The 144,179-nt window shown below is 42.9% G+C and overlaps 2 protein-coding genes across 6 annotated transcripts; one reads left to right on the forward strand and one right to left on the reverse strand.

The window, feature by feature from the left end:
* Positions 1-2,159: 2,159 nt before the first annotated feature.
* Positions 2,160-5,157, reverse strand: COA4 (cytochrome c oxidase assembly factor 4 homolog). Its single transcript, XM_059069721.2, has 2 exons — positions 5,000-5,157; positions 2,160-2,800 (listed from the first exon to the last, which is right to left on the reverse strand). The coding sequence occupies exon 2, from the start codon at positions 2,786-2,788 to the stop codon at positions 2,534-2,536; it is 255 nt and encodes an 84-aa protein (XP_058925704.1). The 5' UTR covers positions 2,789-2,800; positions 5,000-5,157; the 3' UTR covers positions 2,160-2,533.
* Positions 4,735-107,037, forward strand: PAAF1 (proteasomal ATPase associated factor 1). 5 transcript variants are annotated; one of them, XR_010841436.1, is made up of 16 exons: positions 4,735-5,320; positions 6,420-6,460; positions 9,362-9,465; positions 13,715-13,804; positions 27,070-27,168; positions 27,800-27,950; positions 34,940-35,134; positions 39,880-39,971; positions 41,290-41,405; positions 42,951-43,033; positions 48,433-48,515; positions 50,702-50,968; positions 57,737-57,862; positions 94,847-95,038; positions 99,882-100,060; positions 105,383-107,037. XR_010841436.1 is itself a non-coding variant. In XM_067038880.1 (12 exons), exons 1-12 carry the CDS (start codon positions 5,274-5,276, stop codon positions 50,777-50,779), a joined length of 1,152 nt encoding a protein of 383 aa, XP_066894981.1. In that variant the 5' UTR covers positions 4,735-5,273; the 3' UTR covers positions 50,780-51,155. The 5 variants fall into 5 exon arrangements, 2 of the variants coding, with proteins under 2 accessions (XP_066894981.1, XP_058925677.1); XR_010841437.1 differs by lacking the exon at positions 99,882-100,060; XR_010841438.1 differs by lacking the exon at positions 94,847-95,038.
* Positions 107,038-144,179: the final 37,142 nt, after the last annotated feature.

Below are 144,179 nucleotides of genomic sequence, written 5' to 3' on the forward strand. Positions count from 1 at the left end.
CCACACGGCTAATAAGTGGCATAGTGGAATTTGAAAGCAGCATATCATAGGGATTGAGAGCACAGACTCTGGAACCAGATAACCTGAGTTAAATGCTTCATACATATTAGTTATAGTAGTTCAATAAATACTAACAACTTTTATCACCAGGTATTTATATATTACCTCTCATTTAATTCTCTTAGTATGCCTATTAAATAGGAATTATCCCCATTTATTGATACTTGAGGAAACAGGCTTGGGTGGCAATAGAGCCCTCTTTGCCCAAACACATTCTGTGACTGTCCCAGTGTTAGCTCCTTGTCAACTGGAGTCCTTCCAAACCTGCTCCCTCCACTTAACTGGTTTGAAAGCCATTCCTCCTGCTGAGGTCCTTCCACCCTTTCCCTTTGCCAGAATACCCTGCCCCCCATGACCTATTATTTCTATTTAAATTATACAAATTAACATATAGGTACACTTCTGTTGTAACATATTTGAATATATAAAAATACAGTCCTTACTGATGGAACTTCACACTGTGACCACTTATTCACTATTATAAACAATGCTGCAATGAACATAATAGATGTTTAAGTGGATTCCTAAAAGAGGAATTGCTGTTTAAATATTTAAAACATTTGTAGATCTCACCAAATTGTCCTGAAAAGCTTTACTAATTTATGATCCCTTCAATAGTGTGAATGTGTCTGTTTCTCTCCATCCCCACCAACACTGGTCATTATAAATACTTTTAATTTTTGTCAACAGGATCATCTAATAGTACTTTTGTTTTTAAAATCTGTATTTCTCTGATTGTAAGTGATGTAGAATATATTTACATTTTCCTATGTTTTGGGGGCATATTTAACTTTGTTCACTTTTCAGTTGGGCTATTTGCTTTTTCTTACTGATTTCTAGGTTTTTTTTTTTTTTTTTGCCGCACCATGTGGCATTCAGGATCTTAGTTCCCCAACCAGGGATCGAACCTGTGCCCCCTGCAATGGAAGCAGTGTCTTAACCACTGGACCACCAGAGAAATCCCTCTAGGGACTTTTTGTTGCAGATGGTAATCCTTTCTGCTATATATGTTACAAATATGTAGTGTCTACTTCATCTTTAATGGTGTCAACTCAACTACCTCCCTTCTCTTTGAGATTCTTGCTGACAGCTGCAGTCCACACTGCTACCTCTGATGACCCACAGCACTGGGTACACATGGCCCAACAGAGATTCATTCATCCTTTTATACACACACACACACACACACACACACACACACAAAATCATCCCCTTCTGCCTGAAAGCTGAAATTGGATTTTATTGTTCTTCGAACTCGTATTCCTCATATCTTCTCCCCTTCTCTATTTCCCGAATACCAACACAAAGGCTCAAAGTCGTTTTAGGGCCTATGATATTTCAGACTTGTGCTTCTAATATATATATATATATATATATATATATATATATATATGCTTAAGAAATGTTACTGATGATGATGAGAGCATATGCCCCTTTGCATCTTTGCATTCCAGGTCTATAGCAGGGGTCACCCTCTCAACTCCCTTCCCACTCCCAAATGTCAGACAGAAGTAATACAATGGGTAATGCAGTTCCATGGAAGAAAAATGAAAAGTGGTGGCAACTGTTGTGAACTGGAAAACACATCCACCTAAAAGAGAAATTGTAAATTCAGCTCCAGCAAATTGCTAAGTAAGAATATAAGCTCCATGTTGACAGCTTCTCCACTTTTCAAAAGCTGAAAATCTGTATGTTAAATGTACTTTTGAAATGTCAAGCCAACATTGTGTTTTTTGTTTGGAAACATGTTGAGGTCAGACTCTATCTGTTAATGCAACAGAGTCTTGCATATGAGAGGCACTCAGTATTTGTTTTCCCATTTGCCTTCTTCCTTCCATTAGACTGACTGAAACATCCAGAACAAATGATGAAAGATAAAATCATTTACATCATTGTCAGGAATTAATTAGTTGTTCTAGTGTTGTTTTGTTTCTCTCTTAAACCAGACTAAAGCAACATAAAGGCAGAGATCAGATTTTCATCATATCAATTTCCTACACAGTGCTTGGCACATGAGAAGGTCTCAGAAAAACTTGATGTTTTTGAAACAATGACTGAATAAATGAAGAACTGACTAGGTAACCAATTTACCTTTAGATTGTAAATTTACTTTAAAATTATATGTCCATGTAATCAGCACAGTACTTGGCACACTGACCCAAGATGTAGTGTAGGAGAGCATCCCTTAACCCATTTCTTTGTTTTACATGGCAAATACTGGTCAATATTTAATATCGGTGACATAAGATGGGTGAGGATGTGTGGGATCTCAACATGACAATATGACTGCTCTCTATGGCAAGTCATGTCCAAACCCATGGCTGCCTGGCTCTCAATCCCAGGCCCAAATACTATCCCTAAGTCTTACACTTCTTGGCCCACACTTTCACTTAGGAAGGATTTCTTTCTCCCATGTTCTCTCTGGGTGCTAGTTTCTGCAGGGCCATCCTCTGGGGACAGGTGGTGTGGGGTCTCAGCGGTGGGCACTGCTTTGCTCTTTCCTCCTCTGCAGCTCCTCCCGTCGCCTTGCCTGCTGTTCACTCATACAGTCCCTAAAGGCCTGCACCTGTGGCTGGCACTGTCGCCAGTCCTGGTGCTGGGCCATGCACTCCTGCACTGCATAGTGGGAAGCAGCACAGCCAGAGCGGGAGATCAGCTGGTCCAGTGGGTCCTCTTCTTCATCTTCTTTCTTCACCTGTCGGGACCAGGTATGGCCTTGAGCTGACATCTTTAGGAGTCTCTGGAACATCAACGGAGGCAAGGTTAGAGTAGGGACATGATTATATATGACACTGTTCCTCTGTTATAAATAACACTGACCACTGCACTGTTACAGCCTATTTAAGCATATGTCTCCCCTTGAAGGTTGTAAGCTATTTGAGGACAGATTCACCTTGGTACTCCTAGCACTAGGCCTGGCAGAGAGCAGGCCTGCAAAATGGTCTGAACTGAACAGAATGAGATAAAGTATATGAGAATGCTTAGCACAGCACTAATAAGCTCAAATGGATCCTACTATTGGAATCTGAATTAAGTGAAATGTTTCCTTTCTGGAGAAGCTATGTTCTTTTCTCCAATTAGCCTTATTCTATGGCTGGAGAAGAACAAAGTTTAGCACTTGGGAGAATATCCAGATATGTGTAGAGTTTGACATATGAGAGAATGGAGAGAGTTGTGTGGCTGTAACACAGAGCATACAGGGTCCAGGGCAAGAAATGAGTCTGTGAGGTGTGAGAGTATTTAACGTGAGGTGTATCTGCCCAGACTGTCTTCCTACAATCATCTGCTTCAGAACACCCAGCACAAGGTAGCATACAGAAGGAACTTAAGAGTTTGAAGATAAATGACCTCAGCCTTTGTACAAATTTTACCATGACAGACTGTAAATGAGCTAAGACTACTTAATGCTTTTCCTGGGTCTCTGCTTCATTCAACAAATGATCACTGAGTACCTATCATGTACCAAGCACTATGCTAGATTTGAAGATACAGGAGTGACCTAGACAGACACAGTTTCTGCCTTCACAGAGTTTACAATCTAGATAAATAGGCTGTTTACTTGTGTACAGTGTGTACAGACAGCTAAGCTTGGGAACACAGTGGAGGAATACCTAATCCAAACAAGGGCAGGAACACGCAGGGAAGGCTTCTTGGAGAAAGTGATTTCTAAACTGAGGCATAAAGGATGAAAACGAGTAAGCCAAAGATGTAAAGAATATTCCTGGTCAATGGAACAGCAAGGTGGAGGTTTGAGACAGAATTTGACATGAGAGGAACTGAAAGTTCTACATGACTAGAGAACAGAGTATGAGAACAGGAAAATTAATGAAATTGGTGAGTTGAGAAAGTATCTGATCATAGGAAGGCCTCATATTAAGGCGTCCAGAGGGCAATGGGGAAGTCACAAGAAGGATTTAAGAACCCCATAGCCCTACACAAAACTCATTTGCTTCAGAGGCAGTATAACCTAAGGGAGGAGGGGGAAACTAGGCTTTGAAAACATACTTGGATTGGAAACTTAGCTTTGTCACTGACTCACTGGGTGACTTTGAGCAAATCACTTCATAGTCTCTCTTGAAAAATAGAGATCAAATCTACCTCACAGGATTGTTGAAGACTAAATGAGATAATGCGTGTAAGGAGCCTGGCATGTCCAAAGAGTTGGATAAGTAATAGCTCCTATGTTTTCCTCTTCCTAAATACACTGTGAGCTCTTTAAAGACAAGGGCAGGGACTTCCCTGGCGGTCCAGTGGTTAAGACTTTGCCTACCAATGCAGGGGGTGTGGGTTTGATCCCTGGTCCGGGAGCTAAGATCCCACATGCCTAGTGGCCAAAAAAACAAAACAGAAAACAGAAACAATACTGTAACAGATTCAATAAAGACTTTAAAAATGGTCCACATAAAAAAAATCTAATAAATAAATAAAGACAAGGGCAAACCTCTTGGGAACAGTGCCTTGGATCCTAAGCCAAGAAATCTGGGTTCAAATACTTTACTCACTTTACTATGCACACACCTTAGCGTGCAATCTTTTTTAGTTTCCTTCTTAAGGTAATATTTAACTCTTAGAATTACTGTAAGGATTAATATCCTAATAACTCACAAGTGAGTGCATGGGCTACAACAGGACTCAAGTAAATGCTGCCGTATTCTTTCCCCCACTAAAACCTAGCTTCAGTCTTCCCTAGAGTAAAAAAAGGAAGACCCTCGCTCAGAGATCAAGACAGGCTAAATGGTCGGCAGCTGGTTCGCGGAAAACGGCCGGGCACAAGCAGGCACGGAAAGGACGGGAAAGCAGAGAAACCCAGGTGGCTAAGTCACCTATGGCTCCTCTCCCACCTTCAGAAGAGGACGTATGCGCGTGCGCGGCCGCTGGGCACACCCCCAGTTGTGCCAGCTAGGCTTCACGGCGCAAGATCCCGGCACACAGTGCTCACCGAACACGCGGACAAGAGGACCCGAACGCGCGCTCCTGCACAGCTGCGTCGGTTTTGCAGGCACTTGAAACTCTTCCGACACTTCTGTCAGGAATCAGCCTCCTGTAGGAAGCGCGGGCGCACAAAGGGGCGGGGAGGGGAAGAGGATCCACCGCGCATTTTCATTGGTGGCCTCTCGGTGTAGATCCCGCCCTTCGTTCTCTACGCAGCGCCTAAGCGGGGAACCACTTCCGTGAAAGAGCGGAAGACGCGGGCTGGTGGAGGCGGGATCAAGATGGCGGCGCCTTTGAGGATTCAGAGCGACTGGGCCCAGGCTCTCAGGTGAATCTAGGTCCAGAACCGGGACGGAGGAGGCGGGTAGCGGATGTTGCCTTTACGTTAAGGAGAGCCGCCATGCCCGATCCAGGATTTCCGTAGGGGTTACCTCATCAATTGTTGAGGGAACCCTGGGTCTAGAAAAAGAAGTCTCAAACCCATAGGGTCATTGTTTTTCGTTCTCGCAAGAGCTGGGCTGAGGGCGAGGAAACACATAATGCGCCGCGTGATTTCAGAGACAGAATAGGATCAATGAGTTGGAGAAAGAAAAACTGGGAGGCAGGAAGACTCTTGGCCAAGTAGTCATGGTCATTTAGCAAATATTGATTGGTCCTCAGTTATTTGCAAAAGTCCCAGTACTCTCCACCACCACATTGTCTTTGAGTGTGTGATGGAGTCTTTGTATGCTCCTCGACCCCTAGTGGTATATTAGTCATATTGTACAGTTCTTTTCAGGAAACAGTGTAACGCCTACCATGTCCAGACTCTGACCTAGATAGATGCTCAGTGGAGTTCAGATGTGTACTCTAAAGTTAAGGGGTGGTTCCTGCCCTCCAAAAGGAAACAACTTAATTGGAATGCACAGCAAACCATTCATTTATTTAACATATATTAGTCATATGCTGTGCAAGTTATGCTAGGCACTAGAATGAGTACAACAGTGCCATGAATGGCAACTATTATACTAATACGTTTTTCAAGTTGAAACAATGGTGACCATAAATAAAACATAGTCTCCTGCATTTAAGAAACTTACACTTTTCTAAGTGGGCTGAAATAAAATACACATTGCTTACTACAACACAGAAGACCAGAATCAAGAAGTAACTTTGACCAATATTGTGCAACTAATAAGTATTTCATGAAATGTTTGATGAAATACTTGAGCTTCATTTAACCAGCAGCTCTATTTGTTAAACACTTAATCCACAAATATTTCTTCAACAAATAAACAAAGTTTGTCTGTGCCTGGATGAGATGTTAGACTAGATCATGTCTAAGTGCTGTGGCCAAACTAGAAATTATATGATCTTTCTCCCTTGCATCAGTACCATCCTTTTTTGACATTGAGTGAGCCTAATTAGGTTTTTGTCTCTCTTCATAGGAAGGATGAAGGGGAGGCCTGGCTGAGCTGTCACCCCCCAGGTAACGTCCTTAAATCTATATGCCTTCCCTTTAGAGAAAGAGGATTTACTACCCCTAGGAGAGAGCTTCCTTTCTCCTAGCCCAAAGTTCTTGCATAGTTCTAAGAGTCTTCAGATGTTCTTGACCATTCTGCTGTAATGATTCTGCAGCTCCATTCTAGGGGAAGACCTTCAGATTGGTTTTCCATTTGGAAGCCACAGACTTATTCTGGAGACATTGCTGATGCTTCTTAATCAGTCTCTTAGCCATATATTATTGTATTCTAAGCAGTTCTATAGCTTCAGTTGTGACCTTCCTGATTATGATTCCTAGATCTATAGCTCTAGTTCTGACCTCTTGTCAGTTTCAAGCAGACATTGAGTAGTTGTCTGCTATGCATTTCTGCTTAAAGCTCTCACTGTCATCTTGAGTTTATCAAATCCAAAACCTGAAGCTGAGCACTTCTGTTGTCAAACTCGTTCTCCTTGATTTTCTCAGTTCTTAAATTACCACCATTCTAGGCATCAGAGTAAAACACCTGGTCACCTCACCCTGCCATTTATCATTCCCAAGGTTTATAAATTTTCCTTTGTTTTACTGATTATTTGTCATTTCAGAGACCTTTGATATCTTGTTATAATAAGATATTTTATTTCTATGAGAACTAGAGTTTTAAACAGAATTTTCTTTTGAGGAAATTGATGCTGCATCAAAGAAGACAGGGTAGCTAGAAGGTCTCCAAATCAAGGGTTTTTGTTTTATTTTTAAAGATGAGAACTAATTGGAGAACAATTAAAATATAGGTTGTAGGTAGAGAAGAGGACTAATGGAAAAACCATTGTCTTAGAGGAGAGAGAAGGAGATTGAATTAATTCTAAAAGTCTAAGATGAAAGAAGGTGAGGGTAAGTGTAGATGTAGATAAATGCAAAGACATGAATATGGAAATGTGAGAGTATCTTATAGCCTCAGAGTTCTTTGTGATGTTGGAGGTAGGGTCAGCTTTTTCTTTGAAATAAAATGTGCGCTATCTATGTTCTAGATGCTTTACATACATTATTTCTATTCCTCACAACCGTATCAGGTAGGTACTATTAGCATTCTAATTTTTTTTTAGATAATAGCTGTATTGAGATATAATTCATATATGATAAGGTTTATCTTTTTAAAGTGTACGATGCCATGGATTTTAGTATATTCATAGAGTTGTATGTCTGTCACCACTAATTCCATACATTTCATCACCCCTAAAAGAAACCCTGTGCTCTTTAGCAGTCACTCCACATTTTGCCCTCCTCCTAGCTCGTAGAAACCACTAATTGACTTTCTGTCTCTATGGATTTGTCTGTTCTGGACATTTCATATAAATAGAATCATAATATGTGGCCTTTTGTGTCTTTCATTTAACAACATTTTCAAGGTTCATCCATTTTGTAGCATTCATTTGTTTTTGCGGCCAAGTAATGTTCTGTTGTAAGGATGTATCACATTTTTTGTCCATTCATCAGTTGATGGACATTTGAATTGTTTCCAATTTTTGGCTGTTATGAAGGAAGAAGGTTTTGATGGCAGGCTAGGTGTTATGAGATTTGGCTGCTCTGGGGAACAAAAGGGGCAAAAGGACTGCAAACTGGTAAATTGTAGTGGTGCCAGTCTGCACAGTTGTGTCTTTTTCTGTATCTGCACTCAGCAGCCTACATGTAGAAATGTAGAAGGTGAGTAGTTGGATCGTTCCCACTTTTGTTATATAGACAAAATACTGAGACTGATATCATTTCAGAGACTTTACAAATGTAGAGAGGTCATTGAGGGTGATGACAGGGGATTGATTGAAATAATGTACCAAAAGGGCTAGACTTCATAGGATGGTTGGTGAAGTCAGGAGGGAATCATGAAATGTGACAAAAAGCAGAGTTCACGCAATCCTATTTTTGTGGCATCTTTCTGAACTAGAATTTCATGCCATTTCTCTTCAAAACCTACTTCACTAGATCTTCTCTAGTCCATACTTCTACCCTAGATTGTGAGTTACTCCATTAGTATCTTTCAGCTACCAAACTGGTATATTAATTGATGCCTCCTTCCCCCTTGTTCTTTGTGACTCTTTTTTATTCTTGACACGCCCCTCATTGACTTGGTGTTTCCTTTAGCTTATCTTTGGCCTAGTCCTATCTTTTTTTAAGATCCTACTTAAGTCCCACCCTCTCTAAGAAGCTCTCCCACTCTGCATGAATCCATGATGGTTTTTACTTCCCTCTTACTCCTAGAATATCAGTTTGGTGCAAGTTACTTACTGAATAATTTGTAGCACCTTGCTAGTTTCTGAGCTCAAGGACTTCACAGTCTGGTGGGGAGGCCAGAAATGTAAACAGTGTGTTATGGCCTGTTGCAGAAGTGTATATATAAAGTGCAGAAGAAGAATAGAATGTTTTAAACTCCATTCTACCATCTACATATGTTTATGTGTAGGATAATATCTTATTTAGCCCATATCGCTGCAAAAGCAGTGTCCTACTTAAGCAAATTTTCCAGTTATTGAAGCTTAACTCTTTACTCTGTATTATGTGTATATACTGTGGATAAATGCATATGTTCATGTTCATCTTCACCTTTCATCCTGGTAGAATTCCATTTCACAGCCAGTAAAATTGAGGTTGAGATTACTCTAGTAGTTTTCTCTACAAATACTATATTGTATCTCAAAATCTTTGTTCCTGGCTTTTAGCCCTTGAATATATTTCTTCCAAATTAGGTTTGCCTAGACTAGTGCGCTTTTTACTTCACCTCACTTTTAACACACGTGCCTGCTTTTCTTTCATGAGCCAATTTCCTTGCATTTATACAGATGCCTGAATTGGGTCTTCAAGGAGAAAAATGTTTAATTCTTCTTATTTTTTTGAGACATGCTTTTCTGTGCTATATAGGGAAACCAACTTTGTATGGCAGCCTGACTTGTCAAGGAATTGGCCTTGATGGCATCCCAGAGGTTACAGCTTCGGAAGGATTTATTGTGAACGAAATAAACAAGGTAGGTTTTCATGTCTTCTAGATAGCACTGTGTCCAAAACTATGGTAGTACCTATATACGTACTTTAAATATTTATACTGTTATCTGCGTATCAGTGTCATCTCCATTTCATTTGTATAGTAATCATAGTTTTTACTGCCTTTGAATGTCAAGAGTTTTCCTTTTCTTTTATACATACATATGATTTTAGATGCAAACTTCCTCTTCCCTTATACCAGTGCTGTCCAATAGATGAATGTGAGCCACATATGTAATTTTTAAAAATTGAAGTATAGTTGATTTACAGTGTTTCAGGTATACAGCAAAGTGATTCAGTTATATATATATATAAACAGTTATATATATTTTATATATATATTATATATTTTTTATATTTTATATATATTTTATATATATTTTCTTTTTCAGATTCCTTTCCATTATAAGTTATTACAAGATATTGAATATAGTTCCGTGTGCTCTACAGTAGGTCCTTGTTTATCTATTTTATATATAGTAGTGTGTATCCACATGTGTAATTTAAAATTTTCTAGTAGCCACCTAAAAAAGGTAAAAAGAAACAGGTGAAATTAATTTTAATAATGTATTTTATTTAACCCAGTATATCTAAAATATTATTTTAACCTGTAATTAATATAAAAAATTATTAGAGATAGTTTACATTTCTTTTTAAATTTTATTTATTTATTTATTTATTTGTGGTACGCGGGCCTTTCACTGTTGTGGCCTCTCCCGTTGCGGAGCGCAGGCTCCGGACGCTCAGGCTCAGCGGCCATGGCTCACGGGCCCAGCCGCTCCGCGGCATGTGGGATCTTCCTGGACCGGGGCACGAACCCGTGTCCCCTGCATCGGCAGGTGGACTCTCAACCACTGCACCACCATGAAGCCCTCTTTTGTTTTGAGATCCTATGTATTTTACACTTAGAGCACATCTCAATTCAGACTCTAATTTTTTAAAAAATAAATTTATTTATTTATTTTTGACTGTGTTAGGTCTTCTTTGCCGTGCACGGGTTTTCTCTGGTTGCGGCGAGCAGGGGCTACTCTTCGTTGTGGTGTGCGGGTTTCTCATTGTGGTGGCTTCTCTTGTTGCAGAGCACGGGCTCTAGGTGCGCAGGCTTCAGTAGTTGTGGCACGCGGGCTCTAGAGTGCAGGCCCAGTAGTTGTGGTGCATGGGCTGAGTTGCTCCATATGTGGGATCTTCCCAGACCAGGGCTTGAACCTTTGTTCCCTGCATTGGCAGGCGGATTCTTAACCACTGTGCCACGAGGGAAGTCCCAGACTCTAATTTGTTATTGGAAATACTTGATATGTATTTAGGTTTTAAAAAATTTACAGTTGAAAACAGATTCACATATCTAAGTAGTTCCAAACGTACTTAAAAAGTTTTCCAGTAACTGAATCAAATATGTTTTTATACTAAACTTTAAATAAAATTAAAAATTCATTTACTCATTTGCATTAGCCACATTTTAAGTGCTCAGTAACTTTATGTGGCTAGTACCCACCATATTGTACAATGTAGTTTTATAATGTGTCTGGGCACACCTTGATGAAGACCTGTATTAGTAGTACTTAATTGTTTTTCTCATTGGCCTTTGAGGTGAGTAGCCTTTGAGGTGAGTAGGTGGCCATGTAAGTGTTGCAGAACTCATGATCTGACTTTCCTTCCTCTTTCTGATGGCAGCAGTCAGTGTGCTCTGGTGAGATGATTCCCAAAGGGTGAAACAGCCTTTTTTGGTGTGTGTATAATTAAGCTTTTTTAGTTGTAAAATATTTCAGTTGTACTGACAAGAGTAGAGAATACTTTGTTTTTTACATAAGATCTTTAGCAGATATTCATTCATTACCCTCTGTGCAAAATAATAAGCTACATGTTATTATATCTTTTATATTTGTTTTTCATAAACAGTATTGTAGAAAGTGCCAGAAGATCTGAGTCCAAGTCTTAGTTACTGTGACACTTACTAGCAATATGGTTTTGGACAAATAACTTAGTTACCTGAGCCTCAGTTTCCTCATCTATAAAACAGAGACAATATTCTACCTCATAGGCTGAATAGTGGGGAGTGAAATTGCATATGAAAGAAACTAAGATATTAAAAGTGAGTTATTGTTTATCATAACAATCCTGTGGGATTGGCATTTTAAATTTCAATTTTGCAGATAAGCAAACAGATTCAGAGAGGTTAATTAACCCCTAATAATCAAAGCTAGTTCGACTATGTCAGAATTGAAACCCAGTTCTATTAACTTCAAGTATAACACCACCTCGCAAGCCTACATTTTTTCCAGGTGTTTGCCAGTATCCATCCACAGCCTGGGTGCTAACTTCCTTTCTTCCCTTTGTACTCAGGCTGTGATACAATCCTTATCTTTTCCAATATCATTACTAATTTCTGCAGTGTACTTGCTGAGTCAGACAGTAAATGCTTATGGTTGAACGTTCATTTGTTTCCTAACTGCCATGAGTCACTTTGCTGTTTGATGTTGCTACAGTGTTCTATTATACAGATCTGTCATTATGCTTAAAAACCTAACCTGGAAAGATAAAAAGTTTGACTTTTAATTTTATCTTAGTGTGGAATATTCACACTTCCCCCTCACACTGAATTTTGTCTGTTTTGATATCTCCTGCAGCTTTTCTTTAATATCTTTTCATTAACAGCATGATTCTCTACTGCTGGAAGGTAATTCAACATTTATCTTCCTTCATAGTCTGTTTATGGATTAAAGGGTGATTTGCAGGATCGATAAGCAGGAGAAAACCACTGATTCTTGAGATCGTTTACATAATTAACCCCAAAGAAATAGTCTTCTGCGAGCAGACCCAGTTCTTACAGAGGCTCGAACACTAAGCTTTCAGAGCTCCTCATGTCCTTGCTTGGTATGAATATTTAGCAAGGAAAGTTTAGCTGACGCTTTAGTTTCGGGTACAGGAGACAATTCCAAATCCGGGTCAGCTCTCTTGCAGCTGGGCTTTGTCATGTGGTTAGAAGCAAAAACTCATTTAATGAAAGGCCTGCAGGCAGCCAGGCATAGATATGCTGGCTAAGAAAGTACTGTTTGTATAGATAATCTAATTCTCTTTTTAAAGGAGAAGACCTGTTATAAGAAAATATTGATTTTCAGTGATGAGAATATTACAACTTTGAAACTGTTCTTTCTAATGAACCATGAGGACTGTGCTTGTTGTACATAGATTAGCCTTATAAAGAGGTTCAGAAAATCTTGATTATTGAAGGCATTTTCATTGTCCAGCAGAATTTCCAGAAACTTTCAAGTACTACTGCAGAAGAGATAACAGGTTAGGGGCCATTTGGTGAGAGCAGCTCCTCAGCTCTGTGTAGGAGATATACACTTAGGGGATGGTGTTAGTATTCTGCAAATTAGAGTAAGGGATTGTTGTATTGCAAGAATCCTTGAGGCGATGTTTACCAAGCCTTTTATACCTCTGCCTTGAAACACCAACATACTTACCCTAAATGGTTGCAGTCTGCCTTCAGCAAGTCATGTCACTTGAATCTAACATCTGGTTCTAGGTGTAATTTACTACTATGTCACGAGTGTTATCTTGCTATAGTAGCTGAGATATATGTGATAATGACTAGTCAAAACATGTGGGAAATCATAAGACACCTATTTGGTGATGACCAGTCTATGAACATGTATAGTCAGTTTAAGTCCTAGTTGGGAATGGGCACCACAAGCCTGACCAGGGCCTACGCATTGTATGAGTGTACCGTAATTTACTTTACCTACTTTCTTACTCTGGTAAACTATACATGTCAGTAGTCTAACATTTTTTCTGAAAGTTCTTTTATAGGCAGCAAGTTTACTTTTAAACTAGTCTTTTCAGCCCTAGGCCTGGGAGCTGGTGCTGTTTTTTCACCACTGTTGGTACTATTCCTTGCCACACTGCTGACTGAGAGTACTGGTATTAGATTTTCTTATGAAAATTAATGTTCTCGTGTTTGTCATTTGTATCTTATTGTTGGTTTGACTTCTATGGAACAGTTTTCTTTAACATAAAAACATAATGGCTCAGCAGTACCAAATTACATTGCAGCCCTCTGCAGTAAAAGGACTGCTGACCTGTAGGGGAGTGACAGTGTCTTGGGTTGGGGAAGGAGGATTAGGGTACACTTAAAAGGTAAGAGTGCTCTTTCGTCCTAATGTTTTCTTTAAGAAGCTTTAATTCCATTGGAGTAGCTTTACTGATGGATTTCATTTTTCCTTCTTTGTTTAGAAAAGCATTCAGATTTCATGTCCAAAGGAAAATGCATCTTCGAAGTTTTTGGCACCATATACTACTTTTTCCAGAATTCATGCAAAGAGTGTAAGTATTCTGATAAAATGAGGAGAAAATATAATAACATGTTAGTTTTTCATTTTATCTGCTTGTCTAGTGCTATAAACATTCATAATTAATGTGTTTTTCATTTACTTTGCATTATAAGATGACACAGCTGATAAAGTGTGATATGTTTGACAAAACTGGTACTTGGGTCCACTTAGAATAAATATACAAATCTACTCACTGGTGATCTCAAAGAAAGGAATTGTATGAAATTTCCTTATATATGTTTTACCAGAGCTACTTACCAGCTTTTGAATAATGATGATAGTAGTTGATGTTTGAGTAATTTGCCACTGCTCATATTTCTGTCCCTTTGCCTAACGGAAGGGTCATTTTCTCAAAATTCCAAGTACAGCATATTGAGGGACCTTTTCAAAGGTCTTCGTGATAAAGCCCTTTCTACTACCATGAGCTTTTTAGAAGCAGAAATGAGAAATAGGTGAATAAACTGATTATATTAAAGCCTACTCCTTCTTAGTGTGTGGTACATTTTCAAAAATAGCTGTTTTTAATCCTTATTGCAAAACAAATATATATTTAGTGATGAAAATTTAGGAATGTAAAAGTGAAAATCACTCATTTCTATAATCTAAAGATAACTATTGTGAGCTTTTGTTATGTAACACTTATTAATAATAATCACAGTAATCTTGCCATTTGCAGCAACATAGGTGGACTTGGAAAGCATTATACTAAGTGAAATAAGTCGGAGAAAGACAAATACTGTATGATGTCACTTATATGTGGAATCTGAAAAATAAAACAAACTAGTGAATATAACAAAAACAGACTCACAGATAGAGAGAATAAACTAGTGGTTACCAGTGTGGGGAGGGAAAAAAGGAGGGGCAAAATAGGGGTAGGGGATTAAGAGGTACAAACTATTATGTATAAAATAAATAAGCTACAAGGATATATTGTACAACACAGGTAATATAGTCAATATTTTATAATAACTATAAATGGAATATAACCTTTAAAAAATTGTGAATCACTATTTTGTACACCTGTAACTTATATAATATTGTATATTAATGTATCTCAATTTTAGAAAGTTAAAAAATAATAATCATAGTAGTAATAGCTGACATTTATTGATCACCTGCTATGTGCCAGCACATGCTAAGCTTTACATATCATTATTTTACTTGATCCAGTCTTTTTTCTTTAAATATTTTACCACAATAGGTTTTTACAGTACATGTTGTTTTATAAGTTATTTTTTAATTATTAATAATATATTATGTATATCATTGTGTTTATTATTTTAAGAGTTGCATAGTATTCCACTGTTAGGACTTCACTGTAATTTCTTTTTCTAATCTTACATTACCAGACATTCAGTCATTTCCGATTTCGTGACTTCATATTTTGATGATATAGCTAACCCTTTTCTCACAAAGATAAGAAAAAATTAGAGTACATTTATAAAAGTATAATGTTGAGTCACAGGAAATGTACTTTATAAGGCTGTTGGTATGTTTTGACTTCCACTTAACTGATTTATTGAGTCAACTGTTGCTCTACATTTCCTCTGTAAACCTTTCTGACTCATGCCCACAACACATTTGCAGCTTGTAAAGTCTCTGAGGTCTGCATACTGACACTCCCAGTTAAGCTGAATGCTTACCAAGGGTTAGTTACAATGCCAGTTATATTGTTTTTGAAATTATGTTAATTAAATATATTAAACCAGTGAAATATGAGTGTGAAAGGCAGAGTGACTATGTCTTTGAAAACTAAGTTGATTGCTTCATAGAGACTTGATAAAGAAAAGGTTTTTTTTTTTGTTGGTGCCATGCAGCATGCAGGATCTTTGCTCCCTGACCAGAGATTGAACCTGTGGAGTCCTAACCACTGGTCGGCCAGGGAATTCCTAAGAAGAGTTTTTAAAAAACCTGCTATTTTAGTATGTGTGGACAAGATAAATGTAGTAGAATATTAGGGGAAAGATTTTTTTTAAAAACCCTTATAAATTTTTGCTCTTAGATTGCTTTGTGTGACTAAAGATTTGCCTTGCTTTAAGGAAATTGGAAGTTGTGTACCTTTTGCTTATAGTATATTACAAGCAAGTCAGGATAAAGCTTCCTTATAGTAATTAGTGGGCTGATGAAAAGATTAGTGAATATTAATGTACATTTATATATTTGAGTTAAAATAAAATGTAGGTATTTATGTATCATTTTTTATTATTTCCTACTCTAACTGAATTTTTTGATTAACTGACCTGCTACTGAGCCCTATCCATTGACTAAAAAGGCTTTTACCATATTACTTTTCTACCAGTCTGACTTGACATTCTCTGCTGATACTGGGTATTCGAATTTTTTAAAGTTTTACCATTTTTAGGAATGGTATTTCGTTGCTATTTTAACTTACATTCCTTTGATTAATTATGAATTGACCGCTTTTTCATATATTTATTGGCCTCTCTTCATGTCATTTGCCCATTTTTCTAAGCGTGAATTTTTTTCTTTATTGATAAGAGCTCTTCTTATAATAAGGGTATTGATCCTTTGCTATATATTTTGCAGTAGCTTATTATTTATTGTTATTTGTTCATTGTGTCTTGACATACAAAATATTTAAATTTCTAGATAATAAAACCTATCAATTTATGGTGACTACCTTTGGGACCCTGCTTAGGGTAGTCCATGATTTTATATATATAAATATATATTATAACTATAAATATATATATATATATATATTTATTTACTTATATTTACTTGTAATTACACAGATAATGGGTAAGAGCAGGGACTCTAGAGACGGGCTCATTGGATTTGAACCCCTGGATTCAAATTTTGGTTCTGCCACTTTCTAACTGTGTGACCTTAGTGTAGGTACTTAACCTTCCTGTGCTATAGGTTCCTAATCTGTAAAATGGGAGTAAAAATATTTATCTCTTAGGGTTGTTATGAGGATTGAAGCAGTTAGAATTGGGTCTGGAACATGGCAAGCACAATATAAATAGTGTTTGTTAAATAAAATTATAAATATAGTAATCTTTGAATTTTTATGTTTTATTTTTTACATTTCAAACATTATTTTTGTTATTTGATTTGAAGTAGGGGTCTAACTTAATTTTTTTAAATTTATTTTATGGAATATTAGTTGATTTACAATGTTGTGTAACTTAATTCTTTTTGAAATGATTAGCTTGTTACAGCACTACAAAGTAAACCATCCTTTATCTCAAGGACTTGAATTGTCATCTTTTTTTTTTTAACCTCTTTATTGGAGTATAATTGCTTTACAGTGGTGTGTTAGTTTCTGGTTTATAACAAAGTGAATCAGCTATACATATACATATATCCCCATATCTCTTCCCTCTTGCGTCTCCCTCTCATTCTCCCTAACCCATCCCTCTACGTGGTCACGAAGCATCGAGCTGATCTCCCTGTGCTATGCGGCTGCTTCCCACTAGCTATCTATTTTACATTTGGTAGTGTATATATGTCCATGCCACTCTCTCACTTCGTCCCAGCTTACCTTTCCACCTCCCTGTGTCCTCAAGTCCATTCTCTACGTCTGCATCTTTATTCCTTTCCTGCCCCTAGGTTCTTCAGAACCTTTTTTTTTTTTTTTTTTTTTTTAGTTTCCATATATATATGTTAGAATACGGTGTTTGTTTCTCTCTTTCTGACTTACTTCACTCTGTATGACAGACTCTAGGTCCATCCACCTCACTACAAATAACTCAATTCTGTTTCTTTTTATGGCTGAGTAATATTCCATTGTATATATATGCCACATCTTCTTTATCCATTCATCTGTTGATGGACACTTAGGTTGCTTCCATGTCCTGGCTATTGTAAATAGAGCTGCAGTGAACATTGTGGTACATGACTCATTTTGAATTATGGTTCTCTCAGGGTATATGCCCAGAAGTGGGATTGCTGGGTTGTATGGTAGTTTTATTTTTAATTTTTTAAGGAACCTCCATACTGTTTTCCGTAGTGGCTGTATCAATTAACATTCCCACCAACAGTGCAAGAGGGTTCCCTTTTCTCCACACCCTCTCCAGCATTTACTGTTTGTAGATTTTTTGATGATGGCCATTCTGACTGGTGTGAGATGATACCTCATTGTAGTTTTGATTTGCATTTCTTTAATGATTAGTGATGTTGAACATCCTTTCATGTGTTTGTTGGAAATCTGTATATCTTCTTTGGAGAAATATCTGTTTAGGTCTTCTGCCCATTTTTGGATTAGGTTGTTTGTTTTTTTGATACTGAGCAGCATGATGAGCTGCTTGTAAATTTTGAAGATTAATCCTTTGTCAGTTGCTTCATTTGCAAATATTTTGTCCCATTCTGCGGGTTGTCTTTTTGTCTTGTTTATGTTTTCCTTTGCTGTGTAAAAGGTTTTAAGTTTCATTAGGTCCCATGTATTTATTTTATGTTTTTATTTCCATTTCTCTAGGAGGTGGGTCAAAAAGGATCTTACTGTGATTTATGTCATAGAGTGTGAGTGTTCTGCCTGTGTTTTCCTCTAAGAGTTTTGTAGTGTCTGGTCTTACACTTAGGTCTTTAATCCATTTTGAGTTTATCTTTGTGTATGGTGTTAGGGAGTGTTCTAATTTCATTCTTTTACATGTAGCTGTCCAGTTTTCCCAGCACCACTTATTGAAGAGACTGTCGTTTCTCTGTTGTATATTTTTGCCTCCTTTACCAAAAATAAGGTGACCGTATGTGCGTGGGTTTATCTCTGGGCTTTCTATCCTGTTCCATTGATCTATATTTCTGTTTTGTGCCAGTACCATATTGTCTTGATTACTGTAGCTTTGTAGTATAGTCTGAAGTCAGGGAGCCTGATTCCTCCAGCTCCATTTTTCTTTCTCAAGATTGCTTTGGCTATTCGGGGTCTTTTGTGTTTCCATACAAATTGTGAAATTTTTTGTTCTAGTTCTGTGAAAAATGCCACTGAGTTTGGTAGGGATTGCATTGAATCTGTAGGTTGCTTTGGGTAGTAGAGTCATTTTTACATTGTTGATTTTTCCAGTCCAAGAACATGGTATATCTCTCCATCTATTTGTATCATCTTTTTTTTTTTTTCTTTTTTTTTTGCGGTACGCAGGCCTCTCACTGTTGTGGCCTCTCCCATTGCGGAGCACAGGCTCTGGACGCACAGGCTCAGCGGCCATGGCTCACGGGCCCAGCCGCTCCGTGGCATGTGGAATCTCCCCTGACCGGGGCATGAACCTGCATCCCCTGCATTGGCAGGTGGACTCTCAACCACTGCGCCACCAGGGAAGCCCTGTATCATCTTTAATTTCTTTCATCAGTGCCTTATAGTTTTCTGCATACAGGTCTTTTGTCTCCTTAGGTAGGTTTATTCCTAGGTATTTTATTCTTTTTGTTGCAGTGGTAAATTGGAGTGTTTCCTTAATTTCTCTTTTCAGATTTTTCATCATTAGTGTATAGGAATGCAAGAGATTTCTGTGCATTAATTTTGTATTGTGCTACCTTACCAAATTCATTGATTAGCTCTAGTAGTTTTCTAGTAGCATCTTTAGGATTCTCTATGTATAGTATCATGTCATCTGCAGTGACAGCTTTACTTCTTCTTTTCCAATTTGGATTCCTTTTATTTCTTTTCTGTCTCTGATTGCTGTGGCTAAAACTTCCAAAACTATGTTGAATAATAGTGGTGAGAGTGGACAACCTTGTCTTGTTCCTGATCTTAGAGGAAATGGTTTCAGTTTTTCACCTTTGAGAACGATGTTGGCTGTGGGTTTGTCATATATGGCCTTTATTATGTTGAGGTAAATTTCCTCTTTGCCTACTTTCTGGAGGGTTTTTATCATAAATGGGTGTTGAATTTTGTTGAAAGCTTTTTCTGCATCTATTGAGATGATCATATGGTTTTTTTTTATCATATGGTCTTTCTCCTTCAATTTGTTAATATGGTTCATCACATTGATTTGATTGATTTGCATATATTGAAGAATCCTTGCATTCCTGGGATAAACCCCACTTGATCATGGTGTGTGATCATTTTAATGTGCTGTTGGATTCTGTTTGCTAGTATTTTTTTGAGGATTTTTGCATCTGTGTTCATCAGTGGTATTGGCCTGTAGTTTTCTTTCTTTGTGACATCTTTGTCTGGTTTTGTTATCAGGGCGATGGTGGCCTCATAGAATGAGTTTGGGAGTGTTCCTCCCTCTGTTATATTTTGGAAGAGTTTGAGAAGGATAGGTGTTAGCTCTTCTCTAAATGTTTGATGGAATTCGCCTGTGAAGCCATCTGGTCCTGGGCTTTTGTTTGTAGGAAGATTTTTATTCACAGTCTCAATTTCACTGCTTGTGATTGGTCTGTTTGTATTTTCTCTTTCTTCCTGGTTCAGTCTCAGAAGGTTGTGCTTTTCTAAGAATTTGTCAGTTTCTTCCAGGTTGTCCATTTTATTGGCATGTAGTTGCTTGTAGTAATCTCTCATGAGCCTTTGTATTTCTGCAGGGTCAGTTGTTATTTCTCCTTTTTTCATTTCTAATTGTATTGATTTGAGTCTTCCCCTTTTTTTTCTTGATGAGTCTGGCTAATGGTTTATGAATTTTGTTTATCTTCTCAAAGAACCAACTTTTAGTTTTATTGATCTTTGCTATCATTTCCTTCATTTCTTTTTCATTTATTTCTGATCTGATCTTTATGATTTCTTTCCTTCTGCTAACTTTGGGGTTTTTAATTCTTCTTTCTCTAATTGCTTTAGGTGTAAGGTTAGGCTGTTTATTTGAGATGTTTCTTGTTTCTTTGTTTGTTTTTGTTTTTGGGGGGTTTTTTTTGTGTGTGTGGTACGCGGGCCTCTCACTATTGTGGCCTCTCCCGTTGCGGAGCACAGGCTCTGGACGCGCAGGCTCAGCGGCCATGGCTCATGGGCCCAGCCGCTCCACGGCATGTGGGATCTTCCCGGACCGGGGCACGAATCCGTGACACCTGCATCGGCAGGCAGATTCTCAACCACTGCGCCACCAGGGAAGCCCTCTTGTTTCTTGAGGCAGGATTGTATTGCTATAAACTTCCATCCTAAGAACTGCTTTTGCTGCATCCCATAGGTTTTGGATCATCGTGTTTTCATTGCCATTTGTCTCTAGGTATTTTTTGATTTCCTCTTTGATTTCTTCAGTGATCTCTTGGTTATTAAGTAGTGTATTGTTTAGCCTCCATGTGTTTGTATTTTTTACAGATATTTTCCTGTAATTGATATCTGGTCTCATAGCGTTACAGTCAGAAAAGATACTTGATACGATTTCAATTTTCTTAAATTTACCAAGGCTTGATTTGTGACCCAAGATATGATCCATCCTGGAGAATGTTCCATGAGCACTTGAGAAGTATGTGTATTCTGTTGTTTTTGGATGGAATGTCCTATAAATATCAATGAAGTCCATCTTGTTTAATGTATCATTTAAAGGTTGTGTTTCCTTATTTATTTTCATTTTGGGTGATCTGTCCATTGGTGAAAGTGGGGTGTTAAAGTCCCATACTATGGTTGTGTTACTGTCGATTTCCCCTTTTATGGCTGTTAGCATTTGCCTTATGTATTGAGGTGCTCCTATGTTGGGTGCATAAATATTTACAATTGTTATATCTTCTTCTTGGATTGATCCCTTGATCATTATGTAGTGTCCTTCTTTGTCTCTTGTTAATAGTCTTTAACATCTATTTTGTTTGATAAGAGAATTGCTACTCCAGCTTTCTTCTGATTTCCATTTTCATGGGATATCTTTTTCCATCCCCTGACTTTCAGTCTGTATGTGTCCCTAGGTCTGAAGTGGGTCTCTTGTAGACAGCATATATACGGGTCTTGTTTTTGTATCTATTCAGCCAGTCTGTGTCTTTTGGTTAGAGCATTTAATCCATTTAAGGGAGTTATCAATATGTATGTTCCTATTACCATTTTCTTAATTGTTTTGCGTTATTGTAGGTCTTTTCCTTCTCTTGTGTTTCCTGCCTAGAGAAGTTCCTTTAGCATTTGTTGTAAAGCTGGTTTGGTGGTGCTGAATTCTCATAGCCTTTGCTTGTCTGTGAAGATTTTAATTTCTCCGTTGAATCTGAATGAGATCCTTACTGGGTAGAGTAATCTTGGTTGTAGGTTTTTCCCTTTCATCACTTTAAATATGTCCTGCCACTCCTTTCTGGCTTGCAGAGTTTCTGCTGCAAGATCAGCTGTTAACCTTATTGGGATTCCCTTGTATGTTATTTGTTGTTTTTCCCTTGCTTTGTGTGTGTGTGTGTGTGTGTGTGTGTGTGTGTGTGTGCGCGCGTGCGTGCGTGCGTGTGCTAGGCGGGCCTCTCACTGCTGTGGCCTCTCCCGTTGCGGAGCACAGGCTCCAAACCCGCAGGCCCATCAGCCATGGCTCATGGGCCCAGCCACTCCGCGGCACATGGGATCTTCCCGGACCGGGGCACGAACCCGTGTCCCCTGCATTGACAGGCGGACTCTCAACCACTGCGCCACCAGGGAAGCCCCTCCCTTGCTTTTAATATTTTTTCTTTGTATTTAATTTTTGATAATTTAGATAATATGTGTCTTGGCATGTTTCTCCTTGGATTTATCCTGTGTGGGACTCTCTGCACCTCCTGGACTTGATTGGCTCTTTCCTTTCCCATATTAGGGAAGTTTTCAACTATAATCTCTTCAAATATTTTCTCAGTCCCTTTCTTTTTCTCTTCTTCTTCTGGGACCCCTGTAATTCGAATGTTGGTGTATTTAATGTCGCCCCAGAGGTCTCTCAGACTGTCCTCAGTTCTTTTCATTTTTCTTTATTTTGCTCTGCAGTAGTTATTTCCACTATTTTATCTTCCAGGTCACTTACCTGTTCTTCTGCCTCAGTTATTGTGCTATTGATTCCTTCTAGAGAATTTTAAAAAATTTTTATTTATTTTACTTATTTTTAATTTTTGGCTGTGTTGGCTCTTCGTTGCTGCTCGCGGGCTTTCTCTAGTTGTGTCAAGCAGGGGCTACTCTTCATTGTGATATACTGGCTTCTCATTGTGGTGGCTTCTGTTGTTGCAGAGCATGGGTTCTAGGTGTGCGGGCTTCAGTAGTTGTGGCTCGCGGGCTTCAGTAGTTGTGACTCACGAGCTACAGAGCACAGACTCAGTAGTTGTGGCACATGGACTTAGTAGCTCCATGCCATATGGGATCTTCTCCAGATCAGGGCTCGAACTGATGTCCCCTTCATTGGCAGGCAGATTCTTAACCACTGCGCCACCAGGGAAGCCCCCTTCTAGAGAATTTTTTATTTCATTTATTGTGGTGTTCATCATTGTTTGTTTGCTCTTTAGTTCTTCTAGGTCCTTGTTAAACATTTCTTATGTTTTCTCCATTCTATTTCCAAGATTTTGGATCTTCTTTACTATCATTACTCTGAATTCTTTTTTAGGTAGACTGCCTATTTCCTTTTCATTTGTTTGGTCTGGTGGATTTTTACCTTGCTCCTTCATGTGCTGTGTGTTCCTCTGTCTTCTCATTTTTCTTAACTTACTGTGTTTGGGGTCTCCTTTTTGCAGTCTGCAGGTTTGTAGTTCCTGTTGTTTTTGGTGTCTGCCCCCAGTGGCTAAAGTTGGTTCAGTGGGTTGTGTAGGCTTCCTGGTGGAGGGGACTGGTGCCTGTGTTCTGGTGGAAAAGGCTAGATCTTGTCTTTCTGGTGGGCAGGACCGCATCTGGTCGTGTGTTTTGGGGTGCCTGTGACCTTATTCTGATTTCAGGCAGCCTCTCTGCTAATGGGTGGGGTTGTGTTCCTGTCTTGCTAGTTGTTTGGCATAGGGTGTCCAGCACTGTAGCTTGCTGGTTGTTGAGTGGAGCTGGGTCTTAGCGTTGAGATGGAGGTCTCTGGGAGAGCTTTTGCCATTTGATATTATGTGGAGTTGGGAGGTCTCTGGTTGACCAATGTCCTGAACTTGGCTCTCCCACCTCAGAGGTACAGGCCTGACACCTGGCCAGAGCACCAAGACCCTGTCAGCCACATGGCTCAGAAGAAAAGGAAGGAAAAAAAAGAATGAAAGAAAAATAAATAAAATAAAGTTATTAAAATAAAAAATAATTAAAAAGGTTAAAAAGTTATAAAAAGGGGGGAAGGAAAAGAAAGAAAGAAGAGAGCAAGCAAACTGAAAAACATCCACCAACGATAACAAGCACTAAAAACTATAATAAAAAACAAAAAGCAAGCAAAAAAAAAAACGGACAGACAGAGCCCTAGGACAAATGGTAAAAGCAAAGCTATACAGACAAAATCACACAAAGAAGCATACACATACACACTCACAAAAAGAGAAAAAGGAAAAAAATATATTTATCTTTTGGGAAGTCTGAGGTCTTCTGCTGGTGTTCGGTAGCTGCTCTATAGGAGTTGTTCCACATGTAGATGTATTTCTGATGTATTTGTGGGGAGGAAGGTGATCTCCACATCTTACTACTCCACCATTTTGCAGGTCTCTGAATTGTCACCTTTATCCTATATTTAGGAATGCTCCATTGATCTGTTTGTTCTTTTGCTGTAACTAAGGAATAGATCTTTAGCTTTAGGCTCTGACCTAGGTTTGTATCCTGGCTCTGCTCTTTCACCTTGGGGAAATTAAACTACCTCTTAAACCTCAGATTTCTCACCAATACTTACAGATTTTTGAGTGGATTATATGAGAGTAGTGTCTGTTACATGTCTGGCACATAATAGCTAGCTATTCAATAAATGTTAGTTCTCTTTCCTTTTTCTCTTAATAAAAATCTGGAGGAAGAAGACAACTGGTATGATGTATAATCTACTTTTCAGTGTTCTGTCACTTTGGAAGAATAGATAGTTCAGACTTAATTACTTTTTAGTTCTAGGAACTAGGGCCCCAAAGATATGTAACTGAGATAAATAACACAATATCCCTGTCCTCTCCAGGAAGAGTATATTAACTGAGAGGGTACCAAATAATATATCAGAGTTTCTCAACCTTAGCAGTATTGACATTTTAAGCTAGATAATTCTTTTTTGTAGGGGGTTTTTCTATGCAGTGTAGGATGTTTAGCTGCATCCCTGGCCTCTAGCTACAAGTTTGTCCGTTGGACACCGCCCCCAGTTGTGACAACTAAAAATGTTTACAGACATCACCAAACGCCCCCGCAGAAACAAATTGCTTCTGGTTGACAACCACTATGATATGTTGGGTTGGCCAAAAAATTCATTTGGGTTTTACCATAAGATGTTATAGAAAACTCCAAACGAACTTTTTGGGCAACCCAATATAAACATAGAAGCTGAAGACCACTGGGGGAGGAAGTGGTGAACTCTTTGGGGAGTTGGAAAAAACCATTTACCTTTTGGAGAGTGGGACATTTTTTAAAAAATCATTAATTGTTCCTTTATTCTATTTCTTATTCTCCCTTTCTCTTATTTGAGCTCATTATTAGGTGATCCACTCATTTATTAATCACCTACTATATTCCAGATAGTCTTCTGGGCACTGGGTCTATATAGTAATGGATAGAACTGTGGTATAGAGCCTGTATTCTAGGGTGTGGGTCCAGACAGGATTTGCCAGTGACTTGAGATGTGAGATGAGATGAGATATGAGAAAATGAGTTGGGATAATTCCAAAAATTTTGACCTGAGAATTGGGTAAATTTTGGTGTTGTCATTTACTTGGGGGACAAGTAGTTGCATTGGTAGGGAGTGGGGGGAAATAAGAGTTCTGTTTTGGACATGTTAAGTTTCAGGTGTCCACTATAAAGCCAAAGATAGATGCCTAGCAGGCAGTGAGATAGATGGCGCCCGAATCAGGAAAGAGGTTGGGCTGTATCGCTTTAGGGATTAAATTGATTCCAGAGTGAGTAGGAAAGTGTTTAAATATGTTTTGTTTCTGGGACCCTTGAATGGGGACAGTAGCTGGTCTCATTGATATACGTCAGATGGCTTTACTTTCTTATCTAGTGTTGATGAGCTGCTTTATCCCTCTTCCCAAACTGTTATTAGGTATTTGTTAAGTAGTTACTCTGTATATAGCCTGTGATTTGTGTGAGAAAGTGCTGGACATGGTTCTGACACTTATAAAGCTCATCATGTAGTTGGGGAGCCAGAATAGAGTTGAACTTGACAGTACTGGTAGTCAGATTTAAGGCCCAGGATTAGGGTGGTAGCAGTGGTGTTGGAGGAAGAAAGATAGATCTGAGAAATGTCTCCTACACTAGAATGTGAAAGCAGTATCCACCGATGAGAAGCTAGGAGCAGAATGGGATTATTATGAGGATCAAATGATTCAGTGTATTTGAAAATGTTTTATAAATGATAAAACATGATATAAATGTTAATTGTTGTTATAATCCTTAAAGTTAAAAGAACTACAATTAAGTTAATGGTCCTTTTATTGAGGAGCCAAAATAAAGAAGAAAAAGTCTTAGAAAGTGTTAGAGTTGACCCATATATCCCTTTAGTTTTTGCCAGACCTATTCATTATGGCTTAATTGGCATAGAAATGTAAAGTGGAAGGTTGAATAATTAAAGGCAAATTCCTATTTTTTTTTTTTGTTTGTTTTTGAAAGTTCCTGCTTTTAAAAAATAATTTAGGTCATATTGGAATCATAGTTGCTGGGAATATGACTGTGATTATATATCTCAGTCTCACATTTCTGGAATATTTGCAACTGGGTGTTTTTTAATAAAAAGGGGGTATTATGTATGCTGTATTGATATATTAAAGAGACTTGGCATTCTGATCATGGCTTATTCATGAAGTGATTCCTAATATTGAAATTGAATAAGTGAATTTGAGAATTTTTCTATTACTTATTCTGAAATACACACACAGACAGTTAAGATTTTACAGAGGGAATGTAAAGTAGTAAATTGGAAGCATCTCTGCTTTTCCTTGAATCCTGGTGCATCTTGGAAGTCTGTCTTTTTGTGTAAGTGGGTTCTTAAGAATTAGGAGAGGTACCTTAATTTTAAAATAAAATAGCAAAAGATAGAAACTATGGAAATGATATGGGAATAAGTAACTTTATAGCTGAAGCAGGAGATTATAGATGACTACAAGAATAGTTTTTTGTTTTGAGAAATAAAGGGTCTTGGCTCCAGCCTTGTTGGGAGATCAGTGATGATAACTCAGCCTTCATATGAAACACATGTCCTTTGTGTTGGGAAGCATAGGCTTGAAGAAGGCTTAGAGGAGTGTGAAATGAGAGAGGTTTATAACATATTTCAAGGGAAGAAGAGCATTTCGTTATTTGTAACACTGGCTGTTTTGTCATTTAAACAGATAACATGCCTGGACATTTCCAGTGGAGGAGGCCTTGGTGTGTCTTCTAGTACCGATGGGAGCATGAAGATCTGGCAGGCTTCCAATGGAGAGCTCAGAGTAAAGGCTTTGGGTACACTTTTAGGGTGGTCTGAGTAACCTTAGACTGGGCCATGGAAAGAAGAGTGGCCCATTCTGAAAATGTAGGAACACTGCACTTCAGTTGATCTTTGTTCTTACATTTGTTAATCTGAGAACCATGCTCAAGTTTGGTTATTTGCCAGAACAAATTGGGGCTGGAACAGTGGAAGAGACAGGCTAATGAATGTCTGTGAGTGGATGGTATGAAATGCCTTCAGTGACACATTTCTAAGACAGAGTAGCTAGGCGGTTACACTGACTATATATATGGCTGAGCCCCCCAACCTGTACAGAGGATTTTAAGAAGAGACAAGTAAAAGAGCCCTCAAGCCTCCTCAGCTCCTTATATGTAGAACTAGACTATGGGATGGCTATGAGAGCTATGGAATTCAAATTCACAACTTCTGCAGCCAAAGCCCAGGAAAGGGAGCCAACAGCTCTAAGACAATTACCTGGTATACAGATGAGCTAAAGAGATTCTTTGGACCTCTTTTGTTTTAAAATGCAGCATGTAGATATACCATTTACGGGACTATAAGGATATGGGAGGTAAGAGAACATCAAGGGATGGACAAGAGAACTAGCATGGAATTTTCTTTTGTTTTTCCAGAGAGTATTGGAAGGACATGTATTTGATGTGAATTGTTGCAGGTTTTTCCCATCAGGCCTTGTGGTTCTGAGTGGGGGAATGGATGCCCAGCTGAAGATCTGGTCAGCTGAAGATGCTAGCTGTGTGGTGACCTTCAAAGGTCACAAAGGAGGTATGAAGTGATTTCTCCTAAAGGTTTCTCTAATGATCCCCAGAAATAAATCACCAAAAAGATAGAAACAGAATCTAGTTATCAAGTCAACTATACTTCAGTTAAAAAATAAAAACTAAGGTTATTTCTGCCCCCCCAAAAAAGCATCTAGTTATCCACAAAAACACAAGTAATTCATCCAACTGGCCATTTAAATGAACTGGTATTTCCCCAAGGATTAGAAATTCCTTTCCTACTCAGTCTTACTATTGCTATCTAGAATTAACTAACTTACATAGATCATTGTTTTCCACAATTGATAAGGGGAAAAAAAGCCTCCGTAGGAGATCATCTACTGGTGTGCTGGGGAAAAAAAAGAGAGAGAGGTGTGCCCACTATTTCACATTAGTTCTTTGGCTGAGGTGATAGTAAAAGTTGTGTTGCAAACAGCTGCATCACCAGACATCAGATAGACCTTGGTATTGATGGTCGATTCCTGTGGATTTAAATCACAGTTCAGTTTTTTAAAATGGATTAACCATATAACCTGTTGATATCAGATTGTAGAGACAGAGTGAGAACATCTTCCCTCTGTAACTGATTGGTTGGTTTGTTGGGAAAAAAGTTAACTTAGAGTTGTTTTATCCTTAATTTGGAATGTTTAAAAAATGATAAATATGTCATTCTTATTTTTACAAGTTTGGATATTTTTGAAAATGTAATAACATCCCCAAATAATTTCTTACCTTGATACCTCCTTTGGGACCATAATACACATCATCTATACCACTGATTTGGGAATTTATTATGTATTTGCCCTATACTTATGGTATTTAACCCAGTGTTTTTGCCTTGTGTACCTGACTATATTATAAATAGCTTGTGTGTAGAGGTTGATTTTTTTAAGTTTTAGTATTTCTTTATAATGGTTTGTCAGATTACATACAGATAATCTAGCAAACACACATGTTAACCTTAGCAAATAAATGGGTTTTCTTCTGAAACTTAAGTACATGGGTGCATTGAAAGGGAATAGAAGGGATATATAGAGCCTTCTTCACGTTCAGTCCAAAGAACTGACAGGTCTGAGGAGTCAAAGCAGCCTGCACTGTTGGGGAATCCAGGAGCCAAAGGAGTCTAGAAGAACACTGAGGGATTCACCTTAGATCTGGCCACCTTGAAGATGCAAGGCGTGGGGGACCTTTCCAGTGGAACAAGGCATAGCTCTGCATGTTGAACTTAACAAGATGCATATTTAACATCCATGCACACTTAACTTCAGAATACCTTTGGATTACTATAGTTATTGACTGTGCCCTCCACATGAATCCTAAGTCTCCCAATGTTCTTCAGTTCTCCTTAAGAATCCATGTGTGTCACTTAGCTTAGGGTGAACTGTAGAGTGTTTGTTGATCTGACTTAAGCTTTTATTCATATAGTTCTTCCATTCTTTTGGCCTTGTGAGAAAGTTCTGAGGTGGGGGCAGGCGCTTCTCCAGAGTATAACAACCCTTCCTTTTTTTTTTGCTTGAGAGGGTTTGTTGTTTTTTTTTTAAATTAGATTGAACAGAAATGATAAGATTTAGGGGAAATTGCATGAAGTCAGATCCAGGTTAATGTCTGTCAGGTCTTGAATGCTTCTCTCCAGTTGGTTCTATAAAGGAGCCCCAGGTTTGGGGTTGCCCATTCTTCAAAAGTATGGAGCCAAAATCAAGATTAATCTCCAATAACAGCAGCATATATGGGTCACTGTTTTTACTTAGTTGACTTCCAAGTTGCTTTGTGTGGCTCCTTTTTTACAATCTCTTTAGTTCTGAGATTTTGAAGCATTTTAATAAAAGTCATGAACCACATAAAAAAACAGAATGATGCTTATTGCAAAGAATCATTTGGACACTAATAGAGCAGCTCTGTATAAAGATCTGTCATAAAGGATAACCTTTCATTAGCTTAGTTAAGTCTCTGGCTTGCTTACTGCTTCTAGTATATGGAAACATGATAGTAAGGGAGCCAGTACAGTAGAGTGGCAAAGCATAGGATTTGGAGACATACAAATCTTGGTTTAAATCTTAATTCTTCCATTTAAAGTCTGGGAAGCCTTGGAAAGTTGCTTTACTTTTCTGAGCTTTAATTTCCTCATATGTAAAATGGGGATAATAGTATTAAATGAAGTGGTGCATATGAGAGATTTAGTATCATCTCTGGTATATAATAAGTGTACGTTGAATGCTATTATTGTTCATAAAAAACATGACACTATACTTTAAACCCTGCCAGGAAAGTTGAACCTTGTGATGTTTTAACATACTTGTCAAATGTGAAAAGCTGAAATTGTTATTTCTAATACAGTAGACATTTTTGATCTTAGTTGATATGTAATTGGTCTTTTCTAATACTTTTAGATATATATTTTATATTTATTTAAAGGATTAGTGTGTTCTTAAGTAGAGGTAAGATTTTTGTGGATCTGTCTAATGAAAAGATAAACTAAAAGCAGTGTTCTATTTGTAATATATGAGTTTACTAAGTAGCTCTAAAGTGTACTTTAATCAGTTTGAAAATTTTTAATTGACCAGGCCATTTAATTAAGGTTGGTGAATTTGGAGATATATATTCATAATCTTAATTCTTTGTAATAAGCCCCACGTCTTTCATAATCTGTGAAAACATTGAGACCAAATGAAACACCATTTCAGTTGATTGGTTGAGGTTTTTTGCTCACCAAGGTAGGAAAGATGGTTACACTTGAGAAACCAGGTTGCATTCTTTTCAAACTCTTATATACTTTCTCTGAAATAGGATATGCTCCCTCCAAGTAATAGGTGCTTCAGGGCTCATTATTTTCTGAGATCTGAATAGAGTCAACTTGTTAAAAACCTGCCTAGAAATATGAAATTTGCTCTGTTTCTTACTAATACTTATTTCAGTCATAGTTTCATCTAACATTATTCTTATTTCCCAGACTTTGGCTAGGATGTTTATATGTGAATCAGCTGAATTTTTTCTTGAATACAGATTTTTTTTCATCTTGGTTTATATGTTGAGGACTTCTGTCTGTTTGGTTTGATATCTAAAGCCTTTGCAGCTCTGCCAGGTCTTAGCTATGGCTACTTCTCTTACAAAGGCATTCCTGCTACTTTCATAGCTTCTTAAGGTAATTCCTCACAGATTCCCCTGCTCCTGTAAGGCTCCTCTTTCTTTTATTCTTGTCACCTAAGAGTAAAGAGACCCACACTAGATGCCACTATGTTGTAAGTGACATTTTATTAGAGAGGGAGTGATAGTTTTCTACTCTACTTTCATAAAAAAGGAAAACTTCCTAGATGGCAGCTCTTTACTGAGTATTAGTTGAAATTTGTACACAGTTAATACCATTCACAGCTCCCTAGTCACAGCTGTAGCATCCTGCCTTGGATACATATTTTTCAGAACTTTTTTTTTTTTTAAGTTTGCATCACTTCCATGGAACTCAGCATTTTTAAATAGTGGTTGGAACTTCCCAGTAAAGACATAAACAGATCTTTGATGTCTTAGTAAGAGTTGAAGCCCCTTCCTTATGTTCCTATTGGTGATTCCTTAAGATTCTTGAAAGATCTAAGATCCTTTTCTAGCTAGAATGCTGAGTGTGTTATGGAGATAGAGTGGAAAGGTGGATTTTCTAAACTCATGGTACTTTATGATTACAAAATATGTTGTAAATAAGAAACATAAAATAGCAACAAGATATGTTGCCTGCTTAGATCTGCTTCAGAGGGAAAGGCTACTTTTAGAAGCTTATCTAGGCTAACACAACATTGTAAAGCAACCACATTCCAATAAAAATGAATTTAAAAAACCAACATATAGCCAAAAATAAATAAAGCTTATCTATATGGCCTTTATCCAGTAGATATATAAGTACAAGGATTACATTTTATTTTTCCAACAACTGTAACCAGCTATATAAATTGTATTTAGTTTTTATTTTAAATTAGATATATTTGGAAACTTACCCTGTGAATTAGGTCCCACCTGAGAAAATCATATTTTATCATACAGGCACTAAACTGGCTACTTTTTAAATTTGTGGCATTTTTATGAATTCATCTTTTTTCTGAAAAAGGCTTTCAAAGTGAAATTTCCACTGAGAGTTGAGGCATGTGGTTAACTGCATGGCTCATCCATCACTTGTACCTTATATTGAGTTTTTGTAGAGTTTTTGTCAAGGTTTGTATATCTGAAGTCATCTCATCTTGAGTGGAATGGGAGCAAGCCAGGGCATTAGTTTACTAAGTAACCTTTGATCAGGTACTCCTATTACTCACTCAGCCTGTGAGTGTTTATTGGGCACCTATAAGAGGATAATTAAATGGGTTTTAATAAAGCAAGTACTAGCCCTGCCTGTATCACCATAGGGCCAGACTCCTTTCTACTCTACAGTCCTATGTTGTCACATGTATGCCCCTGAAACTCTTTATGTCCTTGACTGTCTTTACCTTTTTACACTGTATGCTCCTGAGGCCAGGGATCATAGCAAATAGTCAGATAAGGGGGTGACAAAGGGCTTCAAAAGTCATAAAATCTGTGGACATTTTAGATATTATAACACTCTGCATATTACTTGATCTTTTTTAGCAGGTGGTCCCCTGTTGAGGTATGGTACAGGGGCCCAGGAGATGTGTATACTCAGCTTCCTGCTGGGCTCCTCTAATACTGCTCTGGCAAAAGTGGAGCACTGGCTCACGCTACCTGTCTGCAAACAGGTGAGGTAGAAGCTCAGCTTCCCCTTGACCTTGCTGATGCCTTCCTGGTAAAAATGGGGCACCATCTTGCATCACCTCAACTTGCACTACTTCCTTTCCTCCAAGTAGGCTTGTAAGCTCTGTTTCCTGCTGACTGACACCAGGGGATGGGGTGGGGAAAGTGGAGTGCTACTTCCCTGTCCCTCATGTTTTACCTCTTTCCCCCATTGGTGCTGGGCGAGAGTAGAGGCCCAGCTCCCCGCTGACAGTACCCTGCCAGGCCTGGTCAGCGCCGCTGGGTGGGGGGAATTGGAGAGCTGTCTCCGGCTTCCATGGGGGTTGAGGTAGAAATCACTCCCTGTTCAGCCCCACTGAATCTTTGGGAGAGGGGAGGTAGCAGTTTTTCTGTTGCTATTTGAGTAAGATGGATATTGCCAAAAAGGTTTTCTGTACTGTTAGGCCAGCCTTTTCTTAGTCTTCTGCCTAGAGGCAACAGACTTTTCTTGGAATTGTTTAGTTGTTGTTTTTTGTTTTTAATTTGTGCCTGTTTTTGTTTTAATTAGTTCTATGTTAGAGGCTTCTGCAGTGTCCTGTCTAGGATACATGGGAGGCAGTAAGGAAATCCAGGGAACTCATTGCCTTGTTGTTCTTCAAGTCCTGAGGTCCCTAGGTGGACTGCTTTCTTCTTTACATCTTTCAGCCTTCCTGTGCTTGTTTGTTGTATTATGTCCAGGTTTTTTTAGTTGTAAGGGGAGGACCTGGGAAGAATAGGACTACTCCATCTTGGCCAGATGAGAAGTCAATCCTTTTTTACGATTAGCTCCCAATGGAAGCAGCAGGATCTTTTAAGACAGTGATTTTCACACTGAACTGTCCAGGATGTCTACTTAATTTTTGTTTAAAAAACAGATTTTGTACGACCCAGCAATCCCACTACTGGGCATGTACCCTGAGAAAACGATAATTCAGAAAGAGTCATGTTGGGCTTCCCTGGTGGCGCAGTGATTAAGAATCCGCGTGCCAGTTCAGGGGACACGGGTTCAAGCCCTGGTCTGGGAAGATTCCACATGCTGAGGAGCAACTAAGCCACAACTACTGAGCCTGCACTCTAGAGGCTGTGAGCCACAGCTCCTGAGCCCACGTGCCACAACTAGTGAAACCCACCCTCCTAGAACCTGTGCTCCTCAACAAGAGAAGCCACTGCAATGAGAAGCCCGTGTACCACAACGAAGAGTAGCCCCCGCTCGCCGCAACTAGAGAAAAGCCTTCGCATTCCGCAACTAGAGAAAAGCCCTCGCGCAGCAACGAAGACCCAATGCAGCCATAAATTAAAAAAAAAAAAAAAAAAAGAGTCATGTACCACAATGTTCATTGCAGCACTATTTACAATAGCCAGGAGGACATGGTAGCAACCTAAGTGTCCATTGACAGATGAATGGATAAAGAAGATGCGGCACATATATACGATGGAATATTACTCTGGCATAAAAAGAAATGAAATTGAGTTATTTGTAATGAGGTGGATGGACCTAGAATCTGTCATACAGAGTGAAGTAAATCAGAAAGAAAAAAGCAAATACTGTATGGTAACATATATGGAATCTAAAAAAAAAAATAGTTCTGAAGAACCTTGGGGCAGTATAGGAATAAAGATGTAGATGTGGAGAATGGACTTGAGGACACGGGGAGGGGGAAGGGTAAGCTGGGACGAAGTGAGACAGTGGCATGGACATATATACACTACCAAATTAAAATAGATCACTAGTGGAAGGCAGCCACATAGCACAGGGAGATCAGCTCGTTACTTTGTGACCACCTAGAGGGGTGGGATAGGGAGGATGGGAGGGAGATGCAAATGGAAGGGGATATGGGGATATATGTATGTATACGTATAGCTGACTCACTTTGTTATACAGCAGAAACTAACACACCATTGTAAAGCAATTATACTCCGGTAAAGATTTTTTTAAAAAATAAATTAATTAAGAAAAACAGGTTCTAAAGCCAAAATAATAACTTGAAAACCACTGCTCTGGAAAACCACATGCCACTAAAAATTAATTCCAAAGCTTTTTTTCCATGTCTCTCTCTTGCAGTTAGTCATTGGGAAACAGGGACCCTGTTATGTTTGTTTCTGTTTTTCTGGCACTTGGATGTGCCCTGCCTGTAGTGCATATCCAGTACTTGTTTGTGAAGGAATAGAGTCATTTATGCAGATCAATCTTCTCTGCCCTTGTAGTTCCTTTACTGCCTACTCCATCTTAGGGTCTTTTTTTTTTTCTTTTGCCAGGTATCCTGGATACAGCCATTGTTGATCGGGGGAAGAATGTGGTATCTGGTTCTCGAGACGGGACAGCACGACTTTGGGACTGTGGGCGCTCAGCCTGCTTAGGAGTCATTGCAGACTGTGGCTCTTCCATCAACGGAGTGGCTGTGGGTACTGCTGACAACTCTATAAACCTCGGCTCCCCTCAGCAGATGCCCAGTGAGTTGATAACAATATATGAATTTATTTTGTTTCCTAATATTCCTTCAGTGTTTGCCTTAGTTTCTCCTTTTCTTCCTCATTCTCTCCTGCTTTATAGCTGGTATTTCCATTTTTACCATAAGATTAATATTTGTTGCATATCTACTATGTTTCTGTTGCTTTGGAATCTACAAAGGAAGTATATATCATAGTTACTGCATTTGAGTAAGTACAGTTTAATTTAATAGATGAGCCTAATGCCTATAAAACAGAGAACAATAAAATTTTGGCTGAAGTAATTTAGTGATTCACTTAATGCAAATATAATGGTTTTTTGGAAGATGAGAGTGTTTTAGGTTAGTATAGATGAGAGGTGTCACAAAAGAAGTTGAACCTTGAAGGATGGATTCAAGTTGAACAGATAAGAATGGGTAGGATGGGAGAATGGGAACTAGGGCAGGTGTAGAGGTAGGGGCAGTTCACATTAAAATAGTGTGGAGGTAAAATTGACTATTGGGTAGAGATTTGCTTCATTGGGCCACAGGTTGGCGTAAGCATAGTAGGGGGAAATAGGTGAGTAGAGTGATAGTTCTGGTTGAGTCAGAATGATAAAGGTCCTAATAAGGCAGCTTGCATTCTTTTCTTATTTTCCTATGAAAATACATACCACATGAAATTGAGCAGATAGAGAGTTCTTGTATACCCACACACCCGCACACCCTCCCCTGTTATCAGCATCCCTCACCAGAGTGGTACTTTTGTTACAATTGATAGACCTAAACCTGACACATCATTATCACTCAAAGTTCAAGGTTTAAATTAGGATTCACTCTTGATGTTGTATATTCTGTGGGTTTGGACAAATGCATAATGACATGTATTTATCATTCTAGTATCATGCAGAAGTTTCACTGCCTGAAAAATCCCTTTTGCTGCACCAATTCGTCCTTTCATCCCCTATAACCTTTGGCAACCACTGATGTTTTTACTGTCTTCAGGGTTTTGCCTTTTCCAGAATGTTGCAGTTGAAATCATAAACTATGTAGCCTTTTCAGATTGGCTTCTTTCACTCAGTAATATGCATTTAAGGTTCCTCCATGTCTTTTCATGCATTGATACCTCATTTTTTTCCCATTTATTTATTTATAAATGTTTTTCAGGGGGGCTTTCTCTAGTTGTGGTGAGTGGGGGCTACTCTTCGTTGTGGTGCATGGACTTCTCATCGTGGTACATGGACTTCTCATTGCGGGCTTCTCTTGTTGCAGAGCACAGGCTCTAGGCACGCAGGCTTCAGTAGTTGTGGCACACGAGCTTAGTTGCTCCATGGCATGTGGGATCTTCCCGGACCAGGGCTTGAATCCATGTCCCCTGCATTGGCAGGTGGACTCTTATCCACTGTGCCACCAGGGAAATCCTTGATACCTTATTTTTTTAAGCATTGAACAATGTTCCATTGTCTGAATGTACCTCAGTTTATCCATTCATCTACTGGAGGACATCTTGGTTGTTTCCAAGTTTGGACAATTATGAATAAAGCTGCTCTAAATATCCCTGTGTAGGTTTTTGTGTGGGTATATGTTTTCAGCTCATTTGGGTGAATTTTGCCCCTCCCTGTGGACACACTGCAGGTACTCTCCTCACTCTCTTAAACTTCCCATATAGATGCACTGTGGTCCAAGAACTAAAATGGTTGTGACTGCCACATGTTGCCTGGCCTCTCTTTGGGAATTAATCAGTTAATAGGAAGAGTATTTCCCAAAGTGTGACACATGTGCAGTGAGTGGTAAACAAGATCATTTCAGGCAGTACACATTTTTAATAGTTACATATTAATGTACACATATCTCACTTCAAACCTAAGATTTCACAGATACTACTTAAAATTAAGGTTGAGTTTTTTAAAGTTAGTTGGTTTAAAGTAATTTAAATGAAAATATTCTTGTTTCCTCTATTTCCTCACTTCCCACTTACTCTTCAACCCGCCCTAGGATGGTTTGTGCCCCAGCTACTTAACCAGCAGCAGCTCTTGTCAAGGTCACCAGTGACTCCATGTTGCATAATCCAGTGTTACTTCTCTGTACTTATCTTTCCAAGTTCTCAACAGGATACAACATAGTAAGCTCTTCTCTTCAGGACACTTTTCTTTCTTGGCTTCTGTAATACCACACTATACTGCTTTTCTTTCTATCTCATTGGCTGCTGCTTCTTAGTCTTCTTTTTTAAAAAAAACATTTATTTGTTTATTTGGCTGCGTTGGGTCTTAGTTGCGGCACGTGGGATCTTTTTTAGTTGCAGCATTTGGGATCTAGTTCCCTGACCAGGGTTTGAACCCGGGCCCCCTGCATTGGGAGCATGGAGCCTTAGCCACTGGACAACCAGGGAAGTCCCAATCTCCTTTTACATGTCTCCTTTATTCTACCTTTAAATATTGGAGGGCCCTGAGCTCTACAATTTCTCTCTTAGGTGATCTCATCATTTCCATGACTTTAAATATTGTATTTAAGCTGGTGATTTCCAGAAGTAGATCTAAAGCATAGATCTTTCACTTGCATTTCAGACTACATTTAGATGTCTAATAGACATCTTGAACTTATAACATGGAGTGTTTGATTTCCTCCCACCCCAAATCTGTTTTTCCCCATCTCAGTAAATGGCACGACCATCTTCTTGCTCAAGCCCAAAGTCTGAGATTCGTTCAAGATCCACCCCCACCTTTCCTCATGTCCCACATCAGCAAAGTCTGTCTGTCATCTCTACCTTCAGAATGTTGCTCATTTTTCCACCTCACCTTCTCCCTCCAGCTCTCCCTTCCTCCTGCCATCATCCTCATCCATTCTACCATCATCTGTTGCCTGCACTATTCTATAATCTATTCTCCTCAGAGGAACCATCGTGGTCATTTAAAAAACATAAATCAGACTTCCGTGGTGGTCCAGTGGGTAAGACTCCATGCTCCTAGTGCAGGGGGCCTGGGTTTGATCCCTGGTCGGGGAACTAGATTCCACATGCATGCCACAACCAAGAGTCTGCATGCTGCCACGATGATCCAGTGCAGCCAAAATAAAAGAAATTTTTTAAAAGTAAATAAATAAAAAACATAAATCAAGTCATTTCACTCTCCTTTGTCTCTACTCTCCTCTAGCAGCCTCCTTTTTGTATTTTTTTGTTTGGTTGGGTTTTTTTGGCCATGTGGGATCTTAATTCCCCAACCAGAGATCAAACCTGCATCCCCTGCCCTGGAAGCATGGAGTCTTTACCACTGGACCTCCAGGGAAGTCCATAGTGGCCTCCTTTTATACATATGTTCGGCCCTCCATATCCATGGGTACCTCATTCAGAACGCAATCCACAGTTGGTTGAATCTACAGATGTCAAACCTTTGGATATGGAGGGGCAACTCTGGGGACTTGAGCATCTGCGAATCTTGATGTCTGTGGCAGGTCCTGGAAGCAACCTTCGGTAAATACCGAGGGACAACTATGTATTAAAATCCTAACCCCTTACCATGGCTTATTACAAATGCTTACACTTTCTAACCCCTGCAGTCCTCTCCAGCCTCAAGTCATACCACCCTCTGCCAGGTCCAGTGTCCCAGCCACAGGTCTCTGTTCTTTGAGCACAACAGACTGCCAGCCTCCCGGCCTTTGCCTTGTTCTTCCCTTAGCCTGGAATGTACCTCCTGAAACTTTTCACATGGCTGGCTTCTGTTTACCAGTCATGTCTCAGTTGAAAAATAACCTCCATGAAACCTTTTTAAAATTGAAGTTTAGGGCTTTCCTGGTGGTGCAGTGGTTAAGAATCTGCCTGCCAATGCAGGGGACACAGGTTTGAGCCCTGGTCTGGGAAGATCCCACATGCTGTGGAGCAACTAAGACTGTGTGCCACAACTACTGAGCCTGTGCTCTAGAGCCCGCGAGCCACAACTACTGAGCCCGCGTGCCACAACTACTGAAGCCTGCCCGCCTAGAGCCCGTGCTTTGCAACAAGAGAAGCCATGACAATGAGAAGCCCATGTGCTGCAACGAAGAGTAACCCCCTCCCACCACAGCTAGAGAGAGCCTGTGTGCAGCAACAAAGACCCAATGCAGCCAAAAATAAAATTAATTAATTAATTTTTAAAATAAATAAATAAAATAAAATTGAAGTTTAAAGTTACCTTCCCCCACTCATTTTCCTACCATCTACTCCCTTTTGGTCATATTTTCCTATTTATATTTTATTTATTTATTCATATTTTCCTATTTCCTATTTATTTATTTCCTTTGTGGAACTCATCACTGTCTGAAGATATCCTTGTTTATTTGCTTATTTTACTATTTCCTATTTCTACTAGAATCTAGAATCTACTACTCCTTGAGAGTAACTACCTTGTCCCTCAGTAAATATTTGTTTAGTGAATGGATAGATCTCATTTCCTCCAGACCATAAGAGCCTTGAGGGCAGAGACTATCTACTTTGTTCAGTCTTGTACTCCTGCTCCAAGTATGGTATCTTTCCATATTACAGATGACTTAATAATATTATTTTTAAGTTGGGTTTATTGAGATATATTTTACATGTAGTAAAAGTCAGTCATCCTTTTTAATTGCACAGTTCTGTGAGTTTTGAGAAGTCAAGATATAGAACATAATAAATTTTTTTTAAGATTAATAAGTGAATCACTAATAGAAGAATTCAGTAAACAGCCATCAATAATTGTATGTTCTGGGTACTGCCAGCTGATCAGCCTAGCCCATTACTGACATAGCTCATATGTCATGCAGGTGAACGGGAAGTTGGAACAGAGTCGAAAATGCTGCTGTTGGCCCGGGAAGATAAGAAACTTCAGTGCTTGGGACTGCAGAGCAGGCAGCCGGCAAGTGGTTCCTCTAAGACCTTTGTATTCTGGGGCAACCTGGGTCACTCTGATTCTTGGAAAGCTGTTTTGAAAACATTTCTAATTCTCTGTATGTTCACCTTTTGAAGAAGCTGCATGAGTGAGTGGCAGTACAGTACAGTGATTAAGAGCATGGGATATGGAATAAGGGCAGCATTTAAATCCTGGTGGCTATGACATTGGACAGGTTACTTAACCTCTCTGAGCCTCAGTTTCCTCATCACTAAACTTGTCATAGTAGGATTTACCACATAGGGTTATGTGGTGACATTAAATGTCCTACTGCTTTGTGACCTTTATCAAGTCACTTTCCCTCTGGGCCTTAGTGTGCTGTATGTAAAATGATAAGGTTCTGTAGATTCCTTTCTTCCTCTAAGGTAATGTGAAGATTTTCTGAGTAAAGGACTCATGCATTGAGGGCTATAGATTAATTAATGACCAGAATATCTTTAGTAGAAGAATTAAATTTTCTTCCTTCATTCGCTGAGGTTTTGCCAGACTATGCTCTTAATTAAACTCTGAGTTTCTTGAGATTTTCTAAATTTCTTTCCAGCTCCTGTCATCATCACCCAGACAACTTGAATCATTTGGTGTGACCACAGGCTTTGTATTTTCATTTCATCTCATGACTTCAGTGTGCTGGTGATGTTTCCATTTTCAAAGTTTGTTCTGGGAACATCACTATTTTTGATCATATTGCCTTTATACTCTGAATTTCCATGCTGGCTTTTACTTCCAAAGGGAAATCAGGGAGTTTTGTTTGTTTTGTTTTGTTTCTTTTTTTAGAACATTCAAAATTTACTGTTTGAACTAACACTAAGGAATAAATAAAAGTCTAATAGTTTGGGGTTTTTTTTTTCAGGTACATGGGTGACTTGTGATTCTTTAAATTGCCACTTTGTTTCTTTCCCTTCAAAAGGTTGTCACAAGTGCCTTGAAGCAAAACTTAAATGTGTGAATTGCAAGTGTTTATCAAATGGAGGGTTGTGCTGAAAAGAGGGTAAAGGAGACTGGTTTCAAGGATCCCATGAGTCAATGTGTTAAGGGGAAATCGTATGAAACCTGCTGCCTCAGACTACGATATTATATAACCTGCTTAAGTCCTCAGCCAGCCTCAGGTTCCTGAAATCCTGGGAGTGCTTTCCCCTCAGTTGTTGATGAATGCTTAGTTTAGTGCTTAAATGGGGAAGAAAGAAATTCTGTACTAAAAATAGTAAAATTCTCCTTTTCTTGGTACCTGTGTATTCCTGGAAACAAATTAATCTTTAAACAGCATCTTTGTCTCCTCCTTGTCCAGGTGTTCCTCTTTATTGGCTCAGATGCCTTCAACTGCTGTACTTTTCTTTCTGGCTTCTTGCTGTTGGCTGGGACACAGGATGGAAATATTTATCAGCTGGATGTGAGGAGTCCAAGGTGAGTCACCATTTTGCATGATGCAGGTCTTCTGCAGAGTGGAAATTTTTATTGGCTTTCACAGTGATTTAGTCTGGCGTACAGATGGCTATTAAATCAAGGGTATGTTTTTCCATTTATAAAGGTTTTCCGGTGTGAATTGTATGATTGTTCTTATTATTCCTGGAATCACATTAAAAGGTAATTTGATTCATACTGTCATAATTGTCATGATTGCTTTGGAAATTAAGCTTAAATAATGATCTAACATTTCACTTACAATAATTGTGCAAAACTTTTCATTTTAAGGAGCTTAGTAATTTTCTTCATGGTATTAGATCTGGGTTGGCCTAAGATTGATCATTTTTAGTTCAGGTATGCCAGCTCTGATTCTTTATTTGGCTGTGATCATAACCTATCTAAAATAGGCTTTATCCTGGTCTTAAAGATATCCAAAGGGAATCCACAACCTATTTGTCCCAGGATTTAACAGTTTCTACAATTCTGTCCCTTCCTCCTCCTGTTTCCTTCCCTTGTTCAACTGATATTTATTGAATGGCTTCTGTAGGCATTGGGCTTTGTGCAGGGCAGTGAAAAACAGGAGTAAAAAATAAAAACTCTGCCTTTGAGGCTTTTGGAGTCTAATAGTAAAGATGAACAAGTAAAAGACTGTGATGATGCAGTGTGATCAGTGGTCTGACAGGGCTACACACAAAAATTTGAGGAAACATCGAGAAGGAGAGGGAAGAAGGTGAGACTGCTTCTCCAAGGAAATGAGGCTTTAATTAGATCTGGTCTAGTAGAAAGTTACCAAGTAAAGAAGAAAAGGATCTGCCTTAGGTAGAATAGCATACAGAGAAGCATGAAGGCATGTGAAAGTATGGTACTTTAAGAGACCTCTGTGTAATTTAATATGACAAGTATGTACCCTGCCGATGGAGCAGTGATGAGAAGTGGTGCCAGGCAGGAAAACAGGAATTTGCTTAGAAAGGACTTACATACCCTCCCAAGGAGTTTGGACTTTATTCCAAGAGCAGTGAAAAAATTTCAGCTGAAGAATGACTAGCTTATACCTTTTCTTCAATAATTTAAGTTACTTTATTTTTGTACTTGTTTTTGCCTCCATGGAGATAGGGAACCTGATTATTGTTATAAAGTCACATATATGTAATTGATTCTCACCTTCCTCTTTCATTTTACAGAGTCCTGACAATTTTAATATCTCACAATTGTCTTAATTCTGTCTATAAGTAAAACGGTTAACATATTGTTAACATTGTTATCTTAAACCCTTGTCAGGCCTCCCCTAAATACTGGAAATATCTGTGGTGACTTAGTTTGTTCAGCTCAATAACATGTTTAGATTCACTCCAAGGTGGTTTTGAATGGACTATCTTGATCTACCATTCAAGGATTTTGCCAGGAAAGAAACCATATGAATGTTTAATTTCTGTCCACATTTGTCCTAACTGCTGTTATGCAGTTAGTGCTGTATGTTGAATATAGTCAAACATTGCTTTTGAAGGAAAAATATTGTAAAATTGTCCCATTTATTCTGAATCCTAGGGCTCCAGTACAAGTCATCCACAGATCAGGAGCACCAGTTATGTCCCTGCTGAGTTTCAGAGATGGATTCATTGCTAGTCAAGGTGGGTCCAGGGGCCAATTGAGGGAGGTGATTTTATATAGTTCAACTAAACATAGGTTTAAGTTCCTGGTCTGTGGCAAGGCTAGGCTCATAGTCCTACACGATTCTTTGGCATACTGTACTTTTTACATAGTGTTTAACACCCTACTTGTAATTGTGTCTGCCCCCTCCAATTTGACCTCCTTGAGAGTAATGACTGCGCCTTATTCATCGTGTTATCCTCAGCATTTAGTTCAGTGCCCAGTATGTAGTTGGTGCTCAATAAACATTGTCAGAGTAAACGTACTGGCCCTTACTGCAAATCATTGAGAATTCAATAACGAATCAGTTACAGTCTCTGCTCTAAAGGAGCTCACAGTTAGTAAGGCAGACAGACATGTGGACACGTGATTGAATACCATTTGATAAGTACTGCAGCAGAAGACTATATGGGAACATGGGGAACAGCTAACTCGAGTGGTAGGAGTGCTGCTGGGATGTCTTCATGGACTGGGTGATGTGTAATCCAGTAAATATTTTACCAACTGGAGATGTAAAGATGCACATTGAAGGCCAAAGCTATAGTGTGTGCAAAGTCATAAATAAGTGAAGGGGGGCAGAAAGAAGGGATCTATCATTTATTAGGTGCCTAGCATGCAGTAGGTACTGTGTTTGATGTTTTACATGCATAGTCTGGGTAAAGTGAGTACCTTGGTGTAGCCAGTACAAAATATTTGGAATGGAGTTTGGGAGTGGGGTTAGGGAAAATACATGGAAGAAGGTGTCCATTAAGGTGCATTGAATCCTCATAGGAATGATGTAGGTGAAGAGGACTGGTCTATAGGCCTGAAGGGAGCACCTTATGTGAGTATTTTGATGTATCAGTTAGGATGTTTTTGGCTGTTAGTAACAGAACACCCAACTGAAAATGGCTTCGGTAATTAGGAAAATGTACTACTTCACTTAACAAGACATTCAGGTTTATGGTGGCTCCACATTAGATTAATTTAGTGATTTGAAAACAAAGTCAACAGAGAGACTAAGAAAAGTTAATTCAGTATGGTATCCTGGATTGCATCCAGGACGTTAAAGACTGGTGAAATCCAAAAAAATATAAACTAAAACTGGCCGAGGGGCATATGAGAACTTTTTGAACTATCTCTGTAACTTTTCTGTAAATCTAAAATGATTCTAAAAATATTTTTTAAATTTAAAAAATAAGTAAAAGCTTTAACAAGGAAAAAAGAAATAAAATCAAGAACCCAGCTTTGCTTCATCTTTTGGCACTCTCCTCCCTAGCATGCTGACTTTTTTCCTCAGGTTACAGTGCAGGATAGCTGCAGCAAGTCTCATCTTCACATAACAGAAATTGTTACCCTTTTTAAGAATGAGGAACATTTCCTCAGGAGCAACCCAGCAGACTTACTCTCCTATGTCATTGGTCAGAATTATATAATATATGACGTGACCAGAAGACCTAAATAGACATTTCTCCAAAGAAGATATACAGATGGCCAACAGGCACATGAAAAGATGCTCAGCATCACTAATTATTAGAGAGATGCAGATCAAACCCACAATAAGGTATCACCTCACACCAGTCAGAATGGCCATCATCAGAAAGTCTACAAATAATAAATGCTGGAGAGGATGTGGAGAAAAGGGAACCCTCCTACACTGTTGGTGGGAATGTAAATTGGTACAACCACTATGGAAAACAGTATGGAGGTTCCTTAAAAAACTGAAAATAGAGTTGCTGTATTATCCAGCAATCCCACTCCTGGGCATATATCTAGAAAAGACAAAAACTCTAGTTCAAAAAGATACATGCACCCCAGTGTTCATAACAGCACTATTTACAATAGCCAAGATGTAGAAACAACCCAAGTGCCCATCAACAGACGATTGGTTTAAGAAGATGTGGTGTGTATATATGTACAATGGAATATTGCTCAGTCATTAAGAAGAATGAAATATTGCCCTTTGCAGCAACATGGATGGACCTAGAGAATATTATACTGAGTGAAGTAAGTCAGAGAAAAACAAATATATGACATCACTCATATGTGAAATCTAAAAAATATACAAATGAATCTATATACAAAACAGAAACAGACTCACAGACATAGAAAACAACAATAGGCAACCAACAGTATCCAGATTTCTATGGTCATCTCTCTGATGTAGGTACCCTTCATCCCTGTCAAAACTGGTGCCTTATTTCCCTAGCCCTTTGATTTCCAGACCATAGCAAAGAGTAATCAGGACTCTGTAGACCTAATTTTTCTAGCTGTCTGCACTCCCTCTCTCAGTCTCTTTCTCCCACATGTCTGGGCATCAGTTAGTGATGCAGTGGTACTCTATATAAAACCTTAAAAAGAGTACAGCTGGCATAAGCTTGTGACAGCTTCCCTTGATGCTGCTGCCAGCACTCATGATCCTATTTTTTTTTTTATTCCTTTTGCTGCCATACCACACTCTTCCCTTGAAATCTCTCCCTCTGTTCAAACTGCCCTCTTGAAGGCCACCAATCATGAGCCTCTTGCTAGATCCAGTGGCCTTTTATGTGTACAGTCCTCTCTTGTCCACTAGTCCCTAAGCTTCCTTGAGGACAGGTGGCACGTCTTCTTCATCTCTGTAACCCCAGCTCTTGCACAGGACTGAAGAATCTCAGCAAATGTTTGTTGAATGAGTGAGTACTTATGTTTCATCTTTCATGATTCTTAGTGGTAATGGATTCTGTTATGTTATTTCTTTCTTAAAACTATGAGGTCTTGGGCTTCCCTGGTGGCGCAGTGGTTGAGAATCCGCCTGCCGATGCAGGAGACACGGGTTCGTGCCCTGGTCCGGGAAGATCCCACATGCCGCGGAGCAACTAAGCCCGTGAGCCATGGCCGCTAGGCCTGCGCGTCCGGAGCCTGTGCTCCGCAACGGGAGAGGCCACAACAGTGAGAGGCCCGCGTACCGCAAAAAAAAAAAAAAAAAAACTATGAGGTCTTTTGACTTCGGTGATACTAATTAATCTCCTGATCATTCTCTTTCTTCAGTTACTGCTCCTTTCCCTGATTTCCCTGGTATTGTGCCTAGCATGATTCATGATTTACTGTAGGTTCTCTAATTTTTTGTTGATATTGAATCCTTTTGCTCTTCCTAGTATTGTTGCCATCCCTAAACCAGAGATATTTCCTGAGTTCAGCCTTTGTCCTTCTACCTTTTCTTCTCCATGTTTCCTCAAGGACCGACTGTTCTCATGGTGTTAGCTGTTAATGATTGGAATCCATAGCTCTAGCCCTGATCTCCTACTTAGGCTTTATTTTATTGGGCAGTTGCATGATATAGAAAAAGCATAGATTCTGGATGCAAACTGACAACCTAATCAATGAATTTATATCCTCACTCCATCACTTACTATTAGATTCAGCTCTATGAAATTCCTAATATATGGCCATTTTTGATTTTAAAATGGAAGTTGTATATGGTTTAATCTAATAGTCCTATGACCTTTGTAAACCACTTCACTTTTCTAAGTCTCAGTTTACTTAGAGATAAAATAGGTACTCGACATAAAGTAGACATTCTATAAGTGACAGTTTCTTCTTACTCCTGTAACTACCCCTTGCCCTATAAGCCCTCCTAAAAAGTGTTTCTTCTCATCATGATCCAGTGAAAAAGCACACACTCATAAAAAGTAGAATTATGCTATAGGGAAAGATATGTGGAAGTATCAAAGGAAAAATAAATGTTACAAGAGGTTGATGGGAGGAAGGGTTTACTATATGGGGTGGTTAGAAATGGCTTCCTAGAGGGAATGGGAATAGAGCTGGGGCTTATCAAGTAGATTTGTATATAGAAACTTGAGTACAGAAGAAGAGCTATGGTAATCAGACTTTCTTATCTCCCCTGTCAATATTTCTATATGTATCTCTAATATATATAAGAATTCTTTTTTGGAAAATATTATTTTTAATAATAATAATGCAAGAAAGGATAAATTCCTCCTGTATGCTGCTGGTTGCAGTATAGATTAACAGATAAATTAAAATTGACTAACATGTAATTTGGAAAGCAGTTTTTCAGATTTCTAAAAAGTTTCAAATGGTTAATTAATATCTTTTGATTCTTTTCCAGGGTTCTGTACAAAGTCATAATCTTAATATAGAAAAAAACCTTATGCATAAAGATGCTCTTTTATGCAGTATGCTCTCAACCATGTAAAATAAAAATTTACACAGAAAAGGTTGGAAAAATACATTAAAATGTAAACAGTAATTATATTTAGTGGTAGATATGGGTGATTTTTTGCTTCTGTTTCTTTACTTTTATTTTTAATTTTTTTCTTTTTGGCTGCACCATTCAGCATATGGGATCTTAGTTCCCCAAACAGGGATTGAACCTGTGCCCCCTGCATTGGGAGTACAGAGTCTTAACCGCTGGACCACCAGGGATGTCCCTGTTTCTTTATTTTTAAAGTTTTCTTCAGTGAGCACGTGCTACTTTTATATTAAATAAAATGTAACAAAAAAGTCACCCGTTCAGCAGTTTATAGATCATTCCAAGTTTCATTTGACCATGCTCTTCTGAGAAAATTAAGTTTAAAAGTTAGATATACTTTTGTTTTCTTGGTATAACTTTTCTTCTTTGCCTGATTTATGTGGTCACGTTTATAGATTGAAGAATAATTTGGGAGCATAGTTGTTTATATATATATATTTATTTATTTATTTATTTATTTATGGCTGTGTTGGGTCTTTGTTGCTACGCGTGGGCTTTCTCTAGCTGTGGCGAGCGGGGGCTACTCTGTTGTTGTGCACGGGCTTCTCATTGCAGTGGCTTCTCTTGTTGCGGAGCACGGTGTCTAGGTCCACAGGCTTCAGTAGCTGTGGCTTGTGGGCTCTAGAGCACAGGCTCTGTAGTTGTAGCGCACGGGCTTAGTTGCTCCACAGTGTGTGGGATCTTTGCGGACCAGGGCTCAAACCCGTGTCCCTTGCATTGGCAGGCGGTTTCTTAACCACTGAGCCACCAGGGAAGTCCTGGGAGCATAGTTTTCTTAAAGAAAACATTTATACAGGCAAATTCCTTGTTAAAAATCATTGTCTAGGATAAGTTTGCAAATATATGTATAAGCCTACAGTTGCTTGCTCTGTGCCCTTGGCAGTTATTGCTAATCAAAGACAACTCTTCTTCCCACTGAGCTTGCACTTGGCCCTCAGATCCTCTCAAACCCGGCATTTTAGGCAGTCACTGTAGGTCCTCATATTTGGCCCACATAATGAGTCCTGTCTACCATTCTGTGTCTTAGAACAATCTTCTTTAGGCTAGTGATGTATAGAAATAAACTAAAATGTTGAGGGGTTTGGTTTTTTTTTAACTTTGCATGCAGCTTTCTCTTCAGTTATCTTAAGTTTTCTTTCTGCCTTTTAGGTGATGGAAGCTGTTTCATTGTCCAGCAAGACTTAGACTATGTCATTGAGCTCACTGGGGCTGACTGTGACCCTGTATACAAGGTACAGACCTGAGAGGAGACCAGGCCTGGGAGATTCTCACCTGGGACCTAGGGCTTTTGAGGGGACTGAATCCAGCTACTTTGTGGTTATTAGGGGGTAATACAATACTAAGGGGTGGGATAGGAAGAAATAATTTTGAGTCAGAAGTGACTTCATCACTTACTGGCTCTGGAAACTTAAAAAATCACTTTACCTCCTCAGTCTGTCAATTAATCTGTAAAATGAGGATAACAGTGAGATAATACATATGAAATTTCTTTGTATATTTTAAATATTCTGTAAATATTAGCTATTATTACTATTGTTGTTGTTATTATTATTATTTAAGTTCAAGACTGATTTGGTTAGAGTGAAAAGAGAAAAATGAAAGGGGAAAGAATATTTGTTGACCAGACATTGTTCTAGATGTTTTTACATATATTATCTTATTTAATAGTTGTTATCATCCCTTGAGGTATAATATTATTATTCCTATTTTTTTCTTTCTTCTTTTTTGCGGTACGTGGGCCTCTCCCGTGAGTTGTGGCCTCTCCCGTTGCGGAGCACAGGCTCCGGACGCGCAGGCTCAGTGGCCATTGGCTCACAGGCCCAGCTGCTCCGTGGCATGTGGGATCCTCCCGGACTGGGGCACGAACCCGTGTCCCCTGCATCGGCAGGCGGACTCTCAACCACTGCGCCACCAGGGAAGCCCCCTATTTTTTCTTATAATTAAAATAAATTTTATAATTAATGCATACTTATAAAAATCCAAACAATACAGACTTGTACAGACTTAAAAGTCTGCTTTAAGACTTTTTTGGTTCCACTCTTTCCTGAAGTAACTAGCATTAATAGTTTGACATGTATCTTTTTTTTTTTTTTTTTTTTTTTTTGGTGTACGTGGGCCTCTCACTGTTGTGGCCTCTCCCGTTGCCAACGGAGCACAGGCTCCGGACGCGCAGGCTCAGCGGCCATGGCTCACGGGCCCAGCCGCTCCGCGGCATGTGGGACCTTCCCGGACCGGGGCACGAACCCGTGTCCCCTGCATCGGCAGGCGGATTCTCAACCACTGCGCCACCAGGGAAGCCCGACATGTATCTTTTAAGACTGTTTTTGGAGAATTTGCACTTACATCTTTGTGTATTTATGTAAATAATATAGTTTTGTCTTTGTACATAATTGGGATCATTCTATATGTATTGCTGTATGACTTGGGTTATTTTACATGACACTTTAGAGCTCTTTCCAGACAAATGAATATATAATAGATACATTTCATTTTTAAAAATTCCTGCTTATTGTTCTGTATTGTGAATTAACGTATCATTTTCGTTTTACAAATGAAGAAATGGACCCAGAGGGGTTGAGAAAGTTGCTCTAGGACATGCAGTTACATATTAGCAAAGCTGTGATTAAGCTAACTCCAGAAATCGTGCCATATCCATTAAATTAGTGGTGTTTAGCCTTCTTTGAGTCTCAGACTACTTTGAGAATTTGATGAAATCCTCCTCAGAAAAAAAAAAAAAGGCACATTTTGAGAACTCCTTTGCATATAATTTTATGAGGTTCAAGGATACCCAGGCCTTTCTATGGACCATCTGCTCCCCCAGTACACACTGCCTGTGCTAAACCATGCACAATGCTAGTGGGTTTGTTCTCCACTTGGCCACTTAGTTTCTCTGTTCTTTAGTCATGAGCCCCCTTGATTCTGGCCAGCTATTTTTTTAAAATATATATCATGGGGGCTTCCCTGGTGGCGCAGTGGTTGAGAATCTGCCTGCTAATGCAGGGGACACGGGTTCGAGCCCTGGTCTGGGAGGATCCCACATGCTGCGGAGCAACTGGGCCTGTGAGCCGCAACTACTGAGCCTGCGCATCTGGAGCCTGTGCTCTGCAACAAGAGAGGCTGCGATAGTGAGAGGCCCTCCGCAACGAGAGAGGCTGCAATAGTGAGAGGCCCGCGCACCGCGATGAAGAATGGCCCCTGCTTGCCACAACTGGAGAAAGCCCTCGCACAGAAACGAAGACCCAATACAGCAAAAATAAATAAATAAATAAATAGTATATATCATGGATGTTAAGTCTTGTCTTTGGAGTCAATGAAGCTTCTCAGACTCCTTTGTACTAGTGGGGGTCAATGACAAGGCTCTATCTTTTTGAAATGGAAGAATCCCGGGCTTCCTTTGAGCTGTGAACTCTTGTTTCAGGTAGCCACATGGGAGAAGCAGATCTACACGTGTTGTCGAGATGGTCTTGTGCGACGCTATCAGCTCTCTGACCTCTGATCCCTTGGGAAGAGGGGTCCCAGTTAATGAAAAAGATTGACTCTGATCAGCAGTGAGCAGAAACATGATCAAGGACCATGGAAGGACCGTGGGTGCCCTTTATTGTATTGGGTACCCTTTGGAAGCAACAAAAAGTCAGCTGCATTGGCCCATGTGGAGCTATCATTCCATGACAGGACCCACTTTGAAGTGAGTAAGAAACTCACACGTGCTCGATGCATTTGTCCCAACTTCTCCCTTAAACTCACCCCAGCAACATACGACAAGGATATGGATGCTTATAGTTTGATCTCACACCGATTGTGTTAAATGTTTACAAGGACTGGAGGACTGAAGCCTGTTCTCTGGAGGAAATAAAGAAAACATGTTTGGAGGAGTCTGATTTTGAGAATCTTTGTTAAATACTCCTGCTCTAGCAAAAAGTCAGTCACGGTGATGGGATTCCCTTCTCAGGCACTTCCTGTTAGCCTGGCTAGTGTAGGACTACTTGACAGTAGCAGTAAATATCCCATATGCAACCTGGGAAAGATTCTTAAGACAGGTAGGGTAACCAACCTTCCCAGTTTTCCTCGGACTGAGGGATTTTCTGCTACATGCCTTCTGTCCCAGGCAAACGGATATGATTGGTCACCCTTAATACAGGTGATGAAGTTGAATCATATAATTGTAAAGGCAGTGGCTGTCAAAGTGTGGTCCCTTGAACAGCTGTATCAGATCACCTGGGAACTTGTTAGAAATTCTTGGAAACCACTGCCCCCCGACCCTTTCAGACTTAAATCAGAAATTCTATGGATGGGGCCCACAATCAGTATTTTAACAAGACTCCCAGGTGATTCTGATTCTTGAGACCTAGAGAAAAAAATGGTGAAGGGCAATTTAGTCATAGATGGAACTCAGGGCTCAAGGGATGGCCAGGCTGGTCTATAGGAGATGAGGCTGGAGAGGTTGACAGGGTCCAAATAGTGAACGGCCTTGAATGCCAGGTAAGGAGCTTGAACTTCACTTGATTGGCTATGGGGAACCACAGAAGTGTTTTAAGCAAGGATACAACATGGTCCCCTCTTTTTCCTTAAACATAAAAATGGAATCATAATGTATGTATTCCATGGTATCTTTTCACTTAGTATCTCTGAGTTCTTTCCATCTTAGTACATTTAAACGTTCCTCAATTTTTTAAAAAATAAATTTATTTATTTTTAATTTATTTTTGGCTGTGCTGAGTCCTTGCCGCTGTGCACAGGCTCTCTCTAGTTGTGGTGAACGGGGGCTACTCTTCGTTGCGGTGTGCATGCGTCTCATTGCAGTGGATTCTCTTACTGCAGAGCACAGGCTCTAGGCACGTGGGCTTCCGTAGTTGTGGCACATGGGCTGTAGAGCACAGGCTCCATAGTTGTGGCACATGGACTTAGTTGCTCCGTGGCATGTGGGATCTTCCCGGACCAGGGCTCGACGCCATGTCCCCTGCATTGGCAGGTGGATTCTAAACCACTGCACCACCAGGGAAGTCCAGACCTTCCTCATTCTTTTTTTTTTTTGAATTTTTGAATTTAATTTATTTTTTTAGTAGAGCAGGTTCTTATTAGTCATCAATTTTATATACATCACTGAATACATGTCAATCCCAATCGCCCAATTCAGCAGACCACCACCACCACCCCCCAACCTCTTTCCCCGCTTGGTGTCCATACGTTTGTTCTCTACATCTGTGTCTCAACTTCTGCCTTGCAAACTGGTTCCTCTGTACCATTTTTCTAGGTTCCACATATATGTGTTAATATACGATATTTGTTTTTCTGACTTACTTCACTCTGTATGACACTCTCTAGATCCCTCCATGTCTCAACAAATGACCCAATTTCATTCCTTTTTATGGCTGAGTAATATTCCATTGTATATATGTACCACATCTTCTTTATCCATTCATCTGTCGATGGGCATTTAGGTTGCTTCCATGATCTGGCTGTTGTAAATAGTGCTGCAGTGAACATTGGGGTGCATGTGTCTTTTTGAATTATGGTTTTCTCTGGCTATATGTCCAGTAGTGGGATCATATGGTAATTCTATTTTTAGTTTTTTAAGGAACCTCCATACTGTTCTCCATAGTGGCTGTATCATTTTACATTCCCACCAACAGTGCAACAGGGTTCCCTTTTCTCTGCACCCTCTCCAGCATTTGTTGTTTGTAGATTCTCTGATGATGCCCATTCTAACCAGTGTGAGGTGATACCTCATTGTAGTTTTGATTTGCATTTCTCTAATAATTAGTGATGTTGAGCAGCTTGTTTGTTGGCCATTTGTATGTCTTTGGAGAAATGTCTATTTAGGTCTTCAGCCCATTCTTGGATTGTGTTGTTTGTTGTTTAATATTGAGCTGCATGAGCTGTTTATATATTTTGGAGATTAATCCTTTGTCCATTGATTCGTTTGCAGATATTTTCTCCCATTCTGAGGGTTGTCTTTTCATCTTGTTTATGGTTTCCTTTGCTGTGCAAAAGCTTTGAAGTTTCCTTAGGTGCCATTTGTTTATTTTTGTTTTTAGAGATCTTGCTGTGATTTATGTCAAAGAGTGTTCTTCCTATGTTGTCCTCTAAGAGTTTTATAGTGTCCGGTCTTATACTTAGGTCTCTAATCCATTTTGAGTTTATTTTTGTGTATGGTGTTAGGGAGTGTTCTAATTTCATTCTTTTACATGTAGCTATCCAGTTTTCCCAGCACCACTTATTGAAGAGACTGTCTTTTCTCCGTTGTATATCCTTGCCTCCTTTGTCATAGATTAGTTGACCATAGGTGGTGTGGGTTTATCTCTGGGCTTTCTATCTTGTTCCATTGATCTATATTTCTGTTTTTGTGCCAGTACCATATTGTCTTGATTACTGTAGCTTTGTAGTATAGTCTGAAGTCAGGGAGCCTGATTCCTCCAGCTCCATTTTTCTTTCTCAAGATTGCTTTGGCTATTCGGGGTCTTTTGTGTCTCCATACAAATTTTAAGATTTTTTGTTCTAGTTCTGTAAAAAAATGCCATTGGTAATTTGATAGGGATTGCATTGAATCTGTAGATTGCTTTGGGTAGTAGAGTCATTTTCACAATATTGATTCTTCCAATCCAAGAATATGGTATATCTCTCCATCTGTTGGTATCATCTTTAATTTCTTTCATCAGTGTCTTATAGTTTTCTGCATACAGGTCTTTTGTCTCCCTAGGTAGGTTTATTCCTAGGTATTTTATTCTTTTTGTTGCAGTAGTAAATGGGAGTATTTCCCTAATTTCTCTTTCAGATTTTTCATCATTAGTGTATAGAATGCAAGAGATTTCTGTGCATTAATTTTGTATCCTGCAACTTTACCAAATTCGTTAATTAGCTCTGGTAGTTTTCTGGTGGCATCTTTAGGATTCTGTGTGTATAGTATCATGTCATCTGAAGGCAGTGACAGTTTTACTTCTTCTTTTCCAATTTGTATTCCTTTTATTTCTTTTTCTTATCTGATTGACATGGCTAGGACTTCCAAAACTATGTTGAATAATAGTGGTGAGAGTGGACATCCTTGTCTTTTTCCTGATCTTAGAGGAAATGCTTTCAGTTTTTCAACATTGAGAATGATGTTTGCTGTGGGTTTGTCATATATGGCCTTTATTATGTTGAGGTAGGTTCCCTCTATACCCACTTTCTGGAGAGTTTTTATCATAAATGGGTGTTGAATTTTGTCAAAAGCTTTTTCTGCATCTGTTGAGATGATCATATGATTTTTGTTGTTTTTTTTTTTTGCGGTACGCGGGCCTCTCACTGTTGTGGCCTCTCCCATTGCGGAGCACAGGCTCCAGACGCACAGGCATAGCGGCCATGGCTCATGGGCCCAGCCGCTCCATGGCATGTGGGATCTTCCCGGACCGGGGCATGAACCTGTGTCCCCTGCATCGGCAGGCAGACTCTCAACCACTACACCACCAGGGAAGCCCAATCATATGGTTTTTATTCTTCAATTTGTTAATATGGTGTATCACATTGATTGATTTGCGTATATTGAAGAATCCTTGCATCCCTGGGATAAATCCCACTTGATCATGGTATATGATCCTTTTAATGTGTCGTTGGATTCCGTTTGCTCGTATTTTGTTGAGGATTTTTGCATCTATATTCATCAGTGATATTGGTCTGTAATTTTCTTTTTTTCTACTATCTTTGTCTGGTTTTGGTATCAGGGTGATGGTGGCCTCATAGAACGAGTTTGGGAGTGTTCCTTCCTCTTTAATTTTTTGGAAGAGTTTGAGAAGGATGGGTGTTAGCTCTTCTCTAAATGTTTGATAGAATTCACCTGTGAAGCCATCTGGTCCTGGACTTTTGTTTGTTGAAAGATTTTTAATCACAGTTTCAATTTCATTACTTGTGATTGGTCTGTTCATATTTTCTATTTCTTCCTGGTTCAGTCTTGGAAGGTTATACCTTTCTAAGAATTTGTCCATTTCTTCCAGGTTGTCCATTTTATTGGCATAGAGTCGCTTGTAGTAGTCTCTTAGGATGCTTTGTATTTCTATGGTGTCTGTTGTAACTTCTCCTTTTTCATTTCTGATTTTATTGATTTGAGTCCTCTCCCTCTTTTTCTTCATGAGTCAGGCTAATGGTTTATGAATTTTGTTTATCTTCTCAAAGAACCAGCTTTTAGTTTTATTGATCTTTGCTATTGTTTTCTTTGTTTCTATTGCATTTATTTCTGCTCTGATCTTTATGATTTCTTTCCTTCTGCTAACTTTGGGTTTTGTTTGTTCTTCTTTCTCTAGTTCCTTTAGGTGTAAGGTTAGATTGTTTATTTGAGATTTTTTCTTGTTTCTTGAGGTACGCTTGTATAGCCATAAACTTCCCTCTTAGAACTGCTTTTGCTACATCCCGAAGGTTTTGGATCATTCTGTTTTGTCATTTGTCTCTAGGCAATTTTTGATTTCCTCTTTGATTTCTTCAGTGATCTCTTGGTTATTTAGTAACATATTGTTTAGCCTCATGTGTTTGTGTTTTTTACATTTTTTTCCAATCTCATAGCTTTGTGGTCAGAAAAGATGCTTGGTAAGATTTCAATTTTCTTAAATTTACTGAGGCTTGATTTGTGACCCAAGATGTGATCTATCCTGGAGAATGTTCTGTGCACACTTGAGAAGAAAGTGTAATCTGCTGTTTTTGGATGGAATGTCCTATAAATATCAATTAAATGTATCTGGTCTATTGTGTCATTTAAAGCTTCTGTTTCCTTATTTATTTACTTTTTGGATGATCTGTCCTTTGGTGTAAGTGAGGTGTTAAAGTCCCCCACTATTATTGTGTTACTGTCGATTTCCTCTTTTATAGCTGTTAGCAGTTGCCTTAGGTATTGAGGTGCTCCTATGTTGGGTTCATATATATTTATAATTGTTATATCTTCTTGGATTGATCCCTTGATCATTATGTAGTGTCCTTCCTTGTCTCTTGTAACATTTTTTATTTTAAAGTCTATCTTATCTGAGCTTTCTTTTGATTTCCATTTGCGTGGAATATCTTTTTCCATCTCTTCACTTTCAGTCTGTATGTGTCCCTAGGTCTGAAGTGGGTCTCTTGTAGACAGCATATATATGAGTCTTGTTTTTGTATCCATTCAGCAAGCCTGTGTCTTTTGGTTGGAGCATTTAAACCATTCACGTTCAAAGTAATTATCAATATGTATGTTCCTATGACCATTTTTTTAATTGTTTTGGGTTTGTTTTTGTAGGTCCTTTTCTTCTCTTGTGTTTCCCACTTAGAGAAGTTCCTTTAGCATTTGTTGTAGAGCTGGCTTGGTGGTGCTGAATTCTCTTAGCTTTTGCTTGTCTGTAAAGCTTTTGATTTCTCCATCGAATCTAAATGAGATCCTTGCCAGGTAATCTGGGTTGTAGGTTCTTCCCTTTCATCACCTTAAGTACATTATGCCATTCCCTCTGGCTTGTAGAGTTTCTGCTGAGAAATCAGGGGTTAACCTTATGGGAGTTCCCTTGTATGTTGTCGTTTTTCCCTTGTTGCTTTCAATAATTTTTCTTTGTCTTTAATTTTTGCCAATTTGATTAATACCTGTCTCAGCGTGTTTTTCCCTGTATGGGACTCGCTGCGCTTCCTGGATTTTGGTGGCTATTTCCTTTCCCATGTTAGGGAAGTTTTCGACTATAATCTCTTGAAGTATTTTCTCGGGTCCTTTCTCTCTCTCTTCTCCTTCTGGGACCCCTGTAATGTGAATGTTGTGTGTTTAATGTTGTCCCAGAGGTCTCTTAGGTTGTCTTCATTTCTTTTCATTCTGTGTTTTACATGTTTTGGGAAACAGGATACACTTGTGAAGAGTGGCTGTTGGCCATTTACATCCCGTCCATCAGCTTAACAAGGCTCTCTTGTTTCCGTGGCCTGTCCTGCCTATCTGGTTTTTAGACTTTTCGGATGGCCGTTTTGACCAGGGTTAAGAGAAACTCCTTTGTAGTGCTGATTTGCTCTCCCACCTTGCTTGGTTGGCCAAAAAGGGCGTATGCGTTTTTTCCTGAATATATTCAGGAAAAAACGCATATGCCCTTTCAGGAAAAAACGCATACACCCTTTTTGGCCAACTGCATCATTGTCCAAGTTCTGGCCCTTTTCATGTGCTATCAGGGCCATTCCGATCGACCCGTTGAAATCCGTTTCCTGCAATTCTGCCTTGCGTTCAAAGCCTCTTCGTAGCCTGACCTCAATATATTTTGGGCCCATAGTTATCATTTAGAACTCTGCAGGTTTGGGAAGTGCAGTGGCCCCAAGCTCCATTTTCCAACTTGCTTTTGTGTGAGCGGGACGCAAACCCGCTGGATGGCTTCACGCCCTATTGTCATTGGGGGTGGCAGGCTGAGCCTTTGGTTAATTCTTCTTCGTGATGGGAACTGAGAGTGACATGTGCCTGTCCAAACACCTCCAGCTAGTCTCTCGTTGGTTCCCCCTCTTCCAGTTCATCCTGTGGACAAATTGCAGACCGTACGAAAGAGGAATGCAAAGGCGCTGAGTCTCCAAGTGGGGAGATTGTTAGTAAAGCGGCCTGAATGGAGAACACGAGCACCAGGAGATGAAAACTGAGGTGAGTTTCAGAAAGCTTTCCCGATCCCACGGTGTACCATCCGCTGGGTTTCCAATGAGTGGTTTCGCTATAGGAAGATTGCGTTGAACCTGGAGAGTTGGGACCCATGGTATGGGTAGCACGCAGGATTCCTTTAAAGGGTCTGCATTTGCTTTCCAAACCTCACCAATCCTCTCAGCCCCAAGAGTGTCCAGCCTTATGTCTTCTGCCGCTGTGGCTGTAGATGTGGTCAATCCTGGTTGCATCCCAGTCCCTGAACGCATTTTGGAAGAATTTCTCTCTGTTTTGCCGTGCTTGTTTCTTCTTTGTGTTGGAAATGTATTCTTATAATGGGGTTGAGCTGATTTTCACTGCTGTTTTTATGCCGCTTTACATACCCTTGATTCACTTACAGAGAGATATCAATACTTAGGTTTTAAGATGCTTATTAGTCTGATATATGATGAATAGGGGCTCTTGAGTCCAGTTTATTGAGCAAGGAATAGGTCGTGTCCATTACATATTCGGTTTTTGGAACTGTATCTGTGCTAATTTCGAACTCGAGTTTTATGCATCACCCCACCTCGCCTTTCCCCTTAAGCAGGCATAAGTGTGTTTTCTAAAAGCGTGACTCTGTTCTGTTTGGGAATTCAGTTCATGGGTAGCGATTTTTACATTCCCTCGATAAGTGATATCATAAGTTTCTTTTTTTGTGGGACTTACTTCACTGAGGATGATCTTACCTAACTCCACTCAGGATGCTGAATATATTCAGGTAAAAACGCATACGCCCTTTTTGGCCAGCTGCATCACTGTCCATGTCCTGCCGCTTTTCTTGTGCTATCAGGACCATTCCGTTCTACCTGGCGAAATCCGTTTCCTGCAATTCTGCCTGGCGTTCAGAGTCTCTTCGTAGCCTGACCTCAATATAATTTTGGACAATAGTTATTGTTTAGAACTCTGCAGGCGTTGTGGATTGCCGTGCCCCTCAGCAAGTGTCTTCATCTTGTTTCTGTAACCGACCTCAAAGTCGCAGGATTGCTTCAAGCCCCATTCTGGTTACAGGGGCATCTTGAGCTTTTGGGAAATTCTTATTCCTGATTGGAAATTAGAGTGGCATGTGCTGTCCAAGCACGTAGACCTTGTTTTTCGTTCCTTTCCCCCCTTCTGTTTCATCCTCCCGACAAATTCCTAGGCTTGCACAACTGGCTGATGACTGTGCCGACTTCCCCAAGTGGGGAGAGTCTAAGGAAGGAGGCTGGAGCGGGGTCCCCTTCCCCAGGACATGTGGAGATGGCATGACTTTTCCAAACTCTTCCTGCCCCTCTGGCCCCCCCATCCTCTGGGGTTCTGTCCAGATGCCGCGGGGCTTCCAGCAATGCGGGGCTCGGTGGCCGCCCTGCAGGGAGCAGCCCTGATCCCACCCCTGCAGCGCCGCCTGCTGGTGTCTCCGTCCTCCGTCGGGCAGTCTCCACCTTCCCCGCTGCCTTGTGTGCTCTGTCTCCTCGGGGTCCTGCGATCAGCTCCTCCGCCCCACCGCCATGACGCCCAGCTCCATACCCCTCATCCAGCCTCAGGGATGACCCAGGACTGGGCTCCCCGCCTGCCCACTCCCGGTCGGTGTCCTCAGTCCACCTGTGCAGTCAGGTGAGGACTTCCTGTAGGGGCTCCCAAACGCTTCTCCCCTCCATCCTCCCCGGGATCGGCCCAGGTCCTGTCAGGATGTTCCACCCTCACCAAGCCCCCATGTATATGTCAAGGGCAGGCATCGGGCCTGCTGCGTGCACTGCTGTGCGTCCTGCTGTATGCACAGGCATGACCCTGCCCCGGGGTGCAGGAAAGGCAGCCTTACCTCAGGATGTGGGGAGAGGGGCTGCCCACAGGGCGGACATCAGCTCTCGGCTCACCAGGCAATGGCAGCATTGTTCTCGCTCCTTGGACCCTTTCTCACTCAGCCTGAACCTGACCCGGCTTTGTTCCCACCCCCGTTGTCCCTCCATTGGCCTCGCTCTTGAGAGCAGAGCAGGACAGTGTGGTCAGTGGTCACAGGCTGAGACACAGACACTGGCTGACCTGCATGCACCCAGCTGACCACACGGAACGGGCAGTGCACCAGGGCCCGTGCGGTGTGGGTTCACCTGCCCACAGAGAGGCCGGGCCTCTGTCCTGGCTCCAGAGGTCACCTTGAGTCTGACGGGAGTGTCCGTGCTCCATGAGCCTCGCTCCAGGCTGGTCTGTGCTGACGGCATGATACACGGTTGGGCTTCCTGAGTCGCCCCCGGGGGCTGGAGGCCAAGGTCAGGCACACGGCGGTCCCCACATTGACATGACTGACACCAATAAACCCTGCACTTCAGGACTCAGGTGGGCTTCCCTGGGCTGCCACAGCCGAGGAGCCTGGCCCCTGCTCGTCGCCTCCGTCGTCACTGATTTTAACTTGCATCCTTCACCATAATAAACCCTGGGCATAACAGCTTCAGTGAATTCTGGGAGCCTCCAAGAAAAAAGAAGCCGGGGAGGGGGTCTCTGGGCCCCCGACTCTTCATTTGGGGTCAGAGGTCGATGGGGAGGATCTTGGGGCCCTGGAATCTGAAGAGCCCCCCTACCAGGGAGGGGTAGGAGACCGGGTGGTAGTTAAGCTGAGTCCAAGGCCCTCCTGTGTAGGAGGCATCTAGCCCCGGGGATCCTGAAGAGGCCGGCCCCCTCCTCTCCTCCGCCTCCAGGCCTGGTCCCTGCTCTTGAGAAGTTCCCTAGGGTGGGGTCCTGGTGCTGGAGGTGCCCCGATGCTGTGGCCTCCTGAGCCTCCAGTGAGGATAATGGGAGTGGAGGAAGACTTGTTCACAGAGAGGGAGCTTCTGCCAGAACAGAGCCTGGGTCTGCTGCCCTGACCCCAGGTGCACTGGGGCAGGAACGTGAGAGCGAGGCTCTCTCCCCTCCCAAGACACCCAGGACACATGGGCGCTGGTCGCTGATTCCCACACAATACTAAAATCTCCCACGCAGGCCTGTTGGGTGAGAGACACTATTTAAAGACTATTATTGGGCCAGGGGGGCCCAGGGGTTGAAGCTGGGGGTGGGGAGAGTTGGAAAATCACCCAAGGATGCGTTCTCGCTGCAGAGACCCCCCCCCCAGGTGAGCCCACGTGGAGGTGGACCCCTCAAGTCAGAGCCCACATTCTGGGTCTTTCGGGGACAAGTAGCCAAGCACCCCCAGTCCTTGCCTTCACCTGCTGCAGTTAGGGCCTGCCCTGTCTTCTTCATGGTCAAGTTTCACCCCTCCCAGAAGCCCTCTTGGGGGCTAATGCGATGGGGGTGTCCATGGCAGGACTGGAGGGTCTTTGGTGGGCTGGAGGCCATGTTGCAGGCAGGAGGGCTCACACCGATCCTGCCGGTTCACACCTCATGGTCCTAGGCCCGCACAGAGTCCACCAGGCTGTGGATGTGGTAGAAAGTACAGAGTTTCGGGGCCCGGTCCAGTCCATGAAGGTGTCTGACCACCGAGCGGTCAGTGTGGAGTATTCCCAGGGAGCCCTGGCCGTGCTCGCACCCTCCCGGGAAGGACACGTCAGCGTGGTCCCTGGAATGACTGGGAGTTCAGCCAGAAGCGTCCCCCACCCAACCTCACTGTTACCACAAGAAACAAGAGACAACTCCGTGCAGAAACACAGAACATCACCAGCCTGATGCTGTTCTGAGGAAGGTCGGCTGGTGTCTGGGAACTGGGTGCTACAGTGGGTTGAATGGGGGCCCCCAGAAGTTATGTCCACATCATGCCCCCCAGAATCTGAGAATGGTACCTTATTTGGAAGTAGGGTCTTTGCAGGTATAATTAGTTACGGATCTGAAGATGAGGTCATCTTGGATCAGGGTGGCCCTAAATCAGTGACAGTGTCCTTCTAAGAGACCAGAGGAGAGACACAAACACACAGGAGGCACCATGGGAAAATGGAGGTAGAGATGGGAGGGATGCAGCCACAAGCCCAGGGATGCCTGGAGCCCCCAGAAGTTGGAAGAGGCAGGCAGGACCCTCCCCTGGAGCCTCCGGAGGGAGCACAGCCCTGGGACACCTTGATCTCAGACGTCTGGTCTGCAGGACTGAGAGAGGACCGGTTTCTGTTGCTCTGAGCCTCCGTTTGTGGTCGTTCGTCACAGTTGCCCCAGGAAGCTAATGCAGCTGGTGACCAGGTCCCTGCCCTGATCTAAGCCCTCCCACCTCCCGTTAGGGGCAGCCCCCTGCGCCTGTGCTGTGTGCACAGACCATGTGATTCATGCTGAACTCCGCCTCCCCTTCTGGGCACCAGCATTTTGGACGGTGAGGACAGAGAACACCACGTGACCAGCCCCTAGCCGAGTGGCAAGCCTCTAATGAGCTTCCCTGGGGACATGGGGGTGCAGGTAACTTTTGTGGTTCTGCCCTTTGTGGCTGGGGGAAGAGACACCCTAGAGACCCTCGAGGGAAAGAGGGGGCATGGAGGGTCAGAAGGTGATGGGAGCAGGGGCCCTCCCTCCCTGCATCGCTACCGCGTGCTGTGACCCATCTCAGCTGTGAGCATACAAGCCACAAGCATGTGCCGAGTCCTGTGAGCCTCCCAGCCGGTCCCTGAAGGTGAGGGCGGCCCTGCAGACCCCAGCCCTCTCCTCCACGTCTAGTGGGTGGAAGACCCACTTCTCCTTGACATTCCAGAAGCGGTTCTGGAGCTGTCCTGGGAGGACTTCTGGGGTTATGCAGGCTGAGCCCCTGTTGCTATGAACCCACTTCCCCACAGGAACATCCAAAGCAAGCAGTTTGCCCTGTTGCCTGAATGCCCCCCCACCACTTGTCTCAGGAAAGAATCAGGGGTTTCTGTAGCAGCATCCGCAGGCAGCTCTGCATCTGGGCCCATGTTCATATCTTCTGTGTACATACCGAGAACCTTCGCTGACACGTGCCCCAGCTGACCATCTCCACAAGCCAACCACAGGCACCAGTGTGGGCTTCAGACTGACCGCCCATCTCAGGCTCTGCCTCTTGTTGTCAGAGCTGCTCCAGGCCCTGCTCAAAACCTGTGCACCCACCTTTCACAGGGCTGTCCTCCACCCCCCACCTTCAGCAGGAGTTCACCTAAGTATTTAAGTTAAGGGGTCCAGAGATAAGAAAGGAAGCTACAAACAAACAAACAGATGGAACCAGCTGGGACCAAGATGGCAACGAATGTGACCTGCAACAGGCACTGAGTCTCATCACGTGTTGAATTTACTATATCAGCATATTCAGTGACACACCTACCGGTGGCCATGACTGGACATGAATGACCAGAAACGGGTAAAAGGAGGTGGTGTCCCACCCCCTTGGAAAAAGCCCTGCCCTTCCTCGGAAGGCCTCTTCACCCCATCATTAGCCTCACTCCTCCTCCCTTTATCTTTACTCTTTAAAACTAAAGCACTCTCTCCAGGAGGGCGAGAAGTTGATCTGTGAACTTAGTTCCCGCTTCTCCATTCTTTAGCCACTGAACAGAGCCTGTGCTGTGCTGGTCTCAGCTTTGATTTTGTTATTTGCCTACTTGCACCCCCATGGAAAAAGGAAAGCTTCCCCGCTGAGGCAGAGCGCCTCGCCAGGCCGGGGCCCGAGCAGGGTCCACATGAGTTCACTTGGTAGCAGTCTGGAAGGGGGCGGTGCTCTCTGCCCACGGGGTGGGGGAGGGAACACCTACAGCCACAGCACCGGCTCCGCGGACGGCACGGCCGCTCGTGGGCCTGGACCGTGTGCTCTCGTCCCCCCACACCTGACACCCCCTGACAGTCATGACGCGGTGACACTGGCTGCCGGGTGTCCAGTTAGGAGGGACCAGAGGCAGCACCTGGTGCCAGATCAGACGTGTCTTTTCACGGGCAGGAGACATAGTAGATATTAGGACTTTGTGTCTAGAAAACAAAGCAAGCGGCTAGAAGGTGAACTGAGCTGTGGACTTGAAACCCACGTGCAAGGTGAGAGCTTCCCCCGGACACTGGCTCGGAAGCTTCCGCACAGGCGAGACCACCCAGTGCTTCCTGCTCGACCCCTGCAGGCCTCCCTGTGGGCACAGCTGGACCTGCAGTTCTCAGGCTCCCCGACCCAGAGCCTGAAGGGCCAAGGCTGCCAGGGCCTGGGGACACAAGTGGTCACTCCACCAACGCTGCTCGGTCCCTCCTCCCCAGTGACCAGGGCAGGGAAGCCCCGTGGAGTCTGAGGCCCGGCACAGGCACAGCTCGCACCCACTCCAGGACCCCCGGCCCCACCCGGCTTCCTCAGGCCCCCTGTCTGCACCTCCCAGAGCCCGCGCCCCACCGACCCACATTCCCGGTGTGGACGTCCACGCACACACTCTGCTCTGTGTCCTCTTCCAACATGGGACACCCCCATCCCTGCTTCTCCCTAATGACGGCCTGAACCTCGAATGTTCTGGGCAGGAAGAGGACAAGGAGGACACCGGCTTGTCCCGTCTGCCTCCCGGGGGCCCAGACACAGGGCTCGGGGGCTGCTGGGCCTTGAGGTCTGGATGCTTCCAGGTGTGAGATGAAGCTGCCACTGCCCGCTGGAGCTGCTCCTTCCGAGATTCAGGAAACAGGGGGACCCACCAAACGGAGCCCATCCCCAGGCTCTGCTGCAAGTCTCCTCGGATTTTCTCGCCTGATCCTGAAAACAGACCTGGGGGAAACAGGGCCCGTGATTCCCATACTGACGGTGTTCTGTGGAATTTCCACTAGACCCCTTCCTACCCTGTTCTGAGCAAATTACTAGTCAGTCCGTGCTACCATCACCCCACGAGCAGACCAGGAAGCTGAGGCTCCGAGAAGCCAAGTAATCCAGCTGGAAGCACAGCTGAGGGACCACGGAGTGGGGTCTGCACCTGCCGCCCGCCCAGGGGGACTGCCCACTCCCTGCAGGTTCCACGCCTGTTCCCTTCACCCCCTCCTGGGGCCAGCTCACAGAGCCTCCTCCTGGGGGGACTCACTCACCTTCTTCTAACAGGATCCGTCTCACTATCCTGTTCTGGGATCACCCGGAAGGCTTGTCACTGAAGCACGTTCAGCCTCACGTCACCAGGGCAGCTTTCCTGGATCACACTCACCACCTGCACGTCCACTCCCAGCTCAGACCCAGAAAGGACCCCTCGGCCCCGAGCCCCATGGCTCTGCCTGGGCTCCCACCCCCCCCTGCCTGGTCCGTCCCTCTCATGTTCCTTGCAGGGTCACCAGGAGCTCCCACCTGCCCCAGGCAGGCCCTCTGCTCTGTCCTGGGGAGGCCTCCGTGGTGTCAGGTGGAAGACACAAGAGATACCCGTGGGGCCTCCCTCACGCAGCCCAGTGGCCAGCACCCACCTACTCACCTCATCACTCAGGATGGACAGGGGTTCAGGGCGTCCGTGGCATCTCCTGGTCCTCATTCCATCCCAGCACTGCCCACAGGGAAGTTGCTAAGCAACTCTGTGCCGGCTGCAGAGAGGACGCTCAGACACATGGCCCCCCCCAGCACGCGGGGCTCTCGTGGTCAGGCCCCTTCCAGGATATGGAGCTCAGCTGAGCTGGTACCCAGCAGCCCATGGGGCTCTCGTGGTCTGGCCCCTCCCAGGGTATGGAGCTCAGCTGAGCAGGTACCCAGCAGCCCACAGGGCACTTGTGGTCAGGCCCCTCCCAGGATATGGAGCTCAGCTGAAAAGGTACCCAGCAGCCCATGGGGCTGTCGTGGTCAGGCCCCTCCCAGGATATGGAGCTCAGCTGAGCAGGTACCCAGCAGCCCACGGGGCTCATGGTCAGGCCCCTCCCAGGATATCGAGCTCAGCTGAGCTGGTACCGAGCAGCCCACGGGGCTCTCGTGGTCAGGCCCCTCCTTGGATACGGAACGCCCCTGTGCAGGTACCACGGCAGGGCTGGGCACACAGGAACTGTGCACATAGCCCTCATTGCAGAGCTCCCCCATCTCACCTGTCACACAGAGCACCTCAGAGCAGGACCTGAACTAACAAACAACAGCTCCGGGACAGGTCTGTGACCCTGGGCTTCACTCTGTGTGGCCTCCTTCCAGTGGGTCTTCCAGTGGCTTCCACTGCAGCTGGGGCACCAGGCTTCTGTTTTCACCCATCACCGCTCCTCTCCCTGACTCCTGGGTTCCTCTCATTAGGAGAGGGTCTTCTTGAAGTTATTTCCCACTCATGGACTAGACAAAATGATTAGAAAACAAGCCAGGGCTACAGCCCCTTGTCTATCCTGACCCTCAGGACCCCACACCTGTTCCTTGGAACTGACCGGTGCAGCAAGGCCCATTTTCTGCAACTGTGAGCCCCTTAGGGGCGAGGAGTGGCTGACCTGTACAGTCTGACCCGGCCGGCCAGCCCTCCCCAGGTGTGCCTGGGCTGAGGTCAATATAAACACCGCTCCAGGCAGCAAGAACCCCTGCAGCTGTGCCTGATGCCATATTCTCTGCCCCTTCAGCAGTCTCGGGGCTGGGCTGGTGGGAGGGAGTAGGACCCACGGCTCTGTGCGTGGCCCGGTGTGAGTGGGGCTCTGCTGGACTTTCTGCAGGAGTTGCCGGGCTGCCACCTGCTAAAGAAAAGGATGTGTCACCCATACCTGCCGCTTGAATTTCTCCCCGGGCAGAGGTGAGGAAGGAAAAAAGCAGTGGGGGCCGGGACAGGAGGGGTACGTCAGGCAGGGAAACGGAAAGCTTCCAGAAGAGCGCCCGGGGCCAGGACCATCCTGGCTGGACTGCAGGCCCCAAGTCGGCCTGCGTGCTGTGGCTGGTATGGCTCCACGGCCCTTCCTCTAGGCTTTCAAGTCCTTGCACACATTCAGGTGTTTTAGCTGGGAAGGGTGGGAACAGTTCAGCAGCAGCTGACCTGGGGGTCAGCTCACGTTTACTCAGGGATGCCTTGGCACGGTCCCCCAGCTTTGCAATGAGGACGTTCCTTGTGGGGGGCTGCTGGCTGCATGGGAGATGATTCCCCACCTCTGACCAACTTCAGAATTGTTTACCACTGGAGCAAGGGCCCTCATAGGGTTTTCTTCTGTGTAACTGGTGGGTTCTGTTCTTTTTTCTTTTTTAGTTCGAGGTAGGTTTTATTCCTCTTTTTTGTATTTATAGATATAAGCATGGAAATAATTCATTCATATAAATACATCTATGGGAAGGAAAGAACTCAGTTTCTGTTTTCTTTTTTTCATTTTATTTAATTTTTTAAATTTTACTGTATTTTTTTATATAGCAGGTTCTTATTGGTTATGTATTTTATACATGTAAGTGTATACATGTCAATCCCAATCTCCCAATTTCTCCCACCACCCCCCCCCCACGGCTTTCCCCCCTTGGTGTCTATACGCTTGTTCTCTACATCTGTGTCTCTATTTCTGCCCTGCGAACCATTTCATCTGTATCATTTTTCTAGGTTCCACATATATGCATTCATATACAATATTTGTTTTTCTCTTTCTGACTTACTTCACGCTGTATGACAGTCTCTAGATCCATTGACGTCTCTACAAATGATCCAATTTCATTCCTTTTTATGGCTGAGTAATATTCCATTGTATATATATACCACATCTTTAAACATTGGTCTGTCTGTGGGCGTTTAGGTTGCTTCCATTACCTGGCTATTGTAAATAGTGCTTCAGTAAACATTTTGGTGAATGTGTATTTTTTTTTTTAACATCTTTATTTGAGTATAACTGTTTTACAATAGTGTGTTAGTTTCTCCTTTACAACACAGTGAATCAGTTATACATATACATATGTTCCCATAACTCTTCCCTCTTTAGTCACCCTCCCTCCCACCCTCCCTATCCCACCCTCCCTATCCCACCCCTCTAGGTGGTCACAAAGCACAGAGGTGAACTCCCTGTGCTATGCTGCAGCTTCCCACTAGCTATCTAATTTACATTTGGTAGTGTGTATATGTCCCTGCCACTCTCTCACATTGTCACAGCTTACCCTTCCCACTCCCCATATCCTGAAGTCCATGCTCTAGTAGGTCTGTGTTTTATTCCCATCCTACCACTAATCTCTTCATGACATTTTTTTTTTAGATTCCATATATATGTGTTAGCATATGGTATTTGTTTTTATCCTTCTGACTTACTTCACTCTGTATGACAGATTCCAGGTCTATCCACCTCATTACAAATAAGTCAGTTTCATTTCTTTTTATGGCTGAGTAATATTCCATTGTATATATGTGCCACATCTTCCTTATCCATTCATCTGTTGATGGACACTTAGGTTGCTTCCATGTCCTGGCTATCGTAAATAGAGCTGCAATAAACATTTTGGTACATGACTCTTTTTGAATTATGGTTTTCTCAGGGTATATGCCCAGTAGTGGGATTGCTGGGTCATATGGTAGTTCTATTTGTAGTTTTTTAAGGAACCTCCATACTGTTCTCCATAGTGGCTGTATCATTTTACATTCCCACCAACAGTGCAAGAGTGTTCCCTTTTCTCCACACCCTCTCCAGCATTTATTGTTTCTAGAGTTTTTGATGATGGCCAATCTGGCCGGTGTGAGATGATATCTCATTGTAGTTTTGATTTGCATTTCTCTAATGATTAATGATGTTGAGCATTCTTTCATATGTTTGTTGGCTATCTGTATATCTTCTTTGGAGAAATGTCTATTTAGTTCTTCTGCCCATTTTTGGATTGGGTTGTTTGTTTTTCTGTTATTGAGCTGCATGAGTTGCTTATAAATTTTGGAGATTAATCCTTTGTCAGTTGCTTGATTTGCAAATATTTTCACCCATTCTGAGGGTTGTCTTTTGGTCTTGTTTATGGTATCCTTTGCTGTGCAAAAGCTTTTAAGTTTCATTAGATCCCATTTGTTTATTTTTGTTTTTATTTCCACTTCTCTAGGAGGTGGGTCAAAAAGGATCTTGCTGTGATTTGTGTCATAGAGTGTTCTGCCTATGTTTTCCTCTAAGAGTTTTATAGTGTCTTGTCTTGCATTTAGATCTCTAATCCATTTTGAGTTTATTTTTGTGTATGGTGTTAGGGAGTGACAGTATCAATTTACATTCCCACCAATAGTGGAAGAGGGTTCCTTTTCCCCACACCCTCTCCAGCATTTGTTGTTTGTAGATTTTCTGATGATGCCCATTCTAACAGGTGTGCGGTGATACCTCATTGTAGTTTTGATTTGCATTTCTCTAATAATTAGTGATGTTGAGCAGATTTTCATGTGCTTCATGGCCATCTCTGTGTCTTCTTGGAAGAAATGTCTATGTAGACCTTCTGCCCATTTTTGTATTGGGTTGTTTGTTTTTTTTAATATTGAGCTGCATGAGCTGTTTATATATGTTGGAGATTAATCCTTTGTCCGTTGATTCATTTGCAAATATTTTATCCCATTCTGAGGGTTGTCTTTTCATCTTGTTTGTACTTTCCTCTGCTTTGCAAAAGCTTTTACATTTCATTAAGTCCCATTTGTTTATTTTTCTTTTTTATTGCATTACTCTAGGAGGTGGAACAAAAAAGATCTTGCTGTGATTTATGTCAGAGTATTCCTCCTATGTTTTCGTCTGAGGGTTTTATACTGTCTGGTCTTACATTAAGGTCTCTAATCCACTTTGAATTTGTTTTTGTGTATGGTATTAGGGAGAGTTCTAATTTCATTCTTTTACATGTAGCTGTCCATTTTCCCCAGCACCACTTATTGAAGAGACTGTCTTTTCTCCATTGTATATCCTTGCCTCCTTTGTCATAGATTAGTGGACCATAGCTGTGTAGGTTTATCTCTGGGCTTTCTTTTTTTTTTCATTTACATCTTTATTGGAGTATAATTGCTTTACTATTGTGTGTTACTTTCTGCTATATAACAAAGTGAATCAGCTATACATATATCACCATATCCCCTCCCTCTTGCATCTCCCTCCCACCCTCTGTATCCCACCCCTTTAGGTGGTCACAAAGCACCGAGCTGATCTCCCTGTGCTATGTGGCTGCTTCCCAGTAGCTATCGATGTTACATTTGGTAATGTATATACGTCCATGTCACTCTCTCACTTTGTACCAGCTTACCCTTCCCTCTGCCCGTGTCCTCAAGTCCTTTCTCTACATCTGTGTCCTTCATCCTGTTCTGCCCCCTATCTTCTTCATAAACTTTTTTCTCCTTTAGGTTCCATATATCTGTGTTAACATACGGTATTTGTTTTCCTCTTTCTGACTTACTTCACTGTGTAGGACAGACTCTAAATCCACCCACCTCACTACAGATAACTCAGTTTCGTTTCTTTTTATGGCTGAGTAATATTCCATTGTATATATGTGCCACATCTTCTTTATCCATTCATCTGCCAATGAACACTTAGGTTGCTTCCATGTCCTGGCTATTGTAAATAGAGCTGCAATGAACATTGTTGTACATGACTCTTTTTGAATTATGGTTTTCTCAGGGTAAATGTCCAGTAGTTGGATTGCTGGGTCATATGGTACTTCTATTTTTAGTTTTTTAAGGAACCTCCATACTGTTCTCCATAGTGGCTATAACAATTTACATTCCCACCAACAGTGCAAGAGGGTTCCCTTTTCTCCAATAAATGCCTCTCCAGCATTTATTGTTTGTAGATTCTTTGATGATTGCCATTCTGACTGCTGTGAGGTGGTACCTCACTGTAGTTTTGATTTGCATTTCTCTAATGATTAGTGATGTTCAGCATCCTTTCATGTGTTTGTTGGCAATCTGTATATCTTCTTTGGATAAATGTCTATTTAGGTCTTCTGCCCACTTTTGGATTGGGTTCTTTGTTTTTGTGATATTGAGCTACATGAGCTGCTTGTATATTTTGGAGATTAATCCTTTGTCTTTTGCTTCATTTAAAAATATTTTCTTCCGTTCTGAGGGTTGTCTTTTCGTCTTGTTTATGTTTTCCTTTGCTGTGTAAAAGCTTTTAACTTTCATTAGGTCCCATTTGTTTATTTTTGTTTTTATTTCCATTTCTCTAGGAGGTGGGTCAAAAAGGATCTTGCTGTGATTTATGGCATAGAGTGTTCTGCCTATGTTTTCCTCTAAGAGTTTTATAGTGTCTTGTCTTGCATTTGGATCTCTAATCCATTTTGAGTTTATTTTTGTGTATGGTGTTAGGGAGTGTTCTAATTTCATTCTTTTACGTGTAGCTGGCCAGTTTTCCCAGTACCACTTACTGAAGAGACTGTCTTTTCTCCATTGTATATCCTTGCCTCCTTTGTCATAGATGAGTTAGCCATAGGTACGTAGGTTTATCTCTGGGCTTTCTATCCTGTTCCATTGATCTATATTTCTGTTTTTGTGCCAGTACCACATAGTCTTGATTACTGTAGCTTTGTAGTATAGTCTGAAGTCAGGAAATCTGATTCCTCCAGCTCTTTTAATTTCCCTCAAGACTGCTTTGGCTATTCGGGGTCTTTTGCATCTCCATACAAATTTTAAGATTTTTTTGTTCTAGTTCTGTAGAAAATGCCACTGGTAATTTGATAGGGGTTTCATTGAATCTGTAGATTGCTTTGGGTAGTATAGTCATTTTCACAATATTGATTCTTCTAAACCAATAACATGGTTTATACCTCCATCTGTTTATATCATCTTTGATTTCTTTCAGCAGTGTCTTATAGTTTTCTGAGTACAGGTCTTTTACCTCCTTAGGTAGGTTCATTCCTACATATTTTATTCTTTTAGTTGCAATGGTGAATGGGATTGTTTCCTTAATTTCTCTTTCTGATCATTGTTAGTGTATAGGAATGCAAGTGATTTCTCTGCATTGATTTTGTATCCTGCAACTTTACCAAATTCATTGATTAGCTCTAGTAGTTTTCTGGTGGCTTCTTTAGGATTCACTATGTATAGTATTGTGTCATTTGCAAACAGTGACAATTTTACTTCTTCTTTTCTAATTTGTATTCCTTTTATTTCTTTTTCTTCTCTGATTGCTGTGTCTAGGACTTCCAAAACTATGCTGAACAATAGTGGTGAGAGTGGACATCCTTGTCTTGTTCCTGATCTTAGAGGAAATGCTTTTAGTTTTTCACCATTGAGAATGATGTTTGCCGTGAGTTTGTCAAATATGGCCTTTAATATGTTGAGGTAGATTCCCTCTCTGCCCACTCTCTGGAGACTTTTTATCATAAATCGTGTTGGTATTTGTCAAAAGCTTTTCCTGCATCTATTGAGGTGATCATATTTTTATTCTACAATTTGTTAATATGGTGTGTCACATTGATTGATTTGTGTATATTGAAAAATCCTTGCATCCTTGGGATAAACCCCACCTGAACATGCTGTATGATCCTTTTAATGTGTTGTTCAATTGTATGCTAGTATTTTTTTTTTTTTTTTTTTTAACATCTTTATTTGAGTATAACTGTTTTACAATAGTGGGTTAGTTTCTCCTTTACAACAAAGTGAATCAGTTATACATATACATATGTTCCCATAACTCTTCCCTCTTTTGTCACCCTCCCTCCCACCCTCCCTATCCCACCCCTCTAGGTGGTCCCTAAGTACAGAGGTGAACTCCCTTTGCTATGCTGTAGCTTCCCACTAGCTATCTAATTTACATTTGGTAGTGTGTATATGTCCCTGCCATTCTCTCACATCGTCACAGCTTACCCTTCCCCCTCCCCATATCCTCAAGTCCATGCTCTAGTAGGTCTGTGTTTTATTCCCTCCTACCACTAATCTCTTCATGACATTTTTTTTTTTTTTTTTTTAGATTCCATATATATGTGTTAGCATACGGTATTTGTTTTTGTCCTTCTGACTTACTTCACTCTGTATGACAGATTCCAGGTCTATCCACCTCATTACAAATAACTCAGTTTCATTTCTTTTTATGGCTGAGTAATATTCCATTGTATATATGTGCCACATCTTCCTTATCCATTCATCTGTTGATGGACACTTAGGTTGCTTCCATGTCCTGGCTATCGTAAATAGAGCTGCAATAAACATTTTGGTACATGACTCTTTTTGAATTATGGTTTTCTCAGGGTATATGCCCAGTAGTGGGATTGCTGGGTCATATGGTAGTTCTATTTGTAGTTTTTTAAGGAACCTCCATACTGTTCTCCATAGTGGCTGTATCAATTTACATTCCCACCAGCAGTGCAAGAGTGTTCCCTTTTCTCCACACCCTCTCCAGCATTTATTGTTTCTAGAGTTTTTGATGATGGCCAATCTGGCCGGTGTGAGATGATATCTCATTGTAGTTTTGATTTGCATTTCTCTAATGATTAATGATGTTGAGCATTCTTTCATGTGTTTGTTGGCTATCTGTATATCTTCTTTGGAGAAATGTCTATTTAATTCTTCTGCCCATTTTTGGATTGGGCTGTTTGGTTTTTTGTTATTGAGTTGCATGAGTTGCTTATAAATTTTGGATATTAATCCTTTGTCAGTTGCTTCATTTGCAAATATTTTCTCCCATTCTGAGGGTTGTCTTTTGGTCTTGTTTATGGTATCCTTTGCTGTGCAAAAGCTTTTAAGTTTCATTAGATCCCATTTGTTTATTTTTGTTTTTATTTCCATTTCTCTAGGAGATGGGTCAAAAAGGATCTTGCTGTGATTGATGTCATAGAGTGTTCTGCCTATGTTTTCCTCTAAGAGTTTGATAGTGTCTGGCCTTACATTTAGGTCTTTAACCCATTTTGAGTTTATTTTTGTGTATGGTGTTAGGGAATGTTCTAATTTCATACTTCTACAGGTAGCTGTCCAGTTTTCCCAGCACCACTTATTGAAGAGGCTGTCTTTTCTCCAATGTATATTCTTGCCTCCTTTATCAAAGATAAGGTGACCATATGTGTGTGGGTTTATCTCTGGGCTTTCTATCCTGTTCCATTGATCTATATTTCTGTTTTTGTGCCAGTACCATACTGTCTTGATTACTGTGGCCTTGTAGTATAGTCTGAAGTCAGGGAGCCTGATTCCTCCAGCTCCATTTTTCGTTCTCAAGATTGCTTTGGCTATTCGGGGTCTTTTGTGTTTCCATACAAATTGTGAAATTCTTTTTTCTAGTTCTGTAAAAAATGCCAGTGGCAATTTGATAGGGATTGCATTGAATCTGTATATTGCTTTGGGTAATACAGTCATTTTCACTATGTTGATTCTTCCAATCCAAGAACATGGTATATTTCTCCACCTATTTGTATCATCTTTAATTTCTTTCATCAGTGTCTTATAGTTTTCTGCATACAAGTCTTTTGTCTCCTTAGGTAGGTTTATTCCTAGATATTTTATTCTTTTTGTTGCAATGGTAAATGGGAGTGTTTTCTTAATTTCATTCTCAGATTTTTCATCATTAGTGTATAAGAATGCCAGAGATTTCTGTGCATTAACTTTGTATCCTGCTACTTTACCAAATTCATTGATTAGTTCTAGTAGTTTTCTGGTAGCATCCTTAGTATTCTCTATATATAGTATCATGTCATCTGCAAACAGTGACAGCTTTACTTCTTCTTTTCCTATTTGGATTCCTTTTATTTCTTTATTTTCTCTAATTGCTGTGGCTAGAACTTCCAAAACTATGTTGAATAAGAGTGGTGAGAGTGGGCAACCTTGTCTTGTTCCTGATCTTAGTGGAAATGGTTTCAGTTTTTCACCATTGAGAACAATGCTGGCTGTGGGTTTGTCATATATTGCCTTTATTATATTGAGGAAAGTTCCCTCTATGCCTACTTTCTGCAGGGTTTTTATCATAAACGGGTGTTGAATTTTGTCAAAAGCTTTCTCTGCATCTATTGAGATGATCATATGGTTTTTCTCCTTCAGTTTGTTGATATGGTGTATCACGTTGATTGATTTGCGTATATTGAAGAATCCTTGCATTCCTGGAATAAACCCCGCTTGATCATGGTGTATGATCCTTTTAATGTGCTGTTGGATTCTGTTTGCTAGTATTTTGTTGAGGATTTTTGCATCTATGTTCATCAGTGATATTGGCCTATAGTTTTCTTTCTTTGTGACGTCTTTGTCTGGTTTGGGTATCAAGGTGATGGTGGCCTCGTAGAATGAGTTTGGGAGTGTTCCTACCTCTGCTATCTTTTGGAAGAGTTTCAGAAGGATAGGTGTTAGCTCTTCTCTAAATGTTTGATAGAATTCGCCTGTGAAGCCATCTGGTCCTGGGCTTTTGTTTGTTGGAAGATTTTAAATCACAGTTTCAATTTCAGTGCTTGTGATTGGTCTGTTCATGTTTTCTATTTCTTCCTGGTTCAGTCTTGGCAGGTTGTGCATTTCTAAGAATTTGTCCATTTCTTCCAGGTTGTCCATTTTATTGCCATAGAGTTGCTTGTAGTAATCTCTAATAATCTTTTGTATTTCTGCAGAGTCAGTTGTTACATCTCCTTTTTCATTTCTAATTCTATTGATTTGAGTCTTCTCCCTTTTTTTCTTGATGAGTCTGGCTAATGGTTTATCAATTTTATTTATCTTCTCAAAGAACCAGCTTTTACTTTTATTGATCTTTGCTATTGTTTCCTTCATTTCTTTTTCATTAATTTCTGATCTGATCTTTATGATTTCTTTCCTTCTGCTAAATTTGGGTTTTTTTTGTTCTTCCTTCTCTAATTGCTTTAGGTGCAAAGTTAAGTTGTTTATTCGAGTTGCTTCCTGTTTCTTAAGGTATGATTGTATTGCTATAAACTTCCCTCTTAGAACTGCTTTTGCTGTATCCCATAGGTTTTGGGTCGTCGTGTCTCCATTGTCATTTGTTTCTAAGTACTTTTTGATTTCCTCTTTGATTTCTTCAGTGATCACTTCGTTATTAAGTAGTGTATTGTTTAGCCTCCATGTGCTTGTATTTTTTACAGATCTTTTCCTGTAATTGATATCTAGTCTCATAGCGTTGTGGTCAGAAAAGATACTTGATACGATTTCAATTTTCTTAAATTTGCCAAGGCTAGATTTGTGACCCAAGATATGATCTATCCTGGAGAATGTTCCATGGGCACTTGAGAAAAATGTGTATTCTGTTGTTTTTGGATGGAATGTCCTATAAATATCAAGTAAATCCATCTTGTATAATGTATCATTTAAAGCTTGTGTTTCTTTATTTATTTTCATTTTGGATGATCTGTCCATTGGTGAAAGTGGGGTGTTAAAGTCCCCTACTATGATTGTGTTACTGTCGATTTCCCCTTTTATGGCTGTTAGTATTTGCCTTATGTATTGAGGTGCTCCTATGTTGGGTGCATAAATATTTACAATTGTTATATCTTCTTCATGGATCGATCCCTTGATCATTATATAGTGTCCTTCTTTGTCTCTTGTAATAGTTTTTATTTTAAAGTCTATTTTGTCTGATATGAGAATTGCTACTCCAGCTTTCTTCTGATTTCCATTTGCATGGAATATCTTTTTCCATCCCCTCACTTTCAGCCTGTACGTGTCCCTAGGTCTGAAGTGGGTCTCTTGTAGACAGCATATATATGGGTCCTGTTTTTGTATCCATTCAGCCAGTCTGTGTCTTTTGGTGGGAGCATTTAATCCATTTACATTTAAGGTAATTATTGATATGTGCGTTCCTATTACCATTTACTTAATTGTTTCAGGTTGTTCTTGTAGGTCTTTTCCTTCTCTTATGTTTCTTGCTTAGAGAAGTTCCTTTAGCATTTGTTGTAAAGCTGGTTTGGTGGTGCTGTACTCTCTCAGCTTTTGCTTGTCTGTAAAGGTTTTAATTTCTCCATCAAATCTGAATGAGATCCTTGCTGGGTAGAGTAGTCTTGGTTGTAGGTTTTTTTCCTTCATCACTTTAAATATGTCCTGCCACTCCCTTCTGGCTTGTAGAGTTTCTGCTGAAAGATCAGATGTTAGCCTTATGGGGATTCCCTTGTGTGTTATTTGTTGTTTTTCCCTTGCTGCTTTTAATATGTTTTCTTTGTATTTAATTTTTGACAGTTTGATTATTATGTGTCTCGGCGTGTTTATCCTTGGGTTTATCCTGTATGGGACTCTCTGTGCTTCCTGGACTTGGTTGACTATTTCCTTTCCTATATTAGGGAAGTTTTCAACTATAATCTCTTCAAATATTTTCTCAGTCCCTTTCTTTTTCTCTTCTTCTTCTGGGACCCCTATGATTCGAATGTTGGTGCGTTTAATGTTGTCCCAGAGATCTCTGAGACTGTCCTCAGTTCTTTTCATTCTTTTTTCTTTCTTCTGCTCTGCAGTAGTTATTTCCACTATTTTATCTTCCAGGTCACTTATCCGTCCTTCTGCCTCAGTTATTCTGCTACTGATCCCGTCTAGAGTATTTTTCATTTCATTTATTGTGTTGCTCATCGTTACTTGCTTCCTCTTTATTTCTTCTAGGTCCTTGTTAACTGATTCTTGCAATTTGTCTATTCTATTTCCAAGATTTTGCATCATCTTCACCATCATTATTCTAAATTCTCTTTCAGGTAGATTGGCTATTACCTCTTCATCTGTTAGGTCTGGTGTGCTTTTATCTTGTTCCTTCATCTGCTGTGTGTTTTTCTGTCTTCTCATTTTGCTTATCTTACTATGTTTGGGATCTCCCTTTTGCAGGCTGCAGGTTCGAATTTCTATCTATTTTTGGTGGCTGTCCCCAGTGGCTGAGGTTGGTTCAGTGGGTTGAGCAGGTTTCCTGGTTGGGGGGACCAGTTCCCCTGTTCTGGTGGATGAGGCTGGATCCCGTCTCCCTGGTGGGTAGGTCCACGTCTGGGGGCGTGTATGGGGATGTCGGTAGCCTTACTGTGATTCTAGGCCGCCTCTCTGCTAATGGATGGGGCTGTAGACCTGTCTCGCTCTTTGTTGGGGATAGGGTGTCCAGCACTGTTTGTTGCTGGTCCTTGAGTGAATCTGGGTCTTGGTGTTGAGATGGAGATCTCTGGGAGATTTTCGCCGTTTGATATTACGTGGAGCTGAGAGGTCTCTTGTGGACCAGTGTCCTGAGGTTAGTTCTCCCACCTCAGAGACACAGCCTTGACACCTGGCTGGAGTGCCAAGAGCCTTTAATCCACACGGCTCAAAACAAAAGGGAGAAAAAAGTAGAAAGTCAAGAAAGGAAGGAAGAACGGAGGAAGGGAGGGAAGGAAGGAAGAAAGGAAGGGAGGGAGGAAGAAAGGAAGGGAGGAAGGAAGGAGGGAATAAAGAAAGGAAGGGAGGGAGGAAGAAAGGAAGGGAGGAAGGAAGGAGGGAATAAAAGGAAGGGAAGGAGGAAGAAAGGAAGGGAGGAAGGAAGGAGGGAATAAAGAAAGGAAGGGAGGGAGGAAGGAAGGAGGGAATAAAGAAAGGAAGGGAGGGAGGAAGAAAGGAAGGGAGGGAGGAAGGAAGGAGGGAGTAAAGGAAGGAAGGGAGGGAGGAAGAAAGGAAGGGAGGAAGGAAGGAGGGAATAAAGAAAGGAAGGGAGGGAGGAAGAAAGGAAGGGAGGAAGGAAGGAGGGAATAGAGAAAGGAAGGGAGGGAGGAAGAAAGGAAGGGAAGAAGGAAGGAGGGAATAAAGAAGGGAGGGAGGAATAAAGGAAGAGAGGGAGGAAGAAAGGAAGGGAGGGAGGAAGAAAGGAAAGGAGGAAGGAAGGAGGGAATAAAGGAAGGAAGGGAGGGAGGAAGAAAGGAAGGGAGGAAGGAAGGAGGGAATAAAGGAAGGAAGGGAGGGAGGAAGAAAGGAAAGGAGGAAGGAAGGAGGGAATAAAGAAAGGAAGGGAGGAAGGAAGGAGGGAATAAAGGAAGGAAGGGAGGAAGGAAGGAAGGGAGGAAGGAAGGAAGGAGGGAAATAGGAAAAGGAGGGAGGAAAGGAAGAAAGAAAGGGGAGAAGACAAAATAAAGTAGGGTAAAATACTGTTATTAAAATAACAAAATAATTATTAAGAAGAAAAATTTCTATTAAAGAAAAAAAAAAAAAAAAAAAAGGTCGGTCTAACCCCAGGACAAATGGTGAAAACAAAGCTACACAGACACAATCTCACACAGCAGCACCCAAATACACACTCACAAAAAGAAAAAAGGGGAAAATAATAGTATATCTTGCTCCCAAAGTCCACTTCCTCAACCTGGGATATTTCGCTGTCTATTCAGGTTTTCCACAGATGCAGGGCACTTCAAGCTGACTGTGGAGCTTTAACCTGCTGTTTCTGAGGCTGCTGGGAGGGACCACCCCCTCTCTTTGTTCGCACAGCTCCTGGGGCTCAGCCCTTGACCTGGCCCCGCCTCTGTGCGCAGGTCGTCCGAGGGCGTCTGCCCTTCGCTCAGAGAGGGCGGGGTCAAAGGAGCAGCGTTAACGGAGCAGTTGATTCGGGGGCTCTGGCTCACTCAGGCGGGGGGTGGGGGGGCACGGATGTGGGGCGAGTCCGCGGCGGCAGAGGCCGGCGTGACGCTGCACCGGCCCGAGGCACGCCGCGCGTTTTCCCGGGGAAGCTGTCCCAGGATCCCGGGACCCCGGCGCTGGCGGGCTGCACAGGCTCCCGGGAGGGGCGGTGTGGAGAGTGACCTGCGCTCGCACACAGGCCTCTTGGTGGCGGCAGCAGCAACCGTAGCGCCCCACACCCGTCTCTGTTGTCCGCGCCGACAGCCGCAGCTCGCGCCCGTTTCTGGAGCTCCTTTATGTGGTGCCCTTAATTCCCTTTCCTCGCGCCCCAGGAAGCGAAGAGGCAAGAAAAAGTCTCTTGTCTCTTCGGCAGCTCCGCGCCCGTTTCTGGAGCTCCTTTAAGCGGCGCGCTTAAACCCCTCTCCTCGCGCAGCAGGAGGTAAAGAGGGAAGAAAAGGTCTCTTGCCTCTTCGGCAGCTCCAGACTTCTCCCGAACTCCCTCCCGGCCCGCCGTGGTGCGCTAACCCCTTCAGGCTGTTTTCGCTCTGCCAACACCAGACCTTTCCCTGGGATCCGCCCGAGGCTCAGTTCCCAGCCCCGCCCGCCGCGGCGGATGAGCAGACAAGCCTCTCGGGCTGGTGAGTGCTGATCGGCACCGATCCTCCTTGCGGGAATCTCTCCGCTTTGCCCTCCGCACCCTGTTGGCTGTGGTCTCCTCCGCGGCTCTGAAGCTTCCCACTCCGCCACCCGCAGTCTCTTCCCGCGAAGGGGCTTCTAGTGTGCGGGAACCTTTCCTCCCTCTCGGCTCCCTCCCACTGGTGCAGGTCCCGTCCCTATTCTTTTGTCTCTGTTTATTCTTTTTTCTTTTGCCTTAACAAGGTACGTGGGGGGGTTTCTTGCCTGAGGTCTGAGGTCTGAGGTCTTCTGCCAGCGTTCGGTGGGTGTTCTATAGGAGAAGTTCCACGTGTAGATGTATTTCTGATGTATCTGTGTGGAGGAAGAGTGATCCCCGCGTCTTACTCTTCCGCCATCTTTGGATGATGATCCTGTATGCTAGTATTTTGTTGAGGATTTTTACATCTATATTCATCAGTGATATTGACCTATAATTTTCTTTTTTGTAGTATCTTTGTCTGGTTTTGGTATCAGGGTGATGGTGCCCTCATACAAAGAATTTGGGAGTGTTCCTTCCCCTGCAAATTTCTGAAGAGTTTGAGAAGGTTGGGTGTTAGCTCTTGTCTAAATGTATGATAGAATTCACCTCTGAAGCCATCTGGTTCTGGACTTTTGTTTGCTGGAAGATTTTAAATCACAGTTTCAATTTCATTACTTGTGATTGGTCTGTTCGTATTTTCTGTTTCTTCCTGGTTCAGTCTTGGAAGGTTATACCTTTCTAAGAATTTGTCCAGTTCTTCCAGGTTGTCCATTTTATTGGCATAGAGTTGCTTGTAGTAGTCTCTTAGGATGCTTTATATTTCTGTGGTGTCTGTTGCAACTTCTCCTTTCTCATTTCTAAGAGTCCTCTCCCTCTTTTTCTTGATTCTAGCTAAAGGTTTATCATTTTTGTTTATCTTCTCAAAGAACCAGCTTTTAGTTTTATTGATCTTTGCTGTTGTTTTCTTTGTTTCTATTTCATTTATTTCTGCTCTGATCTTTATGATTTCTTTCCTTCTACTAACTTTGGGTTTTGTTCTTCTTTCTCTAGTTCCTTTAGGTGTAAGGTTAGATTGTTTATTTGAGATTTTTCTTGTTTCTTGAGGTAGGCTTGTATTGCTATAATCTTCCCTCTTAGAACTGCTTTTGCTGCATCCCATAGGTTTTGGATCATCATTTTTTTTTTTGTCATTTGTCTCTAGTTAGTTTTTGATTTCCTCTTGTATTTCTTCAGTGATCTCTTGGTTATATAGTAACGTATTGTTTAGCCTCCGTGTGTTTGTGTTTTTTACATTTTTTTCCCTGTAATTAATTTCTAATCTCATAGCCTTGTGGTTGGAACAGATGCTTGATATGATTTCAGTTGTCTTATATTTACTGAGGCTTTATTTGTGATCCAAGATGTGATCTATCCTGGAGAATGTTCTGTGTGCCGTTGAGAAGAATGTGTAATCTGCTGTTTTTGGATGGAATGTCCTATAAATATCAATAAAATCTATTTGGTCTATTGTGTCATTTAAAGCTTGTGTTTCCTTAATATTTTTCTCTCTGGATGATCTCCATTGGTGTAAGTAAATTGTTAAAGTCCCTGCTATTATTGTGTTACTGTCAATTTCCTCTTTTACAGCTGTTAGCAGTTGCCTTATGTATTGAGGTGCTCCTCTGTTGGTTACATATATATTTATAAGTGTTATATCTTCTTCTTGGATTGATCCCTTGATCATTATGTAATGTCCTTCCTTGTCTCTTGTAACATTCTTTATTTTAAAGTCTATTTTATCTGATATGAGTATTGCTACTCCAGCTTTCTTTTTATTTTCATTTGCATGGAATATCCTTTTCCATCCCCTCACTTTCAGTCTGTATGTGTCCCTAGGTCTGAAATGGGTCTCTTATAGACAGCATGTATGTGGATCTTGTTTTTGTATCCATTCAGCAAGCCTGTGTCTTTTGGTTGGAGCATTTAATCCATTCACATTTAAGGTAAATATTGATATGTATGTTCCTATTACTATTTTCTTAATTTTTATGGGTTTGTTTTTGTAGGTCCTTTTCTTCTCTTGTGTTTCCCACTTAGAGAAGTTCCTTTAGCATTTGTTGTAGAGCTGGTTTAGCGGTGCTGATCTCTCTTAGTTTTTGCTTGTCTATGTGTCTCAGCATTTTTCTCCTTGGGTTTATCCTGCCTGGGACTCTCTGTGCTTCCTGGACTTGGGTGTCTATTTCCTTTCCCATGCTAGGGAAGTTTTCGACTATAATCTCTTCAAATATTTTCTTGGGTCCTTTCTCTCTCTCTTCTCCTTCTGAGACCCATATAATGCAACTGTTATTGCATTTAATGTTATCCCAGAGGTCTCAGGCCATCTTCATTTCCTGTCATTTTTTTTCTTTATTCTCTTCTGCAGCAGTGAATTCTACCTTTCTGTCTTCCAGGTCACTTCCCTATCCTTCTGCCTCAGTTATTCTGCTATTGATTCCTTCTAGTGTATATTTCATTTCAGTTATTGTATTGTTCATCTCTGTTTCTTCTTTAATTCTTCTATGTCTTTGTTAAGCATTTCTTGCATCTTCTCGATCTTTGCCTCCATTCTTTTTCCAGGTCTTGGATCATCTTCACTATCATTATTGTGAATTCTTTTTCTGGAATGTTGCCTATCTCCACCTCATTTAGTTGTTTCTCTGGGGTTTTATCTTGTTCCTTCATCTGGTACAAAGTCCTCTGCCTTTTCATTTTGTCTGTCTTTCTGTGAATGTGGTTTTCCTTCCACAGGCTGCACAATTGTAGTTCTTCTTGCTTCTTCTGTCTACCCTCTGGTGGATGAGCCTATCTTAGAGGCTTGTGCAACATTCCTGGTGTGAGGGAATGGTGGTGGGTAGAGCTGGGTGTTGCTTTGGTGGGCAGAGCTCAATAAAACCTTAATCCACTTGTCTACTGATGCATGGGGCTGAGTTCCCTCTCTCTTGGTTGTTTGGCCTGAGATGACCCAGCACTAGAGCCTACCTGGTTCTTTGGTGAGGCTAATGGCGGACTCTAGGAGGGCTCACGCCAAGGAGGACTTCCCAGAACTTCTGCTCCCAGTGTCCTTGTCCCCATGGTGAGACACATCCACCCCCCACCTCGGCAGGAGACCCTCTAAAACTAGCAGGTAGGTCTGCTCAGTCTCCTATGGCATCACTGCTGCTTCCCTTGGATCCTGATATGCACAGTACTGTTGTGTGCCCTCCGAGAGTGGAGTCTCTGTTGTGACTCTACAGCTCTGAGTGTAGTTGAGACTCTGAGTGGAGTCTCACAGACTCTGGGTCCTGTGAAGCTTCGATGCTTTGTGGTTATGGAAATCCTATAGGAGATGGTCCACAGCAGATGAAGCTAATGGTGTCAGTGGAGGTGGTGAAGCCAATGATCTGCAGGGTAGACTAAAGGTGCTGATATACATACAGGACAAAACCATCTCATGTGAATGTAGTTCAGGCATGTTTAACATAAATACAGTCATTTTAATGCCTAACATCTTCTATCTTGTGCCTCCCCTCAGAGACCCCCTCCTCAGTTCCTGAGGCTCCTGTAACTCATGTACAGGGGAATGGAGAGTGGGCTCTATCCAGACTGAGCCCTGAGTTACCCTGTGTGTATCTTAGGATACTTTGTATTTCTGTGGTTCTGTTGTAACATCATTGCTTTCATTTCTAATTTATTTGAGCCCTCTCTTTTTAAAAAAAATATACTACTATTGTCTTATATTCTTTACAGAAGCTTAATAAATGTTTGATCTACTACCCTTACTCTATGTATACTTTTGCAGTGAGATTTTTACTTTTGTTTGTTTTCTTGTTACTATCAATAATTAGTGAGACTTCTTTTAAGCTTAAGTAAATTTCTTCAACATTGTGTATAAGGCTGGTTTATTAGTGATGAACTCTTTTAGCTTTTGCTAGTCTTGGAAACTCTTGATCTCTCCTTCAATTCCTTTTTTTCCCATAAATTTATTTATTTATTTATTTTTGGCTGCATTAGGTGTTCATTGCAGTGCATGGGCTTTTCTCTAGTTGTGGCAAGTGGAGGCTACTCTTCGTTGTGGTGCACAGGCTTCTCATTGCAGTGGCTCTTCTTGTTGTGGAACATGGACTCTATGTGCTCAGGCTTCAGTAGTTGTGGCTCGTGGGCTCAGTAGTTGTGGTTCATGGGCTCTAGAGTACAGGCTCAGTAGTTGTGGCACACAGGCTTAGTTACTCTGTGACATGTGGGATCTTCCTGGATCAGGGATTGAACCCATGTTCCCTGCATTGACAGGCAGATTTTCAACCACTGTGCCATCAGGGAAGCCCTCTCCTTCCATTCTGAATCATAATCTTGCTGGTAGAATATTCCTGTTGTAGACTTTTTCTTTTTAGCCCATTGAATATACCCTATCATTCCTTCCTAACCTGCAAATTCTGCTGAGAAGTCTTCTGACAGTCTGATGGGAATACCTTGAACATAACTAGACCCTTTTATTTCACTGCTTCTGTGATCCCTCTTTAAATTTTAAAATATTTGCGCTTTATAATATGTCTTGGTGTGGACCTGTTCGTCTTCATTTTGTTTGGGACTCTGTGCTTCCTGGACCTGGAAGTGTGTTTCCTTCCCCAGGTTAGGAAAGTTATCAGTTATTATATTGTCTAATAAGTTCTCTGCCCGTTTCTCCCTTCTCATTCTGGGCCCCCTGCAATGCTCATGTTAATATTCTTGATGCTGTCTCAGAGGTCTCTTTACCTAGAGTCTTAATTGTTTTTTCTTTGTGCTGTTCAGTTTGGGTGATTTTCACTACTCTGTTTTCCATTTCACTGACCTATTCTTCTGTATCATATAATATAATGTGGCTTCTCTCGTGTGTGTGTGTGTTTAATCTCTTTTATTGTTCACTCTTTGGTTCTTTTTGACATATGACATATTACTCTTTGTTGAAATTCTCACTATGTCTATCTATTCTTCTCCTAACTTGGGTGAGCATCTTTATAATCATTATTGTGAACACTTTTTATCGGGTAGAATGCCTATCCCTGTTTTATTCGGTTCTTTTTCTGCTGTCATACTTGTTATTTCATTTGTAACATATTCCTCTATTTCCTTATGTTTCCTAATTCTCTGTGCATTCCTATTCATTAGGTTCAGGTTGTTACATTGCCGGGTCTCAGAGAAGTGGCCTTATATAGGAGATGACTGATAGGGCCCAGCAGCACATTGTCCTCTGACCAGCAGAGCCACGTGCTCCAGGCATGTCCCCTTTGTGAGCTGCACACACCTTTCTCTTACAGCAGGGACAACAGCTGTAGACAAGCTGGTAGGCTGTGTTGGACCCTGGCCTAAATGGCTGTGAGTCCCTGCAGTATGTGATTGCTGTGTGTGTGCTGATAGCCAAGGTGGCCCTCCATTATGGGTGGCTGTGTGGTGCTCCAGGTACACAGGCGGACAGAGTAGGCCCCCAGTGTGTCCGGTTGTGAGGCCTTCTGGTGCAGGAGTGCTATGGGCATGGTGGTAAATGGGGCAGGCCCCTGATTCTAATCAGTTCCAGGGAAGACTCTAAAATGTTGCTTGCCAATGTCTCAATTCCTAACGGGAGTCCCAGCTGCCTCTTGCCTTTCGAAGAAGCTCTCCAAGATTAGCAAGTGGGTCTGACACAGGTGTCTTTCACACTACTGACTCTGCACAGGGACTGAGAACATGTGAGATTTGTGTGTGCCTTATGAGAGCAAATTCTGTTTTCTTTAGTCTCCAGCTTTCCTGAAATTAAGCCCTGCATGTTTTCAAAGCCAGACCTGTTGTGTTCTTTTCTTCCAGGGCAGGAACCCTGGGCTGAGCAGCCTGATGCCAGGCTCAGACCCTTCCGTCCATGTGGAGGACCTATGCAATTGTGATATCTTCCAGCTGTGGGTCACTGTGCTCCACGTGTGGGTTCCAATTAGACTGAGTTTCCAGTCCTCCTACCTGCCTTATGGTTTCCCCTTCCTTATATCTTTAGTTGTGGAAAATGTTCCCTGCTAGTCTTCAGAGATAATTTCCGTGTAAGTTGTTGTAATTTGGGTGTGTCTGTGGCAGGAGAGGAGCTCAGTATCTTCCTACTCTATCATCTTGATCCCCTCTCAAGAATTCTTTGAAAATATATGTATTTATTACTGTAAACATCTCTTTGAATTGCAGTCTTCTTCCTGTATTCCATAAATTTAGGTACTTTGTGTTTCCAATTTTGTTTGCTTTAAGATTTCTTTTAAATTTCCCTTTTGATTTATTCCTGTATGCATTGGCTATCCCGGAGTTTATTTTTAATATAAATTTATTCATTTTATTTATTTATTTTTGGCTGTGTTGGGTGTTCATTTCTGCTCATGGGCTTTCTCTAGTTGTGGAGAGTGGGGTCTACTCTTTGTTGCAGTGCATGGGTTTCTCATTGCAGTGGCTTCTCTCATTGTGGAGCATGGGCTGTAGGCATGTGGGCTTCCATAGTTGTGACACATGGGCTCAGTAGTTCTGGCTCATGGGCTCTAGAGCACAGGCTCAGTAGTTGTTGCACACGGGCTTAGTTGCTCCGTGGCATGTGGAATCTTCCCAGACCAGGGCTCGAACCCATGTCCCCTGCATTAACAGGTGGATTCTCAACCACTGCGCCACCAGGGAAGCCCCCAGAAGCTTATTGTTCAATTTCTAAGTGTTCTTGAATTTTCAATTATTCTTTTTAAGATTGAATTTCAGTTTCATATCATTGTGTTTGTAAATGATCCTTGATATGATTTCAATATTCTTGGAGTTTTGAAGACTTGTTCTGTGGCTTAACGTAGGATCTACCCTAGGCAATGTTCTATGTGTGCTTAAGAAGAATGGAAAGTTTGCTGCTGTTGAGTGGACTATACTGTAGATGTATGTTAGGTTCATTTGATATCAAGTGTGTGTTCACGTTCAGTGTTTCCTGATTGATATTCTGTCCGGATGATCTATACAGTGTTAAAAGTTGGGTATTGACGTTTCTTACCATTATTTTATTTCTGCACATTTTCCCCTTCACATGAGTTAATATATTCTTTATATGTTGAGACGCTCCAAAGCTGGATACATACATATTTATAAGTGTCATGATTTCTTGATGAATTAATCCATTTATCATTATATGATAATCTTTCCTTTGAGAGGTTTGACTTCAAGTCTTTTTTGCCTGATAATAGACTAGTCTGGCAAGTATCATTTTCATGGAATAATTTTTTTCCAGTCATTCAATTTTATGCTATATATGGATTAGAAGTTAACATGAATGTCTTGTACACAGTATAGTTGAACTTTCTTTAATACATTCAGCCACCCTGTGGATTATTTAAATTGAAGTATAGTTGATTTACAATATTACATTAGTCTCAGGGGTACAGTATATGGATTGACTATAGATCATGCTCCACTAAAGTGATTACAAAATAATGGCTATATTTCCCTGTGTTGTACTATATATCCTTGTTTGTTTATTTCACCCATAGGGCTATTGGATTTAGAGAAACCAACTACTGTCTTTCCCTCTCCCCTTCACTCGCCCCACCAGTAACCACTGATTTGTTCTCTGTGAGTCTATTTCTGTTTTGTTATATACATTCCTTTCTTGCATTTTTAGATTCCACAGAGAAGTTAGAACATAGAGTATTTGTTTTCCTCTAACTTATTTAAGGAGGTATAAATATTCTAGGCCTATCCATGTTGTTGCAAGTGGCAGAATTTAATCCTTTTTAATGGCTGAGTAATAGGCTATTGTGTATACATACCACATTTTCTTTATCCACTCATCTGTTGATGGACATTTAGTTTGCTTCCGTATGTTGGCAATTGCAAATAATGCTGCTATGAACGTTGGGATGCATGTATCTTGTCAAATTGGTGTCTTCATTTTCTTTGGACATATACCAAGCAGTGAATTGTTGGCTAATATGATAGCTCTACTTTTAGCTTTTTTCAGGACCTCCATATTCTTTTCATAGTGGGTGTACTAATTTACAATCTCACCAACAGTGTACTAGGAATCCCTTCTCCATGTCATGAACAACATTTCATATTTGTAGACTTTGGAATAATAGCCATATTGAGAGGTGTGACGTGACATCTCATTATGGGTTTTCTTGTGGGTCATTCATTCCATTTAATTTACAAAAGAAGGTGATAGGTTGGATGTGATCTCCAAGTTTAGTTTGCTAATGCCTGGTATAGGTTATTTTGGGGGAGAATTAATACCTTTACAATGTCATTTATTGCTTAAATTTTTCAGGTTGACATTTAGTGATTGGTAACAGATTTATAAATTTTTCTTCCTGAATTATATCTGAAATCTATTGGTTTGTTTCTGTTTTATAAATTTGTTCAATTCTATCATTTTTTAGACTCCACTATAAGTGATATCCTATGATATTTGTCTTTTTCTATCTGACTTACTTCACTTAGAATGAAATAATGCCATTTGCAGCAACAGGAATGGACCTAGAGATGATCATCCTTTTTCACTTCTGAGAATATTTGATTGTGTACATATACTACTTCTTCATTATCCATTCATCTGTTGATGGACATTTTGGTTGCCTCCATGTCTTGGCTATTGTAAATAGTGCTGCAGTGCATGTTTGGGTTTGGGTGCATTTGTCTTTTTGAATTCTGGCTTTCTGCAGATGTACGCCCAGAAGTAGGACTGCTGGATGCTATGGTAGCTCTATTTTTACTTTTTAAAGGCATCTCCATACTGTGCTTTATAGTGGCTGTTATCAGCTTACATCTCACCAACAGCATAGGAGGGTTCCCTTTTCTCCGTGTCCTCTCTAGCATTTATGGTATGTAAACTTTTTGATGATGGCCATTCTGACTGTGAGAGGTGATACCTTGTTGTAGTTTTGATTTGCATATGTCTAATAATTCGAGATGTTGAGCATTTTTGCATGTGTTTTTTTTAAAACACTGTGAGTAAAAGTTACAGTTGACATTGGCTTTTTGAAAGTCTATTTTGAATTTCTGTTCGATAACTATCACAGGACATTTGTTAAGGGCAGGTGTCATTTACACCCTGGCAATCTTGTGAATATTAAGTGCCTGTAAACACATGTTTTAAAGTTGCTGTTAAAAAAATAATAATAAAGTTGCTGTTGTCAGAGTGGGCACATGCAGTAGGATTTCCTTCATGACCCTCTCTGGTTACCTGGGTAACCAGACCCACTGTGGAAGATGGGCTCCTGGATTGTAAATTAGTGTGGGCTGTGACAGAACAAACATCCCAAATCTTCCGTTTTGTTACTTCTTGTTTTTGTTTTAATTTAATTCTTCTTTTTTATTGGAGTAAAGTTGATTTAAAACATTCTGTTTGTGGTAGGCGTAGAGAATCTAGTTCAGTTATGTATATTCATATGTCTATTCATCTTCAGATTCTTTTCCCATTTGGGCTATTAGAGAGTGTTGAGTAGACTTCCCTTTGTTATACAGTAGGTCCTTGTTGATCACCTATGTTATATGTATTAGTGTGTAAATATTTTCCAGCCTCCTGATTTATACCTTCCACACACCTTTCTCACTGGGTAACCATAAGTTTGTTTTCTAAGTCTGTGAGTCTGTTTCTCTCTCTCTAATTTTTTTGGCTGTACTGCGAGGCATGTGTGATATTAGTTCTCCCAACACCAGGGATAGAACCCATGCCCCCTGAATTGGAAGCTCAGATTCTTAACCATTGGACCACCTGGAAAGTCCTTGTTTCTCTCTTGTAAATTAGTTCATTGGTATCAATTTTTTAATTTCAGCTATAAGTAGTATCATATGATATTTGACTTTCTCTTTCGGACTTACTTCACTTAGTATGATTATCTCTAATTCTATCCATGATGCTGCAAATGGCATTCCTGCATTCTTTTTCATTTCTGAGTAATATTTCACTGTGAACATGTACCACTTCTTCATCCATCTGCTGATGGATATTTCGGTTGCTTCCATGTCTTAGACGTTGTAAATTGTGCTGTGGTACACATATGGGTGCATGTGTGTTTTCCAATTCTGGCTTTCTCCTGCTATATGCCTGGGAGTGGTACTGCTGGATCATATGGTACCTCTAATTTTACCTTGTAAAGTCACCTCCATACTGTTATTTATAGTGGCTGTTACCACGTTAGATCCCAACATCAGCATAGGAGGGTTCCCTTTTTCTACAACCTCTCAAGCATTTATTGTTTGTAGACTTTTCGATGATCGCTATTCTTACTCATGGGAAATGATCCCTCATTGTAGTTTTGATTTCCATGACGCTAATAATACAGGACCTAGAGCATCTTTTCAAGTGCTTTTCTTTTAAACAGTGTAAAATTTACCTATTGAAATAGGATCTTGAAAGTCTGTTCCTTTGGAATTTATTTTGCTTACCTACCCCTGGACGTTTCCTGATTGTGGGTGTCATCTACAGCCCAACAGTCCTTGTGAATATTAAGTACCCATAAGCATTTTTAAAGTTGCAGTTGCAGGAAAGGGCAACAAGGCATCAGAATTTATTCATACTCAACTTGATTGCTAGGGAAAACAGAGGCTTAGTGGAACTCCTCTTCCTAGATTGTAAATTAGAGTGTAAAGTGCCAAGACAAATACCCCAAATCTTGTGTCACATTACTTCTTGTTTAATTTAATTTTTATTTATCAGAGTAAATTTGATTACAATGTTGTGTTTGTTCTAGGTGTACAGAATCTGGTTCATTCATAGGTATACATATATCTAATCAGGTTTAGATTCATTCCCATGTTGGTCATTAGAGAGAGTTGAGTAGACCTCCCTTGGCATCTAGTAGGTCCTTCTTGATTATATATTTTATATGAACTATTAAATGCATGTTAACCACAACATCCTAATTTTTCCATTCCTTTCACCTTTTCAAAGTCTGTATGGGTTTTTTGCAGTGGAAATATGTTCATGGGTATCAATTTTTAGATAACACTAGTAAATGATATCATCAGATATTTGTCTTTCTTTTTGTGACTTACTTTACATAGTACGATTACCCCTAGTTCGTCAGTGGTGCTACAGAAGGCATTGTTTCATCTTTTCCATGGCTAATATTTGATTGTGTACATGTACCACTTCTTCTTTCTCCATTCATCTGTACATGGACATTTTGCTTGCATCCATGTCTGGCTATTGTAAGTATCGTTGAAGAGTACTTTTGGGTACCTGTGTCTTTCTGAATTGTGGTGTTCTCGGGATACAGGTCCATTAGTGGTTTGGCAGGATCACATAGTAGCTCAATTATTACCTTTTAAAGGCACCTTCATTCTGTTCTGATTAGTGGCTGTTACCAGTTTACATCCCAGCAACAGCATAGGAGGGTATCCATTCTCGGAAACCCATTCAGCATTTATTGTTTGCAGACATTTTTTACTGATGGCCATTCAGACTATTGTGAGGTGATACTTTTTTGTAGTTTAAATTTGCATGTCCCTAATAATTCTTGATGTTGAACATTTTTCACGTCCTTTAAAAAAACACTGTGAGGAAATTTACCTCTTGAAATTGTCTTCTCCAGATTTTCTACTGTTTTGCATATTAATGTCCATTCCTGATCACAGGATATATTTTTTGAGGCCAGCTCTGCAGTCCTTGTGAATATTAAGTGACTAATAGCACTGGGATTAAAGCTGCTGTTGCGGGAATTGGCCACAAGGCGGCAGATTTCTACATTCCCAGCTTCGGTTACAAGGGCAGGAGAGCCTTCCTGGAAGTTGTGTTCCTAGGTTGCAAATTGTAGTGGAATGTTCCAGGACAAACTCCCAAAAGCTTATGTCTCCTACTTAAGTTTGTTTATTAAATTTATTTTATGTTTTTTATTGGAGTAAATTTTATTAGAGTATTGTGATTCTCTGGATGTACTGATACTGATCAATTTTTCATACATATATCTGTTCATCTTTGTATCCTGTTACCATGTAGGTTATTACAGAGTGTTGAGTAGACCTCCCTTGGTACTTGGAAGGTGTTTGGTGATTATATAATTTATATATTTTATATGTTATATGTTTATATACATATAACATGCATTAGTGTATGTATGTTAAAGCCATAATCCTAATTTCTCCATTCTCCCGCCTTTCATTTTGGTTACCATTAGTTTGTTTTATACGTCTCTGAGTGTCTTTTCCTTTGGAAATACATTCATTGGTAGGAAACTTAAGAAAACATCTATAAATTATATCATAGGATATATATCATAAACTTTTGACTTACTTAACATAATATGATTATTTCTACACTTGCATGTAGTCATGAACATGGCATTGTTCATTTTTTTCGAAAGCTAATGTTCCATTGGGTACATGTAACACTTCTTCTTTGTCCATTCATCTGCTGATTGACATTTTGGCTGCTTCCATGTCTTGGCTATTATGAATATTGCTGCAGTACAACTTTGTCAGTCTGTGTCTTCTCGATTTGGCTCTTAGGTGATAGGCCCAGTGGTGGGAGTGCTGGATCGAATGGCATCTCGATTTTTACTTTTAAATGCAGCTCCTTTCTGTTCTCATTACTGGCTCTTACCATTTTACATCTCACCAGCAGCTAGAGAGTACACAGTTCTCTAAAACACCTTCAGCATTTATTGTTTGTAGACATTTTGCTGATGGTCATTCGACTGATGTGAGTTGAAACCTTTTCGATGATTAGATTTGCATGAGTCTAATAACTCCTGATGTTGAGCTTTTATCCATTTCCCTTTTTTTAAAAAAAGAATGTCTAAAACTTACCTCTTCATACTATCTTTTTGAAAAATTTGCCTGTTGTGAATTTTTTTGGCCATTCCCTAACTCAGGACATTTTTTGAGGGCTGGTGTGCTTTACAGCCCTGAGTCCTTGTGAATGTTTTTTGTTTTGTTTTTTTCTTTTCTGCGATACGTGAGCCTCTCACTGTTGTGGCCTCTCCCGTTGTGGAGCACAGGCGCCAGATGCGCAGGCTCAGTGGCCATGGCTCATGGGCCCAGCCGCTTCGCAGCATGTGGGATCTTCCCGGACCAGGGCACGAACCCTTGTCCCCTGCACCGGCAGGCAGACTCTCAACCATTGCACCACCAGAGAAGCCCTTTGTGAATGTTAAGTGACTGTTAGCTGTGGGTTTAAAGCTGCTTTTCTGGGAAATGGCAACAAGGCGGCAGCATTTCTCCATTTCCAGCTCTGCGTTTTGGGCCAACAGAGCTTTCCTGGAAATCGTGTTAGTAGGCTGCAAGGTAGAGTGGAATGTAGCAGGGCAAACCCCCAAGAGCTTATATCTCCTTACTTCTTGTGTGTTTTTTAAATTTAATTTTTATTTATTATCAGCATATTTGATAAAAATGTTGTTTTAGGTGTACAGAATCTCGTTCATTATATCTATGTATCTAACTATTCATCTTTGGATCCTTTTGCATGTAGGTTATTACAGGGTGCTGAGTATTACAGGGTGCTTGGTATTGCATAGGTATTTTGTGATATATATTGCATATGTATTAATACATGTCTGTTAACCGCCATATCCTAATTTATCCATTCCTTACACTTTTCCATTTGGTTGAACATAATTTTGTTTTCTTAATCTATGTGTGTCCTTCTCTTGGAAATAATTTCATGGGTATCAATTTTTAGGTAACACCTATAAGGGACATTATAAAATATCTGTTTTTCGGTTTCCTCCTTACTTCAAATTGGGTGTTTATCTCTAGGTCCTTCTATGGTGGTGCCAACGGCACTGTTTCATTCTTTTCCATGGCTAATAGTCCATGTGTACATGGACCACTTCTTCTTGGTGCATTGTTCTGTTGATGGATATTTTGGTTTCTTCCAAGTCTTGGCTATGGTACATGTTGCTGCAGTGCAGGATGGCCAGTCTGTGTCTTTTAAATTTTGGTCTACTCAGGTGATAGGCCCATCAGTGGACCTACCCGATGACATGGTAGCTCAATTTTTACCTTTAAACGCACCTCTATTATGTTTTCACTACTAACTGTTATCAGTTTACATCCCTCCAGAAGGTAGAGGGAACACAGTTCACTAAAACCCCTTCAGCATTTATTCTTTGCAGACTTTTTCCTGAAGATCATTCTGATGGCTGTGAGGTGAACGTTGTTGTAGACTGGATTTACATGGCTATATTTATTCTTGAAGTTCAGAATTTTTTCTTACCCTCTTTATTTAAACAAAAAAGAAGGATAAATGGTCCGTTAAATATACCTCTTGAAACTATGTTCTTCAAATGTGGACGTCTTTTGATTTCTTGGTCGATTTACAACCCCAGACTTTTTTGTTTTTGAGGGCAGGTGTCATTTACAGGCCTGCAATTAGTGTGAATATTTAGTGACCATTAGCACTGGGTATAAAACTGCTGTTGTGGGAAACGGCCACAAGGTGGCAGCATTGCTCCATTCACAAATCTGGTTACTAGGGCAGCAGAGAATCAATGGAAGTCCTGTTCCCAGGTTGTATATTAGAATGGAATGTGCCAGGAGAAACCCCCATAAGTTTACGCCACATTACTTCTTGTTAGTTGCTTTAACTTTTTTAATCGGGGTAATGATTAGAATATTGTTTGTCCTTGGTGTACACAATATATATATATATATTCATGTACAGATCTTTTTCCCATGTAAATTATTACACTGTTCCATTGACCTCCCTTGCTTTATGGTCTTTTTGATATATGTATTTAACATGTATTTGTACACAAATGGTAACCCTAATCTTTTTTTTTTTTTTTTTTTTTTGTGGTACGCGGGCCTCTCACTGTTGTGGCCTCTCCCATTGCGGAGCACAGGCTCCAGACGCGCAGGCTCAGTGGCCATGGCTCACGGGCCCAGCCGCTCCGCAGCATGTGGGATCTTCCCAGACCGGGGCACGAACCCGTGTCCCCTGCATCGGCAGGCGGATTCTCAACCACTGCGCCACCAGGGAAGCCCAACCCTAATCTTAATTTATCCATTCCCCCAACCTTTCATTTTTAGATAAGTATAGTTTATTTTCTAAGTTTGTGAGTGTTTTCTCTGTGGACATATGTTCATATGTGTCAGTTGTTAGATAATGCCTATAAGTGATATTATAGGATATGTCTTTGCTTTCCGACTTACCTCATGTTCTGTGATTATCTCTAGGCTCATCTATGGTGCCTCAAAGAGCAGTGTTTCATTGTTTTCCATGGTTAATATTCCACTGTGTACACGGACCAGCTCTTCTTATCCATTCATCTGTTGATGGACATTTTGCTCTTCCCGTGTCTTGGATATTGTGAAAATTCCTGCAGTGCAGTTTTGCAGCCTGTATCTTCTCGACTCTGATCTTCTCAGGTGAGAGGCTCAGTGGTGCACCTGCTGGATGGAATGGTGACTCAATTTTTACTTTGAAACACAGCTTTCTGTTCTCAGTGTGTGCTGTTCCACTTTACATCTCACGAGCAGCTAGAGGGTACACAGTTCTCTAAAACAGTTTCAGCATTTATTATTTGTAGACTTTTTTGCTGATGATCATTCTGACGGCTGTGAGGTGAACATTTTGTAGACTGGATTTGCATGGCTTTATTAATTCCTGATGTTGAACATTTTATCATGCCCTTTTTATAACAAAAAAAGAAAGAAAATGAGAAGACAAAATGTGCGTACACTATGCCTCTTGAAATTGTCGTTTCGAAATGTGCAGGTCTTTTTGAGTTTTCTGCTCAATTTATGACCAAAGATTTGTTTTGAGGGCAGGTGTCATTTACAGGCCTGCAATTGTTTTGAATATCAAGTGACAATTACCTCTGGGTTTAAATCTGCTGTTTTGAGCAACGTCCAAGAGGTGGCAGCAATTCTCCTTTACCAAATATTGTTACTAGGGCAAAAGAGCCTGAATGGAAGTTGGGTTCTAGGTGGTAATTTAGAATGGAATGTACCAGAAAAAAAATCCTTAAGTTTATGTCTCACTAATTCTTGTTCATTTTTTTACTTTAGTATTTATTTTTTGCCACAGAATGTTTGATTACAATGTTTGGCTTCTTCTACGTGTGAAAGATATGGTACTTTTACACATATACATATATATTTTTCTTTGAATCCTTTTTCCATGTAGGTTATGACACAATGTTGAGTACTCTTCTCTTGGTATTCCGTAGGTCTTTGGTGATTATGTATTTCACCTCTGTTTGTATATCTCTGTTAAACACAATATCCTAATGTATACAATCTTCACACCTTTCCATTGGTGAACCATAAGTTTCCATAATGCATCTGTGATAGCCTTTCTCTGTGGAAGTATCATCACTGGTGTCAATTTTTAGGTAACACCTATAAGTGATATCGTAGGATATATACCTTTCACTTTGTCACTTACTGAAAGTTGCATGATTAACTGTAGACTCACCTATGGTGCGGCTAATGGAATTGTTTCATTTTTTTCCTTGGCTAATATTCCATCTGTACAGGTCCCTGTTCTTCCTTGTCCACTCATCTGTTGATGGACTTTTTGGTTGCTTCCATGTCTTGGCTATTGTAATACTGCTGCAATGCAGATTTGCCTACCTATGTCTTTCCAATACTATCTTCTTAGGTTATAGGAACAGAAGTGGGCCTGCTGGATCGTGTCGTAGCTCAATGTTTACCTTTTAAGGCACCTCCATGCTGTTCCCATTAGTGCCTCTTACCAGGTTAAGTCCTGTGGCGAGCATTGCCCTCTGAGGAAGGTGCCATTAAGACCCTCATAAGCCTCAGGGCCCGATTGTACTCTCCTTGGTATGCATCCTGGACTTTATGGTATGAACATAAAAAAGGAGATGGTCTTTGGCCAGATCGCTCCAGGGACCTGGCTCAGTTGCTGGGAGTCCCTGGTTGTTCCCTAAAGCTAGGAAAAGCAACCCTGGAGGGGAAATTGGTGCCTTTGAGGGAGAAGCCGAGAAGCCAATCAACCAGCTGATGCCGATAAGGCATGACTAAGCAAATTCCCTGCTTTAGGGTTATATATATGGCTATGCTTTGTTATTAAACTTGCCTTGCAAGCATCAGTTGCTTGTGCCCTTCTGATCCCATACCTTGGTGCGTTCAGCTCCCTACCCCCTCTCGACGATTGTTGCTACACTTTGAGGACCCGCCGTGGCTGGCAGCAAAGTGGCGCCCGAACAGGGACTTGACAAGAGGGACATCTGAATTTCGGAAGGTGAATCCCCGGAGTGAAGAGTGAAAGTGTGGCCACATAGTAGAGTTGATAGTAACTCGGGGCAATAGTGAGAAGTAAAAAAAAAATATGGGACAAGAAGTAGCCAAGAAGCGACCTGAGATCACGGATCAAGAGAAGGAGTTGTCCACCAATGCTTTCCAGGCTTTCACAGCTGGAAATTATGATGTCTGTCTGCAACATCTTGCCTGGTTCCTTAGGATATAATATAACTTGTCAAAATTGTATTTTTAGTACTTGCATTCTGCCTATGAAAGGAACTTTTTCTGTTGTTAAAACAACCTTCCTATGTAATGCTGCCTGTAAATAGTTCTGAACCATGGTATCATAGTACTAGCATGCAAGCTTGGCTAGAATTATCTGAAGCTTTAAAAAGACCTAAACGATTCATTGGAATATTAATATGTAGCATATTAGCCTTAGCCGCTTTAACAGCCATAGCCGCTACTGCCGGTTTAGCATTAAGTAAAACTGCACAACAAGCACATTATGTTAAATCAATTGTCTAAAAATACCAGTATTGCATTAGCATTACAAAGTCATATTGATACTCAACTAAAAACTGAGGTTGATGAGTTAAAAAATGCTCTCATAGGTTTAGGAGACCAAATTATGGCTTTAAAATTGAAAATGTGTTTGATTTGCCATGCTAAATATACTTGGATTTGTGTGACTCAACATGCATATCATGAAACTGACTGGGATTGGAACAAAGTAAAAATGCACTTTTAAGTGTATGGGCTGATGGACACATTAGTTTGGACATACAAAAACTTAATGCGGAAATACAAGCAATTCAAGAAGCTCATCTACACGAAGACGGGCCCCAACAATTAATTCAAGGACTCTTGGATCAGCTTCAATGGTTAAACCCAATGCATTGGTTTCAAAATGGACTCATAGGATTGATTACCGTGGGGTCATGTGTATTGTTGACGTTAATTGCATTACCTTGTTTATTACGCTTTATTGTTGGCCGTCTCGCTGCTCTTCGTCAGGAGGTGTATGGGTTGAAATTGCATTATCAAGCTTTTAAAAAATAAACCCTGGAGGGGAAATTGGTGCCTTTGAGGGAGAAGCCGAGCAGCCAACCAACCAGCTGATGCCGATAAGTCATGACTAAGCAAATTCCCTGCTTTAGGGGTATATATATGGCTATGCTTTGTTATTAAACTTGCCTTGCAAGCATCAGTTGCTTGTGCCCTTCTGATCCCATACCTTGGTGCGTTCAGCTCCCTACCCCCTCTCGTCGGTTGTTGCTACACTTTGAGGACCCGCCGTGGCTGGCGGCAAAGTCCCACTTAGCCTAGAGGGTATGCACTTCTCCACAACCCCTTCAGCATGAATTGTTGGTAGTTTTGTTGTTGATGGTTCTTCTGACTGGTGTGAGCCGATACCTCTGTGGTTGGATTTGCATGCGTCTCATAAAGCCTTGAAATTGAGCTTTCAGGGATGTCCTTTTTTACTTCAAACTGTGTGTGTAGCTTACCTCATCACATTCTTTTCTTGAAGTATGTGCCACATTTTGAAATATTTTGGCCAGTACCTCCCTCAAGACATTTTGAGGGCAGGTTTCATTGACAGCCCTCCAGTACTTGTGCACATGAAGTGACCATTAGCACGGGTTTTCAAGCTGCCGTTGCAGGTAACGGCCAGAGGCCTGCAGCATTTCTGCGTTTCCCACTCTGGTAACTAGTGAAACAGACCTTCCTGCCAGTGGTGTACCTCGGTTATCAATTACGGTGGAATGTGTCTGGAGAAATCCCCAAAAGCTGATGTCTCGTTACTTATATCTGTTTTTAAAATGGAATTTCTACTTTTCACTGGAGTCCTCTTCCATTGTGTACACGGACCACTTCTCCTTTCTGCATTCCTCTGTTGATGGACATTTTCATTGCTTCCAAGTGTTGGCTATGGTAAACACTGCTGGACTGCAGGATTGCCAGTCTGTGTCTTTTTGATTCTCATCCTCTCAGGTGATAGACCCAGCAGTGGGTATGTTGGATTGAACGGTCGCTCAATGTTGACCCTTTCCAGGCAACTCCACTGGGTTTTCCTTAGGGGCTCTTACCACGTCCCACTTAGAACTGAGGGTACGCATTTCTTCACCACCCCTTCAGCATTTATTGTTTGCAGAAGTTTTGCTGATGGCCATTCTGAGTGGTGTGACATGATAGGTTTTTGTAACGTGTATTTTCGTGTCTTTAATAATTCCTAAGGTTCAGCATTTTTCCACGCCTTTTTTTATTCTGTTAAACAAAAACAGAAAAAAACTGTGAGTACAATAAACCTCTTGAAATTGTCTTCTTGACTTTTTTGGTCGATTTTCGACCCCAGGATTTTTCTTTTTGGAGGGCAGGTGTCATTTACAAGCCTGCAATGTGTGTGAATATTGAGTGACCATTAGCTCTGACTTTAAAGCTGCTGCTGTGGGAAACGGCCACAAGGCGTCAGCATTGCTACATTCCCACATCTGGTTACTAGGGCAGCAGCCCTTCTGGAAGTCCTGTTCCCAGGTTGTAAATTAGAATGGAATGTGCCAGGAAAAAACCCCAGAAGTTTGTCACATTACTTCTTGTTCGCTCTTTTAATTCTTTTGATTGGGGTAATGATTAGAATATTGTTGGTCCTAGGTGTACACAATCTGGTCCGTTTGTACGTTATATATATTTATTCTTGTACAGATCCTCTTCCCATGTAAATTATTGCAGAGTGTTCTGGTGACCTCCCTTGCTATATGGTCGGTCTGTTTGATATATATGTATTTAATATGTATTTGTACACATATGGTGACACTGATCTTAATTTATCCATTCCCCCCACCTTTCATTTTACATAAGCTTAGTTTGTTTTCTAAGTCTGTGAGTGTCTTTCTTTGTGGAAATATGTTCATTTGTGTCAGCTGTTAGATAACACCTATAAGTGATGTCATACGGTGTGTCTTTTGCTTTCCGACTTTACCTCATGTTCTGTGATTATCTCTAGGCTCATCTATGGTGCCTCAAAGAGCAGTGTTTCCTTGTTTTCCATGGCTAATAGTCCACTGTGTACACGGACCAGCTCTTCTTATCCATTCATCTGTTGATGGACATTTTGGTTGCTTCGGTGTCTTGGCTACTGTGAAAACTCGTGGAGTGCAGCTCTTGCAGCCTGTATCTTCTCAGGTGAGAGGCTCAGCTGTGGGTGTTCTGGATGGAATGGTGGCTCAATTTTTAATTTAAAACACAGCTCCTTTCTGTTCTCATTGTTGGCTGTTACAACTATACATCGCATCAGCAGCTAGAGGGAACAGAGTTCTCTAAAACCCCTTCAGCATTTATTGTTTGTAGTCTTTTGGCTGACGGTAGTTAACCTGGGTGAGTTGAAAGCTTTTTGTAGGTTAGAGGAGTCTGATAATTCCCGATGTTGAGCTTTTCTCCATTTTCCTTTTTGGATAAAGAGTGAGTAAAACTTACCTCTTCCTACTATCTCTTTGACACATTTGCCTGCTTTGAATTTTTTTGGCCACTGCCTAGCTCAGGACATTTTTTTGAGGGCAGGTGTCTTTTAGAGGCCTGAGTCCTTGTGAATGTTAAGTGACCCATAGCTATGCGTTTAAAGCCGCTCTTGCGGGAAACGGCCACAAGGCGGCAGCATTTCTCCATTTCCAACTATGGGTTTTCCTGCAACAGAGGCTTCCTGGAAATTGTGTTAGTAGGCTGCAAATTAGAGTGCAGTGTGCCAGGGCAAACCCCCAAGAGCTTATATCTCCTTACTTCTTGTGTGTTTTTTAAAAATTTAATTGTTATCTATCACAGCAAATTGGATAAAAATGTTGCGTGTGTTCTAGGTGTACAGCATCTGGTTCATTATATGTATGTATCGATCTATTCGTCTTTGGATCCTTTCCCGTGTAGGTTATTACAGAGTGTTGAGTCGACCTCTCTTGGTATTCCTTAGGTATTTTGTGATTATATATTTCATATGTATCAGTACATGTCTGTAAACCCCCATATCCAAATTCATACATTCCTTACAGATGTAAGGAACACCTGGATAAAATGAGAATGCTCCACATTATGCTGGTCATTTCAGGGAGTGGGAAAGGATGGCAAGTGGTAAAAATATTATCTTTTCCCTTAATCTTTTTAAATTTCCCTTGTTCCAACATAGGATTATTATCCCTGAATCATAATTCTGTCAGTATACCAGTATAGAGATTATTTCTTAATATTTAGGTGAGAACCATTTCCTTCTGTTTTTGAGAAAAATTCTGTTAACTCCTTTCAGTAATGGCACTCTTTCCCAAATCAACGGTTTAACAAGGGAGATCCAAGCAGAATAATCATGCAAATACAAAACAATACAACAGCAAGAGAAAATGTCTAACTTCCAATAAGAGCTCAATTTAGAAGAGGGTTTATATCTTCAGAACAAAAGCATGCCTCTTTGACTTGCTAACCAGTCAAAATCTGTGTATTCTACAGAAAATCTGTGATGTTAGTCCCATAAAACTACCCTTTACTGCTTCTGCCTCCAATAGATTTCCTAAGCACTACTGTTTTAATGTACAGGTTACAAACAAAATCCTAATGAGATTTATTTATAATGTGTGTGTTATTTGTCTTATCCTAGCGTCTATATTCTTCTTCATTCCTGGAGCCGAAATAATATTACTTTACCTGCTAAGTGATATTGGGAGAGTGGGAGAGGTTTCATAAATACCCCAACCCTAAAGCATACCCTAAGCCTAACCCATACACTAACTCTAACCCATAGTCATACCTTAAACTATACCCTAATCCTAACCCGTGCCCTAACCCTAAACTTAACTCTAACCTGTACACTAATCCTAACTCGTACACTAACACATATCCATACCCCAATCTTTACCCTAATCCTAACCTGTGCCCTAACCCTAACTGACCCTTTCCCTAAGTAAGCCCTGACACTGTCCCTAACTCATGTCCTCATGCTAGGCCTAACCCTGGCCTTGTCATTTTCCCTAACAAAGGCCCTGACCCTAGTCTTAGCCTAGGCCTTGATATTTGGTCTATCTCAGGTTCTGATGCTGTCCCTAACTAAGGCCCTAAAGCTGTCCCTAACATCAGCCTTGCTGCTGCCAATAACTAATGTGCTGACACTATCCTGAGCTAATATCTTGATCCATCTCTTACCATGGTCCTGACACTGTCCTTACTAAAGTCCTGATGCCATCCCAAAGTGTGACCCTGAGGCTGTCCCTTTGAAGCCCTGTTGCTGTACCTAACTCAGGCCCTGATGTCTTTAACTAAGGCCCTGATGCTGATCTTAGCTAAGACCCTGACACTAGGCCTCACTCAGTCCCTGAAGCTGTCCCTAACTCAGGCCCTGACACTTTGCTAACTCAGGTCCTGGCAATAAATTTAACTAAGACTGTGATGCTGATCCTAACTACAGTCCTGATGCTGGTCCTACGTCATGCCCTGACACTCTCTCCAACTCAGGATCTGATGCTGTCTGTAATATCTTTGTGTGTCCCTCCCTAATTCCTTGAGGCTTTCCATAACTATAGACCTGACACTGTTTCTAACTAACTGCCTGACTCTGTACCTAACTGATACTGAATAATCAGCCTCTATGCACTGGTTCTGATTCAAATCTCAAGAACAGTGCTTTGGAAAAATGGAAAAGATTAGTTTTATCACTCTGCCAGCCAATGGAGGACACAGCAGGCTCATGCCCTCAACAGCTGTGTGTCCCAATGCGGGAGGATTTGGTGTTTTATAGCTGTGGTTCAAGGGTGTGGTTGCTCATAAGGATCAGTGTGTATGCAGGACCTGCACTCCTTTAATCTGGTCTCAGATAGTTTCTTGATGAGCTTCTCTGGAATGAAGAATGCTAACATCTTCCATTTGTTGGGGGGTTTTAGTTCTTTAAGGAGCTCGAAGATATTGTTATGTGTATCCCTTGAGGCAGAACCAGGACCCTGCCACAAGGCTGCACTATTGTTTCTTGACTGTTCCTCCCTGTCTCTGCAACTCCTCACTTCCCTGATTAGCAACTGTTCGAATTTGCCCTTTGGAACTCAGGGAAGGTCCTGGAGTCTCTAGTCTATTCCCTACAAAAAAGTTAGGAACCACACAGAATGGCTTCTGTGCCCAGGAGACCACAGAGTCCCTCTCAGTTTCACTCCTCCTCGTCTGGATACTCCTCAATCTTGAGGAGAGCAGATTTTTGACAAGAAAAGGAATAATCATTTCAGATGGAGACATTAATCATAAACTTGGCACAGGAACTCGGTTTTAAGGAGACTCGGTTTTAATCCCCACTTCACTTTTATCTTTCCCCACATCTTTCAGGGAACAGGGTGATGACCACTCTGGCTACTTCCTGCTGAAATGGGGCACAGTCCTGCCTAAATCTAGGGGAATGGATACCAAGTTAGAAATATTTGAGTTCCAGGTCCTGTACCTGAGACTCGTATGATTAAGATCTCAGTCCCTTGGTCCCCGATTTTGGTGCAACCAATCCAGTTAAAATAGGAGGGGTAACAACTGAACATTTAATAGGAAAAATAGATCTCATCCCCTTAGGAATTCAGCAGAATAAGCCTGAAACCTGGTCTGGAACTGGCACTTCAGAGAGACTCCATAGCCAGTTGTCTAATTCTACCTAAGTAGGTTTTAACTTCTGATGTAGTATTGACATATCCATAACAGTAGCTACTGAACACTACACATATGTCTCATCTTTCTATTAGTATCTGATCTAAAGTCACTGTTTGAAATTTAATAGTTAAGATAGGAGTCCTTGAAAACGTACGGTTGCAGCTACCAGCAGACATTGTTTTCAGAATGGCTAGTGGCATCCTGAGTCTGATGTAGCTCAGAAATTCAATTTCAACAAGTATGCGAGGACTTACCTGGTGGCTCAATGGTTAAGACTTCGCCTTCTAACACAGAGGGTGCCGGTTTGAGCCCTGGGCAGGGAGCTAAGATCTCACATGCCTCGTGGCCTAAAAACCAAAACATGAAACAGAAACAATATTGTAACAAATTCAATAGACTTAAAAAATGGTCCACATCAAAAAAAAAACTTAAAAAGAAAACAGAAAAAGAATTCAGGAATGCATCTAAATCACATCTACAAAGGTCACTTAGGTTTATCTTGGATGTCTGAACCATAGTTTCTCCTTTTTGACTGTAAAATGCATTCCCTTCCTCAATGCCAAAGCAGATGTACAATTCGTATCTAAAAGGCCACAAAACAGGCCACTCTGGTCAGTATAATTTAAGTTAAACCATGTATAAGCCAGAGTGACTTCCTCACACCTCAATACGTGAAGAGTTTTTTTCCCTTTTGATTCCAAGTCTTTCAATAGAAAGCACTGATGATCAAAATGTCAATCCCTCAGTGCCAGAATGATTCAGCTGTTTGGCCCTGGTGTAGATCATGTCCCTCAGTGCTAGGCCTCCTTGTTATTGGCCTAGTTAATCCACTTTGGGGGAATACTGATCAGGTATCGTGAACATGCTCAGAGGTATGTTAATGACAAAACGCTTTATATAGGCCATACATTTTATTATTCATACCCAATTGTCACACAAGCATTGTACATATGCTTTTAGCAGTAGACCTAAAGCAAACAGTGATACATCATGAGTCATTACATTCTGATAACTTCACTAGGTAATTTTCCTTTCCTCTTAAACATCAGGGCAAAATGAAGCCAACACAGTAACTTTCATAAATACACACTTCAATACAGAGGTGTCATTTATCCAATTGCTCCAAGTCCTAAGTAGCTTGAGGGGAAGGACTTCCAATTTTACCAGGACATACTAGATTTTTAGGAATTCCATGTAATTTAATATACTAATCAAACATTTCTCTCTGAGATAGCTCAAGGGCCTTCTAAAGCATCCCAAAGTTAGCTGGAGATCAAAAGAACGGTTAGAATTGGCCAAAAAACACTTATTCACTGAACCAAAGTAAAGAGATTTCAAACAAAAATACAGATCATAGACACAGGCAAAGGAAGTCACCAGCTGTTCACAATCAAAAGCAGCATTCTAAGAAAGCTTTGGAGGGAGAAACAAAATGCAGGCTTGCCCTAACCCACTTCCAACAAAATCCATCTTAGAAAATCCTGGTCATGCACAACTCTTCCCCCCATGTTCCCTTTTCACAAATGTTCACCACCTTCTGTATCCATCTTATGTTGTCCCTTATTTTTTTTCTGCATTCAGACACAACGAGCTCTAGTACAAAGTGACTTTCTTTTCTCTTTGTACCATCAGCCCGTTACCTAGCTGCTCACCTTCTTTATTACGTAGTTTCATAAATGCTTGAACATATGGAATTTCTTTTGTCTTTCTCCTCCTGTGACAAAATAACTCTAGCTGAAGGATAGTATAGTCATTTAGGCTACCATTCAAAGACCACCTTTCCTCATTTTTCAAGAATGTATCCATACATTGGCCAGACAAAATTATAATAGAATTTCATTCTTTTCTTACTCTTAGGTTTACAACTATAGATTGACCAGTCTGCCAGGATTTTGCCCATTGGCTCTCAGATGGAACTGAAGAAGAAGCACTTCTTATGTTTGAACCATAGAACACTCACACACGGACTAAGAACAAAACAAAATCCTAAACACCAATGGAAGCCTCAAACCAAAGGAACCAGAAACCAAAGAGAAACCAACAACCAAACAGCACAAGACTCAAATCAGCTTCCAAGTCTCAACTTAGCCTGTGACCTCTGTCCAAGTGGTTCACCTTCCAAATGAGGTTTCCTGGAATGAAAAGTCACCCAGATGGGAACCAAGGTTCCCCCAAATGTACAGGGCTAAAAGGACCTCAGACTGCTTGCCAGGGGAGTTACCACACACTGGCTGAGGTGCTGCAACATCCCAAATGCTATTTTTCTGGTTCCCCAAAATAATCCCTTGGAGCAGGACATTCAGGGCAGTCCAGGCAGGAGGAAGAGAGGAACGTCCTCAAGGCAAAGACGGCCTCGGCAACTGCTAGGGTGGTTCCTCTTCCACCATGTACTCCTGCCCTAGAGTTCTAACTGCTGGGATGACTGGGGCTTGGCCTTTCCAGGCAAGGGTCCCAGGTGGTTTGGCCTCTAAAGGAATTCTCCAACCTTACACTCTCTCGAAAGAGACTAGTGTGCAGAAAATCTCAGTGTCCGATCAAGTCAGGGGACCCACAGGGGGATCCCCAAGTCAGCCCCACATTGGGTACTAAATTTGATGTTGAAAACTCAACCTCTGTGCACCAGTGCCAAATCAAATCTCAGAGAGAGAGGTTTGCAGGAAGTAGAAAAGAATAGCTTTACTCCTTTGGCAGCCAAAGGGGGACACAGAAAACTCCTACCCTCAAAAACCATGTGTCCCAATGCAGGAGGATCTGGTGAGGAGTTTTACAGCAATGGTTTAAGGAGACAGGTGATCCTAAGGATTAGTGTGTGTACAGGGCCTTAACTAAATATAACCTGACCTCAGATGGTCTCTTGAGTACCTTCTCTGGAATGAAGACTAAAATCTTCTATTTTGGGGGGGGGGGGTTAGGTTGCTAAAGAGCCCAAAGATGCTCTTAACTGTATCCCTTGAGGCAAAACCAGAATCTTGGCCCAAGGCTGCACTCTTCATTCTATTTGATTCTTCTTTGGTCTCTGCATTCCCTCCTTTCCATGATTAGCAACTGTTCGAATCTGCCCTTTAGAACTCAGGGAAGGTCTTGGAGTCTCTAGCCTAACTAAGGCCCTGACTACACCTAACTCAGGCCCTGAAATTCTCCCTAACTCAGTCCCTGACACTGTCTCTAACTAAGGCCCAGCTGCCAACAATATCTAAAGTCCTGACATTATCCTGAGCTAAAATGCTGACCCAGGTCTTACCAAGTTCCTGAAACTGACCCAAAGTAAGCCTTGATGCTGTCCATAAATGAAGCTCTCAGGCTCTCCCTAACAGAGGCCCTGATAATGTCTTTAATGAAGAACCTGATGCTGATCCCACAGAGGCCCTTCTGCTAGTCCTAAGTCATGCCCTGACAGTGTCCCTAACTCAGGCCCTAAAGATAAGCCTCACATAGGCCCTTTGGCTGTACTTTAGATAGACTCTGACGCTGTCTGTATATGAAACGCTGGAAGACGTCCAGATTTAGGGCCCTGTCACTGGGTCCTGATGCTCTCAATAATTTCCTGGCACTATGCCTGGAAAGGACCTGACTCTGTCCCAAGCTAATGTCGTGCATCTTTTCCTAACTGAAACCCTAATACTCTCAGTAACAAAGGACCAGACTAATCCTAACTAAGGCCTTGACACTATCTCTCACTAAGGCCCGGAATCTGTCCCTAATGGTCCCTGCTGCAATCAATAACTAAAAAAAGGACACTGTCCTGAGCTAATTTCCTGACTCATTACTATCCACGGTCCTGATACTTTCCAAAAGAAAGCCCTGTTGCCGTCCTTAAGTGAAGACCCGAGGCTGTGCCTAACTCAGGCCCTGAAACTTTCCCTAACGGAGGCCTTGATTCTGTGACTCACTCAAGCCCTGCTCATGTCTTTCACTATGACCTTTCGCTGACCCAACCAAGGCCCTGATGCTGCTCCGAAGTCATGCCCTGACAGTGCCGGCAGCTGGGCTGATGCTAGGCCTCATTCAGGCCCTGACGTTCTAAGTCAGGTCTGATGCTGTCCCTACGCAAAATCCTGACGCAGGTCCTAAATTAGGCCTTGATTCTCTAAGTAACTAAGGTCTTGACACCAACTCTAGATCATTAACTGACAATAGCCCTAAACCTTGACCTTAGCTAATGTCAAGTTTAGGGAAAGAGATTCTTTACGACGAAATTCTTTCATCATATGAATATTGGTTTCTTAAAAAAATAATTTTTAAACTCTTGCTAACCTTAAACAAAGTGTACTCAACTGCTGTGGAATATTCCTTCATGGCAGCGTGCATGGTTCACTTTAACATTCTTGTGTGTTGGCCTTCAGTGTTCTTGCAGGAATGGCTCCTCTTATGCTACCTAAATCATCCCTGATGCTGTCCATAAATAGGCGCTGAAATTACTCCCGATGCTGTGAACCTGTCCCTAACTACGGCCTGGAGACTCGTGCTAACTCAGGCCCTGCCACTGTCCCTAACCAAGACCCTGACACTACATGTAACTCGGACCCTGACACTACTCCTAGCTCAGTCCCTGACACTATAACTAACAAAGGCCATAATGATATTCCTAACTCAGGCAGTGACACTGACTCTAACTAAGGCCCTACTGCTGCCAATATCTAAAGTCCTGATACTATCCTGAGTTAATATCCTGACCCAGGTCTTACCAAGGTCCTGAAACTGACCCAAAGTAAGCCTTGATGCTGTCCAAAAATGAGGCCCTGAGGCTCTCCCTAACAGAGGCCCTGATAATGTCTTTAATGTAGAACCTGACGCTGATCCCACAGAGGCCCTTCTGCTGCTCCTAAGTCATGCCCTGACAGTGTCCCTAACTCAGGCCCTAAAGATCAGCCTCACTTAGGCCCTTTGGCTGTACCTTCGTTATGCTCTGACGCTGTCTGTATATGAAGCCCTGGCAGTGGTCCTGATTTAGGCCCTGACACTGGTCCTAAGTAAGGCCCTGATGCTCTCAATAACGAAGGTCTTCACGCTTTTCCTAGGTCATTTCCTGATGCTATCCCTGGCCCGGAACCTGACTCTGTCCCAAGCTAATGTCCTGCATCTTATCCTAAATGAAACCCTAATAGTATCCCTAACTAAGCCCTGACTAATCCGAACAAAGGCCTTGACACTATCTCTCACTAAGGCCCGGAATCTGTCCCTAACATGGGACCTGTTGCAATCAATAACTAAAATCCGGACACTGTCCTGAGATAATTTCCTGACACATTTCTATGCACGATCCTGACACTGTCCCAAACCTGTCGGTGTCCTTAAGTGAAGACCTGAGGCTGTGCCTAACTCAGGCCCTGAAGCTTTCCCTAACGGAGGCCTTGATTCTGTGACTCACTCAAGGCCTGCTCATGTCTTTCACTATGACCTTTCGCTGACCCAACCAAGGTGCTTACGCTGCTCCTAAGTCATGCCCTGACTGTGTCTGCAGCTAGGGGGCTGACGCTAGGCCTCACTCAGGCCCTGACGTTGTCCATAAGTCAGGTCTGACCCTGTCCCTACCGAAAATCTTGACGCAGGTCCTAAATTTTAGGCCTGGATTCTCTAAGTAACCAAGGTCTTGACACCAAATCTAGGTCATTAACTGACACTACCCCTAGACCTTAATCTAATCTTGACTTTAGCTAATGTCAAGTTTAGGGAAAGAGATTGTTTACGACGAAATTCTTTCATCATATGAATATTAGTTTCTTAAAAAAATAATTTTTAAACTCTTGCTAACCTTAAAGTGTACTCAACTGCTGTGGAATATTCCTTCATAGCAGCGTGCTTGGTTCACTTTTACATTCTTGTGTGTTGGCCTTTAGGGTTCTTGCAGGAATGGCTCCTCTTATGTTAACTAAATCATCCCTGATGCTGTCCATAAATAGGCGCTGAAATTACTCCCGATGCTGTGAACCTGTCCCTAACTAAGGCCTGGAGACTCGTGCTAACTCAGGCCCTGACACTGTCCCTAACGAAGACCCTGACATTACACGTAACTCGGACCCTGACACTACTCCTAGCTCAGTCCCTGACACTATACCTAACAAAGGCCATAATCATATTCCTAACTCAGAGCCTGACACTGACTCTAACTAAGGCCCTACTGCCGCCAATATCTAAAGTCCTGATACTATCCTGAGTTAATATCCTGACCCAGGTCTTACCAAGGTCCTGAAACTGACCCAAAGTAAGCCTTGATGCTGTCCGAAAATGAGGCCCTGAGGCTCTCCCTAACAGAGGCCCTGATAATGTCTTTAATGAAGAACCTGACGCTGATCCCACAGAGGCCCTTCTGCTGCTCCTAAGTCATGCCCTGACAGTGTCCCTAACTCAGGCCCTAAAGATAAGCCTCACCTAGGCCCTTTGGCTGTACCTTCATTATGCTCTGACGCTGTCTGTATATGAAGCCCTGGCAGTGGTCCTGATTTAGGCCCTAAAGCTGGTCCTAAGTAAGGTCCTGATGCTCTCAATAACTAAGGTCTTCACGTTTTTCCTGGGTCATTTCGTGACGCTATCCCTGGCCCGGAACCTGATTCTGTCCCAAGCTAATGTCCTGCATCTTATCCTAAATGAAACCCTAATACTCTCCCTAACTAAGCAATGACTAAACCTAACAAAGGCCTTCACACTCTCTCTCACTAAGGCCCGGAATCTGTCCCTAATGGTCCCTGCTGCAATCAATAACTAAAAAAAGGACACTGTCCTGAGCTAATATCCTGACTCATTTCTATCCACTGTCCTGATACTTTCCAAAAGAAAGCCCTTTTGCCATGCTTAAGTGAAGACCTGAGGCTGTGCCTAACTCAGGCCCTGAAGCTTTCCCTAACTGAGGCCTTGATTCTGTGACTAACACAGGCCCTGTTCATGTCTTTCACTATGACCCGCATGCTGACCCCACAAAGACCCTGATGCTGTTCCTACGTCATTCCCTGACTGTGTCTCCAGCTAGTGGGGTTATACTAGGCTTCAATCAGGCCTAGACGTTCTCCCTAAGTCAGGCTCTGACGCTGTCCCTACCCGAAGCCCTGACACAGGTCCTAAATTAGGCCCTGATTCTCTAAGTAACTAAGGTCTTGACACCAACCCAGGTCATTTGCTGACACTATCCCTGGCTCGGATCCTGACTCTGTCCCAAGCTAATGTCCTGCATCTTATCCTAATTGAAACCCTAATACTCTCCCTAACTAAGGTGCTCACTGATCCTAACTAAGACTTTCACCCTATCTCTCACTAAGGCCCAGAATCTGTCCCTGACATGGGCCGTGCTGCAGTCAATAATGAAAATCCGGACACTATCCTGAGCTAATATCCTGACACATTTCTATCCACGCACCTGACACAGTCCCAAAGAAAGGCCTGTCGCTGTCCTTAACTGAAGACGAGAGGCTGTGCCTAACTCAGGCCCTGAAGCTTTCCCTAACTGAGGCCTCGATTCCCTGACTCACTCAGGCCCTGTTCATGTCTTTAACTATGACCCGAATGCTGACTCCACAAACGCCCTGATGCTGCTCCTAAGTCATGCCCTGACAGTGTCTCCAGCTAGGGGCCTGAAGCTGGGCCTCACTCAGGCCCTGTTGCTTGCCCTAAGCCCGACCCTGATGCTGGTCCTAAATAAGGCCCTGAGGTTCTCAGTAACTAAGGTCTTGACACTATCCCGAGGTCATTTGCTGACACAATCCCTAGACTTTACACTAACCCTGTCCCTAGCTAATGTCCTGCCTCTTATGCTAACTGAAACCCTTATGCTGTGCTGATGTCAGGACCTGAATTGAGTCCCCACACCGTGACAGTGTCCCTAACTAAGGCCTGGATGTTAGGCCTAAGTCAGGGTCTGACACTGTCCCTAACTAAGGCCCTGATGCCATCAATATCTAAAGTCCTCACACTATCCTCAGCTAATTTAATAACCCATCTCTTACTAAGGTCCTGAAAATATCGCTAAGTAGGCCGTGACGCTGTCCCTAACAGAAGGCCTGCTCATGTCTTTAACGAAGACCATAATGCTGAACCAACAAAGGCACTGATGCTGCTCCCGTGTCACGCCCTGACAGTGTCCCCAGCTAACGGAATGACGCTAGGCCTCACTCAGGCGCTGTAGCTCGCCCCAAGCAAGTCCGTGATGCTATTTTTACATGAAGCCCTAACATTGCTTCTAAAGAAGGCCTTGATGCTCTCAGTAACTAAGGTCTTGACACTATCTCTCACTAAGGCCTGGAATCTGTCCCTAACATGGGTCCTGCTGCAATCAGTAACTAAAATCCGGACACTATCCTGAGCTAATATGCTGACACATTTCTATCCAAGGTTCTGACACTGTCCCAAAGAGAGCCCTGTCGCTGTCCTTAACTGAAGACGTGAGGCTGTGCCTAACTCAGGCCCTGAAGCTTTCCTTAACCGAGGCCTTGATTCTGTGACTAACTCAAGCCCTGCTCATGTCTTTAACTATGACCCGAATGCTGACTCCACAAAGGCGCTGATGCTGCTCCTAAGTCATGCCCTGACAGTGTCTGCATCTAGGGGCCTGATGCTAGGCCTCACTCAGGCCCTCACGTTCTCCCTATATCAGGCTCTGACACTGTCGCTACCCAAAGCCCTGACACAGGTCTTAAATTAGGCCCTGATTCTCTAAGTAACTAAGGGCTTGTTTCCAAACCTAGGTCATTACCTGACACTAGCCCTAGAACTGAACGTAACCTTGTCTTTTGCTAATGTCTAATTTAGCTAAAGAGATTCTTTAGGATGAAATTCTTTCATCTTCTGAATATAGTTTTCTTAAAAAAATCATTTTTAAACTCTTACTAACCTTAAACAAAATGTACTCAACTTCTGTGGAATATTCCTTTATACCAGTGTGCATGGTTACTTCTGCATTTGCGTGTGTTGGCTTTCAGGGTGCTTGTAGGAATGCCTCCTCTTATGCTAACTAAATCCCTGATGCTGTCCCTAAATAACATCCTGAAATTAGTCCTGAGGCTGTGAACCTGTCCCAAACTGAGGCCTGGAGGCTAGTCCTAACTCAGGTCCTGACACTATCCCTAGCAAAGACCCTGACACTACTCCTAGCTCAGTCCCTGACACTATACCTAACAAAGGCTATAATGCTACTCCTAACTCAGGCCCTCACACTGTCTCTAACTAAGGCCCTAGTGCCGCCAATATCTAGAGTCCTGATACTATCCTGAGTTAATATCTTGATCCAGGTCTCACCAAGGTCCTGAAACTGACCCAAAGTAAGCCTTGATGCTGTCTGAAAATGAGGCCCTGAGGCTCTCCCTAACAGAGGCCCTGATAATGTCTTTAATGAAGAACCTGACGCTGATCCCACAGAGGCCCTTCTGCTGCTCCTAAGTCATGCCCTGACAGTGTCCCTAACTCAGGCCCTAAAGATCAGCCTCACTTAGGCCCTTTGGCTGTACCTTAGTTATGCTCTGACGCTGTCTGTATATGAAGCCCTGGCAGTGGTCGTGATTTAGGCTCTGACGCTGGTCCTAAGTATGGCCCTGATGCTCTCAATAACTAAGGTCTTCATGCTTTTCCTGGGTCATTTCCTGATGCTATCCCTGGCCCGGAACCTGACTCTGTCCCAAGCTAATGTCCTGCATCTTATCCTAAATGAAACCCTAATAGTCTCCCTAACTAAGCCCTGACTACTCCTAAGTAAGTCCTTCACACTCGCTCTCACTAAGGCCCGGAATCTGTCCCTAACATGGGACCAGTTGAAATCAATAACTAAAATCTGGACACTATCCTGAGATAATTTCCTGCCACATTTCTATGCACGATCCTGACTCTGTCCCAAAGAAAGCCCTGTCGGTGTCCTTAAGTGAAGACCTGAGGCTGTGCCTAACTCAGGCCCTGAAGCTTTCCCTAAATGAAGCCTTGATGTTGTTAGTAACTCAGGTCCTGATCATATCTTTCACTGAGACCATAATGTTGACCCCACAAAGGCCGTGATGCTGCTCTTAAGTCATTCCCTGACAATTTCTCCAGCTAAGATCCTGTTAATGTACACATTCAACGCAATCCTTACGAAAAGTCCAATGACATTTTCCATAGAAACAGGACGAACCATCTTAGGTTGTGTGTGGAACCACAAAGGACCCAGAAGAACTAAAGTGACCCTGAGGCAGGGGAACGTGTGGAGGCATCTCGCTCCATGACTTCACACTTCATTACGAAGTTAGTCCCCCAAAATTGTGGGATTGGCAGAAAAACAGGCACACAGACCAGAGGAATAGAGCAGAGAGCCCAGGAATCAACCTACAGGGATGTGATCCGTTAATTCACAAGAAAGGAGCCAAGAACATACATCAGGGAAAGGACAGGCCCCTCAATAAACGGTGCTGGGAAAACCAGACACCACATGCCAAAGAACAACATTCAACTGTCTACACCCCACACAAAATGGGCCAAAAACCCAGTTTTCCACATCAAGCCCTTCCTCTCCTGGGTCCTCTGAAGACAGACACCCACAGCGGTCAGCCCTGCACAAGAACCTTCTCCCCACTTTTCCTCACCTTCTCCCTCGGCGGCATCACCTCCTAGCAGGTCCTGAGGAGATCAGGCTCATGTCAGCCTGAACTGGACCCCCCAGTGTCCCAGAGCTGAAGCCTCGGCGGGTCCTGAGGAGACCCGGTTTCTGTTAGTGTGGACTTGACCCCGGTTTGTACCGAAGCCCAGCCATCAGCATGGACTCAGCCCCGCATGTTCCAGAAGCCAAAGCCCCAGCAGGTCCCGAGGAGACAGGGCTCCTCCCAGCATGAACATGAACAGCATGATCTGAACAGACATCCTGCCAAAAAAGATACAGATAGTAAAAGTCATACAGAAAAAAGCTCAACATCATATACCATTAGGGAACTACAAATTAAAATCATGAGACACCATAGCACACCAATTGGGACTGCTAAGCTCCAAAAATATGACAATGCCAATTGCTAGAGGGTGAGGAACAAAAGGAACTCTCCCTCATAGCTGGGAGGATGCCTGTGCAGCCACTTTGTAAGACAATTTGGCAGTTTTTTCCAAAGCTAAACAAGTCTCACGTTGGGATCCAACAATCATACTTCCAGTATTTAGGCAACTGCTTTGAAAATCTATGCCCAAATGCAAACAAGGATGCAATTATGCACAGCAGCACTTCCATAATGGCTAAAAACTTGAAATCAGGATATCCTTCAAAAGATGAATGCATAAGCAAATTGGGGTACATCCATGTCAAGGCGAGTAGAATATGCCACCTCAAAATATGTCTCTCTGGCATAAGGGTTATTGGTCTGCTTTAAAAAAAATAGGGCTTCCCTGGTGGCTCAGTGGGTAAGAGTCCACCTGCCGATTCAGGGGACACAGGTTCGAGGCCCGGTCCGGGAAGATCCCACATGCTGCAGAGCAACTAAGCCCGTGTGCCACAACTACTGAGCCTGTGCTCTAGAGCCTGCGAGCCACAACTACTGAGCCCGTGTGCCACAACTACTGAAGCCCGCATGCCTAGAGCCTGTGCTCCGTGACAAGAAAAGCCACCACAATGAGAAGCCCCTGCTCGCCAACACCCAGAGAAAAGACTGCACGCAGCAACGAAGACCCAATGAAGCCAAAAATAAAATAATAAATTTAGTTTTTAAAAAATCTCAGAAAACTGAGATTGCCGTTTTATGAAGGGCATTTACAACAGAGAAATCTCCATTTATAAGGGTATGTCCCTCTTTGCACCAAAAATAGAAGGATAATTAAATCTTAAGTAACTCTTTTCAATGGGGAAGTCCTGACTTAAATGTGCACACAGCCATACCCTTGTTTACTGTGCTTTGCATGATAACCTTCCATAACTGGCCTTCCCCCCTTCCCCAGCATCTTTTCTGTTTTTAGCTGAAGACGGTATTGAAGGGGATAGTTTTGGTCATTTCAGGGAGTGACTCAGTTTTCCGTGGTATCCCCCCTCTATTCAGAAGGTATACATGTTATTAAACTTCTGCTTTTCTCCTGGTAATCTGTCTTTTATTACAGGGGCGGGGGGGCGGACCTCAACCAAGAACCTAGAAAAGTAGAGGGAAAATTGTTTTTCCTCCCATACACATGCAGTGGAATACTACTCAGCAGAAAGGAATGCACCATCCACCTATGGAAAGACATGGATAAATCTTCAGTGTGTACTGCTAAGTGAAAAATCCAGCCTGAGCAGGCTGCACACAGTATGACCCCATTGATGACATTCCGGGAAAGGCAAAGCTACATAGATGATAAGCAGATCATGGGGTGGGGGGTTTGAAGTAGTCCATGTGATACTCTAGGATGGATACCTGTCACTATGCATTTGTCTAAGCCCATAGATGTGTGTAGCCCAAGGGGCCAATCATAATCGACTCAAATTTAGTTATTTAGGTTGTAGGATGTTGCACGATGGAATACATCATGTGACAGAATCTAACTGTATTAGAAATATATGGAAACAACTCACTGTAGGGGATGGGGTAAAAGCTGCTGACTTAAGTTACCTTTGGAAATGAATGGAATCTGTAGGCTAAAGACAAAATGGCCCGTATATATACAGTGGGCTTTGTTTTATGAAGTTCTTTCCAGGGTGTAGTAGCTAACAATTCTGAAACCTCTGCACATGTAATGTGGAAAGGAGCAATGCACAGATAAATGGCAGATGGTGGGAGCCAGGCTCCTTGCTGTGGGAGTGCGAAGTTACAGGTATGCAAGGGGAGAGCCTCTGCCCTTGTAATCCTGGATCTGGGCTTCCTGGGAGGATGCCGACTGGCCGGGGGGAACACACAGATCTTCACGCCGGGAAGACCCTGCAGACATAGGAACTTCACACCCCATCTTTCCATCCATACCTGCTGGAAACACTCAGCACTCCGTAATCAGTCAACTGCAGCGTTTAGGACATTCTCACCCCTAAGCAGATAAAGGAGCATGAGGGTCTTGCTTACCCCTAAGCTGTCCCAGAATCTAGGTCCTGGGTGGAGCCAGTTTGGGGATTCCTGGGACACTGAATCCAGACCCTGGGGGTGGAGCCAGGTTGGGGGTTCCTGGGCCTCTGACCAGCAGGTGAGAGGAAGGAGGAAGACCAGTCCTGAGGACAGAGGTGCCCTGAAGTCTGTGAGCCCAGGAGCCCCGATGGGACTCATTCCCAGTGAGAACATGGGCGGGGCCTGCAGTGGTTCTCTGTTCCCCCTGGGCACTTTGATGAAGCCATGGCAGCACTGGGCCCAGACGTCTCCTGGCGGCATCTCAAACCCTGACACAGTGGTTTTACAAAGGAACAAGAGAATGGAGCTGAGCCCCTGATGGCCACTCCTTTCTGGCTCTGAGTTGCTTCCAACAAGATCGCAGTCACCTGCATTAGTCTGCTGTGACCCATCTGCCCCCACTTTGACTTTCCTCTCCCTCCCTGCGATGATTCCAGTGACATTTCCAGCCTGGACCCCTCTCCCAGGCTAGACGCCTCCATCCAGTCACTGCACACCCATCTCACCTTGGGGGCTTAGCAGGCTTTCAGAGGACTGGGATTCTGCAGCTCCCCACACCCAGGAGCAGCCCCACCTTGCCAGGTTGCTGAGCCCAGGCACCAGGAGTAACCGAGCAGGACCCTGTGGGGCCTTCCCAGGACAGACCCCTCCCCCACACCCTCTGCTGTAGCTCCTCTCTGAAGTATCTGGATAACAGTGCCTGATGCATGCTTCCTCCACCACCAAGTGGAAGAAATTAACTACTTGATGATCAGGATCAGGTAGCCCCAGAGCTCCTGGTGCTTAAGAATTTATAACGTTAACCGCCCGTTACCTCACCATCAACCAGAGAATCATGCACCAGCTGATCACATACCCTGCGACCCCACTCCTTCACTTGGCCTTGAAAATTGCTTTGCTGAAATCCTTCAGGGAGCTCGGCGCTTTAGAGCACAGGCCACCTGGGCTCCTTGTATCGGCACTTTGACAATTCAGGCTGCACCTGCCTCCGCCACCCCCGGTGTCAGTAGACTGGCTCTGCTGCCCTCGGGCGAGCGGACCCACGTTTGGTTCGGTAACACTGGGGCCTCCCAGGCTCCCACTCGCCTTGTGCCCCAGTGACTGTCAGCTCCTCCTCCACAGTCTTGTTGCAGCAAAAACAGAAACGAAGTTTCCCTGCCCTGAGAACAAGGGGACAGCGAAAAGACTAGAGAAGAAACGTAACCTGGCCTGAAAGAGCTCATCACTCCTTGTTTCACTTCGTCACTCATTTGTAGTAACTAGATTTGTACTCTACAAAGCTAACCTCACTCCAACACTATGGAATTTACCTTCGGCACCCATCACCCCTAACTGTGTGTGTTACAGCCCCTGCTTCTCACTCCCTAACCTTACTATGTAACGCACTTAGATTCTATACGCTCCTCATAACAAATCACCCCCTAGTTTTTCATTTCAGAAACAAGGTCACTGGCCAATAAACCAGAGACAAACGGACGCAATTACCAGTCTGCTGGACCCCAATTACCAGGCGACCTGATGCCAGCGATGACTGTTTTGAAATACTGCAAAGGAAAGGAGGAATGCACGACCTTCACTACTTTGATCCTTATCCTCTACCCTGGACTGCGGAAGCCCCACATATAAAATCTTCCCTGATTCTCAAGGAGGGGTGCCCAGTTCTTGAGGTGCTAGCCAGCTGTGTCTTCCCTGCTGCCTGGCAGAAAAATAAAGCCATCTGTCTCTTCCTCCAAAACCCCTGTCTCCGTATTTCTGTTCGGCCTCGGTGCACAGGGAAACCGATATTTTGACAACAGCCTGTGGCCAGTTCCCACACTAATTCCCCTCTATGCCCACAGCCCTGGCCCAAGCCCTATCTTGTGCCTGGTTCCTCCATCAGACCTGACAAACCTCCCTGCCACACGGTGCGTCTCACATCCCACCCCAACGTGGTCTTTCTGAAGCATAAACGAGACTGTGACTCTCTCCCTCCTGTAATCCCCCAAAGTTTCCCCACTTTCGCTAGGGTATCTGCCGGGAGAGACATCTGCCAAGGCCCTGAGAGTCCCCGGCAGCCCCACTAGGCTGCTGGCTCCTGGGTTCCCAGACACTGAGCACCCCAGCAGGCCAGGTGACACGGCAGGAAACCCCAGAACTGCTCACCTCAGGAGGGGGCTGGCACTGCCACTGCCTTATCAAAGAGAGCAGAGAAGGGTTCCCCAGCTAGGACACAAACTCTGCACGAGTGGCCTCTCCTTGAGCCATTAGCTCACCTCATATGACTTGAGGGAAGGAAGGACCGAGGCACACTTGGTTCCTAAGGAGGATGGTATAGGCTCAGTCATGTCTCCCCAAATCCACATGCTGAATCCCTAACCCCCAGGACCCCAGGATGTGTCTGTATTTGGAGATGGGATTTTTAAAGAGATGCTCAAAGTAAAAATGACGTCACTAGGGTGGATCCTAATCCAATAGGATTGATGTCCTACAAGAAGAGATTAGGACACAGATAGGCACAGGGGGAGACCATGTGAGGACCTGGGGAGAAGATGGCTGTCTAAGCACCAAGGAGAGAGGCCTCAGGAGAAGTCAGCGTGCAGACACCTTGATCTCCGACAGCATCCAGGACTGGGAGATAGGCCTGTTATTCAAGCTGTGCAGTCTGTGGTATTTGTTACGGTGGTCCCGAGCAGACTCACAGGGTAACTCAGGGCTCAGACTGGACAGAGCCCACTCTCCATCTCCTTGTACGTGAGTTACAGGAGCCCCAGGCACTGAGAAGGGGGTCCCTGAGGAGGCACAAGATAGAAGATGCTAGGCATTAACACGACTGCATTCATGTTAAACGTGCCTGAAGTCCATTCGCCTGAGATGGTTTTGTCCTGCATGTACATTGGCACCTTTAGTCTGAACTGCAGACCTTTGGCTTCACCACCTCCACTGCGAGCATTAGCTTCACCTGCTGTGGACCATCTCCTATAGGATTTCCAGAACCACAGAGCATCGAAGCTTCACAGAACCCAGAATCTGTGCGCTAGTGTCTGGGCGACCCTCACAACAGAGCCGCACAGCTGCCCATCAGAACCCATTTCCCTTTTTCCTGTGCACAGCTACCCTGCACATCCCAGCCTTCCCACCCCTTACAGCTAGGACGCAGTGTCTCGTGTTACCAAGGGGAAGGGGTGGAGGTGGTGAGGGCCTTGGCCAGCCTGCATCCTAGGACGGAGGGCACGATGTCCCTGTGGTCACCCCACCCCGCTGGTTGAAACACTCACCTAGAAGCAGGGAGGAGAAACAAAGGGGGGGCAGAGCCTGGGACCTGACACCCACCTGCCCTGGACTCTCACAGGAAGGGGACAGAGACATCTTGAGCTTCAGCCCAGTTTTGGGAGACACTATGTTCCAGCAACAAACTTGGCCTTAAAAGCTAAGTTGCTTTACAAACCCCTCCCCAGCTGTCACAGAAAGTCAGGCTTCATCTCATCACACGTTTCTCAAACACCAGCTCACGCTGAGACCACCTCCCAGGTGATGGTGTTTCAGAGCAGCCCCTTTAAAAGATCCCTGGATTTCAGCTCTCCCAGCCCTGCCTTCAGTTTAAGCAAGAAGTTTCCTTGACAACCTTGACAAACCTGCTCAGTTTCCTTAACAACCAAGCTTCGCAATCTCCCAAACTCTTCTCCTTCAAACATTCCTATTCTAAGCTTGATGACCCTAAAGTGACAGTGCTGTCATCACGTGCCAGAGGGTGACTCCTCCAAGCCCGTAGTTACTGGTTACATGATGCTACTGATGATGACATCCCAGAAGAGCCAGCTTTGCAATATCACCATTTCTGGACTCGGCACTGGGTCCCTTTCCACGGACAGAGTGGAGTGGCTGTTTCCACGGGCCCCGTGGTGGAAGAGCTCACCTAATGCAGCCAGGACTTCACACTTTCCAGGTGATTCCAGGGTCCTCATTCTCCCCAGACCCCCACCCACATGGCTGCTGGCTGCTATCTGTGCCAGTCTATACGGGACCTTGGTAATCTCCTAAAATTAGGGTTATTTTATACACAGGTAATGGGTTGAATGCTGGTCCCAAAATATGTTCCCCCCAGAACACAGGAACCGGACCACATCTGGGAAAAGTGTCTTTGTATATGTAGTTAAGGGTCTCGAGGTGAGGCCATCTGGGGTTAGCGTGGCCCCCAATCCAATTGAGAGAGTCCTTATGAGACAAAAGAGGAGAAACACAAACATAGAGGAGAAGCCACGTGAAGGCAGAGACAGGAGGGCTGCAGCCGCAAGCCTGGGGACGCCTGGAGCTCCTCAAAGCTGGAAAAGGCAGGAAGAGCCCTATCCTGGAGCCTCTGGAGGGACGTCCATCCTGGAACACCTTGATCTCAGATGTCTGGTCTCCAGGACTGGGGGAGGATGAATTCCTGTTGTTTTAAACCACTCAGCTTGTGGTCATTTGTTACAGAAGCCACAAAACACTCACACGGACCCTGCTCTGTGGGACCTTGGAAGTGCGGGTCTCATTAAAGACCAACAGAGGCTGGGTTACAGAACCCTTAGAGTTTGCATTGGGCCCCAGAAATTCTAAAGCAGTGGCTGGACACCAGAACGTTGAGGGGTCAGTCGGAAGCCAATCCCTAAGGGTGCCGGCTGCACACGGCCCCCCCAGGTTTTTATGCCTGTACAAGTTGGGGATAAGTATTTCCATCCTGATTCAGGACCTCTGATATCACGGTTCACGCTGCCAATTAAGAACCCACTAGTTACACAGAGGAAAACCCTATCAGGACAACTGCTCCAGTGGTAAACAATTCTGAAGTTGGTCAGAGGTGGGGAATCATCTCTCATGCAGCCAGCAGCCCCCCCCCCACCCCGCAAGGAACGTCCTCATTGCAAAGCTGGGGGACCGTGTCAAGGCATCCCTGAGTAAACGTGAGCTGACCCCCAGGCCAGCTGCTGCTGAACTGTTCCCACCCTTCCCAGCTAAAACACCTGAATGTGTGCAAGGACTTGAAAGCCTAGAGGAAGGGCCATGGAGCCACACCAGCACGGAGGCCGACTTGGGTCCTGCAGGCCAGCCAGCATGGTCCTGGCCCCGGGTGCTCTTCTGGAAGCTTTCCATCTCCCTGCCCGACATACCCCTGCTGTCCCGCCCCCCACTGCTTTTCTCCGTCCTCACCTCTGCCCGGGGAGAAATTCCAGCGGCAGGTATGGGTGACACATCCTTGTCTTTAGCAGGTGGCAGCCCGGCAACTCCTGCAGAAAGTCCAGCAGAGCCCCACTAGCACCGGGCCACACACAGAGCCATGGGCCCTACTCCCTCCCACCAGCCCAGCCCCGAGACTGCCCATGGGGCAGAGAATATGGCGTCAGGCACAGCTGCAGGGGCTCTTGCTGCCTGGAGCGTGTTTATATTGACCTCAGCCCAGGCACACCTGGGGAGGACTGGCCAGCCGGGTCAGGCTGCCCAGGTCAGCCAATCCTTGCCCCTCAGGGGCTCACAGTTGCAGAAAATGGGCCTTGCTGCACCGGCCAGGTCCAAGAACAGGTATAGGTCCTGAGGGTCAGGATAGACAAGGGGCTGCAGCCCTGGCTTGTTTTCTAATCATTTTATCTGGCCCATGAGTGGGAGACAACTTCAAGAAGACCCTCTCCTAATGACAGGAACCCAGGAGTCAGGGAGAGGAGGGGTGGTGGGTGGAGACAGAGGCCTGGTGCCCCGGCTGCAGTGGAAGTCTCTGGAAGACCAGGCGGAGGGAGGCCACACAGAGTGAAGCCCAGGGTCACAGACCTGTCGGAGCTGCTGTTTGTTAGTTCAAGTCCTGCTCTGAGGTGCTCTGTGTCAGCTCTGAGTGACAGGTGAGATAGGGGAGCTCTGCAATGAGGGCTATGTGCACAGTTCCTGTGTGCCCAGCCCTGCCGTGGTACCTGCACAGGGGCGTTCCGTATCCAAGGAGGGGCCTGACCACGAGAGCCCCGTGGGCTGCTGGGTACCTGCTCAGCTGAGCTCCATATCCTGGGAGGGGCCTGACCATGAGAGCCCCGTGGGCTGCTGGGTACGTGCCCAGGTGAGCTGTATATCCTGCGAGCGGCCTGACCATGAGAGCCCCGTGGGCTACTGGGGAACTGGTAAAGATGTCGGGACAGTCAGTGAAGCCACTGAGGATATGCATCCAATAGTTCCTAATTCCTACACCCTGCTGGTCATTGTACCATCCACCAGGACATAGTATTCTGTATGAGACTTACATGATGCTTTCTTCTGTATTCCATTAGTCCCAGAGGTCACAGAAATTTTGGCTTGTGACTGGCAGGACTCAACATACAAGGAAGACAGTACTGCTGGGCCGTCCTCCCCCAAGGGTTCAAAACTTCCCGCACCACCTTTGGGGAAACTTAACTAAAACCTTAAAGATCTACCTCTGGAGAAGGGAACCCTCCTTCAATATTCAGACGACATTCTGATCCCCAGCCCTACTAAGGAGGCCTCTGAACTACCTAGCTAATAAAGGATAGAAGGGGTCCAAGACAAAGGCTCAAATATCACAGACTAAGGTGACCTGCCTGGGCTTCATTCTCACAGAAGGTCGGAGAAGCCCATCCCAGGAAAGGGAAGAAGTCATTTGCAGCCTTACCCCTTCTAAACCTAGAAGACAGCTTAAGGGTTCCTGGGGAGGTCGGGGTTTGCTGCATCTGGATCCCTAACAGTCTAATAGCTGGGCCTCTATATGAAACATTGAAAGGAAAAGATGATGATCTGTTCGAATAGAATCCAGAAGCGGTCTTTCAAGAATGGAAAGAGCAGTTAATTCAGACCCTTGCCCTGGACCTCCCTAATTTAGCTAAACCCTTTGACCTTTACATTCCGGGTAGAAAGTGAATCGCCCTTGGAGTATTAGTGCAAAAACTGGGACCTCTTGAAATGGAACAATGCAAGAATGCCCTCCAGGTAGGAGAAAGTACGGTCACCAAGGGCTTGGCCTGCCGCCCCATCCGGCCAAGACACTGGGGGTATCTAAAAACCTGGAAATCCGCAGCCCGCAAGGCCAGCTCCCTCCTAAGGGAAAAGGACCGCACGCGGTGATCCTAACCACCCACCATGCCCTGAAGTTGCAGGGGTCGCTCCGTGGGCACACTGACCTCGAGTGAGGAAGCCCTCCAACTCCAACCTCCAGAGGGACAACTGGGGGCAACGGGTCCCCATGATGACTCGTGTGACCATCATTTGACGTGGATCTTCTCTCAGAAAACAACAAGAGCGTGCCCCAAAAGAGCAGACTACTGCTTGCAGGACTTACTGCACCCAGAGCGGAGCTAATAAGCTTGGCGGGGGAACCGTAAATAACGCTGTCACCATAGAAAAGCCTACAGACACCGCGGTGACGGTGGCCGATGAGACCGGCTGGACTCCTGGCTACTTGAAAAGGCCGTTGACTCAGTGGCCGTCATGGGTCTGGATCACCACCGGCCCTGGATTGTGTGGGAGTTGAGCAGGCAGGGTTCTGACACCTGGTGCTGTTTGTACGTTAATTCAGGGGCCTAATTGAAGAAAGCGCAGACTACTGGTCAGAGCATCTAGGCTGGCAGAAACCGTCTGCCTAAGGTGGCCTAACAAATGTGGGCGGGGTAAAACCGGCCCCCCAAGCGTCTCTGCACATCTCTTTCCTGCACCCTTAAAGGTCATTAGAATCTATAACACTTCAAATGCTGGGGCTCAGGCGGACAAGCAGTGAGGGAAGAGCCCTGGGGACAGTCAACCTCACCTGGAGGCTGCTGGGGAGAAGTTCTGCCCCTCCCCCCGGGTATGAGGCCTCCCGACTCAGCACGAAGCAGTTACAGAAGCGGGGTCTGCACCCTCAGCGCCCCAACAATGAGGAATGGGACAAAAGGCAGAGGAGGGGTTTGTCACCGGCAGAGCCCATGAAAAAATCCTGGGAGATAAAAATAGAATCCGGGCAATAAAATAAAGTCTAACGTTTATTCCTTTGTGCTTTGTGTAATTTCACTTGCTCCTAGGTTTCCACATGCAGAGGTCCCACACCCGGCACTTCAGAACCTATTTCCTGGTGCAAAATGGCTGGGCCGACACCTCAGCTCGCGGGGCCCCCGTGCAGACTTCGCGACATGGAGCCTGAGCTCCAGCCAACCCGGCCCTCGAGAGCTCCGCCCCTTCCGTCCCACTGACGCTGCCGCTGCCGGGATCCCCACACAGCAGCCCCGCCCACAGCCCTCGGGGGAGTGCACGCTCTCACCTCTCCCCGTTCTCTGATCAGAATATAAAGTTTCCTTTGCTTCTGAACCAAACTCAGTCTCGTTCTCTTGGCTCTAATGACACGGGGCAGGGGACCCTTGTTGGGGCCCACTCTGCAGGATCAGTGACAGAAATTGAGAACATTGTAACTTCAATGAACAGATGTGTGAGCCAAACTGTAATTAACCTAGAGCCGTGTATAAGGCTCGGGTAAAATAAGATGTTTCCAACACTTCCATTTGATATTTCCATCACTTTAGTATAGGCAAGTTCAGTGAAGGGGTTTGTCTTATTTGTCAGCTCAACATTAGAGAAATGAAGTGATTTCTTTCCAAGGATGTACATCTAATAATCTTGACTGAAGCTTCAATATAGTTTTGAATGCTTTTCCATTGAAAATTATACCTCTCTTTCAGCTCCCCCATTTCTGAGAAGCATAAAATCTTATAATTTATTATTACCAAAGGGGAAAGGTGCAGGGAGGGATAAATTAACAGTTTGGGATTAACACGTACACACTGCTATGTATAAATAGATCATCAACACAGAACTACTGTATAGCACAGGGAACTACACTCAATATTTTGTAATAACCTATAAGCGGAAATAATCTGAAAATGAATAGATATTTTTATTGACATCATCTATCAATGACAGATACAATGTACCCTAAGGGAGGCCGATGGTCAGCGCTTCTGACCCTGAAGACTTCAATCATCTTAAGTTCGGACTCTGCCTACTGCCCAAGGCCCTTAATGAACATACATGTAGCCATAGCGTAAAATTCCCCAGTTTAGGGTTCAGGGAGACACTGATTTGGAAACATCCCTGGTGTTCTCTTACCATGCACGGGACCCTTCCTACAGCTAAAACATGACTCTGACACCCAGAAGGTGGTACACCATTTGATCGGGAAGAGTTTGGAAAAGGCATCTCATCTCCTCATCTCCAGGGAGTCGGGTTCACCCCTCCAGCGTCTTTCCTAACAATCTCCCCACTTGGGGATGTCAGCACCTTCAACCTCCTGTTGCGCACAGTTTGGAATTTGTCCAGAGGATGAAGCGGAAGGATGAGAAACAATGAGAGAAAAGTCCTAGGTGTTCGGACAGGCACATGTCACTCTCATTTCCAATCAGGAAGACGAAATGACCAAAGGCTAAGATTGCCCATGGAAAAAGAATACGGCTTGAGGAAATCCCACTGTTTTGTGGCCAGTTCCCTCCCAAAAACACAAGTTGAAAAATGGAACTCAGGATCACTAAAATTCACGAAACTGCAGAGTTGAAAATATCTGTCATTGAAAAATGTCTTGAGGGAAGTCACCGAAAAGGAATTGTAAGCAAGGGAGAATGGCAGGAAAGGGATTTGAAGAGGTAAAAAGGACTCATCATGAAAGCACAAAAAAGGGGCTGAACATCGCCAACGGTGCAGTTAGCCAAAAAGGGCATATGCTTTTTTCCTGAATATATTCAAGAAAAGGGCATACACCCTTTTTAGCCAACCAAACAAGTGGGCATTGCAAATCAATACTACAAAAAGTATCACACTTCGCATCAGTCAGAAGAGCCATCCTCATAAAGTGTAAACACCAGAAATGCAGGACAGGGCGAGGAGTGAAGGGAGCCCTGTGAGGCTGATAGTGGAAATGTAAATTGCCAACGGGCACACTGAAGAAGTGTACTGTGTTTACTAAAACATCTAAACAGATGAGCTACAGAGCATAGGGCACTTGCACTCATGGGCGAATATCTTGGGAAAAACAAAAATCGTCAGGATACAGGCACCCCAACGTTTACCGCCTCTCTGTTTAAAAGAGCCTCGACTCGGATAAAACCTAAATATACCTGGAAGGAAAAAATGGATAAAAGAGATGTGGTACGTATGTAGAGTGGAATATAACTCAGCCAGGAAATCAATGAAATAAGGCCAGTTGCATCAACTCAGGAGGAGTTATGTAAGATCATTCTAGGTAACATAAGTCAGAAAGAAAAAGACACATATCATAAGATATAACTTAAAGGTAGAATCAACAATGGCTACACATGAAATAAATTACAAAACAGAAACATAGTCAAATATGTAGAAAACACACATAAGGCTGCTAAAGGGGAAAGGTGGGGAGGGGTGAGGCATTATCCAGGAGGTTGAAATTAGCAAAGATACCATTCCAAATACCAAATTGATAATAGACAAGGCCTACACGGTACCTCAAAGAACTGCACTCAGCACACTGAAGTCACCAGAAAAAATTCTATACGACTGGTAAGAATCTGAAAAAGAATTTATTTTTCCCATTGCGGAGCGCAGGCTCCGGACGCGCAGGCTCAGCGGCCATGGCTCACGGGCCCAGCCGCTCTGCGGCATGTGGGATCTTCCCGGACCGGGGCACGAACCCGTGTCCCCTGCATCGGCAGGTGGATTCTCAACCACTGCGCCACTAGGGAAGCCCTGAAAAAGAATTTATTGATGTCTGTTTCTACGTGAATCAAGTGGATGTAGAACAGCAACAAACAGCGTTGAAAATCAGCTGTAACCAATATAATAATAATTTAAAAAGACAGTGACAGACATAAAAACCCTTATAACTTTTGCTCAGGGGCTGTGATGCAACATGGATTGAACACACCTAGACACACAGCAGGATGAGATATAAGGTTGGACACTCTTGGGACTGAGAGGATTGGTGAGGTTGAGTGAGCAAATGCAGACCCTTTAAAGTAATACTGTGTGCTACCCATTCCATGGGTCCCAACTCTCCAGGTTCAACGCAATCTTCCTACAGCTAAAAGATGCATGGGAAGCCCAGAGGATGGTACACCGTGTGATCATGAAAGGTTTCGACAGCGCACCTCATTTTTCATCTCCTGGTGCTCGGGTTCACCATTCCAGCCGCTTTACTAACAATCTCACCACTTGGAGAATCAGCACCTTTAACCTCCTGTTTCGAACAGTTTGCAATATGTGCCGAGGATGAACGGGAAAAGAGGGAACCAATGAGAGACTAGCTGGAGGTGTTTGGTCGGGCACATGTTACTCTCATTTCCCATCACGAAGAAGAATTAACCAAAGGCTCAGCCTGACGCCCCGAAACCAGGATAGGGCCTGAGGCGATGCTGTGGTTTTCTGGGCCAGCTCACAAAAAAGCGAGTTGAAACATGGAGCTCGGGGGCACTGCAACTCACAAACCTGCACAGTTATAAATGACAACTACCATCCAAAAATACATTGAGTTAAGGCAACGAAGAGGATTTGAAAGCAAGGCAGAATTGTAGGAAACAGATTTCAAGAGGTAGATTGGAGTTTCCTTAAAAGCACATGAAAAGCGGCAGAACTTGGACAATGATGCAGTTGGCCAAAAAGGGAGTATGTGTTCCTTCCTGAATATATTCAGGTAAAAAAGCATACACCCTTTTTGGCCAACCAAGCAAGCTGGGAGAGCAAATCAGCACTACAAAGAAGTCTCACTTCCCCCCAGTCAAAACGGCCATCTGAAAAAAGTGTAAAAACCACAAATGCAGGACAGGCCATGGAGAACAGGAAACCTTGTTATGCTGACGGGCGGGATGAAAATTGCCGCAGACACTCTACAAAAGTGTATGGTGTTTCCTAAAACATCTAAACAACAGAGCTACAGAGCATAGGGCACTTCCACTCATGGGCGTATATCTTGGGAAGACTAAAAATCAACAAGACACAGGCACCCGAAAGCTTAGGGCTGCTCTGTTTACAAGAACCTCGACTTCGGTACACGTTCCATATCCCAGGAAAGAGAAAAATGGATACAGAAGTTGTGAAACTTATGTACAACGGAATATCACTCAGCCATGAAATCAATGTCATAAGGCTAGTAGCAGCATAATGAGTGGATTTAGGTACGATAATTCGAAGTGAAAAAGGTCACACAGAAAAAGAAATTTATCATAACATATCACTTATAGAGGGAATGTAAACATGGCTACAAAGAACTGAATTAAAACAGAACAGATGGGCTTCCCTGGTGGCGCAGTGGTTGAGAGTCCGCCTGCCGATGCAGGGGACACGGGTTCGTGCCCCGGTCCGGGAAGATCCCACATGCCGCGGAGCGTCTGGGCCCGTGAGCCATGGCCGCTGAGCCTGTGCGTCCGGAGCCTGCGCTCCACAACGGGAGAGGCCACAACAGTGAGAGGCCCGCGTACCACAAAAAAAAAAAAAAAAAAAAAAAAAAAACAGAACAGAGTCACGCTTTTAGAAAACACACTTATGCCTGCTTCAGGGGAAAGGTGAGGGGGGTTATTCATAAAACAAGAGTTTGAAATTAGCACAGATACCGTTCCAAAAACCAAATATGTAATAGACAAGACCTACTCCTTGCTCAATGAACTGGACTCAACAGCTCCTATTCATCGCAGAAGAAAAATTCCAGCCCTTGTTTCTCAGGAGCTCTGGGGTCTACCTGCGAGGTAAACTGAACTCACCTGGCACAAGGCGGCCATCCCGGGTTTCACATCAACATGATCTCAGGCACAAATCTCCTTGTTTTTCCATTTTGTCTTTAAGTTACTTGTTGAAACAACCGCACAAATATGACAAAGATATAAAATCAGGCATCTTCTGCCCCAGTGCCTGCTCATAAATGATTTTCTGCCACTTTAATGATAAAGATAGAACATTTCAACATTCTGCTGCCCTTATTATTTGTCATTTTTCTTGAGATTTCTATTGAATACTCTTTCAATATTTTAACAATGGAACATTTATTTACGTTGTTCCAGATCCAGCCTGTAGTGGTAAAAGTTTTGTTGTTATATTTCTATTATGTTTCCTTTAAAAATCATTATGCTATTTAACTGGATTAAGTCAATTCTATAGGCATTTATCTAAAGATATTGATGAAATTAATACATAGAGAGCAGTAGTACAAGTTGATTGTACTCCAGAGCCTCTATTAGCACAGTTAAGTAAGTATAACTATTATCTACATGTAAACCAAAGTACATGCCAAGTGAGACTCTCCGACGCTTCTTCACTGTCTGCCCCTCAAGCCTGTGAGAAATGGAATATTTCTTGCCATCTCAGTAAACAAAAGATGTCACAGTCATCCCCTCCAATGTGAGCGGGCAGGCCCTGAGGAACTCAGGATATGCAAATACAGAATGCAGGCCCCAGAGAGCTGAGGTGCATATCAAAGGAAGGAATTCGTGAACCTGACTCTGGCATCTTCGCATACAAAGGAAAGCCCTGCATTCCTCACCTTGGGAGAGCTGGTTCTCCTTAGCTGACAATTACCTTTTCACGTCCCCCATCACCTGCGCCAGCCCCCCGCCCTGTCCCCTCCCCCCGGTGCTTTAGCTCAGGGAGGAAGGGGCGCACAGGGCCTCGGCTGAATAAGAGGCCTGGGAGCCTCGGGAGGAACTTTCGGCCTCTTTCCCCGCCGTCGGGAGGAGGGTCGCTGACGCTGCGGCCGGACCCAGCGCCTCCCTAGCCCCGTGTCACCTCAGGACGCTCAGGCCGCCCTCTCCCCACGCCCCCCGGGCCCCGCGAGCCAGGCCGAGGGCAGGGCCGAGAGGAGGGGCCGAAGTTCCCCGGGACCAGACCCCGAGGCCGCTTATTCTGCACAGCAGCGGCGGGTGGCAGCGAAACCATTCCCCTCAGAAGCTGCTCTTGCGCGGCCGCCCGGGCACCGGACCCACTTACCCGGCCCGCCGTCCCCACGACTGTCGCGGCTTCGGCCGCCGGGGCCCCTCCGCAGCCGGCAGCGTCAGCGAGGCCGCCCTCCCCTCGGGCTCCAGGGCAGCTCCGTGACGGCGGAGGGAAGAGACCCCGAGCCGGGAGCTCCAGCTCTGCGGAAACGCGGGCTCCGTTCTGGGCGCTGCGGGTGGTGCCGCTCTGCCCGAGGCCTCCTGGGAGGGAGCGGGGCGCCGAGGGAGGAGCCGCCAGGAGCTCAGGGCCCCGTCGGGGGTCCTGGAGGGGCGGCCCGGCCTGAGGGCCCCGCCCACTGTGGCCGCAGCGCAGGCTTTTTTCCTGCAATCCTACACAAAAAGTCAGAAAGATACACGGTCTACAGTGAATGTTCACAAATGGTGGTTGCTGCTGTGCTTACTATCCTATTAAACGTGTGAAATCCATAACACACTTGAAGTTAAAAGTTAACTATGAATGTTTACCTTTCCTTATTATGTCTCTGCTCTTCACAATTGTCGTTAATGAATCAGAGACTGTGGCATCACTAGTTAAAAATGAGCTTGTTAAAAAAATAGAACTCAGGCCCACCGGCCCTACTGTATCAGAATCTGCAATTTTACAGTCTCTCCAGTGTACTTGTGGACCCATGAATAGTTGAAAGGTACATTTCTACCTCGACATGTCTTTTCTGTCTGAGAAATACGCACATTTTATCCAGTTTGATATAAATAAAACACTCAAAAATGCATATGTCCGTGTTGAAACCATCGTTTTATCATTTCTTTTCCAGATAACTATAGTCTCTATACTGGTTTTATGGATCACATGACATACTCTTTTTTGTAGTTAGAAATAGAGAAAGTTACTTTGTAAAAAAAATTATATATATATATATATGTGGATAATAGAAGATACTCTTCTAAATTAAAACCAGTTCTCTTAATTTGCTCTTTTCTTCTTGGGTCACATTATGAACTCTTCCCGTGGCCACATATCATCTGTACTTTTAATTTCAGGGACTGCTGACATCCCAGGATGTGCCCATAGATTTCTCTCAAGAGGACTGGGAATGCCTGGACCGAGATCAATGGGAATTGTACAGGGATGTGATGTGAGAAAAGTATAGGAACCTGCTCTCCTTGGGTGAGGATACCTTCTTTCCAGAATTCCTTATCCACCCACAGGGTTTAGAGTCCTTCATTTGTAGAATGTCTCCTGGAATGTTCTGCTTCCTACAATAGGGTTTCAGATTGCAACGTTTCAGGAAATATTGGGAGTTTGTGGGTATAATTTATGTTATTCTTTGCAAATTGCAGCCTCCTTTTTAATATACTTTGTAACTGCTTGGGATGCGTCTATATGAACAGTGTACTATATGCTTCTGTTATAGTCCTTACAATATTTTATTCTCTTATTATCTGTAACAATCTTCCATGGATTCTTTGGGCTTAAGGTATATTAAAAGGGAGACTGCGATTCTGGGACTTCCCTGGTGATGCAGTGGTTAAGACTGCGCCTGCCAATTCAGGGGACACGGGTTCGATCCCTGGTCTGGGAAGATCCCACGTGCAACGGAGCAACTAAGCCAGTGGGCCACAACTACTGAGCCTGCATGTCACAACTACTGAAGCTGGTGAACCTTGAGCCCGTGCGCCATTGATTTTTAGAGAATAAAACCACCTCTGAGTGATTACAATTTAGACGAGCTAGTCAAAATTCTTTATCACCTGTTCTTCTCAAACACTGATCAATGGAACAAGTTTTACTAGGGATAACAGTGTAATTGTATTCTAGAGTTCATATCGGCAATATGGTTTATGACCTTGATGCTGGATCACGACATTTCAATGGTATAACTGCTATTAATTGTCTCTCTGTTCAACGATTAAAGTCTCACGTGATCTGAGTTCAGACTGGAGCCATCCTGGTTGGTTTCTGTCTATTGCAGATTTCTTCCAGTATGAAAGGATAAGAGCAATACGGCTTACTTTACAAAATGTCTTCAAACTAAATAATGGTATAATCTACATTCAATTAATTTATACATACCCTACTGTAGAGCAGGGTTTGTTACGGTGGCAGAGCCCGGTAATTATGTAAAACTGAAACTTTTATCTGCACTGGTTCAAGTCCTCTTCCTAAGAATATGTTTATAATCAACATTCTTTCACACGTTACCCAATTTAATTTACCATAGCATTCCTCATATTAACTAAATGGAAAATCCTAAGCTATATACAAATCCAGAAAGGGCCAAAAATCATCCGCCCACATGGATTATTACAACCCATTGCTGAGGCATTCAAATTACTTATTAAAGAACCACTATGTCCATCAACAGCATCAATTTATATATTATTGCCCCAATGCTAGCCTTAACCCTGGCTCTCACAACATGAATTCCTCTTCCCATATCTTATCCACTAATTAATATAAATGCAGGCATACTCTTTATATTCGCCATATCACACCTAGCCATTTATTCCATCCTCAGTTCTGGATGAGCTTCACATTCAAAATACTCACTCACTGGAGCTCTAGGGACAGTAGCATAGACAATCTCATATGAAGTAATGTAGCAGTTATTCTATTCTCAGTCTTACTGATAAATGGATCATTTACACTTTCAACAGTAATTATTACACAGGAACACCTATGACTAATTTTCTTCTGACCCCTACTCAGAATTTTATTATCTCCGCAGTAGCAGAAATTCAATGAAGCCTCACTTGATTGAACAGAAGTAGAATCAAAACCTGTATATGACTTCAATGTAGAAGATGTAGCAGGCCCATTCACCTCTTCCTTCCTAGACAATATGTCAAGTTCCTTATAATAAACATTTCCACAACAATCCATTTGTAGGAGCATTCGACAATCCCTAGGTGCCAGAATTATATACACCCCAAGTCATCATTAAAACACATCTAACAATCTCCTTTCTATGAATTTGAGCATCCTACCCACAATTTTGATATGATCAATGTCTACATCTCGTATAAAAATTTTTTTTCTACTAACATTAGCCCGATGTATATGAGAGTTTTCACTACCTGTCATCATACCAGGCAACCCACCACAAACTTAAGAAATATGTCTGACAAAAGAGTTACTGTGATAGAATAAATTATAGAGGTTTCAATGCTCTTATTCCTGGAATTGAATTCTTCCTAAGAATTTTACATTCTCCATGTTACCACATTACAGCACATGCTATATACTAAGGTTCACTAGGTAAGCTTCAGGCCCATACCCCCAACATGTTGTCGTATATCCTTCCTGTACTAATAAACTCTCATTGTTTTTACTATCATTCTACTGACCATTATCTCAGGAAATAGAATTGTATAAGAAGCTCACACTGGTTAATGGTATCCCCATTCTAATAAAAAACACAAACCCATAAGCTACAGAAGCATCCAAAAAATATTTCCTAAAACAATCCACCACACCAATACTACTTATAACGGCTATTATCATTAATCTAATATACTCTGGTCATGGAACACAATGAATAACAAAAATCTTTAATCCAGCAGCATCCACCCTCATGACAATCGCCCTTGTCACAAAAGTAAGACTTTCCCCATTTCACTTCTGAGTGCCTCAAGTCACACAAGGCATCCCATGAACAGCAGGCCTGATGCTATTAATAAGACAAAAGTGCACCCCTGTCAGTTTTATACCACATGTCACCATCCATCAACCTAAATATACTATTAATCATAGTGATATTATAAATCATAGCTGGAGGCTGTGGGAGATTTAGTCAGACTCATCTGGAAAAAATTACACCCTCCTCATCAATTGCCCATATAGGATGAATAACAGTTATTATAAAGTATATTCCAATTATAACAATCCTAAACATACTAATTTATATCATAACAACACTCTCTTCTTATTATTTATGACCAGAGCAGGTACTACAAGAGTGTCATTATCACACACATGAGATAAAACACCTCCCATCACAATCCTTTTCCTCACCATTATAGTATCATTAGGACATAGTCCATCACTATCAGGGTTTTTACCCAAATGAATACTTATCCAAGAGATAACAAAAATGACAACATCATTCTACCAACATTAATAGCCATCACAGCAGTGCTCAGCATATATTTCTACTTGCAGCTAACATACTCCACATCACTAACTGTATTCCCTTCATTGAACAACACAAAAACAAAGCACTTTGAACATTCAAAGAAATAACCTTCCTATCATTACCAATCATAAAACCCAGACAATTACTACACATAACACCCATTCCATCGGTGCTGGACTAGGAATTTAGGTTAGTTCAGCCCAAGAGCTTTCATAACCCAAAACAAGTAAAATTTACTTAATTTCTAAAAATAAGGATTGAAAGACTTCATCCTACATCAATTGAATGTAAAGCAAACATTGTAGTTAAGCCAAATCTTTACGAGACTGATGAGTTTTAACCCCAGAAAACTTTAGTTAACAGGCAAATCCTCTAGTCAACTGGCTTCAATCTGCTTCTTCTTCATTTGAGAAAGAAAAAAAGAAAAAAGGCAGGAAAATCTCTAGCAGAATTGAAGCTGCTTCTCTGAAATTACAATTCAATTTGTTGATTCACCACAGGGTTTGTGAGAAAGAGGGCTCAATCTCTGTCTTCAGATTTACAGTCGAATGCTAGCTCAGTCATTTTACCTCTGTTCATACACTGTTGATTATTTTCAACAAATCACAAAGATATCGGCATTTTATAATTACTATTTGGTGCCTGAGCTGGAGTAGCAGGCAGCACCATAAGAATATTAATCCAGGCTGAGCTATGCTAACCTGGAGCGCTACTTGGAGACGCCCAAATCTGTAACGTGGTCATAACAGTCCCTGCACTTGTAATAATTTTCTTTATTGTTGTACCTATTATATTGCAGGGTTTGAAAACTCACTTGGGCCACTAATAACTCGCACACCTGAGGTAGCATTTCCCCGAGTAAACCATGTAAACTTTTGACTACTTCCCCCATCGTTCTTACTCCTACTCATATCACCAATAGTGAAAGTAGAAGCTGGTTCTGGTTCCAGTGGACCGTGTATTCAGCTCTAGCCTGCAACCTGGCCCACGCAGGAGCCTCTGTCGACATAACCATTTCCTCCTTACTTTTACCAGGTGTCTCCTCAATTCTTGGTGCAATTGCTTTTATTACTATAGTCTTTCATACAAAACCAGCAGTCATATCCCAATACCAAACACCATTATTTGATTAATCTTCCCCAACTATAGTCATATTACTATAATTACCACTCTCAGTCCGAGCAGCCAGAATTGCCATACTCTTAAGAGATAGAAATCTCAACACTACTTTCTTTGACCCTGCAGGAGGAGACTGAATTCTATGCCAACACCTATTTTGATTCTTTGGTCACCCTGAAGTCTGTATTCATGGCCTACCAGGGTTTGTTATAAATTCACACATCATTACACACTATTTAGGACAAAAAGTGCCTTTCAGCTATTTGGGAATAGTATGAATCATGCCCACTGGCTTTTTAGGATTTCTCTTGTGGGCCCATCATATATTTACCACAGGGATAGCTGTCCACTCAGGAGCATACTTTGCAAAAGCTACCATAATTGCTTCTATCCCTACAGGAGTGTGCTTTCTCTGGTTGCAGTGAGCAGTAGCGACTCTACGCTGCGGTGCATGGCCTTTTCACTGAAAAGGCTTTCTTTATTGCAGAGCATGGCTTGCAGGCTCTAGAGGGCAGGCTCAGTAGTTATGGCACACGGGCTTTTTGCTCCACGGCAGGTGGTATATTCCCACACGATGGCTCAAACCCGTGTCCCCTGCATTGGCAGGCAAATTCTTAACCACTGCACCACCAGGGAAGTCCCTGGTTAGCAACTGTTCACGGAGGTCATATTATATGACCTCCAATATATTATGAGTTTTAGGCTTTAGTTTTTCTTTTTACAGTAGGAGGTTTGACAGGAATTGTCTTAGTGAACTCATCCCTGGACACTATCCTCCAGGATACATACTATGTAGCAGCACACTTCCATGACTTAATGTCCATGGGAGCGGGCTTCACTATTACGGGAGGCTTCCTACACGGATTCCCACTATTATCAGGTTACACAGTGAACTCAGCATGAGCAAAAATTCACTTCACGCGTATATTTGTAGTAGTAAACATGACTTCCCGCAGCATTTTCTGGCCTCTCAGGAATGTCATTACTTTAGTCTCAGTACTCGGAGGCACACACATGAAATATTGTGTCTTTTGGCTCACTCATCTCAATAGCAGCAGTACTGCTAATAATAATCTTCATACTTTGAAAAGCATTTGCATCTAAACAAGAAGGCTTAGCACTAGAAACTGATACTCCTAACCTAGAATTGTTACATAAATGCCCTCCACCATATCCTATGTTTCAAGATCCTACCTATGTAAATATAAAATAAGGAAGGCCTCAAGTCCTTTTCAACCACTTTCAGGCCAGCACCATAACAATTATGTCTTTCTCAATAAATGAGATAAAAGTAAAAAGTGATGTAGCTTTGTCAAACTTAAATCAGAGGCTAAAATCCTGTATATCACGAAGGCATATCAAGTTCATCTAGGCTCTCAAGATATAACATCACCGATTATGGAAGAACATTTACATTTTCATCATCACACATTAATAGTGATTTTTGAAACTAGTTCTCTAGTCCTCTATATTATTTCTCTAACATTGACAACTAAACTAACTCATATACATACAATAGATGCACAGGTCGAGAAAATGTGAACAATTTGCCAGCCATTATTGTAATCTTAATTGCTCTATCATCATTGTGAATCATTTACATGATACAGGAAATCAATAACTCTTCCCAAACCATAAAACTAATGGGTTAGTAATGATACTGAAGCTACAAATACACAGATTATTAAGATTTAAATGTTGACTCCTCTGTAATCCCCACATAAGAGCTAAAACCAGGAGAATAATGACTAATAGAAGTCAACAACCACAGAGTTAGAGATAGTCGTTGAATATTAGTTTCATCTGAAATTGTTGTACACTCCTGAGCTGTTCCTTCTCAGGACTAAAAAGGGCTGCTATCCCAGGACGCCTAAATTAAAGAATCTTAATACCAACAGGCCCAGGCCTATGTTGTGGACAAGAGAGCACATTTTCCTGAGTTCAAAGACAGACCAGAGGGATATGGCTGAGATATGGGGTGAATCTGGAGCCCATGGGGATGCACTCTCCAAGCTCCAGGATAGGAATGGGCCATTATTTGTTTAATGAGCTTCTGGGGTCCCTGGCCACCCACACCACACCGTCCCGAGCAGGATCTTGGCAACATTCCCTGTCAGTGGTGAGGCAACCTAGCACTTGTCACGCCCGATGTTGTGTCCTATGTGGGCACCATGCTGGGGGGACCACACCCACACTCTGCAGGTCCATGCTACAGGTTCCTTCTTGCCTCAGGAGTAGAGACCACCCAGCAAGCAGTTCCCTCCCCAACCAGCAGGAGGAGGGGAGGAGAGCAGGGGCACCAGGGGAATCTCACTCAGACAACAACACCCAGGGGTGCCAGCAGGGACAGTGATGATGCAGATGAGGCCCAGACCAAGAGATGCGACCAGAGGACACAAAAGGCAGCTGATCAGGTCCTGGCTCAACTGCATCCCGGACACCTTTGTCCCTCCTACGCCCCTTCCTCATACATCCCCTCCTTAAATGCAGATTCTTCACATGCAAACAGGCAGAGCCTCAGACTGAAAGTCAGCTCTTCCAAAATGACCCGTCAGCAAACACTGCAGGATTGCACTCCAGTGGGGGCCCTGGAGTCCACAACTCAGGGACTGAAGGGGACATCGGTGCCAGGGCCAGTGTGAGGGGATGGGGAGTGAGACTTTCATGGTTGTGGAATTTTGGTTTTGCAAGATGAAAAGTTCTAGGCATGGTGGTGATGGCTCCACGAGAAAGTGAATAGATCTGATGCCTCAGAAACGTGCACTTAAAATGGTGACGATGGTAAAGGGTATGTGACATGTGTTTTATTTCACTTAAATTCATAAAATAATGTCTTTTAAAATCAGATTCCATTTCGACTCCCGTTCATCACAAATGTCGGAGACCCAAACACATTCCCCTACCTTAGGGGCCATCACGGTGCCCTCACATGGCACATGGGAGACCATTCTCACGGGGGCCTAGTCTGTGCTCACCTCACCTCTGTCCAGGGAGACCCAGGCAGTGGTGACCCCCATAGATTAGACATATGATATGCTATGATATTAATATGACACCAACGAACATTGTCACTCACCAGAACACAGAGCAGCACCCCACTCAAACATGCATGACCTCGTATGAATGTGACAAGATTAAGGGAAGAAAAGGAACCACAGGTTAATCAGGGCAACACCCTTAATGCAGAGGCTGGAAATCTCAATGGGGAAAAGACACACTGCAGGCAAAGAGTACATAGGTGTCTCCCCATATATGTGATCCAGATGCATGCAGATGTAGTGAGACCCATACAGTGCCCGTACCCTATAGCTGGGGTCACACATCCACACTCACCAGGGTGACCCACCTCCCCAGATCCTGAACCTAAAGTCACACGTTCTCTCTCAACAGGTGACTCCACCTCCCCAGACCCTGCAACTAAAGTCACATGTTCTCTCTCAACAGGTGACCCCTCCTACCCAGACCCCTCCACCTGGGTCACATGTCCACAGTCCCAGGGTGAACTGCCCTCCCCAGACTCCCCCAACTGGAATCACATGTGCACATCCTCCAGGGTGACCTCACCTCCCCAGACTGTGCACCTGAGGTCACACGTCCCCTTGGTCAGGGCACCATAGCTCTGCTCTTGGCTCCCTAATTTGGAAACAAGCTGAGTTCCTGGGACCCGCTGGGATGGGAAAAAGTGTAAGGTGGGTCTCCTGTCCCCACACTTGTCCCACAGAAGTCCTCCTCTTTTCACTTTGGTTCTGTGTGATTTTACCTCTTTTTAAAGCTTTCATGCTAGAGTTGAACACATTACTTGGTTCTGGCAGGCGCAGTCTCACTTTCTTGTCTCACTTACTTGTTGAGAAAACTCACAGGACAGCAGGGCTGAAAGCCAAAGGGCAGCTCTGGACGCTGCTGACTAGGGACGGCAGACAGGAAGGAGAGCTCAGCAGCAGCCTCAGCTGTTGCCCATCGGCCTTTTGCCCGATCTGCGTGCCCTGCAATCAATTCACCAGCTAAACCTTCCTCCCTTTGCACCATGCACGTGCTGTTAAATTGGAATAATCAGCAGGTAGACCTCCTGACGATTATCCACGAGCCCCAAGGAAGGTGAACCTTGCAGGAATAAAGACTATGGCCCTGCCCATAGCACTGCCCTTGGGAGGACCAGGTCACCACACTCAGAAGAAAGGGTGTTACCTAGACAAGCCCACCTCAGCTCCAGACCCCAGATATCTAAGCACTGACCTTCAGATGCAGTCACGGAGCTTCCCAGTACTGAGGCCAGGCCAGCTCTCTTCCCAACTCTCCATACTCCTAGCGTACACAGAACATGGTCAGGTCTAAATCTTCTTATTATAGACAACACATGGTCAGCTCTAAGCATAAACAGTAGACAGCACATGGAGAGGTCTAAATTTACCGTGTAGACAGAACTTGATCATGTTTCAACTAGCTTAGGGCTGATCTCATAGGAGGTACAGATCACACATATGGGTCTCTCATCTTTGGACACCCACATCAGGAAACTGAACAGTATTGTTGTCATTAAACATTTCAACAGGCAAAACAGAAATGTTACCCGTGTCTCTGGCCACCTGATGGTCAGGATCCACGTGTGATCCAAGAACTTCTTAGAGTGCAGCCCAGTCTGCTGCCACGCCAGACAACAAGTGGCCTGATTCCAGCCTCCCAGGCTTCCAGAAGGAGGCGGCCGCACAGGAGGCCCAGGCAGGACAGTTCTGCATGGTGCGGGTCAGGAGAGCCTCTCTGTCCATTCCACTGGCCGATTCCGGGCGGGGTGCTCAGGGCCGCTGAGAGCCCTGCGCTCAAGTCCTGCCTCCCTGAAGCATGTGCGTGTGCGTGGATGTGTGTGTGTGTGTGTGTGTGTGTGTGTGTGTGTATGTGTAGAGGGGGCAGTGGCTGAACGCTCCCACGGCTCCTGTCCCGGGCACCGTGCTGTCTTCGAGGGGAGGCACGGGGAGAGGTAGGGGCACAGAAGCCATTGGAGAGGAGAACCCACCGTGGAAACGCTTGCACACTGGCTCGCCCCACCCGGGGACCCGAGAGCCCATCGTGGGCCAAATGTCCCCCCCAGCCCCCACCCCCGAGGGCAGGGCACCTGCTCTTTCAACAGCACAGGGTCTCACATGAAGTAGACTCAGTGGGGACTGTCACCCCTCCCACTCCTGATGCTCAGTTTGGGGAGAGTGAACCCCCTTGACTGGGCGATGGGACCCTGTGATGAAACATGTGGTGCCCCATCCAAGTCGGGGTCTGGCTGACAGATGGGAACACAGGAGCCACGTGCAGGGCCTGGAGGCCAGGCCAACAGGAGGGGCCCCCCCAGCCCTGGGCAGACTCTCCAACTGTGACATTGTAGTTTATAGGGGACCTGGGGCAGGTGACTGAATGTAATGGGGGCCTCAGGTGGACCCTGAATGGGACTTAGAGAAGGTGTGAAGGATGTCACTCAGACAGTGACAGTCATTGGAAGACAGACCCTGTGTGAGGACATCCTGCTTCATCCATTTAAATCCCTGACATCTCTGATCTTTATGTGGAAAAGCAGGAATGTTAGAGCAGATGCGTGCGGACATATCTGGGGCACAATTCAATCTGCAACCAACTTGCAAGTGGTTCCAGAAAACACACTGGTGTGCGCACAGGTAGACACAGCACACACACAAACATACGCAGGTGCACAGCACAAATATATTTACACACTAGCATATGAACACACGCACGCATGTACCCACGCACACACTAACGTGTGCCAGTGCACATACCTATGCACATGCACAGCATATGTACGCATACAGGCACATGCACACACGTAGCACACACACAGGGAATAAAGTGAATCCGTAAAGCATTAATTCCTGAACACAGGTGAAGCTGACATGCATTTTCCCTTTTTCTTAGCTTTGATGTTTTTCACAATAAAAAGTTTAAGAAAAGAGTTAATGGCAGATGACTTTAGATTCAAAGGACTTTCTGACGTTATTCCACAATTATTATGACATGAGAAATGAATGTAGATATTACACGTGTCCACTAATGGATGAATGGAGAAGAAAAACACGGTCCATCAATACAAGGGAATGTTGTTCAGCCTAAAAAGGAAGGCAATTCTGACACAGCCTTCAGCAGGGATGAGCCTCGAGGGCATTATGCTCAGTGATGTAAGCTAGACACAAAACAACACGCAGTGCTGGCTCCATTCACACGAGGCCCCTAGAGCAGTCAGAAACATAGAGACAGAAAGTAGCATGTTGAGTGCCAGGGGCTGAGGGAGGGAGCATGGGGAGTGCGTGTTTAATGGGGACTGTTTCAATGTTGCAAGATGAGAAAGTTCTGGAGGACGATGGCGGTCAGGTTTGCACAACAGCGCCAATTACTTCTTGACCCTGAAATGGCATTTAAAAATGGTTAAGATACTAAATTTTATGTTATGTGTATTGAACCACAATTTTAAAAACGAACAGGAAATAGTGTATGAATACTACTAGATGCACAACTTCACTAACCACCAAGGGATTAAAACCATAAGAAAAATACTGTGCATACACCTACCAGAATGCAGACATGAAAGATATAGTATCAAATATCAGCAGGCTGTGGGACAATGGAAAGCCTGGTACCCAGCGGGCGGATGCAACCGCTTCTGAAACAATCGGGCCTCAGAGAGCGAAGTCCGTGCACGCAGACCCACAGGGCTCCTCCCAGCTGAACACAAACCTACCGGCACTGCACCAGGACACACGGACATGGACTCCGCAGCCACAGGAGCCAAACCTGAAAGAACATGAAGGCCATCACAAGCGGATGCAGAAATGAAACATGCACGCTCCTATGAAGGAATATTCCACAGCAATGGAGTACATTTTGTTTAAAGTTCGTAAAACTATAAAAATTATTTTTTAAAAATCTCTATTCACAAGGTGAAGGAATCCCATGGACACGATGCTGCGCCATCAAGAGCAATAAAGCAGCATGCACGGTACACGCATTTACCGACTTTGGAACTAGGCAAAGCTGGGCTGCGTTGCGCAGAGATGCGTCCCTGGGCAAAAACTCTGAGGACAAGTCACTGGCATAAAATCAGGAGAACAGCTCCCTCACGGTGGGGAGGAGGCTGTGACGAGGGAAGGGCACTCCTGGGTGTCCACTCATCATGTTCTGTTTCTTGATCTTTATGATTCTTTACATGTATATAACCTAAACCTTAATATGTACTTACAGCTTATCATTTTTGTTTAGTAAAAAGGGAGTCTCCCCAACAAAGTAGAAGGAGACCTGCTCCTCCCAGGGAAGAAAAGGAATAGTTTCTACCAGTGAAATCTCGATACCATGGCTGCTTCGACCATCAAGGCTGACAGCAACTCCCGTGAGAGGGACACCGGGGCCACGACCCTCAGAAGGACGCTCGGGGGCCTCAGTCCTGGGTCACTGCCTCTGAGGAGTCCGCGGCACCTGTGCAAAAAAAAAAAGTCATTCGCCATTAACTCTTTTCTTAAACTTTTTATTGTGAAAAACATCAAAGCTAAGAAAAAGGGAAAATGCATGTCAGCTTCACCTGTGTTCAGGAATTAATGCTTTACGGATTCACTTTATTCCCTGTGTGTGTGCTACGTGTGTGCATGTGCCTGTATGCGTACATATGCTGTGCATGTGCATAGGTATGTGCACTGGCACACGTTAGTGTGTGCGTGGGTACATGCGTGCGTGTGTGTTCATATGCTAGTGTGTGAATATATTTGTGCTATGCACGTGCGTATGTTTGTGTGTGTGCTGTGTCTACCTGTGCGCACACCAGTGTGTTTTCTGGAACCACTTGCAAGTTGATTGCAGACTGAATTGAGCCCCAGATATGTCCACACGCACCTGCTCTAACAATCCTGCGTAGCCATGTAAAGTTCAGAGATCGCAGGGATTTAAATGGATGGAGAAGGATGTCCTCACACAGGGTCTGTCTTCCAGTGACTGTCACTGTCTGAGTGACATCCTTCACACGTTCTTTAAGCCCCATTCAGGGTCCAGTTTAGACCCCATTACATTCAGTCACCTGCCTCATGTCCCTTAATGCTACAATGTCACAGTTGGAGAGCTAGACCAAGGCTGGAGGTGCTCGTCCTGTTGGCCTGGCCTCCAGGCCCTGCACTTGGCTCCTGTGTTCCCATCTCTCAGGCAGGCGCCGACTTGGATGGGCACAACATGTTTCATCACAGGGTCCCATCGCCCAGTCAAGGGGGTTCATTCTCCCCAAACTGAGCGTCAGGAGTGGGGCAGTGGGTGACATTCCCCACTGAGTCTCCTTCATGTGAGACCCTGTGCTGTTGAAAGAGCAGGCGCCCTGCCTTTGGGGGTGCGGGGCTGGGGGGTGGCATGCGGCCCACGATGGGTAGGCTGGTCCCCGGGTGGGGCGAGCCAGTGTGCAAGGAGCTCCGTGGTGGGTTCTCCTCTCCAATGGCTTCTATGCCCCTACCTCTCCCCGTGCCTCCCCTCGAAGACAGCACGGTGCCCGGGACAGGAGCCGTGGGAGCGTTCAGCCACT

This window comes from Kogia breviceps, chromosome 7, assembly GCF_026419965.1.
Source record: "Kogia breviceps isolate mKogBre1 chromosome 7, mKogBre1 haplotype 1, whole genome shotgun sequence".
NCBI classification, from domain to species: Eukaryota; Metazoa; Chordata; class Mammalia; order Artiodactyla; family Physeteridae; genus Kogia; species Kogia breviceps.

Coding starts and splice junctions, on each gene's coding strand:
- PAAF1 (XM_059069694.2), top strand. CDS start 5,274: ATGGCGGCGCCTTTGAGGATTCAGAGCGACTGGGCCCAGGCTCTCAG. Junction 27,169..27,799: donor CTTCCAATGGAGAGCTCAGA/GTAAAGGCTTTG, acceptor TTGTTTTTCCAG/AGAGTATTGGAAGGACATGT. Junction 27,951..34,939: donor CTTCAAAGGTCACAAAGGAG/GTATGAAGTGAT, acceptor TTCTTTTGCCAG/GTATCCTGGATACAGCCATT.
- COA4 (XM_059069721.2), bottom strand. CDS start 2,788: ATGTCAGCTCAAGGCCATACCTGGTCCCGACAGGTGAAGAAAGAAGAT.